This window comes from Mobula birostris, chromosome 32 (assembly GCF_030028105.1).
Source record: "Mobula birostris isolate sMobBir1 chromosome 32, sMobBir1.hap1, whole genome shotgun sequence".
Lineage (NCBI taxonomy): Eukaryota > Metazoa > Chordata > Chondrichthyes > Myliobatiformes > Myliobatidae > Mobula > Mobula birostris.
Genome location: NC_092401.1, coordinates 21,855,248 through 21,986,115, shown reverse-complemented (window position 1 = coordinate 21,986,115; position 130,868 = coordinate 21,855,248). Strand labels below are relative to the sequence as shown.

The following is a 130,868-nucleotide window of genomic DNA, read 5'->3' as shown; positions in this document are numbered from 1 at the left end:
GATGGCGTCCTCTGTTGACCTGTTGGTGCAATAGGCAAATTAATGGGGATCCAGCCAAATTGATGGGGGTCCATTAAGAAGAGCAGTGAGGAGGGATGGGCAGGTTGATTCAGGGCAGGATGGAGGAAAGAAGCAGAGAAACTGGGGGCCTGCTTCCCAATCTTCTGGCCTGGAATTCCCAGCTCACAGATCCCACTGACTCATCATAGTGGTTGAGGGTGAACAATTCCCATTTAATTCCTCTCCTGGGTTTCCCAGTCATCCCAATGCCCTGGAAGAATGTTGGTTTTCCAAAATGTATGAGTGGAGAGTCTGAGGGGAAGACATGGGGGATAAGCAGAAACAAGAGAAAATCTGCAGTTGCTGGAAGTCCAAGCAACACACACAAAATGCTGGAGGAGCTCAGCAGTCAGGCAGCATCTATGGAAAAGAGTACAGTCGACATTTCGGGCCAAGACCCTTTGGCACCATTCTCTGTGTGTTGCTTAGATTTCCAGAATTTGATTACTACACTGCTGAGTCCCTTCCAGGTATGGCTACCCTGAAGAAGTTTAAATCTCTCCAGAACTGCTGAAGGGTCTCAGCCCGAAACACTTTTCCATAGATACTGCTGGCCTGCTGAGTTCCTCCAGAATTCTGTGGGGACAAGCAGATTTTTAGATAAAGAAAGAGAGAGTGTCACGGGTAAAGCCAATAATCATTGAGAAGTAAGTGTGAGTGTCAGTGAGTGAGAATGGAAAGTAGGAGGGGTGAATTGAGTGTGGGATTTGGGGGATCCGTTCTGCCTTGCTCATGAAAATCAGTCTTTCTCTCACTCTCTCTCGCTTTTTCCCTCCATCAATCTCTTGCACTCTCTCTCTCACACTCTTTCTTTCTTGCAATCACTCCCTCTCTTGCACTCTCTCTTTCTCTCTCTCCAGATCAATACAGTCCTTTTATTTGCGACTCTCTACTTACTGAGACGCCATTTCAACTCGCGCAACAAGGAGGTGTCGAAGCTGAAGGAAACCAAGTAAGTGACTTCATGGATGTACATAAGATGATATGAGGCATGAAGTGGACAGCCAGCATCTTTCTCCCAGAGCAACAATGGTGAATACGAGATGGCATAATTTAATGTGATTGGAGGAAAAGTACTGGGTGGAGGTGGGGGGCGTATCTCAGATCCCCCTCCCCCTCCCACTTTCAAATCTCTTACTAGCTCTTTCTTCAGTTAGTCCTGACGAAGGGTTTTGGCCTGAAACGTCGACTGTACCTCTTCCTAGAGATGCTGCCTGGCCTGCTGCGTTCACCAGCAACTTTGATGTGTGTTGCTTGAATTTCCAGCATCTGCAGAATTGTGTGTGTGTGTGTGTGTGTGTGTGTGTGTGTGTGTGTGTGTGTGTGTGTGTGTGTGTGTCTGTCTGTCTGTCTGTCTGTCCGTCCCATGTGGCTAGGTCCCAAATGTCTCAGATATCTTTGACATTACAAAGTAAATATATGCCCTTGCATCCTCTTTGGATTATTATAGGGAGGGGACACCATGATCTCCTTGCTAATACCTCACCTTTCAGAATCAGAAACAGGTTTGTTTTCACTGAAAAACTTTATTATCACTGACATATTGATGGTCACTTTATTAGACATATCTGTTAGATACACCAACATCTGCTGCTGTAGCCCATCTGCTTCAAGTTTTGATGTGTTGTGTGTTTGACGAATCTTTTCTGAACACCACTGTTGTAATGCATGGTTATTTGAGTTACAGTTACGTTCCTTTCAGCTTCAACCAGGCTGGTCATTCCCCTCGGACCTCTATCATTAACAAGGTGTTTTTGCCCACAGAACTGCCACTCACTGGATTTTTTTAAAACAAAATTTGCACTATTCTCTGTAAACTCTAGATACTGTTGTGCATGGAAATCCCAGGATATGAGCAGTTACTGAGATGCGCAAGCCACCCCACCTGGCACCAACTGTTATTCCACAGTCAAAGTTACTTACGTCATGTTTCTTCCCCATTCTGATTAACAACTGAAACTCTAGACCATGCCTGCATGATTTTATGCATTAAATTGCTGCCACATGATCGGCTGATTATATATTTGCATTAACGAGCAGGGTTACAGATGTGTGTAATGAAGTGACCACTGAGTGTATATCACGAAATTTGTTGTTTTGTAACAGCAAATCAACTCTATCTTTTATATTAGTATATTGTTTTACAACTGATTCCTGGTGAGTGAGTGGGATGAGAATTAGCAGGTTCCCAGGAAGGGTCTCTGTCCATGGTGCTGATCTCTGCCGATGATGGCACTGGCAGTGGGGTGCTAATCGGGTCATTGGCCGGAGATTGTTGGTGGAAATGTACTTGTGTACATGCCATGTGAGCACAGTGGTGGGACTAACACAGTTGTTGCCACTTACCCTCAAACCCAATGACCAGGAACGGGAACACAGACAATGTAAGGTTGATGGTATCACCAAATGATGGCACATAGCATTAAGGGCTCATTCAGGAGGCACTTCAATAATCTGAGCATGACCAAGCAGAGCCAACATTGTAACACAAAGGGAAACTCATGTTTCTTATTGTCAATCTAATAATAAATAAGGTAGAGACGGAGGAGGCATTGGGTTTTCAGAAGGCATTTGTACTCCTTCTGGGGATAGATCGCATAAACAGATGAGGTGATTCTCAGCAGCCCTGAAGGCTTCTTCCCACTCACCCTCAGGATCGATTCTCGGTTATGTGCACAAATTGACTGGTGTGCTCTGTGGTGAAGGTTTACCAGACTGATCCCCAGGCTGGATAGGTTGATGTTCCAGAGACATTTAAGCAGAATGGAACTTCACTCATTATAGTTTAGGAGGGTGAGAAGGGCCCACTTTAAAAAACTGATTATGAAGGGGATAGAGAAAATGTTGAGCAGATGACGTGGGCAATTAGAGCAAAGAACAGTTTCCGGATGGGGGTGAAACATTTCATGAGGGGCTTCTTACCTTGAAAGATTGTGAATCTCTACCCAGAGTCATGCAGATATGGAGTTATTGAGTATTTTAAAGACAGAAATTGACAAATGTTTGAGCTATAGGAGAGTCAATGGGTTTGCAGAGAACAGGTGAGTATTGTGAAAACCAAGATTAGACCAACCACGATCTTAGCAAGTGACAGGCAAAGGTTCAAAGCTGCAACTCCTGCACCTGCTTCGTGTCTTATGTAACACAGCATCCTGAATTGGCAATATTTCACTGCTCCTCTGCTATTACTGGGTCTAAATCCTGGGACTCATTTTCCCACCATTTCGTGGGAGCACCTGCACCAGAAGGAAAGCAGCATTTCTAGGCAGTGGCACACCATCGCCTTCTCAAGGGCAGTTTTGATGCAATAAGCAATATCCTTTCCAGTGACGCCTGGATCCCAGCAATGTATCCAATAAACACAAGAATATGCTGTTGGCTGCTGAGAAAATGCTGAGGGTACGAAAGATCCCACTTGAAAGGAATTTCAACATTCCTGTGTTTTTCATTCACCTGGTCTCTTTTATGTTCATTTCTACAGATCTCTAACCATTAAGGCTGCAGCACGGATGTTTGTTTTGGGATCCACATGGATCTTTGGAATATTTCAACTTGATAAGAACGCTGCAGTGTTATCCTACTTATTCATGGTCATCAACAGTCTCCAAGGTCTGTTCGTTTTCCTTATTTACTGCGTTTTCAATCACTGGGTAAGAATCTCTTCCCTATAGATACATACTGTGAATGGTTGGGCACTCGGGGTGTAAAGGAACAGAGGAACCCAGGAGTATGAGTTTGAAAACAGTGTCAGAGGTGGACAGGGTGATGAAAAAGGCATTTGGCACACTGGCCTTCATTAGTCAGGGCAATGAACATTGGCGATCGGACATTATTTTGCAGTTTCATAAGTTGTTGGTGAGGATGCAATTGGAATACTGTGTATAGTTTTGATCACCCTATTGTAGGAAAGTTGTTTTTAAACTGGAAAGAGCAGAGAAAATATTTGAGGATGTTTCCAGGATTAGAGGTCCTGAGTGATAGGAAGAGGTTGACCAGCTTAGGTTTCTATTCCTTGGAACGTGGGAGAATGATAGTCAACCTTGTAGAAATGTTTAAATGAATGAGAATCATATATAAGATCAGTGGTAAGTCTTTCCAGAGGTTTGGGACACCAGAACTAGGAGGCATAGATTTAGGATGGGAGGGGAAATATTTAAAGGGACCTGAAAAGTAGAGGGTGGTGAATATATGGAATAAACTGCCAGAAAAAGTAGTTGAGGCAGGTACAGTGGTATTGTAGCCCCCTGGTAGGCCTCAGGCTTGCTCAGCTCACTTTCGTCTAGGAGGAGCAGCCTTCGGCCCCGCCAAACTGGGTAATCAGTTTGTGTAGATGCTGTGTGATGTACCCCACCACGCCAGATAACAGACAGTACACCATATGCAATTAAATGATTACACTTTATAAATCTTACTGGAATTATGTAATTAATAGAAATACAATATAAAAGGAAAAAGCAAAAAGTGCAAAACTTAGCAGTTCAACCACTTCGTGCACAACCGTTGGAGCTCAATGTTGGATCTTTCCAACATGCAATCTCCTCCAACCCCCTTGACTCGCCGCCTGGGACCAACCACAGTGGTCGACCAGAGCACGTCCTTCCTCTTCGATTCTCCTCCAGAAAATCCTGGGCCTCAGACTCCCACTCGGGGTCCGTCCCATCACCCAGCTTACAGCATCATATCTCCTCTCTCTGTCCCCATCCGCCCTCTGCCCAAAAGCCCACAAAAACAATAGCTTACAGACACACAAGAAAGAATAACATCTATCCCAACTGGTTAGCAAATGAATACAATTCTGTTATCAGTAATTATAACCCAAACAAACTGCGAAAGAGAAGCACTTTCTCAGCAGTTAACGTAACAAAGAAGCCATTTTATTAGCCTTAGCAGTAACATAAAAGAAGTACAGTATAATATAAGAAGTATCTGGATATGTACCTGGAGGGTTGGGGCTTTGAGGGTTGTGAGTTGAAAGAAGCAGACTCAATGGGCCGAATGGACTAATTCTGCTTCAGTGTCTCATGGTGTAACACAGGAATTTGGAACTAATGACATGTTGGCTTTCATAACTTGAGGAGTTGAGTATAGGAGCAAAGAGGTCCTTCTGCAGTTGTACAGGGCCCTGGTGAGACCCCACCTGGAGTACTGTGTGCAGTGTTGGTCTCCAAATTTGAGGAAGGACATTCTTGCTATGGAGGGAGTGCAGCATAGGTTCACTGGGTTAATTCCAGGGATGGCGGGAATGTCATATGTCAAAAGATTAGAGCCACTGGGCTTGTATACACTGGAATTTAGAAGGATGAGAGGGGATCTGATTGAAACATAAAAGATTATTAAGGGATTAGACACACTAGAGGCAGGAAACATGTTCCCGATGTTGGGGGAGTGCAGAACCAGAGGCCACAGTTTAAGAATAACGGGTAGGCCATTTAGAACGGAGTTGAGGAAAAACTTTTTCACCCAGAGAGTTGTGGATCTGTGGAATGCTCTGCCTAAGAAGGCAGTGGAGGTGAATTCTCTGGATTCTTTCAAGAAAGAATTAGATGGAGCTCTTAAAGATAGCGGAGTCAAGGGATATGGGGAGAAGGCAGGAACACGGTACTGATTGTGGATGATCAGCCATGATCACAGTGAATGACGGTGTTGGCTCGAAGGGCCGAATGGCCTACTCCTGCATGGTTGGCATGAGCTTGTTGGGTCGAAAGGCCTGTATCCAAACTGCATTGCTCTGTGACTCCACAACTCTATCAATTTTTCCACTTCATCTGACTCTCTGCATATAATCATCATAGTGATGAATGGTTAGAGTGCCTTTTCATGAACTATGTATTTGAAGCAAGAGTCAGCACATGGTCCTTTAAGTTTTCATCACCATTTAATAAGATCAGGCTGATATGATTGTGACCTCTAAAGTTCATTTTCATCTCACCTTGATAAACTTTCACCTCCTTATGCAGAAGCTCTCTACCTCTCTGTAAATTTTTTTCAAAGTTCATGATTTCATTGCTCCTTCATAAAAGAAATTTGGTGGACTTGCTTCTGTCTGAGTGATCCACTGGAGGTGCCAATGGGACACAGTTACAATATAAAATGTAATATTTACTTGGCTTTGGGACTCTGAAGGGTGACTGAAAGGTAGTTTTATTCTACTAGGTTGAAATTAACAAATTCTTTAAAGTGTATTCCAAAATAATAGTTAATGTGTGAAGGTTTCTCTCACCACTCATAACCATCACAAAAATAGATAGCGATGACCATTGCAAAAATAAATAACAGAAAATGAAAGACAGGTTCAGAATTCAGAGTGCAAAGAATCAAACAATTTAATTGTACAAAAATAAAATTTGTTAAAACTGTGTATGACTAATGTATCATTCTCATTTCATTGAAGGTGGTTGATGAATTACGGAAATGGTTGACCAGTAAACAGAAGAGCATCACCACCGAGTCCTCACAGATAGAGATGAACACGACTGAGGTGAGAAGCTTTCTCCAGAAGGACAGAAACATTCAGAAGGTCAGGCTGTGTCCACGGAGTCAGAATAAACTGAGTGACTTGGGTCAATGATCTTCCATCAAAACTGCTCCAATGAAAGATTATCCACCCAAACATTGATGGTCTCATTTGACATCCATCGAGGGAGAAACGGTGAATGTTTTCAGAACCTACATTCGTCCAATCAGGCATGGACTGAGAAATGGGAAATAATTCACAGACAATCACCACCTCCATCAAGAGCACATCAATCCACTTACCCCTGAGATTCAATGATGTCATTGAGCCTCTTCCATCAACATCCTGGAGCTGTCACCATTAACTAACTGAACCAGACCAGCCACATTTACTGTAGTATACATGTGGAATGAGCACCCAGAGGAAGTGCGAGAGTTAGGTGCGAAAGCAACTTTTAAATGGTAGTTGGATGTAAATGGATCGGAAAAGTTTAGAGAAATAGGGGCTCAAAGTAGGCAAATCGGATCAGCTAGGATGGGACATCTTGGTTGGCATGGACTAGTTGGTCCGGAGGCCTGTTCCCTTGCTGTATCAGAATGAGAATCAGGTTGTAGGAACAAACTGAAAGATCACACAGTTGATATTTGAAATAATGAGTGATTTATTCAAAACAGATGCACACCATGCTTTTGCTTGCATGGTGGGGGGGTGGGGGAGCAGTGTCAGTGATTTTGCTGGTGCAAGTGGGGGAAGGTGAGGGGGAGGGTCAGTGCTTGTGCATGGGAGAGGGGAGGGTGGGTCTTTGGGATTCTGATGTTTCTGTCAGTCATTCTTTGGGTATTTTTTGTTTTGTGGATGTCTGCGAAGAGTGAGAGTTTCAGGCTGTACACTGTATACTTTCTCTGATATTACTTTGAACCATTGAACACCAGGAAACCAGGCAAAGCTGATCTAGGTGAGCGAGAGTTTGATGCAGCTTTTACATTCTCAGTTGATGAGATTACCTGTAAAACTACATTTTATTAACAGAATGGTATCTATAGGAAGAGTTATTGAGTCTATGTCAGATTGCAGAATAAAATGATGATGCACAGATCTAGCAGTAAATCCAATTTTCAGTCAAACGAGTATATGCAATCACATAAATACTTTTGTCTGTGGTTCCCTGTTACCACATAAGCACAATACATATCACTATTTACTAATTATTAGTCCTCACAATTCTTTCCCCTAAAACACAGGTTTATTATCACTGACATACATTGTGAAATTACTTGTTTTCTGGTCCCAGCACTGTGCAATACATAAAAGTTATGAAGAGTTACAAAATAAATATTGTAACTGGATAGAGTTCATGTACTGTTCAGAAATCTGATGATAGAAGTCTCCTATACCTCGTCCCTGATGGTAGTAACAAGAAGAAGGCATGTCCCGGATGGTGAGGGTCTTTAAAGATGGATGCACCTTTTTGAATCTCCTCAAACTTCTAATGAAGGAGATGGTATTTGAGCAGGGCCGACCCACATGAGTTTGAATCTCCTGGAACTCCTAATGAAGGAGATGGTATTTGAACAGGGCCGAGCCATACAGGAGTTTGGACAGAGTAGAGCCATGAGCTCAGCACACATCCTTGACTGTCAGTGAGGAGGAGATGTTATGACTGATCCATAATGATTGGTCTCCCGATTAGGAACTCTATGACTCTGAATCACTTGGTGACAATAGTGGGCCTAACACACTGCTAGATTCCTACATCTTCTCATGATCTCAGCTCGAGACCCACCCACCGCCCCCACTGCCAAACCACCAATTTAAGTCCTACATGGACAGTGAACCTACACAGCAAAACTCTAATCCGTGCAAATAGTGGGATTGTTTCTGCATCCACTTGCCTTTTGCTGCCCTCTGCTGTTGCATGAGATCTGATGATTGAATAACAAGTCAGTTTGCTCCCCCTGCTGGGAGTGGTGTCTGCAGGGTCTCGGCAAGGTATCTTGGCCTTGCCCCATCCTCTGCCACCACACACAAGTAGGCACCAGCTTTCCAACAGACTATTGTGGGTCAACACAGGTGATGAACACACTGTGGTTCTCATTCCCATTCAAGCCCTCCTGCTGACCATGAATTCCAAGGAGCTTTGACTTTCCTGGCAGAACCCCCAGGGCAGTGAATAGAAGAATTTTACCTCCTTAAAGTTGTCTTCACTCGATTTTGTCTGGACCAAGACAAATAATAGCAATCTCATTTTGTTTTATCTAGACTTATAAAGTAATACAAACAGATGCATTCAACACCCAATGACAAGATTCTTCTCAGCGGAGTTTCTTTCTTTCATTCTCTTTCGTTCTCGCTGTACGTCTGGCTCTGAAGATCGTGGGTTCAAGACCCACTCCAAACATGGAGAGTTCTGTTGGAGGATTGGTCACACCAGCAGAATTACTTGGCTTGTACTAAGCTTGTAAATAGGCACAATCTAACTGGAGTTCCAGAACTGTCTGTATATGAAAGTGAGTCTGTACAGGAATATGTATGAGATTTGGTGTTATTATGAGTGTGATTATAAATAAGTTTCAGGATTTGCTAAATTTCCAAGTTTTACGCAGATATCCTGTTATTCTGATTGTTGTTCCTTGTGATATATATGACTTTGGTGCCAACATTGTTGAGATCTTTCCTGAACTCAATGTGAGATACGAGATTTGAACTTGACCTTCACCTAACATGTTGCATCTGTACAGCTTAGACATAAAGATCAGGTACACAGACGCACACAGAAAGGCATATGCACACGTGCAGGCACACGTTCACACACACACATACACCAGTTCAGCTGCCGATTTTAGCCAGTGATTGGGTAGCAAAGCATCACTTAACCATCACGCCTTCTCCTCTTCTGCCTTTATAAATGAAAATTCACTGTCAGTCTGTCTTTCTACATCCATTTTAAAACCATCTGAACAAGAAATGAATATGATTTTTTTTTATTGGAATAAGGCTCCTTATTTACCAATTTGTGCATGCTTGAAAATCACTGTATTGTTGAATTCATAAAATAAAAGTATCTTAAATAAATAAACCCTATTGCACTAGCAGTGCAATGTGTAATAATTAAAAGGGAATGAACTGTAGAAAGAGGGTTGTACATGGATTATCACATGGTGAGGGGAATGGACCCCGGTCGTACCAGAGAGATGGATGTGTCAACATGAGCCAGAGATGTTACGTCAGGGGTCTGTCCTCGACTGACCTGAAGACCCATGAGATGTGTTCTTGGCACAGCCCACTGGAACAGCTGTCTCCTTCACTGCCCACAGACACCAGATCATGGTCTCTAAACAAGGCACCTTTCAGCCCAAATATCCCCCACAACCAGCAAAGCTCCTAGGGGCTGGTGCTGGAGGGATTAATGTCTCAAATTGGATGACCCTGGAACGATTCCCAGATCCCAGCACAAATCCCCTTTCCTCTTTCCCCCATCATCCCACCAATGTTTCTTACAGGAGGGAGGCCCAGTAGAACAGGAATCTCAGAAAATCAGAAGAGTCTCTCTGTTTGCCCATAGACACTGTTTTTGACCAAGTCATTGGCTTCTGGTCCGAACGATACTCCCCCTGTTCTGTGAGTTAAGGTTCAGCTACAAGGAATTATAGGAACAGTCATTACTGACCACTGGCTCCTTCCATGATACACGCCCTACTAAAAGTGAAGGTGGCTTGTTGAGGACATTGCTACTGGCCCATTTCTACTGAAGTTGTTGCTACTTTGCTGACCTTTACACATCCATTCCTGACCTCTCCTAAACCCCTACTTCTCCCTAACTCTCCTTTCAACCCCAATCCTCCTGACCTTCTCAGTCCTATTAACTTATCTTAACTCCACCTCTGGTGTTGCCCCCCAACCTCATCCTTCATAGACCATTCCTCCACCCATGGTCCCCCTGCATCCTCTCGGTTCTGGATGGAGTGGGAAACGGTGGAGATCACAAAGTGAAAATCTACCTCCTTTGGCATCTGGATCTGGGTGAGTTTATTGTTGTTCTCTGGGCCTTCACTTACAATAAATCCATAAATAAGCAGTACAAGAGAATAGTGAGGTACTGTCCATGGATCCATAGACCTTTCAGAAATTGGATGGTGGAGAAGAAGAAACATTTCCTAAAACGTTAGATGCGGGTCTTCATTTTTAAGAGGTGGTGCAGCGTCCATCATTAAGGACTCTCACCATCTGGGACATGCTCTTTTGTCATTACTACCATCAGGAAGGAGATACAGGAGCCTGAAACTCTACACCCATCATTTCAGGAATAGCTTCTTCTCCTCCGCCATCTGATTTATGAATCGTCCATGAATTCTACCTCACCATTCATCTTCTGCACTATTTATTTATTTTTTATAACATATAATAACTTTTATGTTTTGCATTGTACTGCTGCCACAAAACAATTCATTTCATGATATATGTCAGCGTAATAATCCTGATACTAATTCTGACCTTGGTGAATTCATCGTCGGGTCTCTGGTCCTCAAGCCTATGTTTGGGCCTGGTCTCCCTGCCCCTCTAATTCTCACAGGTCCACCAGAAGTTGCCCTTCTCCTCTCTAAACTCAGACATCTTCTGGATTACAGACTCCCCACCTGAGAGCTGCATCTATATGAAAGGATTTTCTTTCCTTCCTCTCCAGAGGACCCGCTCTGCATTGGTCTATTCATTGTGGTGCAGAGAGCGGTCACATTTCCGCAGCTCCCAATGTTTCCCCCCACACGTAACAGCCCAGGCACTTTGCAGACGCACACACTCCTGTTCTCCTGTTGTCCATTCCTGTATCTGCAGTCTCATCCCATCCTTTCCTCCAGTTCAACGGCATCCGGCAATTGCCAGTCACCTTGGATAAAGATAAAGATATAGGTCAGCTTTATTAATCACGTGTACATCGAAACATACAATGATATGTGTTGTTTCTGTTAACGTCCAACACAGCTCGAACATGTGCTGGGGGCAGCCCACCGGTGTTGCTACACATCTGGCAACAATGTGGCATGCCCACAGCTTACCAACCCTGACCCGAATGGCTTTTTGGAATGTGGGAGGAAATCAGAGCACCCGGAGGAAAACCACATGATCACAGGGAGAACTTATAAACTCCTTACAGACAGTGTCATGAATTGAACCCTGATCTTCTGATCACTCGTGCTGTGAAGTGTTATGCTAACTACGTTACCGTGCTGCCCTCGATTCAGCACCATGCCATCCTATTCCTCCAGGGATTGACCTAGATGTCAATTTCTGGGCATATCCTGAAACTAAAGATCTCTCCGTGCATCATGTCTTTCACAGGCTCTGGTGTTTGTCACTTAACATCCTCTGAAATGACCCAGCAAGTGACTCAGTTGCAACTTTACAGTAAATAGAGGAAGAGTAGAATGGGTGAACCACCCAGCATCAGCCTGGACTCTGGATTGGAACCCGGTCAAGTTGCTCCAAGCCTGGCCAACCTTGCAACATTCTCCGCACAAATACCCAGGGACAGAGAGAGCCATCCCCCTGACTGAGGGAATGTGGTAGCTCTGTGCACGATAGTTGATGGACGGATACAGAGCCGATCCTCAGGAAAAACCAATTCATACAGAGGCTGCAACCGACTCCTTTCATTGACTCTCAGGTGGGGAGTCTGCTGTCCACACCTTCATGTGGTGTGAGTTTAGGGAGTAGAAGGACAACCTCTGCTGGGCTTGTGAGAATTACAACGACATTGAGATGACACCAAGGATGGGAAAGGGTCAGGAAATTTAACAATTATTATCTCCAGCAATAGTTCTGCAGTAAATCTCTGAGGAATTATTCTGAGCTTTTAATTTTCCCAATGGTTTCCCATTCACATTTTCTCTCCAGGCACCTGGATCTGAAAGATTATGAGGAGAGGTGACTGAAGGTGTGAAGAAAGGTGTGAAGCATCCAGCGGCAAAAAGAACATCCTCTCTCTCCCTGCCTCTGATGATAATTCTTTCATCAATACTTCCCAGCAAATTCTTGTTCAAACTTCCTGAGAATTCTACCTGATGGATATAATTTGAGACTGAGCTTTCCTGAGTTGAGTTAGCTTAATGTAGCCAGAGAAGCTAATCATCCTCAGCACCCACAGAACTGAGAGAAAAAATACATCTGGCCTTCCCTGTCTGGTGGCTCTGATCAGAAGTAGGTGAAAGGAAGATTCTGGCTCAAGTGTGTTAGCTCTCCAGGTCTAATAGCTGCCAGTACTTGTTGGCCATGACACGTAGTGATCTTGCCTCTTTTCTGGAGCTACTGTAGTCTCGCTCTCTGTCAATGGTCAGGAGTGTGGTTATACGTAGGTTGGGTGTCACAAGCCCTGCACCTGCATTTGTTAATTATCATCTTATCTAGAGCCATTAAGCTCTTGTGCTTCCTGTTTAAACTGGTCAAGCTTATTTTGACTGCCATGGGTTTTCCGAGTACTGTGATTATTTAAAGCGGACCCCCAAAACTCACCATTTTTCTTTCAGACTATTAGAGTCTGAGTGCGATGACAGTTGCTCTTCTTGCCTGGCCTCGATGATTCTAAGCCGCTGGAGCTAATGGACCACATGTTGTCTCTCCTGGGAAATCACCATCCTTGTTTTATTGTTAAAGAACTCTTCATACAGTGAACGCCTGATCAAGTTCGCATAACTCTCGCTAATCCAACCGTGAAGGACTTTAAAACACAAACACGAGGAAATCTGCAGATGCTGTAAATTCAAGCAACACACACAAAAAATGCTGGTGAACGCAGCAGGCCAGGCAGCATCCATAGGAAGAGGTACAGTCGACGTTTCGGGCCAAGACACGGATTGTGTGTGTTGTGTGAAGGACTACAGGGAGTTTACTAAAATAGCTGATAGTTTACACTCAGCTAGGCAGCGGTGCATCATTCCTTCTCCTTTTCCTACCTTAGTAAACCCAGTCAGGAAGGACCCAAACACAATGACGCCAGCGACATAGATGGTGCCGGGCCTATGTTTTTATCACGCTCGCTTTGTTACAAACGGTAGGAAATGCTGACAGCCTTGCAGCTTCGAAAGTGCCAGTGTTTCAGGACATCAGAGTTCTGTGAACATCGTGGGTTCCAGGAGATTGTCTTCTGCTGATTACGGACACCCTTTCAGGGTGACGATTCCCACGGGTGCTCAAGTGAGTGTGCTGCCAACATCGCCTATTGATTGGCAGGCAAAGAACAACAAAACCTCGCTAGAGGCCACCAAAAGCAGCAGGATCCAGACTTAGGGGACACGACGGGTGACGCTCAGCTTCAGAGGGTGACGTTACAAGCGTGACTTTGTCCTAGCTGAATTGGCTAGACTTCTGCTCGGTGCAGATTTCCTGTGTGTCCAAGGACTGTCGGTTGATCTGAGGACTGCCGGCTTGTGGATGTCAAGGATGTTTGGGCTCAACTGCTGTCTATGAGAGACAATCAGCCACAGCATTATTATCCCATTGATATGTTGTATATCAATTGTAAACTCTGATATGTAGGCCAGGTGCCATTGCTGTTGTGCAGACCCAGGGTCTGATATACAGTGGCATGCAAAAGTTTCGGCACCCCAGGCAAAATTTCTGTTACTGTGAATAGCTAAGCGAGTAAAAGGTGACCTGATTTCCAAAAGGCATAAAGTTAAACATGACACATTTCTTTAATATTTTAAGCAAGATTACTTCTTTATTGCTATCTTTTACAGTTTCAAAATAACAAAAAAGGAAAAGGGCCCAAAGCAAAAGTTTGGGCACCCTGCATGGTCAGTACTTAGTAACATTCCCTTTGGCAAGTATCACAGCTTGTAAACACTTTCTGTAGCCAGTTTTCAATTCTTGTTTGGGGGATCTTCACCCATTCTTCGTTGCAAAATGCTTCTAGTTCTGTGAGATTCTTGGGCCATCTTGCATGCACTGCTCTTTTGAGGTCTATCCACAGATTCTCGATGATGTTTAGGTCGAGGCACTGTGAGGACCATGGAAAAACCTTCAGCTTGCGCCTCTTGAGGTAGTCCATTGTGGATTTTGAGGGGTGCTTAGGATCATTATCCTGTTGTAGAAGCCATCCTCTTTTCATCTTCAGCTTTTTTACAGATGGTGTGATGTTTGCTTTCAAAATTTGCTGGTATTTAATTGAATTCATTCTTCCCTCTGCCAGTGAAATATTCCCCATGCCACTGGCTGTAACACAAGCCCAAACATGATCGATCCACCCCCGTGCTTAGCAGTTGGAGAGGTGTTCTTTTCATGAAATTCTGCACCCCTTTTTCTCTAAACATACCCTTACTCATTGTGGCCAAAAAGTTTTACTTTAATTTCATCAGTCCACAGGAATTGTTTCCAAAATGCATCAGGCTTGTTTAGATGTTCCTTTGCAAACTTCTGATGCTGAATTTTGTGGTGAGGATGCAGGAAAGGTTTTCTTCTGATGACTCTTCCATGAAGGTCATATTTGTGCAGGTGTCACTGCACAATAGAACAGTGCACCACCACTCCAAAGTCTGCTAAATCTTCCTAAAGGTCTTTTGCAGTCAAACAGGGGTTTTGATTTGCCTTTCTAGCACTCCTACTAGCAGTTCTCTCGGAAAGTTTTCTTGTTCTTCCAGACCTCAACTTGGACTCCACAGTTCCTGTTAACTGCCATTTCTTAATTACATTACAAACTGAGGAAACGGCTACCTGAAAACGTTTTACTCTCTTCTTACAGCCTTCTCCTGCTTTGTGGGCATCATTTATTTTAATTTTCAGAGTGCTAGGCAGCTGCTTAGAGGAGCCCATGGCTGCTGATTGTTGGGACAAGGTTTGAGGAGTCAGGGTATTTATAAAACTTTGAAACTTGCATCACCTGGCCTTTCCTAACGATGGCTGTGAACAAGCCATAGCCCTAACAAGCTAATTAAAGTCTGAGACCTTGGTAAAAGTTATCTGAGAGCTCAAATCTCTTGGAGTGCCCACACTTTTGCATGTTGCTCCTTTCCTTTTATTACTCTAAAATTGTACAAAACAAAAATAATACTGGAGTCTCCCGTTGGCAGTCCATGGAGTAGGACACGTGTGGCACTGCTCCTAACTTTGATAACTTATCTCACACTTCTAGATCCATTTAAAATTTGAAGATTTATTACTTTTACTGAAGGTTTTACTATTTAATTGCGGTGGCAACGATTTTAAAAAGCTGGACAAACCGTTGCTGAAACTGACCCAACGGAGCAATCTGTGGAAGTCCTTACTTCAGAAAGAATGCTCTCTTTAATGGAAGACATGAATACTAAGATTGATAGCCTGGTGGAGGATAATGAAAAGTTTTTTAAAAATATTTCCGTCTTCCAGGAATCTGGAAATCCAATTCGAGACACTCAAGAAGACTACTAACAGAATTAAAAGAGAACAGGAAGCAATGAATCAAGTTATTAAAGAACAAGAATTAAAGATATTGGCTATTGAAAAGAAAATTAATGAGGCTACTCTGGAAATATCCAGAATTAAGAAGAAAACGGTTGATCTGGAAAGTAGAAGCCGCAGGATGAATTTATGCATACTGGCTTTGCCTGAAAATACAGAATCTGGTGAGCCATTAAAATATTTTTCAGATATGTTACATTCATTTTTTAGTGAGATAATTGAAGCACCTCCAATTATAAATAGAGTCCATCGTTCTCTCCACCTGAAGCCTTCACCTGAGATGAAACCTCGCCATATGGTACTATGTTTGTACTATTTTACAACTAAAGAAGCAATTCTCTGAGATTCAAGGAAGTGAGGGAAGCTAATCTTTAATGGGGCAGTCATTCGTATAATTGAAGATTTTTCTCCAGAGGTTTATGCTGAAAGAGTTAAATTTTGGGAAGTGATGGCTGAACTTTATAAGAATAATTGTCGTCCTTCTTTGTCTTTATTAATCCTTTTATTGATTTAAAAAGAGCATTTATACAAACAAGAGGAGAATTATCTCAAATATATATATATCAATAACAATACAAACAGAAAGTGAAATAGACATTATCAAAATCATACATAGTATTAAGCTAATATGTAGTATATAATAAAAAGAGCTAATTCTCCTCTTATCAATTCATAAAGAGAGAAAAAAACTTTAAATTTTTAAAATGAAAAAAAAACCCACTGCACTATATGAAAAAAGGAAGGAAAGAAAAAGGGACTGGACAGTCCATTCTGAGGATACGACTAGAAGAAAAGGAAAAACTTTCTAATCAAATCTAAAACTTCGAAAAAATATAATTGGAAGAGTAATAAATCAAATTAAATGAAAATATTGAATAAAAGGTCGCCAGATTTGCTCAAATTGTGGTCCTTCTTTGCGCTTCCCAGCTCGTCTGAGAATCCCTCCACCTAATGATCGCCCCAAATGGATTGACACCCCAGAAAAGGGTTGGAGATTCATAAAGGAGTTCAAATCCATCTCGCAAGCAACTTGAATGATTAATGCTTAGCTGGGAGTCGTTGAAATGGGAAAAACCGTTAATATTTAATATATTTTGGATTTAATATACACATAGTTACTTACTTTTTTATTGACTTGTAAGTGGCCAGCACTAGTCATAACACATTAATTGGTTGGATTTATCCTTTTTTGAATATATGATTACTTACTTTAAATGAGTTTAAGATGCCTGATGTTAGTTAGGTTCCAACCTCTGTAAGACATAATATCAAAATATTTGAAATTGTTTACTTCTTCGTTTTTTCTGGTTTTGTCTTTATTTAGTGGTGTTAATACATACCTGTTTGAGAAGAGCCTGCCAATCGGAGACAGGGGATAAGGGATAGTAGTTCAGCATGCTGTCCACATATTGGACGGTTTCCGGGTTTGGGGGGAGTGGGTGGTTTATTATATTGGGTGGTTTCCGACTGGGTAATCCTGAGAGGTAATTCTGTCAATCATTTTGCATTTTTTTAATCTTTGATCGACTTCATGCTTTGTTTTTCCCGGTAGAATTGATTTATGCTTATGCAATAACTTACTTTACAAAATCTTATAATAAAGTTTAAATATGGATGTCAATAAAATTAATATAATATCTTGGAATTTGAATAGTATGAACCAACCTATTAAGCAGAACATCATCTTTAAGAAATTAAAAACACTTCAGGTTGATATTATTTTTTGCACAGGAGACCCATCTTTGCAGGGAAGATGAAAATCGTTTTTTCAAATTCTTAAAAAATTTTTTTAGAGGTGGTTCTAGTGTGTGTTTATGCACCTAATATACATAGTCCTGAATTTTTTAAGAAACTATTTTGTGCACTGCCAAATTTAAAAGAACACAAGTTGATTATGGACGGTGACTTCAATTGCTGTTTAAATCCTTCGATTGATAGGTCATCAATCAATCCGTTGCTTCCTAATAAGGCCGTGACTTGTTTTAAATCTTATTTTATATTGGAATATGGTTTGGTTGAGATTTGGGGAGTTATACATCCTAAAGACAGGGATTTTTCTTTCTTTTCGCATGTATATCGTTAAACACTCAAGAATTGATTATTTTTTGCTGGACACACAATTGGTGCCCTTTGTTGCCGATTGCACTTATGATGTCATCACGTTATCGGACTACACACCTATGAAATTAACGTTTAGATTTCCTGATAACATTTTAAAATCTTCTCAGCAGAGATGTGATGCTACATTATTACAGGACTTAGCTTTTGTTAGTTTTATTAAAGAACAAATTTCTTTATTTTTTGAATTAAATACAACTGTGGGAATGTCAAATTTGGTTATTTTGGATACGATTAAATCTTTTCTCAGGGGACAGATTATTTCATATTCAGTGGGTTTAAGAAGGAAAACCAAAGTGGAACTCTTATTGATTACTAACAGGATTAAAGTAATAGATAAAGTTTATTCAGTAACACCTAATGAAAACCTTTATAGGGAAAGAGAGGAACTTCAAACAAAGCATGATTTGCTTTTGACCTATCCCATTGAGCAGCAACTTCTCAAATCTAAAAGTCAATTTTATATACATGGGGATAAGTCAGGCAAATTGTTGGCTGGTCAAATATGAAGATCTGATAGAATTGAAACGTCAGATGGTCAGGAAATTAATAAGGTATTTCTGGATTTCTATTCTCACCTTTATAAATCTGACTTTACAGACAATACTACTTCTATGAATAGATTTTTACAAAGGCTGAATATACCTAAAATTTCTACTCAAGATATGAATACAGTACATTAGGTGCTCCTATTAAACAAGAGGAAATAACAAGGGCTATAAGGAGAAGGAGGGAGGAGAAGATAGTGGTGTGATGCAGCATGTGCAGCCGTTCCGAATTGATATTGTACCTATAAAGTAGGACTCCATGCACAATCCTGATTTGATAGAGACAGACGTGAGGAAGCACCGAGGAACATCTGGAGAAACTTCTGAAATGCTGCTTTGCTGCTGCTGCTACTGTGTGATCGAGAATCTCTGAAGGGAAGGCCCCAAATCCTCATCCTTGCATATTGCCTGTTGCCAGGGCTGGGGTCGAAACACTTGGCAGAGATGGTACTCGGTGCATCGGTGTCAGGGAGCTGGTCGGAGGCTCAGAGTTTTCGGACGGACTCGGAGTTGGACTATGGTCGGATGCTTCCAGGATGCTACATCAGCAAGTTTGCAGCACTGGAGGTTTACCGTCTGCGTGAGATGATGGGACTTTTGAGAGACTCTGTGATTTTACCATACCCATGGTCTGTTCTTATCAAATTACGGTATTGCTTTGCACTGTTGTAACTATATGTTATAATTATGTGGTTTTTGTCAGTTTTTCAGTCTTGGTTTGTCATGTGTCGCTGCGATACCATTCTGGAAAAACATTGTATCATTTCTTAATGCATGCATTACTAAATGACAATAAAAGAGGACCGTGTGTCCTCATAATCTAATCTAATAATCTAATCTAATCCACTCTTCAATCAGGTAAGGCTCCGGGACCAGATGGATATACGGTGGAATTTTTTAAGACTTTTACTGAGATATTTGACATTTATGTCATGTTTTCACTGATTCTATATCCTCTGGGACTCTTCCGGAAACTTTTTATGAGGCATTAATTTCACTAATTTCTAAAAAAGATAAAGATTTATCTGAATGTGTCTCTTATAGACCAATTTCTTTACTAAATGTGGATTCTAAAATTTTTTCTAAAATTTTGGCTAATAGGATTGAGAATATTTTACCTAAAGTTATCTCTAATGACCAAACTACATTTATTAAGAATGGATATTCACACTTTAATATTTGGAGACCATCGAACATTATTTATTCCTCTCCATTCAAAGAACCTGAATGTGTCGTTTCTCTTGATGCAGAGAAAGCCTTTGATAGGGTGGGGTGGTTTTAATTATTTGAAATTTTAGAAAAAATAAATTTTGGTCTGGGTTTTATTTCCTGAATCAAATTGATCTATCAAGCTCCTATGGCTGCAGTTATAACTAACAATCAAAATCTCCCTATTTTAGACTACACAGAGGTACCCAGCAGGGCTATCCTCTTAGTCCTTTGTTATTTAACTTGGCTCTAGAAACCCTTGCTATTGCTCTTCGGAATTCCAATAGTATTCAGGGTATTAAGAGAGGGGATAAAATGCACAAGGTTTTGTTGTATGCAGATGACTTGTTAGTCTACATTTCAGATCCTAAGAAATCTATTCCTTCTATGTTATCAATATTCTCCGAACTTAGTAGTTTTCCTGGATATAAGTTAAATTTATACAAAAGTGAGCTATTTCCTCATTAATAATCATTTGGATCAGTATGAGCAATTACATTTTAGTATTGCTAAAAGTCTATTTACCTATCTTGGTATTAAATTTACAAAGAATTTAAAAGATCTATATAAATATAATTTTCTCCCATTAATTGATTATACCCAACAAATACTTTCTAAATGGTCTTCTATGACGCTATCATTAATTGATCGAATTAATGCTGTTAAAATGATAGTTCCACCGAAATTCTTATATATATTTCAAGCATTTGTTCCTAAACAGTTTTTCGACAGAATAGACTCTAAAATTTTATCCTATATTTGGAACAACAAAAAGCCTAGATTGAGTAAACCTTTATTGCAGAAATGGAAAAAGGACGGTGGTATGGCTTTGCCAAATCGTAGACTGTACTACTGGGCAATTAATATTCGATATATTACCTGTTGGATTCATTATTCAGACATATATGACTGTCCTTTATTGGTGGATTTGGAGAAAAACTCAGTGAAGGCGTATTCTTTGGCCTCTTTACTGGGAGCTCCTCTTCCTTTTCTGCTCTGAAAGATTGGTAGACACAAGACCTTAATCCTATTATTAAACATACATTAAAAATTCGGTTTCAGTTTTGCAGATTTTTTGAATTAAATAATTTTGTCCCTTCTAGCAAAATATATTGTACTTAGTTTTTTAAACCATCAATTTTAGGTCAGATTTTTTTAAATTTGGAAAACCAAAGGAATAATAACTTTTTCGGATTTGTTTATAGGGGATTGTTTAATGTCTTTTACTTAGCTAGCAGATAAATTTGATTTATCCAATGTACACTTTTTTAGATATTTACAAATTAGGAATTTTTTTTATGTACATTGCTTCCAAATTATTCCTCCACCTATCCATCTAATATAATAGATACCCTCTTCCAGGTTAAACCACTCCAAAAAGGATTAATAGCTACAATTTATGAATGGTTATTGAATTTACGAATGATATCTAACAATAAAATTAAAGCTGCCTGGGAATTGGAATTTCAGGAGTTACTTTCAGATAATCAATGGAGTAAAATTTGTCATTTGGTAAATACTTCATCTATTTGTGCTCATCATTCCTTGATACAGTTCAGGATAGTGCATCAGGCACCTATGTCAAAGGATAAATTAGCCCGTATTTTTCCCAGTATTAATCCTATTTGTGATAGATGTAATACTCAGCAGGCTACTTTAACTCACATGTTTTGGTCTTGCATAAAGTTGGAGAATTTTTGGAAAGATGTTTTTAAAACCTTATCAAAAGTGCTGGATCTGGAATTGCAACCAAACTTATTTACAGCTATTTTGGGGATTATTCCATCGGAAGCAGGATATACTCCTGCTTCCGCTCAGTGGATGATAGCCTGTTCCACCCTTTTGGCTAGGAAAGCCATTTTACTTAAATGGAAAGACCCTAACCCTCCTACCGCCTTTTATTGGCTTCCCTCTATCATATCCTGTTCAAGTCTAGAGAAAATAAGAAGTCGGACATTGGATACATCCTTTAAATTTGAAGAAATCTGGCGAACTTTTATTCAATATTTTCATATGATATGATTTTTGTACTGATTCTCTTCCAGCTATTTTTTCAGAACCTTGGATTTGAACAGAGAGTCTCTCTTCTCTTGGTTTTTCTCTCAGTCCTTTTTTTTTCCCTGTTTAGAATAGTGATTTTTTTTCTTTTTTTTAATATATAAACATTTCTAATAGTCCTTCCTTTCTTCATAAATTGATAAGAGGATGAATTACATTCTTTTTTTCTCTGTATTATACATTCTATAACGAATTTATACTTTGTAGATCAACACTATGTGTGATTCTGATATTGTTTATTTTACCTTCTGTATGTAATGTTACTGACATTTATACCAGAGATATTCTCCTCTTGTTTGTATACACAATTTTTAAAAAATCAATAAAAAGATTGAAAAAAATAATACACTAATCTTGCTTCAAATGTTGAAAAGAATGTTTCATCTTTAACTGCATGACTTTTGGAGATCAGTTCATCTTCTACTCACTTAACTATTCACAGTAACAGAAATTTTGACCACGGGTGCCCAAACTTTTGCATGCCACTGTATGTGGTCAAACAAACACTGTGAACTGGCGACCCCTCTAGAAGAAAACAAAAATGGTGGACAGCCAGTGAGAAGCTTACGATCAAACGGTGACCTCACTTACGGTGAGTGGCTGCCGCAAGCCTCCGACCAACTATTCGTGCACAGCACTCACAGCACAGTCTTAAGTGTCAGTAATAATGGCTACAGGTGCTTTGGGGAGCGGGTGCGCCAGTCGGGCCGCGTTGGAAAGAGCTTGTCTAGTGTCATCAAATGCCATGGCCATGTCCGCTGACCAGTCAAGCATGTGATTAGGGGTTTTGTCTTTAATCGCACTGCACAGGGGAAGCATAACTACAGCAGTTCACGGAATGAAGCGGTGACAGAAATTCACCTTGCCTAAAAACTCCTGTAGTTTATTACCAATGCGGGGCGGTGGGAAATCCAAAATAGCAACTAATTTTAATAGGAGGGTTTTCACACTTTCTGCGGAGACGCAAAGTCCAAGAATGGTTGGCAACCCAAACTGGCGTTTAGCAGGATTAATAATCAACCCATGTTGGCTTTGTGATCGAAAAGTGTGCGGAGTTGAGATACGTATTCGGACTTCAATGCACTAGCGATAAGTCTGTCATTCAGGCAAACAAAAAGAAAACCTAAGTCTTTTATGGAAGGTTTTGGAATCAGCCATTGGAAATACCGTGCTGCATTTTTTCAGCCCAAACGGGGTTATCACAGCCATTTTGGGAACATCCTCCGAGCACTCAGGCACCTGAAGGTAGTTCCTAACTGGATTGACATTGGAAAAAATTAACTTTCCGGCTAAACTTGCCGAAAAGTCCTGGAAGTGTGGGACCGGGTAACAATCGGGAGGTGGTATCCTCATTAAGGCGGCGGTAATCGCCACAAAAGCAGCAACCACCGTCAGATTTAGGGACCCTATGGATGTGATAACTTCAGATTCGGCAGCGCAGTGGATACCGCAATTGGGCTTGTGAATTTGCACGTGTCTGGTAATTGTTATTTAATCGTGATAGTATTTAACTCCATTCTTGTCGTTGTAGTGCTGGTCGAGATTTGGACAGAGCATCGTAACGCTTTGCTGCTGTTTTGTATCCGGCCTTCCCTGAGATACTGGACTTTCAAATGAACTGACTCTGAAGACCGGCGGTATTTGTTTAAAGTTTAGAATGGGTGTATGGGGTGTCAAGGATGGGTAGCACCTCTGGTGGGGGAACATGTCTAGTTCGGCACGGACTCGAAGGGCCGAGATGGCCTGTTTCCATGTTGCAATTGTTACATAGTTTATATGGTTATATGTCGCGTCCTTTTCATGGCAGTTAGTCCACCTTTAGTCCCCCATCTGGCACTCAGCTCTCACCTGTGGCTCCTTGTAGCTGTTTGCATGCGACAGCAGCCACACCCCGGGCAACGGCTTCGATAAGCCGGCTAAACCAGGTGAGGATAGCTGACGGGTCTCAAACCCTCGGTGAGATAGGGGATGTCTCTCCCAGCATGTGAAGACAGACTCCTGCGGATTGAGCGGATGAGACCAATGGAAGGTCCAACGGTCAAGAAGGCGGTCTGTACAAGCCGTGTGGAACCTGTAGAGCAGGACAAGACACAGAAGACGTCCTGGTCATCCACTGCGCCTACTCCCATCTCCAGCCGTCTCAACTCTTGTCTTGCCACTGGATCCAGATGGGAATTGGGAAGAGAGAGTGAGGATGACGCTGCGCAACTCTCCCTCACTTGATTCCAAATCATGTGCTAGTCTCGACATCATCAATGGTGTCGAGATCTTCATCGACAACAACGATGAACGAACAGCAAGATGTAGTTTTCAGCCGCAGCGCAAGCTTCGTTTTCCTTTCAAAGTTTTAGTTAACAGCCCTGTTTGGCCTAGAGTTCATTGTTTATTTTCCCTTTAACACTGTTCCTATTAAAGTCTGAACTGTCGACCTGCTTCAGTGTCACTCACTCTGCACTTGGGACATATCCGAACCGTGGTGACGGCAAGTTTCCAACTCAAAGATGGACCGAGCAGAGAGAGAGCAGCTGAACTTGGTCGTGAGATTCATTGGTCAGGTAGGAGATAAACTACAGGCAATGGAATCTGTTCTCAGTGAAGTTACGGAGGCAATGAGGCAGACAACCTCGTGCCAACAAGCCCAGTCTCATTTGGAGGAACAGGTATCGTCCCTAGCCGCAGCTATTCAATAGCTCACCACAGACAATTGGACTCGGGTGTTTGCGATTTCTGCACTCACGGCCGCCGTCCACTAAGTTACTGTGAATAGCCAGCATCAGCTGACAGCTAATAACATTCTCTCCAGCTCAATTCAGCAGCTACAGGCCGCCTCAGTCCCACTCCCAGCATCTCCAGGTCCTCCTTTTCTGCTGCGCCGACAATCTCTGCTACTAATGCTCCGGCTCCCGGACCAGAGCCGACTCCCACGGCCGTTCAGGAACTGAGTATTCCACAACCAGGCAGATATTCTGGTGATCCCGATGGTGGCAGGAATTTTATTACTCAATGCGAGCTGACATTTCAAGCCCAGCCTGGTCGTTCTGGTGATGATGCGCGAAAATTGGCGTACATGGTTAATCTTCTTGACGGACCTCCACTCAGCCCGTTCAACGCCTTACGCGAGCAAGGATACCCCGCAACCCAGTCGTTCCAACATATCGTGGCGGAGTTAAGGAGGGTTTTTGATCTTCCAGAACGGGGTCAAGAGGCCAAGGCAAAGGAACGGTGAGAGCCTATGCAGTCAAATTCATACCCTAGAGACGGGATGGAATGAGATCCCTCATAACTGCCTTCCAGTGTGATCTGAATGCAGGGATTCTGCATGAGATCGCTGTCCGGGACGAGCAGGATAGTCTGGATAAACTGATTATTCTGACCAATCGAGTTGACGACCGGATAACTGAGTGGCGCAGGGGAAGAATGTTTCAAACTTCCAACACGCACCAGATCACCGTCCTTCCTCGTCCTCTTCCTCACCAGACCACCGTCCTTCCTCGCCCTCTTCCCACTCCCTCACCACCCAGCACCCAACCCACCAACGAGCCTATGCAAGTGGGGCGCATGCGCCTGTCTCAGGAGGAACGAGCGCGGCGCCGCAGGACAGACTCCTGCCTTCACTGTGGAGATCCAGGACACTGCCGGGCGGTATGTTCCAGGCGTCCAGTAAAAGAGAATACCCGTCAGCAGGGAGGGGAATCCTGACGGGTCGGTTCTCTGTTCAGTCAGCTTCCCCTAATTCTGTAACGCCCTCAGTTTCCTTGTCGTGGAGGTCTCAGACCCATGAACTTAAGGCGTTTATTGACTCCCGTGCGGCCGGGAATCTTCTTATGGACATCTCTCTCGCTCAAAGATGGGGACTTCCAACTCGGGAATTCAGAGAAAAGATCAACATCAAGGCGCTAAACGGTCCACCTTTGGGAACCAGTCAAATCCACCTTTCCACCCAAACCTTCCAACTGGTACTCGAAGGCAACTATCATGAAGAAATATCTTTCTATCTGGTTAATTCACCTGAATTGCTACTGGTTCTTGATCTGCCCTGCTTATCCCGACATAATCCACAGATCGATTGGTCTCTGAAGGTACTCCAAGAGTGGGGACCAGCATGCCTGTCTACCTGTCTGGGTCCAGCTCAAACTCCATCCCATGAATCCCCTCCTGTGTCAGCTAAGGATGTGGGCCTGTCTGGGATTCGGGCTGAATATGCGGATCTCCTTGATGTTTTCAGTAAAAGAAAAGCCGCCACCCTGCCCCCACACCGGCCATCCGACTGTGCTATAGACCTCCTACCTGGCACTAGTCCTCCCCGGGGCCGGCTCTTTTCCCTCTCTCGTCCTGAAACGGTGGTCATGGAGGAATACATTAAGGAGGTATTGAGCATGGGGTTTATCCGTCCGTCAACCTAGCCGGCAGGAGCAGACTTCTTTTTTGTGAGCGAGAAAGATGGGAAGCTCCATCCCTGCATTGATTATCGGCCCCTGAACAGCATCACTGTGAAGAACCGCTACCCTCTTCCCTTGCTGGCATCTGCGTTTGAACATCTCCAGGGAGCAACAATATTTTCCAAAATTGATCTGCGCAGTGCTTACAATCTGATTCGCACAAGAGAAGGGGATGAGTGGAAAACGGCTTTCAGCACCTCTAATGGCCACTATGAATACCTGGTGATGCCTTTTGGTCTGGCCAACGTCCCTGCTGTATTCCAGGTCTTAGTCAATGATGTGCTCAGGGACATGTTGAACTAGTTTGTGTATTTAGATGACATCCTTATCTATTCCCTCTCTCATCAGGAGCACGTCCAGCATGTCCGGAGAGTACTCAGACGCCTTCTTGAAAATAACCTAGATAGATAGATAGATATACTTTATTAATCCCGAGGGAAATTTGGTTTTGTTACAGCCGCACCAACCAAGAAAAGAGCGTAAATATAGCAATACAAAAACCCCCAACAATCAAACAACAAAATGCAAACTATGCCAGATGGAAAATAAGACCAGGCCAGCCTATTTGCTCAGGGTGTCTGACCCTCCACGGGAGGAGCTGCAAGTTCGATGGCCACAGGCAGGAACGACCTCCCGCCCAGTGTTGTATTTCGGTGGAATATGGCCGAAGTCCAACAGTAAAAAGTTCAATATCCGGTCTACAAACACGTTCCTCGATCGTAATATGACCTGGATTGCACTATCTGTTGTTAACCAGATCAGTAAGCACGAAACTCCATTACGCTTACCGCTCTCACTTCCGGTCAGCCGGAACGGTATTACCCACCGAATTCCTCGTCTCCAAAAGTCTCTTGTCTCGACCCAGTCCTCTTTCCTCGGCTTTGTGATTCCCCTCTGCATCCTCTGTGTGTTTTCCTCCGGATTTCAGCCGGGGTGTCTACCGCTCTGTTAGCTAAACCAGCCGGGATTTGCTGGTCCGTGAAGTACACAATGCGACCTTGCTTCTGTCCCGCGTGTCGGGATGTAACCATTTCCAGCGCTAAAGAAAACCCAAATAAAACTCTCTCTACCAGCATGTCAGAGAGGGTGCAGCTTCGACGCGTTACCGTGAGAAAAAAAAATACAAAAATAACGTAAATTAAAAAGTAAGAAGAAGCAAAAGAATAGATCGGAACGGCTGTCCCAGGCTGCATGCACGACCGGCGCCACGCCTGAAAAATGCGATTTCCATAAAGAACAAGTGTCGTTTTTGGGCTATATACTTAACTCAGCCAGTGCTCAAATGGACCCTAGTAAAGTTCAGGCAGTTGAAGAGTGGCCCAAACCGTCTACAGTCAAACAGGCATGGCGCTTCATGGGGTTTGCGAACTTTTATTGCCGCTTCATCCGGAATTTCACTCTATCGCGGATCCAATTAATGCACTCACCAAAAAGACCTCGGCCGGATTCCGATGGACGGACGATACCGACCAAGCATTTTCGGAGCTAAAGCGACGTTTCACCACTGCCCCGCTGCTGCAACGCCCAGGCCCATCTCAGCCATTCATTGTCGAGGTGGATACATCTGATCTAGGCATTGGAGCTGTCCTCTCTCAGCGCTCGTCTGCAGATGGCTGGCTGCACCCTTGTGCCTTTCCTTCCCGTCGCTTGACTCCGGCCGACAGGAATTACGACGTTGGGAACCGGGAGCTTCCGTGTGTCAAGGAGGCCGTGGAGGAATGGCGACACTGGCTGGAGGGGGCAGAGCATCCATTCTTGGTCTGGACAGATCACAAGAACCTCTTCTTTATCGAGGATGCTCAGAGACTCAACCCTCGTCAAGCCCGGTGGGCTCCCTTCTTCAAACGGTTTAATTTCGTCATCACTTATCGTTCCGGCAGCAAGAATACAAAGGTCAACACTCTCTCCCGGCAGCTCGACGGATCTGAGGACAATGGCGATCCAGAGCCCATTCTCCCTAGCTCGTGTATCGCTGCTCTGGTGATCTGGGGAATAGAGGCAGAGGTGAGGACCACCCAACAATCAGATCCAGGCCAGGATGGGGGACCTCCCAACCAGCTGTTTGTCCCAGCTGCGGTGCGTTCCAAAGTGTTAGAATGGGGTCACTCCTCCCGTCTGGCTGAACATCCAGGAATTCACCGGACCCGGGAGTTTAGAAAGAGACAATTTTGGTGGCCAGCTATGTCCGAAGATGGCCATGACTTTGTATCTGCCTGTTCCATATGCGCTTGGAACAAGACATCACGCCAGCGTCCTGCGGGTCTGTTATGTCCGCTGTCTGTGCCCCGCCGCCCCTGATCCCACCTCTCAGCAGATTTTATCACTGGTCTGCCCCGTCTAATGGAAACACCACCATTTTGGTCGTTTTGGATCAATTTTCCAAGGCTGCCCACTTCATTGCCCTCCCCAAGCTCCCACCGGCTCGTGAGACTGCCACAGTCATGGTTCAACATGAGTTCAGGATCCATGGCTTTCCTAAAGACAGTGTCTAATCGTGGACCACAGTTCACTTCCCGCTTTTGGAAGGCTTTCTGCTCTCTTGTAGGACCCACGGCCAACCTCTAGTCTGGCTTCCACCCCCAATCTAATGGCCAGGCTGAGCGTGAACCAAGACTTGGAGACAACCCTTCGCTGCCTTGTCTTCCAACCCTACGTCCTGGAGCTCCCAATTGGTTTGGGCAGACATTGCCCACAATAGCCTGCAGTCGTCTTCCGCCGGTATGTCTCCCTTTGAATGCCGGAAGGGATTCCAGTCCCCGCTCTTGCCTGATCAGGAGATCGACGAAGAAGTTCCTGCTGCTGAACAGCTGATCCAGCGCTACAAGCGCACCTGGAGACGAGCCAGACTTCTCTGCTGCGTGCCCAGAAACAGCATTCCCAGCAGCCTGATCGGCTCTGTCGACAGGTAAGGCCATTCAAGCCAGCAGACGAGGTCTGATTGGCATCAAAGGATCTCCCCTGAAAGTCGAGAACCGGAAATTTGGACCGCGCTACGTCGGACCGTTTGTAGTAGAAAAGGCTGTCGACAAGGTGTCCTATGGATTGCGTCTGCCAGCATCGCTGAAAATCCACCCAGTAGTCCATGTTTTTCCCAGCTCAAGCCGGTTATTATCTCTCACCTGGCCCCAGTCACCCCACCTCCCTCTTCTCCTGCCCAGTAGATGGTTCCCCTGTCTATACTGTGCGGCGTCTCCTGGCATCTCGTCGGGTACGTGGTAAGGTCCAGTACCTTGTGGACTGGGAAGGGTATGGCCCAGAGGAACGTACTTGGATCCCAGCGAAGAACATCTTGGTCAAGTCGCTGATCCGGGACTTCCATCGGACACAGCTCTGTGGCGCCTCAGGGGCTGCGCCTGGAGAGGGAGGCTCTGTCACAACCACGGATTCGGCAGCGCAGTAGATACAGCAATTGTGCTTGTGAATTTGGACGTGTCAGGTATTATTTAATCGTGATAGCATTTAACTCCATTCTTGTCGTCGCAGTGCTGGTCGAGACTTGGACAGACCATCGCAACGCTTCGCTGCTGTTTTGTATCCGGCCTTCCCTGAGATATTGGACTTTCAAATCAACTGACTCTGAAGACTAGCGGTATCTGTTTAATATTTAAATGTTCTTTTCAGCCGCAGTGCAGGCTTCGTTTTCCTTTGAGTGTTTTAGTTCACGGCCCTGTTTGGCCTAGTGTTTATTATTTATTTTCCCTTTAACACTGTTCGTATTAAAGTTTGTGAACTATCCACCCGCTTCAGTGTCGCTCACTCTGCACTTGGGCCATATCCGAACCGCGGTGACAATGGAGGGGCGAAGCCCAGGGGCTACTTGACCAGCGTACAATGCCAAGTATTTCCATGCTGGCAAACTCAGCCTTCACGGTACATTACCCTACATAGGGTTTAGCCGAGGAGCGCAGGCATGGAGTGGCAGGCCAGTTGTAGAAATGTAGCGCTTGACCCCCATCTTTTGTGATGGTAGTGAAGAATGGGTGCTGGGTAGAGTTTTGGAATACACCCAGCAGCCGAGTAAACTCGTATGCGGTGGTGCATGCGCCTGACAGAGACGTTGCGGGAACTTACTATGGGAGCGGGGTAATGACCCAACGTCCTTGGCATCCACAAGCCGGCAGTTCTTAAGATCGAACAATAGTCCTTGGGCACACAGGAAATCTGCACCGGGCTGACGGCTAGCCAATTCAGCCAGGACGAGGTCACATTTGTAACGTCACCCTCTGAAGCAGAGCGTCACCCGTCGTGTCCGGATCCTGCTGCTGGCAGCCTCCAGCGAGGTTTTGTTCGTTACCTGCCAAGCAATAGACGATGCCGGCAGCACACTCTCACTTGAGCACCAGCGTCACACAGGAATCGTCACCTTGAAAAGGGTGTCCGTAATGAACCGAAGACAATCCTGGCAGCTGGAACCCACGATGCTCACAGGCCTCCGATGTCCTGAAGCACTAGCCTTTTCGAAGCTGCAAGGCCGTCTGCACTTCTTAGCGTTTGTCCCAAAGCGAGCGCGATAAAAACAGAAGTCCGCTATCATCTATTTGGCAGCTGCGGACGACCTTGAGTTCGGGTCCTTGCTGACCGGGTTTATTAAAGTAAAGAATGGAGAAGGAATGATGCACCGCTGCCGAGCTGAGTGTAGAATATCAGGCATTTTAGCAAACTCCCTATAGTCCCTCAGAGGTGCATTAGAGGGGTATGCAAACTTGATCAGGCTTTTGCTGCTTGAAGAGATCTTTAACAATAAAACAAGCATGGTGATTTCCCTGGGGAGACAACATGTGGTCCATTAGCTCCAGTGGCTCAGCATCGCCGTCCAGTGACGGACACACCCGCAACATGTAGCCACATCCCTGTCCAATGATAGACACCACCAGCATAACCACATCCCTGATCAATGATGCACACATCCCAAACATATAACCACAGGACTGACCAATGATGGACACACCCCCAACATATAACTATATCATGGCCGATCATTCCCGAAACACAGGGACCCCGCAATTATCGCTAATCGGGAGTCCATTTTAAAAATTCACAGTACCCGGAAAACCCCTGGCAGTCAAAATAAGCTTGACAAGATTATACAGGAAACACAAGAGCTTAATGACTCTAGATAAGATGATAATTAACAAATGCAGGTGCAGGGCTTGTGACACCCAACCCACGTACAACCACACTCCTGACCATTGACAGAGTGGGAATCCACAGTACCTCCAGAAAACAGGCAAGATCACCACCTGTGTCATGGCTAACAAGTACTGGCAGCTATTAGACCTGTAGAGCTAACACACTTAGCCAGAATAATCCTTTTAGCCACCAGACAGGGAAGGACAGATGTATTTTTCTCTCAGTTCTGTGGGTGCTGAGGTTGATTAGGTTCTCTGTCTACATTAAGTGAACTCAACCCAAGAAAGCTCAGTCTCAAATTATATCCATCAAGTGGAATTCTCAGGAAGCTTGGACAAGACTTTGCTGGGAAGCATTGATAAAAAAAATATGATCAGAGGCAGGGAGAGAGAGGGTATTCTTTTTGCCGCTGGAAGCTTCACATTCCCTTACCTTTGCTCATAATTCTTCAGATCCAGGTCCTTTCAGGTAAAAATGTGAGTGTGAAGCCATTGGGGAAATTCGAAGCCCGGAATAATTCCTCAGAGATTTACTGCAGAACTATTGCTGGAGAAAATAACTGTTAAATTTCCTGACCCCTTCCCATCCTTGGTGTCAGCTCTATGTTGTTGTAATCCTCACAAGCCCAGCAGAAGTTCTCTTTCTCCTCCCTAAACTCACACATAAAGGTGTGGAAAGCAGACTCCCCACCTGAGAGTCAATGAAAGGAGTCAGTCACAGCCTCTGTGTGAATCAGTTTTTCCTGAGGATCCTTAGTGCAAACCCATCAGGCAATGTGAGACAACTCTCCCAGCCTATGAACATTTGTCCGGAGAATGTTCCAATACTTGGAGCAACTTGACCGGGTTTCGATCCAGAGTCCAGGCTGATACTGGGTGGTTCACCCCATTTTACTCTTCCTCTGTTTACAGTAAAGTTGCAACTGAGTCACTTGCTGGGTCATTTCAGAGGGTGGTAAGTGACAAACACCAGGGCCTGTGAAAGAAGCGTTGCACGGAGAGATCTTTAGTTTCTGGAGAACCCCAGAGATTGAGGTCGAGGTCAATCCCTGGAGGAATAGAATGGCATGGTGCTGAATTGAGGGCAGCACAGTAACGTAGTTAGCATAACACTTCACAGCACGAGTGATCAGAAGATCAGGGTTCAATTCATGACACTATCTGTAAGGAGTTTATAAGTTCTTCCTGTGATCGTGTGGTTTTCCTCCAGGTGCTCTGATTTCCTCCCACATTCCGAAAAGACATTCGGGTCAGGGTTGGTAAGCTGTGGGCATGCCACATTGTTGCCAAATGTGTAGCAACACCGGTGGGCTGCCCCCAGCACATGTTCGAGCTGTGTTGGACGTTAACAGAAACAACACATTTCATTGTATGTTTCGATGTACCTGTGATTAATAAAGCTGATCTATATCTTTACCTTTATCCAAGGTGACTGGCAATTGCTGGCTGCTGTTGAACTGGAGGAAAAGATGGGACGAGACTGTAGGGACAGGAATGGACAACAGGAGAACAGGAGTGTGTATGTCTGCAGTGCCTGGGCTGTTATGTGTGGGGGGAGAAATTGGGAGCTGCAGGAGTGTGACTGCTCTCTGCACCACAACGAATAGACCGACGGCAGAGCGGGTCCTCAGGAGGGGAAGGAAAGAAAACCCTTTCATATCAGTGCAGCTCTTAGGTGGGGAGTCTGCAGCCCACAACTTCGCGAGGTCCAAGTTCAGAGAGGATGAGGGCAACTTCTGGTGGACCTGTGAGAATTAGAGGGGCACGGAGACCAACCCCAAACACAGGCTTGAGGACCAGAGAATCGACAATGAATTCACGAAGTTCAGAAACGTATTGTCACAATGGGGTGCTGGGAACGGACCCAAATGCAAGACACAGACACTGAAGTACAAGGAACAGGACTTGACTAGAGTAGGGACGTGACAGGATTCAGACCAGGAGCAGGGACAAGAATGCAGACTTGGGCTAGGACATGGACAAGACAGGGAACCCGGACAGGGAACTATGCACTAGGAGCCTGGGTTGGGCTCCGAGCCAGATACTGGCCAAGGACCCAGAACCTGGCAAGGACATGATATGACTACAGGACTGGAGGCTGGGGTCTTGAGGCTTGAGCTTGGAGACAGGCTTGGAGTCCAGAGGCTTGAAGCTTGGATACAGGCTTGGGATCTTGAGGCTTGAGGCTTGGAGACAGGATTGGGGGCTTGAGGCTTGAGGCTTGAGCTTAGAGACAGGCTGGGGTCTTGGTTTTGAGGTTTGAAGCTTGGAGGCAGGCTGGGGTCTAGATCTTGAGGCCTGAGCTTGGAGACAGGCTGGGGTCTTGGTCTTGAGGTCTGCAGGCTGGGGTCTTGGTCTTAGGTCTAGGGTACTTCGAGGCTTGGGTATGGACTCCGAGCCAGAGACTGGGCAAGGACCCAGAACCTGGGACTTGGCTCGGGCTCAGACTCCAGAACTAGGCAAGGACAAGACGATGCTACAGGACTGGACATGGCTTGGGTGTGGAACTCCTAGGTAGGGCAAGATGCAAGGACAGGTAAAGGCACATGGACAGGACTCAGATAGGACTGGACTAGGCACCGACTGGACGAGGGCCTTCAGGAGCACGGAGCCTTGGACTAGAAGAGACAGGAGCATGGAAGACAGAGCCAGGACCCCTCTTTGGGAACAAGACGTAGGGCCGGGACTCACACACGTAACACAGAGCCAGGACCCCTCCTTGGGAACAAGACGTAGGGCCGGGACTCACACACATAACACAGAACCAGGACCCCTCCTTGGGAACAGGATGTAGGGCCGGGACTCATACACAGAACACTGAACATGAAGAGACAGATCCCAACACAAGGCGGCGGCAAATGGCCGGACCCACCTAGCGAAGGCGTGGACACAGAGACAAATGCCAAGACTAGGTGGCGGCAAACAGCCGGACCCACCTAGCGAAGGCGTGGACACAGAGACAGATCCAACACTAGGAAGCGGCAAACGGCCGGACCTACCTAGCGAAGGCGTGGACACAGAGACAATTCCACACAACGAAAGACAGTTCCTTATCTTGATCTAACAAGGCTCCGGTCTTGGTTCGGCGGTAAGACTTCGGCAATACAGGCGGGGTATACAGGTGGGGTGTCCAGGCTAGGTGAGCAGGCAGAGAGTTAGGCAAGATATCCAGGCAGAGAGTTAGGTGAGGGGGGAAAAGACAGGGAGGTGAACAGGACAGTCCAGCAGGGGATCTCTGGTTTACAGAGGTATTTATGTTTCAGCCCCAAAACAAGAAACATGTGTCCACAACAGAAACTAGAGAAAACCAGAAACCTCAGAACAAGGAACCATGGACCGGACCGTGAACCGGAACACGGACTTCACGGACTGGACTACGACACATATATTATATCATGAAATGAACTGTTTTTGGCAGCAGAACAGTGCAAACATAAAAATAACTATATGTTACAAAAATAAATAAATAGAGCAGGAGACGAATACTGAGGTAGAATTCATGGACCATTCATAAATCTGATGACAGAGGAGAGGAAGCTATTCCTAAAATGATTTGTGTAGGGCTTCAGGCTCCTGTACCTCCTTCCTGATGAGAGTAGAGGAAAGGGCATGTCCCAGATGGACAGAGTCCTTAATAATGGATCCTGCCTTCATAAAGTTCCACCTCTTGAAGATAAAGACCCACACCTACATTTGAAGAAATGTTTCTTTTACTCCACCATCTGATTTCTGAATGGTCTATGAATCCATGAACCGTACCCCACTATTCCTCTCTTGTACTGCTGATTTATGCATTTATTGTAACTGAAGGCCCAGAGAACAACAATAAACTCACCAAGATCCGGGTCCCAAAGGAGGTAGATTTTCACTTTGTGGTCTCCACTGTTTCCCACTCCACCCAGAGCAGAGAGGATGGAGGGTGGCCATGGGTGGAGGAAGGGTCTATGCAGGATGAGGTTGTATGGAGAAGCACCAGAGATGGAGTTAAGAGAAGTTAATATGACTGAGAAGCTCAGAAGGTTGGGGGTTGAAAGGAGAGTTAGGTAGAGAGAAGTAGAGGCTTAGGAGAGGTCAAGAGTGCATGTGTACCTCAGCAAAGTAGCAACAACTTCAATAGAAATTTGTCAGCAGCAATGTCCTCAACAAGACACTTTCATCTTCAGTTGGAGGTTCACTATGGAAGGAACCAGTGGACAATAATGATTGTTCCTACAATTTCTTGTTGGTGAACCTCAAGTCACAGAAGGGAGGGAATGTCCTTACAGCCAGGAGGCTTTGACCTGGCCAAAAACAGTTTCTATTGTCCAACAGAGAGTGAGATTCCTTCTCTCATTTCCTGAGATTCCAGTTCTACTGGTCCTCCTACAACAGACATTGGTGGGATGGTGGGGGAGAATGGACATTGAATCCTCCAGCCCCAGCACCCAGGAGCTGTGCTGGTGTATTTGGGCTGAAAGATGGCCTTGCTTCGAGACAGTGATCTTGTCTCTGAGGGTGGTGAAGGTGACAGCTGCTCCAATGCGCTGCGCCAAAAACACATCTCATGGGTCTTCGGGACAGACTCCTGAAGTAACCTCTCTAGCTCGTGTTGCCACATCCATCTCTCTGGTACGACCGGGGGCCATTCCCCTCACCATGTGATAATCCATGTACAACCCTCCTTCTACAGTTCAAAATCTCGTTCACTTTTAATTGTTATACATTGCACTGTTAGTGCAATAAGGTTTATTTATTTAAGATATTTTGATTTTATGCATTTTGATCAACAGTAGTGATTTTCAGGGATGAATAAATTAGTAAATAAAGACTTTTATTCCAATTTTTTAAATATCTTATATATTTCTTGTACAGATGGTTTTAAAAGGAATGTAGCACACAAGACTGGCAGCGAGTTTCCATTTATAAAGGCAGAAGATGAGAAGGCGTGATGCTTCTCTAGTGCTGAGTTACCCAATAACAGGATATCTGTGCAAAACTCGGAAATTTTTCAAAAATACTGAAATTTATTAAAAATCACACTCATAATAACAACAAACCACATACACATTCCTATCCAGACTCACTTTCATATTCACACACTCTTAGACGTCAAGTTAGATGGTGCCTTTTTACAAGCTCATACAAGCCGTATAATTCTGGAGTTGTCACCAGTCCTGCAATGCAACTCACGGTGCTTGGCAGTGGGTCTTGAACCCACAACCTTCAGAGCCAGATGTACAGTGAGGGCAAAAAGTAATTTAAAAAGTAGCTTCACTGAGAAGAATGTTGTCACTGGGTCTTGTCGGCCTCTGCTTGGAATCTTTTACAAGTCTAGATAAAACAAAATGAGATTGCTTTACTTGTTTTGCTCTAGACAAAGTCAATTTAAGACCAACTTTATGGAGGTAAAATTCTTCCATTCACTGCCCTGGGGGTTCTGCCAGGAAAGTCATAGCTCCTTGGGATTCATGGTCAGCAGGAGGGCTTGAATGGGAATGAGAACCACAGTGTGTTCATCATCTGTGTTGGCCAACAATAGTCTGTTGGAAAGCCGGTGCCTACTTGTGTGTGGTGGCAGAGGATGGGGCAAGGCCAAGATACCTTGCCAAGACCCTGCAGACACCACTCCCAGCAACGGGAGCAAACTACCCTGATATTCAATCATTCGATCTCATACAACAGCAGAGGGCAGCAAAAGGCAAGTGGAGGCAGAAACAGACCCAGCATTTCCATGGGTCAGAGCCTTAGCTGAGTGGGGACACTGACTATGACCAGGAGCAGTAACCCCACCAATGTGGGGCTTAAATTGGTGGTTCTGGGGGGTGTGTGGGTCTCGATCTGAGATCATGAGAGAATGTTGTAGGAATCCAGCAGTGTGTCAGGCCCACTATTGTCACCAAGTGATTCACAGTCATAGAGTTCCTTGTCAGGAGACCATCATTATGGATCAGTCATAACATCTCCTCCTCACTGACAGTCAAGGATGTGTGCTGAGCTCATGTCTCCACTCTGTCCAAACTCCTGTATGGCTCGGCCCTGTTCAAATACCATCTCCTTCATTAGGAGTTCGAGGAGATTCAAGAAGGCGCATCCATCCTTAAAGACCCTCACCATCTGGGACATGCCTTCTTCTTGTTGCTACCGTCAGGGACGAGGTTTAGGAGACTTCTATCATCAGATTTCTGAACAGACCATGAACTCTATCCAGTTGCCTTTTGCACTATTTATTTTGTAACTCTGAGTAACGTTTATGTATTGCACAGTTCCGGGACCAGAAAACAAGTAATTTCACAACATATGTCAGTGATAATAAACATGTGTTGTAGGGGAACGAATTGTGAGGGCTAATAATTAGTAAATAGTAATGTGGATTGTTTTAATGTGGTAAAAGGAAACTACAGACAAAGGCAGAGACATAAAATGCAGCAGCGATGACACCCAAGTTTCAGTAACTTCACTAATTATGCAATAGCATGTACTCATTGTTGTGATAGAAAATTGGATTTATTGCTGTACATACGGATAATCGTTTTATTCTGCAACCTGACCTAGACTCAATTAACTCTCCCTGTAGATGCCATTCTATTGTCAAAATGTAGTTTTACAGGTAATCTCATCAACTGAGAGTGTAAAAGCTGCATCAAACTCTCGCTCAGCTAGATCAGCTTTGCCTGGTTTCCTGGTGTTCAATGGTTCAAATTAATATCAGAGAATGTATACAGTGTACAGCCTGGAACTCTCACTCTTCACAGACATCAACAAAACAAAAAATACCCAAAGAATGACTGACAGAAACATCAGAACTCCAAGACCCACCCTCCCCTCTCCCATACACAAGCACTGACCCTCCCCCTCACCTTCCCCCACTTGCACCAGCAAAATCACTGACACTTCTCCCCCTCACCACCATGCAAGCAAAAGCATGGTATGTGCCTGTTTTGAATAAATCACTCGTTATTTCAAATATCAACTGTGTGATCTTTCAGTTTGTTCCTACAACCCGATTCTGATTCTGATACAGCAAGGCAACAGGCCTCCGGACCAACGAGTCCATGCCAACCAAGATGTCCCATCCTAGCTGATCGGATTTGCCTACTTTGAGCCCTATTTCTCTAAACTTTTTCGATCCATTTACATCCAACTACCACTTCAAAGTTGTTCTTGCACCTAACTCAAGCACTTCCTCTGGCTGCTCATTCCACATGTATACTACAGTAAATGTGGCTGGTCTAGTTCAGTTAGTTAATGGTGACAGCTCCAGGATGTTGATGGAAGGGACTCAATGACATCATTGAATCTCAGGGGTAAGTGGATTGATGGGCTCTTGATGGAGGTGGTGATTGTCTGTGAATTATTTCCCATTTCTCAGTCCATGCCTGATTGGAGGAATTAAGGTTCTGAAAACATTCACTCTTTCTCCCTCTGCGGATGTCAAAAGAGACCATCAATGTTTGGGTGGATGATCTTTCATTGAAGGAGTTCTGATGGAAGATCATCGACTCAAGTCATTCAGTTTATTTCTGCCTCCGTGGACACAGCCCGACCTTCTGAATGTTTCTGTCCTTCTGGAGAAAGCTTCTCACCTCAGTCATGTTCATCTCTGTCTGTGAGGTCTCCGTGGTGAAGCTCTTCTGTTTACTGGTCAACCATTTCCGAAATTCATCAACCACCTTCAATGAAATGAGAATGATACATTAGTCACACCCAGTTTAAATGAATTTTATTTTTGCACAATTAAGTTGTTTGATTCTTTGCAGTAATCATGAATTTTGTACCTGTCTTTCATTTTCTGTTATTTATTTTGCAATGGCCATCGCTATCTATTTTTGTGATGCTTATGCAAATGTCATAACATGGTTTTGAGTGGTGAGAGAAAACTTTACACACTAACTATTATTTTGTAGCATGCTTTGAAGAATTTGTTAATTCCTACCTAGTAGAATAAAACTACCCTTCAATCACCCTTCAGAGTCCCAAAGTCAAGTAAGAATTAAATTTTATATTGTAACTGCATCCCATTGGCACCTCCAGTGGATCACTCAGACAGAAGCAAGTCTACCAAATTTCTTTTATCAAAGAGCAATGAAATCATGATCTTTGAAAAAATTTACAGAGAGGTGGAGAGCTTCTGGATAAGGAGGTGAACGTTTATAAAGGGGGGATGAAAATGAAGATTAGAGGTCACAATCACATCAGCCTGATCAGATTAAATGGTGATGAAAACCTAAAGGACCATACGGCTGACTGTTGCTTCAAATTCATAGTTCAGTAAAAGACTCTCTAACCATTCATCACTATGATGATCATATGTGGAGAGTAAGATCAGGAGGAGAAATTCACAGAGTTCTGGAGTCATCAAGCAATACAGTTTGGATAGAGGCGCTTGGACCCACAGTGCCCACCTCGTTAGATCCAAATTTCTGTGATACACCATGAGGCATTGAAGCCAAATTAGTCCATTCGACCCATTGAGTCTGCTCCTTTCAACCCACGACCCTCAAATCCCCAACCCTCCATGTATATAACCAAATATTTCTTAAATTATACCGCTGTACCTGCCTCAACCACTTCTTCTGGCAGCTCATTGCATATACTCATCACCCTCTACCTCTCAGGTCCCTTTTAAATGTTTCCCCTCTCATCCTAAATCTATGCCCCCTAGTTCTGGTCTTCCAACCATGTGGAAAAGACTTATCACCCATCTTATGTATGTTTCTCATTCGTTTAAACATTTCTACAAGGTTGACTCTCATTCTCCTACGTTCCAAGGAATAGAAACCTAAGCTGGTCAACCTCTTCCTATCACTTGGGACCTCTAATCCTGAAAACATCCTCAAATATTTTCTGTGCTCTTTCCAGTTTAAAAACAACTTTCCTATAACAGGGTGAGCAAAACTATACACAGTATTCCAAGTGCATCCCCACGAACAACTTATGAAACTACAAAATAATGTCCAATCTCCAATGGTCATTCCCTTGACTAATGAAGGCCAGTGTGCCAAATGCCTTTCTCACCACCCTGTCCATCTCTGACACTGCTTTCAAACTCATAGCCCTAGGTTCCTCTGTTCCTTTACACCCCGAGTGCCCAACCATTCACAGTATGTGTCTGTAGGGAAGAGATTCTTACCTGGCGATTGAAAACGCAGTAAATAAGGAAAACGAACAGACCCTGGAGACTGTTGATGACCGTGAATAAGTCGGAGAACACTGTGGTGCTCTTATCAATTCGAAATATTCCGAAGATCCATGTGGATCCCAAAACAAACATCCGTGCTGCAGCCTTAATTGTTAGGGATCTGTAGAAATGAAAAAAAAGACTAGGTGAATGAAAAACACAGGAATGATGAAATTCCTTTCATGTGGGATCTTTCATACTGTCAGAGTTTTCTCAGCAGCCAACAGCATATTCTTGTGTTTATTGGATACATTGCTGGGATCCAGGCATCACTGGAAAGGATATTGCTTATTGCATCAAAACTGCCCTTGAGAAGGCGATGGTGTGCCACTGCCTAGAAATGATGCTTTCCTTATGGTGCAGGTGCTTCCATGAAATGGTGGGAAAATGAGTCCCAGGAGTTAGACCCTGTCATGGCAGAGGAGCAGTAATATATTGCTAATTCGGGATGTGGTGTTACATAAGACACAAAATGGGAGCAGGAATTGGCCTCTTGAACCTGACCTGTGATTTGTTAGGGTCATGGTTGGTCTAATCCTGGCTTCCACAATGCTCTCCTGTTCTCCACAAATCCATGACTCTCCCATAGCTCAAACATTTGTCAATTTCTGTCTTTAAAATATTCAATAACTGCACATCTGCATCACTCTGGAGTAGAGATTCATTATCTTTCAAGTAAAGTAGTCTCTCCTGATTCCATCTTGTAATGTGTCACCCCCTATCTGAAATCTGTTCATTATTCTAAGTAATGAACACCATCCTCTCACACCTTCTCTATCCCCTTCATAATCTTCTATTTTGCAAAGTGGGCCCTTCTCACCCTTCTAAACTATAATGAGTGAAGATCCATTCTGCTTAAATGTCTCCCGAACAGCAACTCAGCCTGGTAAACCTTCTCTGCAGTGCACACCAGTCAATTTGTGCACAAACAGCAACACAACAATGTAGCGTCATCTGGTCATGTTAATGTTGAGTAAATTGACCTCTTCCTTTCATAAAGAACCCAGAGGCCAAGAGTTGGGTTTGGAATCCCTGGTGTGTCGGACACTGATGACAGGCCAACAGGTTATTGTCTTTGGCCTGTGATCAAACCTCAGTGTCAGTAGACAGGATTTAATCGACTGACTGATAGGGCTCCATGCTAATAGAGTTTGGGGAAATAGGGCTAGATATGCTTCACTAATGTTTAGGGTGGCTGATGGATTTGGTTCTGATGCTCACACACACCCTCTGGCCCCATAAACAAGAATGGATCCTGAGGTTGAGTGGCAAGAAGCCTTCAGGGCTGCTAAGAATCACCTCATCTGTCTGTGCATATCTGTCTCCAGAAGGAGTACTTTTGTCAGGAAGAAAAGTCCAAATCCTTCTGAAAACCCAATGGCTCCTCCTTCTCTACCTTATTTATAATTAGATTGGTGATAGGAAACATGAGTTTCCCTTCATGATACAGTGTTGGCTCTGCTTGTTATGCTCAGATTATTGAAGTGCCTTATGGATGAGACCTTAATGATGTGTCCCACCTTTTAGTAATACTATCAACTTTACATTGTCTGTGTGCACGTTCCTGGTCATTGGGTTTGAGGGTAAGTGGCAGCAACTGTGTCAGTCCTGACACTGATCTCACACAGCATGGATGCATTTCCCAAAGGCATCGCCAGCGAATATGATCTGAACTCTGGCTGACGAGCACCCCACTTCCAAAGTTGCATTGGCAGAGATCAGCACCATGGACAGAGACCCTTCCTGGGAACCTGCTAACTCTCAACCCACTTATTCATCAGGGATCAATTGTAAAACAATATACTAATATAAAAGATAGAGTTGATTTTCTGTTACAAAACAACAAATATCATGATATACTCTCAGTGGTCACTTTATTAGACACTGCTGTAAACCTGTTCATTAATGCAAATACCTAATTAGCCAATCATGTAGCAACAATTCAATATATAAAAACATGCAGACATGTTCAAGAGGTTCAGTTGTTAATGAGAATGGGGAAGAAAATGAACTAAGTTACTTTGACTGTGGATTAGCAGTTGGTGCCAGATGGGGTGGCTTGAGTATCTCAGAATCTGCTGCTATCCTAGGATTTTTATGCTCAACAGTATCTAGAATTTACAGAGAATGGTGCAATTTTTTAATCCAGTGAATGGCAGTTCTGTGGGCTAAAACACCTTGTTAATGACAGAGGTCAGAGTAGAATGGTCTAACTGGTTCAAGCTGTAAGGAAGGTAACAGTAACTCAAGTAACCATGCATTACAACAGTGGTGTTCAGAACACACAACACATCAAACCTTGAAGTGGATGGGCTACAGCAGCAGAAGATGTTGGTGTATCTAACAGATATGCCTAATAAAGTGACCATCAGTATGTCAGTGATAATGAAGTTTTTCAGTGATAACAAACCTGATTCTGATTCTGAAAGGTGAGGTATGTGCAAGGAGATCACGGTGACCCCTCCCTCTAATTATCTAAAGAGGATGAAAGTGCATATGTTTACTTTGTAACATCAAGGATGACTGAGACATTTGGGACCTAGCCACATGGGTCATGTGCTGTTGGCTCTCAGTAGGAGTGTCTCTGTGTTTTGCCAGGTCATGGACAACAGCAGCTTCCTTGCCAGGAGTCTGCCCCATGTCAGGGTCCTGAGAGGCTGGGCTGGTGATGGACACATAGTGGAACATAGAACAGAGAACACGGCACAGTACAGACCCCACAGTCCATGATGTTGTGCTAAACTTTTAACTTACTCCAAGATTAAGCTAACCCTTCCCTCCCACACTTTTATCTATGTGCCTATCTAAGAGTCTTTCAAATGTCCCTAATGTACCTGCCTCTCCCACCACCCCTGGTAGTGTGCTCCACACTCCCTCCACTCCCTGTGTGAACAACTTACCTCTGAGAATCACCACCCTCCCACCCAATACTTCTCCTCCAATCACCTTAAAACTATGCCATCTCGTATTCGCCATTGTTGCTCTGGGAGAAAGATGCTGGCTGTCCACTTCATGCCTCATATCATCTTATATACATCCATCAAGTCACTTACTTGGTTTCCTTCAGCTTCGACACCTCCTTGTTGCGCGAGTTCAAATGGTGTCTCAGTAAGTAGAGAGTCGCAAATAAAAGGACTGTATTGACCTGGAGAGAGAGAAAGAGAGAGTGCGAGAGAAAGAGAGATTGCAAGAAAGAAAGAGTATGCGAGAGAAAGACAGTGTGTGAGAGAATGATGGAAGGAAAACGAGAGAGTGAGAGAAAGACTGATATTCATGAGCAAGGCAGAACGGATCCCCCAAATCCCACACTCAATTCACCCCTCCTACTTTCCATTCTCACTCACTGACACTCACACTTACTCCTCAATGATCTCTCTTTCTTTATCTAAAACTCTGCTTGTCTCCACGAAATGCAGCATCGATGCAAAAAAAGTACAGTTAATATTTCGGGCCTAGGCCCTTCAGCAGTTTCTGGGGAGATTTAAACTTCTTCAGGGTAGATATCCCTGGAAGAGACTTAGCTGTACAGTAATTAAATCACAAACAAGAGAAAATGTGCAGATGCTGGAAAGCCAAACAACACACACTAAATGCCCCTGAAGAGTCTCAACCAGAAACGTCGACTGTACTTTTTTCCCCAGGTGCTGCTGTCAGCTGAGTTCCTCCAGCATTATCTGTGTGTTATTTCAATTTTTAACATCAGCAATTGTTTTCTATTTTCTGCTTGTCGCCCATGTCTCCCCCTCAGACTCTTCACTCAATATTTTGGCAAACCAACATTATTCCAGTTGTAACCCACAGGATGAGGTTTTCCATATAATCCGGATCCTAGGAAACCCAGGAGAAGAATTAACTGGGAGTTGTTCACCAGTCACCACTATGCTGAGTCAGTGGGATCTGTCAGCTGGGAATTCCAGGCCAGAAGATTGGGAAGCAGGCCCCCAGTTTCTCTGCTTCTTTCCTCCATCCTGCCCTGAATCAAAGACCCGGTGCCCCTCAACCTGCCTATTCCTCCTTGCTGCTCCTTTTAATTATGCAGACAAACACAACCAAACCCAAACCTAGGCTCACAACTCACTGATAAATAACAGGACGATGAAGATGGTAGAAAGAAATACCATACTTACCAACAGCAACAAACTTTTAGATCAAAATCTTTCATTAACTCCAAAGTGTGAAGCATTTTACGAACTGTCCCAACACTTGGTGTAAAGTGGTATCTAATCTGTAAATGTGCCAATGTCTCAAAGGGATGAAAGCAACCATAAAGATTCCGTTATCACTGGGCCCAGTGCACACACGACTCAGAGAGGGTCTGGGGAGTTGGGGGGAATGATGGAGGAAACTACCCAGGATGTGCAGGCTGAGTGCATCCTTTGTGTTACTCAGTGGTTGGGGTTCAAGATAGCACACGGTTCGGGTTGATGGGGGCAGTGACACAAGGTTTGAAGTGAAAGCAACAGATCAGAGGTCAAAGGCCAGCCTCTAGGTCAGAGGTGTGATTGATACACACACCTGAGGGGCAGGTTCTCTGATATTTCTTCAGTTATCAAATGTGCTGACCACACTGAGTGTCAGACACATTAACATTGAGAGAACACCGATGCTTCTCACAGTCCATGAGTGATTCATGAGGGGTTGTTACACTGGACACAGTCCCTCAACAGAGGCACCACCCCTGACTGTGATCCTCCTCCACTGAGCTTTTGGAGAACCCTGGTCTGGAACGGCTACAGTGCAGAGAGAAACAGGAAGCTTACCAGAATCACGAAACAGACCGGGCCCTGGAAACTCCAGTTAAACCCCAACTCGTGCTTCAGCCAACAGCTGTGAGGATGGAAGAGTTTTGTGACTGAGTGGCAGTCAGTTTGTGAAATACATTGAGAACGTCAGCAGATCTACAGTGCAGGAAAGCGGCAGCCAATCTCTGCATGGCAAGATCCCAAACAATAACAGTGCGCTGATGACCAATCAATGCCATTGGTTAAGGGATGTTGGCCTGAATGTGGGGGAAAACGGCACGTGCTCTCCTTTTTTATGTTTGTTGGGATAAGTTCTGTCCGTCCAAAACTACAGACTGGACTTGGCTCCGATATCTCCTCCAATGACAGCACCAGTGACAATGTGACTCCTCCTCAGCTCTGCACTGGAACTCAATCTCTGTCCACAGAGTTGGGCATTTGTCATTAAACTGGGAGGGCAGAGCCACCTAGCACAGGAGAGAATTGAGAAGGACGGGGAGGGGCACCATGCCGTCTCCCTCCCTGCCCCACATGTAGAGACTGGGGTTGATAGTGGACAAGTCTCACAGCATCAGGCAACTGGTGCTTCAACAGAAGCCTTGTTTGCCTCTCTCATTGTGGTCAATCCCAGAAGAAGATGAGGGAATTAGCCGACTAGCTCTGCAATGTTCTGTGATGCTGGGATCTCAGTCAGACTCAATTCTGCAGGTCCCTGGATAGAGATCAGTAGGATATCAGGTCACTGCGAACTCTCCCCTTTGATCACAGTTCAACAGGCTGCTGAAGTGGGTGTTGGATCAGGGTGTAAAGAGCTGTGGACCACGACTAGGGAAATGGGTTCCAGTCATGGTTAATTGGTAGACTTCTGTTGCCCCTATGCCTTCTGAGGATTCTCCTCTGGCCCTTGGCCAATCTCAGTGGTACAGCAGCTGAGATCAGTTGGGACAGGATCTGTCAGTGGGTGAATTCAAACCCTTTCCAGTCCCCGAGAGCAACTCAGACAATACCCACAATAATCCTCGCAAGTCTTTTCCTTTTTACAAGTTTCAACACAGCTTCCCACACCTCTCCATGCAGTCTCCACCTGGAGAATATTTAATACAATATTATCAAGGTTTCAGATGAAGGATATCGGGTGAATTTTATGCTTTGCTCTCAGAGCTGGTACAGGACTCAGATCACGTCCTGCGTTAGGGCAGTGGTGCAGCCAATTGCGCCGCTGCCTCCAGGGACGCGGGTCAATCCTGATCTTGGTTGTTGTCCAAGTGAAGTTTGCATGTTGTCTCCATCACTGTGTCAGGATTTCCCTTAGAGCTCCGGCTTGATCCCACATCTCAACGGTGTGTTATTGACAGTAAATTACCCCTTGCTGTGGGTGGGTGGAGAAGCATCAAAGGGAAGTTGATGGCCATGTGTGGGAGGATAAGATGCAGGGGTAGAGGGAGATAAGGACAGGGGCAATGGAACTGATGGGCTAAGTCCGCAGGAAGCTAGCATGGACCTGATGGACCAAGTGGCCTCTTTCTGCGTCACAGTCAGTTGTATCACTCTATCACATTTCCTTATCATTTAATACTCACATGGTTTCTGTTCCATAGCCTCGGGGGTATATTGCCGCTGAGATAATGACTATCACAGCAGGAACAGCATAAGCAGAAACGAACAGGTATCTTCGTTTGATGATATGTGTGCGAGTGAAATTGGTGACTGTCAATTTTCTGGACATGATGAAGAGCTGCAAACTGTCAAGGAACATCCAGACGAAGACGACAAGGAAGAGGTAATGCAGACACCCGGCAATCAGGGTGCACACAACCTAAAGAAAGAGGCAACACAGTGGATAGTGGGCAGCTAGGGGCAAAAGCAGAGGGCAGTCAGAGACAGGGATGCAGGCAGGAACATGCAGAAACGGGTCAGAGACACATAGACGGTTACACACAAGTGGAAAGAAACAGAGAGAGAAAAACACAGCTAAAGACATTCACATGGACACAGAGAAAATAACACAGTCAGAAACAGACTGACATTGGAACTGGAACACAGAGAGAAACACAACTTTTTCCAGCTCCCCTCTTACCTTTTCTCTTCTCCTCACCTGCCCATCACTTCCCCCTGGTTCCCATCCTTCCCTTTCTCCCCTGCTCCATGTTCCCATCCGATCAGATCCTTTCTCTTCAGTCCTTTAACTTCTTCACCTCTCACCTCCCAGCTGCTGTATTTAAACACACCCCCACCACCCACACTCCTTCCCCCTCACCTCATCTCACCTCTCACTTGTCAGCTTGTAATCCTTCCACTCTCCTCTCCCTCTGATTCTGACTTCTGCCACCTTCCTTTCCAATCCTGATGAAGGGTCTCAGCCTGAAATCTCAACTGTTTATTCCCCTCCATGGATGCTGCCTGACCCACTGAGTTTCTCCAGCGTTTTGTGTGTGTAACTCAGCGATACAAACACAGAGACTCTGACATAAATCAGTACACAAACACACGTACACAAGGGAAGAGATAATCTGCAATCAGAAAGAACACGGTGGTGATAAACACCAAAGATTTATTAATGAGTAGTAATTTCGTGATAAAATTAGAATAATACACAAAGGAGATGGAGGAACTCCAAGGGTCAGTAGGTATCTATGAAGGGACACAGACATTAGACGTTTCACATTGCCTGACCTCCTCTGTTCCTCCAGCTCCTTTGTGATTTGCTCCAGATTTCCAGTGTTTACAAACTCTTGTGAGTCCATAAACTTAGAATAACTTTGGTACTTTTTACAAAATATTTTGTTGCAGCTCCGATCTGCAAAGTGTGCTGACGTCACTCATTCTCCAGTAACCGGGAAACTCAGCGACAGGGCTAATCCACTGCACCCCAGGGTGAATGTGAATGAGGAGGTTTGGAGTGTCCCGTGAGGTCATTGGGCAGGAGGTTAGAGGGAAGGAAAGGGCAACGTTCCGTAGTAACAGGACCGTAGGAAAGGGGTGGGTCTCCAATGCTCGGAGGTTTTGGCTACCATTGCAATGAGGATCTGATTAAAGGGATGGCACGCTGGTCACGATGAGCCAATGGAAGGAGAGGACACCAGAGGAGAGTGGTGGGAGAGCAGGGGCTGAGATCCCACTACACCCACATTAAGTCTGGCTTTGCTGCAGAATTTGACCAACTGCACATTCAGAAACTCTATGAGAATTAGAGTTTGGTTTTGGTAATTTGGTTTTCTTACCAGCTGTTTAATCCGCATTCCAATCAGAAAGATGAACTGTGCCAGGAAGAGGGTGATACTCAGGTGCTTGTGAAGATTGGTGTTAGCATTCTGGATGGATTTGCAGTTGACAAATACAGCGATGGAGGCAGCGAGGCAGAAAAGGGAGATGATGAGGCCGATGTAGGTGATCACCTCCAAGTGCCTGTCGTCAGTCTGCAAGCACAAAGTGGGGAACCACGTTCAGGAATCGACTGTGATAGAGTCTCCAAGGACAGAGTTACTGTGATAGAGTCTCCAGGGACAGAGTTACTGTGATAGAGTCTCCAGGGACAGCATTAGACAGAGTTACTGTGATAGAGTCTCCAGGGACAGAGTTACTGTGATGGAGTCTCCAGGGGCAGCATGATACAGAGTTACTGTGATGGAGTCTCCAGGGACAGCATTAGATTAGATTAGATTAGATTATGAGGACACGCAGACCTCTTTTATTGTCATTTAGTAATGCATGCATTAAGAAATGATACAATGTTTTTCCAGAATGATATCACAAAAACACATGACAAACTGACTTAAAAACTAACAAAAACCACAGAATTATAACATATAGTTACAACAGTGCAAAGCAATACTGTAATTTGATAAGAACAGGCCATGGCATGGTAAAGTCTCAAAGTCTCTCGAAAGTCCCATCATCTCACGCAGACGGTAAACCTCCAGCGCCGCCAACTTGCCGATGCAGCATCCCAGAAGCATCCGACCACAGTCCGACTCCGAGTCCGTCCGAAAACTCCGAGCCTCCGACCACCTCTCCGACACCGAGCACCAAATACCATCTCTGCCAAGCACTTCGACCCATAACTAATACCGTACCATAACCTTGGCAAGACTAATAAAGGTCGGAGCAATAATTGATCTGTTGGAGGAACTCAGCGGGTCGAGCCGTGTCTGTGGGAGGAAAGGAACTGGCGGTGTTTTGGCTTGAAATCCTGAAACAGAACCAGAATGTCACCTCAGTCCTGATACAGGGTCCGGACCTTCCTTTCCCCCTACAGACGCCGCTCGACCCGTTAAGTTCCTCCAGCAGATTGTTCATTGCTCCTCAGTCCAGTGTCTGTGGTCCCTCGAGTATCTGTAATAAGGGTAGGTCTTACAGAGTGAATGGTGAGGACCTGGTGTGTGGAGGAACAGTGTGTAAAGTCAATGTATTCCTGAAGCTAAAGTGCAGCTGAGTGATTTGTTGTACTTGTTCTCTGTAACTGTGGCTACATAATTTCCTGCGAAATGGTGACAGAGGGACTCCCCGTCTTACAAGCCTCCTGCCAACATTTGGTGGTTATCCTGTCTCCCTCTACAGTATGGAAAGTTGTCATGAAAAATATCAGTGGAGAGGGTGAAGAGGTGATTCACAAAGCCGTAGCTCACCCAACCCATCCTCATAAGACATGCTTTCCAATCGTAAATCCCCTCTGAAGCCTCTCTAAATCTTCCACATCATTCCTGTAGTGAGGCAAACAGAACTGAACACAATACTCTGAGAGCGATCTAACCCACAGTTATATCGAGTTGGAATATTCCTTTGTGGTTCTTGAACTCAACCTCCCCCCCAACTCATCCAACTAATTAAGGCCAACACACCATATGCCTTCTGAACCATCCTTTTGACTTGCATGGCATCATTCTTTTGTTTTTCTTGGAGCAGAGGATGCTGACGGAGCACAGAACGAATAGATACTGGGAAAATTTACACCATAGCAGAAGTGTCGAAATGCAGACGGCTGAGGTTGAGAGGAAGGGGTATGGATTTTGAAGGGATTTGTGGAAGGATTGTTTCACCCACTGGGACACACTGCCTTGAGGGGGTGGCACAGGCAGGTGCATCACCACATTTCAGCGACATCTAGAGGAGGATTTGTATCACCAATATATAGAAAGCTACAGAACAAATTTTAATGTAGATGACCCTTAATGGTCAGCATGGAGAATGTGGGCTGAAGGGTCTGTTTCTGTGTTTGTGTCTCTTTCAATCTGGCTCTCTTCATTCACCCCTTTTTATCTGACTACAGATTTTTCTATTGAATGATTTCTTACCTCAATCTTAACTGGAGCCATTAAAATAGCAAAGCTTGTCAGATGGTTACACTGGCAGGTTACATGGGTCTGATTGGAATGAATCCGTTCACAACCATCAGATAACCAGACACTTTTCTCTTTGGTATTACTCCAATAGACACATTCTGGCTCTTTACCGACTTCCTTTTCCTGTTTCCAGATAAGGAGAAATTATTTCAACAATTATTGAAAACATTCTCATAACAAGTTAAATATTCACGTCCCAAGGTAGTACAAAGGCAGAAATTGTTAGGTACGCCGTAATCCCATAGACACAGCAAACAGAATTATCTCCTGTTAGTAGGAAACAAGTCACATTGCACTTAACACAAAAGATGGAATATCATTCTAACCAATCCCATGACACTGTTCCATCAAACAGCCCCAGGACAGGAGACACTGGATGGAAACAGAGCGAAGCTCCATCTACATTGTCCCAAGACATTAACTTGCAGAGGGGGAGACAATGTAAATGGAAAATGGAACTCCCAGAATATCTCATCAAACTTTTCAAGTGCAGGTAATAAAATTAGAAAAGATTACTTTTATTTGCCACATTAACATCAAACCTTTGAAACCTACAGTGAAATGTATCATATGCATCAAAGACCAACACAGTGTTTGATGAGACCCTTGTGGTCACGAAGAGGAAGTACAAACTCCTCACAGACACTGGCAGGTCTTATTGCTGGCACTGTAAAGCGTTATGTCAACCACTCTGCTACTGTGCAAACTCGATGGCTGAATGGCTAATTACAGTAATGCAGTAATGGGTATTTTCCTTTCAGTGAAATGGTGGTTGTACTTTGTAACCAGTTACTCAATGACCTGAGAAATGACAGCAAGGGGCTTCTCCTCCTCTGTGTCTCACCACCAGTCTCTAAACAATTCCCCCATCTCTCTCAGATGAGGGATCTCCACCTCCTCTATCAGGCCCCACTGTACTGTCCCTGAGTAATGGGGACTGGAAAGGCCATCATAAGCTGACCTGCAATGGCCCAAACCCAGTTTCCATAGAAATCTAAACACGAGGAAATCTGCAGATGCTGGAAGTTCAAGCAACACAGACAAAATGCTGGTGGAACAGCATCTATAGGAAGAAGCATAGTCGAAGTTTCGGGCTGAGACCCTTCATCGGGACTAACTGAAAGAGGACATAGTAAAAGATTTGAAAGTGGGAAGGGGAGGGGGAGATCCAAAATGATAGGAGAAGACAGGAGGGGGAAGGATGGAGCCAAGAGCTGGACAGTTGATTGACAAGGGATACAAGGCTGGAGAAGGGAGAGGATCATGGGACGGGAGGCCTAGGGAGAAAGAAAGGGGGAGGGGAGCACAGAGGAAGATGGAGAGCAGGCAAGGAGTTATAATGAGAGAGACAAAGAGAGAAAAAAGAGAGAAAAAAAGGGAAAAATAAAAAAAATAATAAATAAATAAATAGATAGATAGATAGATAGATAGATAGAGGATAGGGTAAGGAAGGGAGCAGGGGCATTAATGGAGTTAGAGAAGTCAATGTTCATGCCATCAGGTTGGAGGCTACGCTGACGGAATATAAGGTGTTGTTCCTCCAACCTGATTGTGGCTTCATCTTGACAGTAGAGGAGGCCGTGGATAGACATGTCAGAATGGGAATGGGCCTTGGAATTAAAATATGTTACAACTGGGAGATCCTGCTTTCTCTGGCAGACAGAGTGTAGGTGTTCAGCAAAACGATCTCCCAGTCTGCATCGGGTCTCGCCAATGTATAGAAGGCCACATCGGGGGCACCGGACGCAGTATATCACCTCAGCCAACTCACAGGTAAAGTGTCACCTCACCTGGAAGGACTGTCTGGGGCGCTGAATGGTGGTGAGGGAGGAAGTGTAAGGGCATGTGTAGCACTTGTTCTGCTTACAAGGATAACTGCCAGGAGGGAGATCGGTGGGAAGGGATGGGGGGAACGAATGGACAAGGAAGTCACATAGGGAGCGATCCCTGTGGAAAGCAGAAAGAGGTGGGGAGGGAAAGATGTGCTTGGTGGTGGGATCCCGTTGGAGGTGGCGGAAATAACGGAGAATTATATGTTGGACCTGGAGGCTGATGGGGTGGTAGGTGAGGACAAGGGGAACCCTATCCCTCGAGGGGTGGCGGGAGGATGGAGTGAGACCAGATGTGCGTGAAATGGGAGAGATACAATTGAGAGCAGAGTTGACTTCTCTAACTTCCGTTAATGCCCTCCTCCTTACCCTAGCCCTTATTTATTTATTTATTATTTTTATTTTTTTCCCCCTTTTTTCTTCCTCTGTCCCTCTCACAATAACTCCTTGCCTCCTCTCCAACTTCATCTGATGCTCCCCTCCCCCTTTCTTTCTCCCTAGGCCTCCCGTCCCATGATCCTCTCATATCCCTTTTGCCAATCAACTTTCCAGCTCTTAGTTCCATCACTTCCCCCCCCCCCCGTCTTCTCCAATCATTTAGGATCTCCACCTCCCACTCCCACTTTCAAATCTCTTACTATCTCTTCTTCAGTTAGTCCTGACGAAGGGTCTCAGCCCGAAACATCAACTGTACCTCTTCCTATAGATGCTGCCTGGCCTGCTGCGTTCACCAGCATTTTGTGTGTGTTGCTTCCATGGAAATGTCATACCTAAACCCAGGCTTAGCACCTGTCCAACCTCCCATTTTGCATTTTAGCAGGGAGTTCATTTTCAATTGGGGAACATCACAGATTGCATCCACAAACCTGGTTGAATTGCAGAGTCAAATTGAACTTTTCTTTCAGATTAGAGCTGATGGCTTTGTTGCTGATGGTGACAGCTACCACCTTGGAGTTTAATGAGACATTGTTCTGAGTTGGATGTCCGCCTTTAATCTCTTGGCTCAGCAGGGATTCCAAGTCTTTGAATACAATTAAGGAAATGGCCTGAAACTCTGTGGAGATAATAGATCAGCCTTTGGTGAATGTGGAGAAACATCACTGAAACACTCCAGCAACTGGATATAAAGGCAGGTCAACACAAAACACGCCCATTGCAGTAGTGCTTTGTAAGTCTTTGAGTATCAAAATCAGCTCTCAATGGGGATGGACAAGGAGATCATCATGTGGGCTGCTTTATCGTGGATGGTGTTAAGTTAATTTGTGTTGGTTAAGCTACCAGGTCATTGGGATTTCATCACATTCCTGACCTGTGTCTTGTGGATAGTTCAAAATCTGGAGATCCACAGAAAATGGTGCCTTTCTGGGAAAGGAGATAAGACCATAAGACAAAGGTGCAGAATTAGGCCATTCAGCCCATTGAGTTTGCTCCACCATTCCATAATGGCTGATTTATTATCCCTCTCAACCTCATTCTTCTTCCTTCTCCCCGTAAACGTTGATGCCTTCCTAACCAGAATCAGAATTAGGTTTAACACAGAGACACCTCTTTTCCCTTTATTAGGGAGAGAGAAAGCCTGGGGTATGTCGAATTACGGGGTGAAGGAGTAGTCTTCGGGGTACTGCAAGTCTGTGTCTTTATTGATTATTTGCTACACACTCGATATTGCTTGCTGGGGTGCACCGATTCTTTTTTGTTGGTGGGAGAGGGAGAGATCATTGTTTTGCTGCTGCTTACATGTGGGAGGGAGGAGCTGGGGGGGCTTTGGGGTTCTAACATTTAACTGTCATTCATCCTTTGGGGCACTGCTCTGCTTTCCTGAATGTTTGCGAAGAAAAAGAATTTCAGGATGTATATTGTATACATTTGTCTGATATTAAATGTACCTATGAAACCTTTGAAACCTTCAAAACCTTAATATCACTGGCATATGCTGTGAAATTTGTTATTTTAGGCCATTACAACATTGCAATGCATAATAATAATAATACTCATAATAATCCTTTAAATTACAATAAATCATATATAAAGAAAATTAAATAAGTAGTGCAAAAGGAAATCATAAAATAAAACAGAGTGAGGCACTGTTCATGGTTTCATTGTCCATTCAGTAATCTGATGGCGGAGAGGAAGGCTGAGAGTGTGTCTTCAGGCACCTGTTTCTCCTTCATTGATGGCAGCAATGAGAAGAGAGCATGTCTTGGAAGATGGGGGTCCTTAATGCCATTTTGAGCCATTGTCTTTTGAAGGTGTCATTGATGTTTGGGAAGCTGGAGCCCATAATGGAGCTGGCTGAGTTTACAACTTTCTCCAGCCTTTTCTGATCCTGTACAGCGGCGACTCCATACCAGATAATGTTGCAGCCAGTTAGAATGTGCTCTACAGTACAACTGTAAAATTCGTCTTTTCTGACATACCAATTCTCCTCAAACTCTGAATGACAAATAGCCGCTGTTGTGCCTTCTTTGTAATTAAATCAATATGGTTCCAGGACAGACCTTCAAAAATGTTGACACCCAGGAACTTGAAACTGTTTACCCTTTCAAGTGCAGACCCCTCGATGAGGATGTGTGTTTCCTCGATTTCCCCTTCCTGAAATCCACAATCAGCTCCTTGGTCTTACTGATGTTGAGTGTAGGGTTGTTGTTGTGACACCTCTCAACCAGCTGATCTATCTCACTCCTGTACACCTCTTCATCACCACCTGAAATTCTGTCAACAATAGTCGTGATGTCAGCAAATTTATGGATGGAATTTGAGCTGTGCCTAGCCACATAGTCATGGGTGTAGAGAGAGTAGAGCAGTGGGTAAGCACACATCCTTGAAGTGCCCCAGTATTGATTATCAGCAAGGAGGAGGTTATTTCTGATCTGCAATGACTGTGGTCTCTGGATGATGAAGACAAGGATCCAGTTGCATAGAGAGGTACAGAAGCCCAGGTTTTGGAGTTTGTTGATCAGAATTGAGGGTATGATTGTGTTGAACTCTGAGCTGGAATCAATAAACAGCAGCCTGACATAAGTGTTGCTATTATCCAGCTGATCCAAGGCCGAGTGGAGAGCCAGTGAGTTGCATCCTATTGTAGCAATAGGCAAAGTTTATTCTATTTTATATAGAGCTGCAGCGTTTAACAGGCCCTTCTGGCCCTTTGAGCCTTGCCACCCAGCAACCCACTGATTTAACCGTAGTCTAATCTCGGGACGATAAACTTCTAACTGGACTGACTTTGAATGGTGGGAGGAAATCGGAACACCCAGCAGAAAGGCATGCCCACACAGGAAGGAATGTACAACCTTGCTTCCAAAGGACACTGGAATTGAACTCTGAACTCTGATGCCCAAGCTGTCTATGCCAACTGCTATGCAACCATGGCACCCTCACAACAGGTCCAGGTCCTTGTTTAGGCAGGAGTTGATTCTGGCCACGAGCAAACTCTCAACACACTTCATCACGGTAGATGTGAGTACAACTGGGTGGTAGTCATTGAGGCAGCTCACCCCGCCCTTCCTGGGCACTGGTATGATTCTCACCCGTTTGAAGCAGGTGGGAAATTCTGACTATGGCAGTGAGAGATTGAAGATGTTCTTGAACAATCCCACCAGTTGGTTGGCACAGGTTTTCATTTCCCTACCAGGTACACCATCAGGACCTGACGCTTCTTGAAAGCTGTCTGATGTGGTCCTCTGAGACAGAGATTACAGGGTCACCAGATGCTGCAGGGATTCACACAAGCACAGGTCTATTCTTTCTTTCAACGTTCGCATAAATGGCACCGAGCTCATCTGGGAGTGAAGCATCACAGCCATTCATGATGTTAGGTTTCTCTTTGGAGAAAGTAATGGCTTGTAAATCTTGTCAGAGCTGTTGTGCATTTGATTCCATCTCTAACTTCAATTGGCATGTTTATTTCTTTCTTTGTTAATCAATCTATTTATTAATTTTTTTAAAAAGTACATATATACAAACAACAGGAGGATTATCTCAGATATCTATGATGATACCAATACATATAAAAAGTAAAATAAACATTATCAAGCTTATACATAGTATTAATCTAATAGTATTTAATAAAAACTAAAATACTTAATTCTCCTCTTATCATTTTATACAAAGAGAAAAAAGATAAAGAAACTTTTATAATTTTATATATACAAAAAAAAACACTATTCTATATAAACAAAAACAAAAAATAGTTTAAAAAAAGAGAAAAAAAGGGGACTGGGCAGCCCATACTGAGAGTACAGCAAGAAAAAACAAAAACTTTCTGAACAAATCCAAAGTTTCAAGGAAGTAACTGGGAGAGCAATAAATCAAACCATATGAAAATATTGAATGGAAGGTTGCCAGGTTTCTTCAAATTTAAAGGATGTATCAAATGTCCGACTTCTTATTTTCTCTAAACTTAGACAAGGCATAATGGAGGAAAGCCAATAAAAAAAACATTAGGTGGATTAGAGACCTTCCATTTAAGCAAAATGGCTCTCCTAGCCAATAAAGTTGTAAAAGCTATTATCTGTTGAGCGGAAACGGGAACATATCCTGCTTCCGGTGGAATGATGCCAAACATTGCTGTGAATACTTTCAGTTGTAGGTCCAAATTCAAAACTTTTGATAAAGTTTTAAAGACATCTTTCCAAAAATTATTTATCTTGATACAAGACCAAAACATATGAGTTAAAGTAGCCACCTCAATATTACATCTGTCACAAATAGGATTAATATTGGGAAAAATAGGGCTAATCTATCCTTTGCCATATGTGCCCGATATACTACCTTGAACTGTATCAAGGAATGACGGGCAGAAATAGATGAGGTATTTACCAAATGAAAAATTTTATCCCATCTGAAAGTGACTCTCGAAATTCCAGTTCCCACACACCTTTAATTTTATCATTAGATACCTTTTGCAAATTCAATAACCATTTATAAATTATAGCTATCAGTCCTTTTTGAAATGGTTTAACCTGAAAAAGAGTATCTATCATATTGGGTGGATAAACAGAGGGAAAATTTGAAAGTAAACTACGTAAAAAATTCCTAATTTGTAAATATCTAAAAGAGTGTGCATTAGATAAATCATATTTGTCCACTAACCGAGTGAAAGACATTAAACAATCCCCCATAAACAAATCCAAAAAAGTTATTATTCCTTTGGTTTTCCAAATTAAAATGATCTGATTGGAAATTGATGGTTTAAAAAAATAATTAAGATGGATTTTACCAGCAAGAACAAAGTTATTAAACTCAAAAAATCTACAAAACTGAAACCAAATTCTTAATGTATGTTTAATAATGGGATTGAGGTCTCGACTACCAATCTTAGAAAGCAAAAAAGGAAGAGGAGCTCCCAGTAAAGAGGCCAAAGAATACCCCTTCACTGAGTTTTTCTCCAAATCTACCCTTAAAGGACAATCATGTATGTCTGAATAATGAATCCAAAGCGAAATACACCCTATCCTCGTTATATACGTCTGCAGACTATGCGGATTCACAGTTATGCGAGGAACCTATTTCTACCAACACCTCGTTAAATGCTTCCAAAACTCAGTTATGCGAGGAGCACCGCTTTCCCGCCAATACAAGTCACGTGCGCACACCTGACAGTCTCACCGTTGAGACGAGAAGCACCGCTTTCCCGCCAACACAAGTCACGCACGTGCGATTCACGGTCTCACCGTTGGGACGAGAAGCACCGCTTTCCCGCCAACACAAGTCATGCACGTGCGCTTCACGGTCTCACCGTTGGGACGAGAAGCGCCGCTTTCCCGCCAACACAAGTCACGCACGTGCGATTCACGGTCTCACCGTTGGGACGAGAAGCACCGCTTTCCCGCCAACACAAGTGACGCACGCGCGTCTCTCTCCCGCCGCTGTCGCACTGGTTTTGGCAAGGTGTGGATGCGCGATCTTAAACTTTTGTTGGTTTTACCTTCGGTGCCGTGATTTTGCGCTTGAAATAATTAACTATGCCTCCTAAGCGTCCGATGTCATGTCTTGGGCCGTCAGCCGAGCGGCAGAGAACGGCTTTAACACTTGAAAAAAAGTTGTTAATTATAAACAGCGCGGCATCAGCTGAAGGTAACACAGCTCTGGGACGCTACTGTCGGGAACAGAATCTTCCCTTTAAAGTTCTTTTGTTGCTTGACAATGCGCCAGTCCATCCTGAACATTTGGACAGCATTCATCCTAACACAACAGTGCGTTTCCTGCCGTCTAACACGACATCGCTGATTCAACCACTCGACCAAGCTGTAATCCACATTCAAGGCGTACGCAATTTTTTTACAGCGAATTATTTTGCAGATACTGCAAGCAACAGACGATTTTGAAAATCCCGGGAGTCTACCAAAGGTGAGGGAATGGTGGAAGTTGGAGCACTTGACACAAATGGCGATGGACATGGACACAGTTTAGAATGGACTCAGCGTTTCAGTCGTTCCCTGCCGTCAACTCTTCTTCCCTGCCGTCAACTCTTCTTCCCTACAAGCAAATTTAAAACAAAATGCTGCCAACCAAACAACCCTCACCATTTTATGCAAATCGCTGCAATCTGCTGCCGCAGGCAGTTCTATGAGTCTTCCTTCACCCCTTGCTGTGCTTGATATTATCCTGACGACCACAACCATCCACCTTATCCGTGTAAAGCTGCCCAACACCACAACAATCACTCATCTCCCGGAGCGAACACACCTGCCACTGTTGGTGAGTACTGTACACCAGAGGATGTTAACTTTCTGTGATTTATTACATTGAATATTACCTTAAATTGATTAAATATAATATAAATGTTTACTTGTAGTACTGCTTTTGTGTCCTATTGGTATAAAAATGTGAATAAATTACAGATAAAACATATTTAGGAAGCCCTCTAGAACGCATCCCTATTTTCTCCATTTAAATAATTATTCACTTTATGTGATTTCACATTATGCATCAACTTCAAGGAACGCACCATGGTTTTTTAATTTCTGCCATAGAGGTTTACTCAATCTTGGATTTTTATTGCTCCAAATATAAGATAAAATTTTAGAGTCTATTCTATCAAAAAATCATTGAGGAACAAAGGAAGGTATTGGTTGAAATACATATAAGAACTTCGATAGCACTATCATTTTAATAGCATTAATTCGACCAATTAAAGATAATGTCATAGGAGACCATTCAGAAAGTATTTGTTGCATGTATTCAATTAATAGAAGAAAGTTATATTTATATAGGTCCTTAAAATTTTTGGTAATTTTATTACCAAGACAAGTGAAGTTATTTTTAGCAATGCTAAAAGGAATTTGATGGTATTGATCTAAGTAGTTATTAATAGGAAATAACTCACTTTTGTGCAAATTTAATTTATATCCAGAAACACTACTAAATTCAGAAAATATATATAACATAGATGGAATAGATTTCTTAAGATCTGAAATATAAACTAATAAGTCATTCTGCGTACAATGAAGTCTTATGCACCTCATCTCCTCTCTTAATACCTTGAACATTGTTGGAGTCCCAAAGGACAATAGCAAGAGGTTCTAAAGCCAGATTGAGTAACAGGGGACTAAGAGGACAACCCTGCTGGGCATCTTTGTTTAGCCTAAAATATGGAGATTTTTGATTGTTAGTTATAACTGCTGCCATAGGAGCTTGATAGATCAGCTTAACCCAGGAAATAAAAACTGGACCAAATTTAAATCTTTCTAAAACTTCGAATAAATGGGACCACTCTACCCTATCAAAGGCTTTCTCTGCATCAAGGGAGACAACACATTCAATTTCTTTAGAGGCAGAGGAATGAATAATATTCAATAATCTCTGAATATTAAAATATGAGTATCTATTCTTAATAAATCCAGTTTGAAAATTCAGGGCTATCTACATTAGGTGCATACACACACACCAAAGCCATCTTTTGACCACATAACAAACCAGTAACAATTATGTATCTTCCAATTGAATCAGTGACAGTATTAAGATGTACAACAGGGGTTTTAAAATTAATAAAAATAGACACCCTTCTAATTTTAGTTACTGGTGAAGAGTGAAACTGAGAGCCCCTCCAAAATTTAAAAAAACGGTTTTCATCCTCCCTACGGATATGGGTCTCTTGCACAAAAATAATATCAGCTTGAAGTGTTTTTAATTTCTTAAAGATCTTTCTACCCTTAACAGGTTGGTTCAAGCCATTCAAGTTCCAAGAGATTATATTAATTTTATTAACATCCATAATAAGGCTTTAATTTAAGGTTTAATAAAATAAGTTAGTGTGTCTGCAGAAACCACACCCGCAGAGAAGAACAAATTATGGAATCGATCAGAGAGAAAAAAAATAACATGATAGAAACATAGCAAATAGGTGCAGGAGTAGGCCTTTCGGCCCTCTGAGCCTGCACCGCCATTCATTACGATCATGGCTGATCATCCAACTCAGAACCCTGTACCTGCCTTCTCTCCATACCCCCTGATCCCTTTAGCCACAAGGGCCTTATCTAACTCCCTCTTAAATATAGCCAGTGAACTAGCCTCAACTGTTTCCTGTAGCAGAGAATTCCACAGATTCACCACTCTCTGTGTGAAGAAGTTTTTCCTCATTTCGTTCCTAAAAGGCTTACCCTTTATCCTCAAACTGTGACCCCTCATTCTGGACTTCCCCAACATCGGGAACAATCTTCCTGCATCTAGCTGTCCAATCCCTTTAGAATTTTATATGTTTCTATCAGATCCCCCCTCAATCTTCTAAATTCCAGAGAGTATAAGCCTAGTCGATCCAGTCTTTCATCATATGAAAGTCCTGCCATCCCAGGAATCAATCTGGTGAACTTTCTTTGTACACCCTCTATGGCAAGAATGTCTTTCCTCAGATTAGGGGACCAAAACTGCACACAATACTCTAGGTGTGGTCTCACCAAGGCCTTGTACAACTGCAATAGAACCTCCCTGCTCCTGTACTTGAATCCTCTTGCCAGCATACCAATCGCCTTTTTCACCGCCTGCTGTACCTGCATGCCAGCTTTCATTGACTGGTGTACAATGACACCCAGGTCTCGTTGCACCTCCCCTTTTCCTAATAGGCCACCATTCAGATAATAATCTGTTTTCCTGTTCTTGCCACCAAAGTGGATAACCTCACATTTATCCACATTAAATTGCATCTGCCATGAATTTGCCCACTTACCTAACCTATCCAAGTCACCCCGCATCCTGTTAGCATCCTCCTCACAGCTAACACTGCCGCCCAGCTTCGTGTCATCCGCAAACTTGGAGATGCTGCATTTAATTCCCTCGTCTAAGTCATTAGATTAACAGGAAAACCTCTCAGGACTGCCCAGTCGAAAAAATCTAAACTAATAAGCCACTCCTCTCCCCCCAAAGCCCAAAAACCATCCAATAGTCGGACAGCATGCTAAGCTATAATCCCTTAACCCCTTGCCTCCAATAGGCAGACTCCTTTTTAAAAAGTTATACGCTAACACCACTGACTAAAGACCCCTGCTTTTCTGTTATGTCTGTCAATGAGAAACAACACACTTTCACTGTCCCTCGTCTCACTCAGCCCAGTGACATTAATGCAAGCACTCCAGTCCATACTGAGAACTGCATCTCTTAGCAACACACATAAAATGCCGGAGGAACTCAGCGCGTCAGGCAGCATACATGGAGGGGAATAAACAGTTGACGTGTCGGGCTGAGACGCTTCACCAGGACTGCATCTCTTAGACCAGACATTGACAAGAGTCTGGTGTCTCAAGTGAACACACAGGATCCTGATGTGAATAGGTGCAAAGGGTCAAGCCAGAGCTCTGGCCTCCACCTACCTTTGCCAAACAAGATTTCTAGTGATTACCGCATTTCTTTTGTGGGATCATCTCTGTGAAATTGTCCTGCATCTGTACGGTAACCACAGTTCCAAGATCACAGAATGCTATGGGTCATCCCAATTGGGAAGTGAGGGTGATATAGAGATGGAAATCTTTCACTATTTGCAACATCCCCACTCTGCATCATTCCAACTGATGGGAGGAGCTGTCTGACTGTTCAGCATGTCCAGCACCAGATCTCACAAGGTTAACACCTGATAACAAAGAACCACCCACAATGATGACTCAAAACTTGGAAAAAAAGTAAATTGTGAGGAACTTAGAAAGAGGAACGGTGTCAGAGCCAGAGTACAGAAACAGCAGGTACTGAAACCCAAATTAACAGTAATTACTCCAAAAAGCAGAGCAGATATTTCAATGATTGGGAATGAGGATTGCTGGTGAGCAAGCATGGAACCATCCCACAAGGGGCAAGGCAAGCTGAGAGGTTACTAATATGATCCTCAGCTTTAACTTGGACTGGATGAAAACCAAGGAGGTCTTTGAAATGAGATTACTGCACCCAACACCAAGGAGGGTAGGAAGGCATAACAACAGATAGATAGATAGATAGATATACTTTATTGATCCTGAGGGAAATTGGGTTTCGTTACAGCCGCACCAACCAAGAATACAGCATAAATATAGCAATACAAAAACCACAAACAATCAATCAACAAAATGCAAACTATGCCAGATGGAAAATAAGACCAGGCCAGCCTATTGGCTCAGGGTGTCTGACCCTCCACGGGAGGATCTGCAAGTTCGATGGCCACAGGCAGGAGCGACCTCCCGTGCCGCCCAGTGTTGTATTTCGGTGGAATATGGCCGAAGTCCAACAGCAAAAAGTTCAATATCCGGTCTACAAATACGTTCCTCGATCGTAATATGACCCGGATTGCACCATCTGTTGTTAACCAGAACAGTAAGCACTCAACTCCTTTACGCTTACCGCTCTCAGTGCACTTCCGGTCAGCCCGAACGGTCTGGAAGCCGTCCATGGAGGAGATTTGATCGGGTATGTCCTCATGCAGCCCCGTTCCAGTGAAACACATAACTCTGCACTCCCGAAATGTTCTCTGACGCCTGGCTAGCACCGTGAACTCGTCCATGTTATTACCCACTGAACTCCTCTTCTCCATAAATCTCTGTTGTCTCGACCCGGTCCTCTTTCCTCGAATTTGTGATCCCCCTCTGCATCCTCTGTGTATTTTCCTCCAGATTTCAGCAGGGGTGTCTGCCGCTCTGCTCGCTAAACCAGCCGGCATAAGTTCAATCAGCTGCTCCCTGGAATACACAATGCTACCATGCTTCTGTCCCGCTAATGAGACGTGTCAGAATGTAACTATTTCCAGCGCTAAAAACCCAAATAAAACTCTCTCTACCAGCATGTTAGAGAGGATGCAGCTTCGACAGTCCTGAGCAGGAGGTATCAACACACTCACACGCACACACACACACACACACACACACACACACACACACACACACCAAATGTCAAAGGAAATCAGTGGACCAGGCAGCATCTACGGAAAGGAACAAATTGATATTTCGGGTTGAGATACTTCATCAGGACTGGTAAGGAAGGGGGCAGAAGATGGAAGGGGATTCAGGACTGAGGTTGTTTCTGAGGCGATTAGGAAAGAGGCACTAATAATACTGAAGAATTTGAATAGAAAGAGGAGAGTTAGTGATCAGAGAAAACAAGAAACAATCCATACACTGCCCGAGGGCTTTGCAAAGTCAGCAGGGATATGGGACCACACGGAGAGCTCTTTGAAAGAGCCTCTACAAGCAAGATGAGCCATATGGGCTAGCGCACAGTTTCCCACTTTAAATTCAACATACTTGAGCCCTAAAAAGCAAGTGAGGATCACTAACTGTGGAAACTGCTTGATTTGAGCTCGAATGACCGGATCATTACGTTGAACTTTTGGGGTCATGATGGGGCTGTGCATATGACTCACAGTCACCACTCCCAGAACCTGCCCTGCCTCAGTGGTCTCTCAGGTTAATACAGAGTTTGATACCATAAATTCAATCTTAATGTCAGATTACACATGGATTAAAAACAGTGGCCAAGCACTGCTCATTCTGAACTACATTTGATTTCTACTCAAGGCAGAATTGTCTTCACTGAGGATTACACAATAAGACCAAACACAGCAGCATATTTTGACGTAGGGGAACACAGACTGATCCCATAGATTAATAGTTCAGTCAACAACTTGGGCAAGGTAGAACATCCCCTGTGAATGAGTCTGTAAAACTCATTCTTATACCATGTACACAAGCATGGGAAAGAGACAGAAAATTTACCAGTGTTATTTTCTCCAGCAATAGTTCTCCAGTAAATCTCGAAGGAATTATTCTGAGTTTCCAATTTCACCAGTTGGTCTGCACTCGCAGTGTTCCTTTCAGGCACCTTGACCTGAAGAACTATGAGGAAAGGCAAAGTAAGGTGAAGCATTCAGTGGCAAAAAGGATGTTCTCTCTCTCTCTCTCTCACTCTGCCTCTGCTGATAACTCTTTAATCAATGCCTCTCTGCAAGGTCTTGTTCAGGCATTCTGAGAATCCCATCTGATGGATACAATTTGCAACTGGGCTTTCTTGGCTGAGTTAGCTTACTGTAGTAAGAAAACAATTAGTCTCAGCTCCCACAGAACTGAGAGAAAATACTCATGCATGGTCTTCACTGACTGGTGGCCCTGATCAAAAGCAGGTAAAATGATAAATTCTGGCTCAAATATGTTAGTTCACCAGGTCTAATATCTTACCAGCACTTCTCAACCTTGGCACAGACAGTGATCTTCACTCCTTACCAGAGATAGTGAGGATTGCCACTCCTATATCAGGAACACTGAAGTTTCATGACTTCAGTCTTTTTCTCAACTTCAGAACGTCCTCCTACATGTTACTTTTGAAGTGTGGTGGAATTAACATAAAAGATGATTGAGCTACTTTTTGTTTGGTTACCATGCTTAGAGGGAGTGCAGTGAAGATAGAGCAGGAAGATGCAGTCAATGAGGAACATCAGATCCATTGACAGACCAGAGAATGTGGCATTGTTCTTCTTTAGCAGTGAAGGTTGAGAGATAATTTGATAAAAATCTTCAAGATTGTCAATGGTTTGGGTAGAGTTAATGAAGAGAAAGTTCTTCCATTAAAGAAGGAGGGAGAACCAACAAACAGAGGTTTAAAGGTGACTATTGTTAAAACAGGGGTGCCAGGAGGGCAATCCTTTCCACACAGAGAGTGGTCAAGGAACTCACTGCTTGGATAGGAAGTGGAAGCATTTCATCCCAAGTTTTCAAATGGGAAAACACATGGGAGTGTTGGAGAGATAGTGTACAGGGCAATCAAGAAACAGAGGATGACCAGACTGTAATGTCCCTGTCGAGACCGAGCATGGTTTCAATGGGCAAAATGACCTGCACAACAACGCTCCTATGATACTACAATGGCAGTGAACACATTGGAGTGGGAGATTTGCAGACAGTGAGGTCACAAAGAAATTAAATAACTCCTTATATAATGTGAATGAGGGTTTAGGGATACATCTTGTCTGGAATATAAAGCAGAAAAGGGTGGTTAAAGTGAATGGAGGTCCCTTGGAGAACAAGAAGGGGAATTAATATTGGGAAATGAGCAAATGGCCAAGGCCTTGAATGACTATTTTGTGTCGGTCTTCACAGTGAAGGACACATCGAACTTGCCAAAGGGAGACGATATGGATGCGATGGGAGGTGAGGACCTCGATACAATAGCTGTCACTAGGAGGTAGTGCTGAACAAACTTGTGGGCCTGAAGATGAACAAGTCCCCTGGTCCTGATGGAATGCATCCCAGGGTACTGAAAGAAATGGCAGAAGTTATAGTAGAGGCTTTGGTGATAATTTACCAAAATTTTCTGGACTCTGTGCAGGTCCCAGCAGAATGGAAAATGCCGCGTGTCACACCACTGTTAAAAATAGGATGTAGGCAAAAGGCAAATAATTATCGGCCAGTTAGTTTAACATCTGTAGTTGGGAAAATGCCTGAAGCTATCGATAAAGAAGAAATAGCGAGGCATCTGGAAAGAAATGGATCCATCAGACAGACAAAGCATAGATTCAGCAAAGGCAGGTCCTATTTGACAAACTCACTGGAGTTCTTTGAGAATATAACGAGCACAGTGGATAGGGGGGAACAGATGAACGTTATTTACTTGGATTTTCAGAAGGCGTTCAATAAGGTGCCACATAAAAGACTTATCCATGAGATAAGGATGCGTAGAGTTGGGGTGATGTATTAGCATGGATAGACGATTGATAAACTAATATAAAGCAGAGAGTTGGGATGCATGAATGTTATTCTAGTTGGCAATCAGTGGCGAGCAGTGTGCACAGGGGTCAGTACTGGGCCCACAACTGTTCTTGATATACATTAATGATCTGAAAGAGGGGACCAAGTGTAGTATATCTAAATTTGCCGATGACACTAAATTGAGTGGAAAACAAATTGTGCAGAAGATATGGAGAGTCTGCAGAGGGATATACAGTGTCATATACAGTGTCTCTGTCAGGGACAGAGAATGGGAGCACTCAGACCGAAGATGTAGGGGAGAAGGAAGAAAAAGATAACAAAGTTGTTTGCACCATTAGGGATAAACAGAGAGTAAGAGGTGGAGAGTTTCTTAAATGCATCAATTTCAATGCTAAGAGCATTGTAAGAGAGGTGGATGAGCTTAGAGCATGGATTGATACCTGGAAATATGATGTTGTAGTTATTAGTGAAACATGGTTGCAGGAGGGGTGTGATTGGCAACTAAATATTCCTGGATTTCGTTGTTTCAGGTGTGATAGAATTGGAGGGGCAAGCAGGGGAGGTGTTGCATTGCTTGTCAAAGAAAATGTTACAGCGGTGCTTTGGCAGGGTAAATTAGAGGACTCGCCTAGGGAGGCTACTTGGGTGGAATTGAGGAATGGGAAAGGTGTAACGCTTATAGGGGTGTATTATAGACCACCTAATGGGGATCAAGAATTGGAGGAGCAAATTTGTCAGGAGATAGCAGATATTTGTAGTAAGCACAAGGTTGTGATTGTGGGAGATTTTAATTTTCCACACATAGACTGGGAAACCCATACTGTAAAAGGGCTGGATGGTTTGGAGTTTGTAAAATGTGTGCAAGATAGTTTTTTGCAGCAGTACATAGAGGTAACAAGTAGAGAATGGGGCAGTGTTGGGTCTCCTGTTAGGGAATGAGGTAAGTCAGGTGACAGAGGTATGTGTTGGGGAGCACTTTGGGTCCAGTGATCGCAATGCCATTAGTTTCAATATAATTATGGAGAAGGATAGGACTGGGCCCAGGGTTGAGATTTTTGATTGCAGAAAGGCTAACTCTGAGGAGATGCGAAAGGATTTAGAAGGAATGGATTGGGACAATTTGTTTTATGGGAAGGATGTAATAGAGAAATGGAGGTCATTTAGAGGTGAAATTTTGAGGGTACAGAATCTTTATGTTCCTGTTGGGTTGAAAGGAAAGGTTAAAAGTTTGAGAGAGCCATGGTTTCCAAGGGATATTGGAAACTTGGTTTAGAAAAAGAGAGAGATCTACAATAAACATAGGCAGCTTGGAGTAAATGAGGTGCTGAAGGAATATAAAGAATGTAAAAAGAATCTGAAGAAAGAAATTAGAAAAGCCAAAAGAAGATATGAGGTTACTTTGGCAAGTAAGGTGAAAATAAATCCAGAGCGTTTCTACAGTTATATTAATAGCAAATTGATTGTGAGAGATAAAATTGGTCCCTCAGAGAATCAAAGTGAACGGCTATGTGCGGAGCCAAAAGAGATGGGGGAGGTTTTGAACAATTTCTTTTCTTCAGTATTCACTAAGGAGAAGGATATTGAATTGTGTAAGGTAAGGGAAACAAGTAAGGTAGTTATGGAAACTAAAATGATTAAAGAAGAGGAAGTACTGGCGCTTTTAAGGAATATAAAAGTGGATAAGTCTCCGGGTCGTGACAGGATATTCCCTAGGACCTTGAGGGAAGTTTCCTTGAGTGGAAATAGCAGGGGCTCTGACAGAAATATTTCAAATGTCATTAGAAACGGGGATGGTGCTGGAGGATTGGCGTATTGCTCATGTTCTTCCATTGTTTAACAAGAGTTTTAAGAGTAAACCTAGCAATTATCGGCCTGTGAGTTTGACGTCAGTGGTGGGTAAAAGGATGGAAAGTATTCTTAGAGATGGTATATGTAATTATTTGGATAGACAGGATCTGATTAGGAATAGTCAACATGAATTTGTGCATGGAAGGTCATGTTTGACAAATCTTATTGAATTTTTTGAGGAAGTTACAAGGAAAGTTTACGAGGGTAAAGCAGTGGATGTTGTCTGTATGGACTTTAGTAAGGCCTTTGACAAGGTTCCTCATGGAAGGTTAGTTAAGAGGGTTCAATCGTTAGGTATTAATATTGAAGTAGTAAAATGGATTCAGCAGTGGCTGGATGGGAGATGCCAGAGAGTAGTGGTGGATAACTTTTGTCACATTGGAGGCCGGTGTCTAGTGGTGTGCCTCAGGGATCTGTTCTGGGTCCAATGTTGTTTGTCATATATGTTAATGATCTGGATGATGGGGTGGTAAATTGGATTAGTAAGTATGCAGATGATACTAAGATAGGTGGAGTTGTGGATAATGAAGTAACTTTTCAAAGCTTGCAGAGAGATTTGGGCCAGTTACAAGAGTGGGCTGAAAGATGGCTGATGGAGTTTAATGCTGATAAATGGGAGGTGCTATATTTTGGTAGGACTAATCAAAATAGGACATACATGGTAAATGGTAGGGCATTGAAGAATACAGTAGAACAGAGGGATCTAGGAATAATGGTGCATAGTTCCCTGAAGGTGAAATCTCATGTGGATAGGGTGGTGAAGAAAGCTTTTGGTATGCTGGCCTTTATAAATCAGAGCATTGAGTATATGAGTTGGGATGTAATGTTGAAATTCTACAAGGCATTGGTAAGGCCAAATTTGGAGTATTGTGTACAGTTCTGGTCACCGAATTATAGGAAAGATGTCAACAAAATAGAGTGAGTACAGAGAAGATTTAGGAGAATGTTACCTGGGTTTCATCTCCTAAGTTACAGAGAAAGGTTGAACAAGTTGGGTCTTTATTCTTTGGAAGGTAGAAGGTTGAGGGGGGACTTGATAGAGGTATTTAAAATTATGAGGGGGATAGATAGAGTTGACGTGGATAGGCCATTTCCATTGAGAGTGGGGGAGATTCAAACAAGAGGATATGAGTTGAGAGTTAAAGGGTAAAAGTTTAGGGGTAACAAGAGGGGGAAATTCTTTACTCAGAGTGGTGGCTGTGTGGAACGAGCTTCCAGCGGAAGTGGTTGAGGCAGGTTCGATTTAAAGTTTAATTGGATAGCTATATGGACAGGAAAGAAATGGAGGGTTATGGGCTGACTGCAGGTCAGTGGGACTGAGTGAGAGTACGGACTAGAAGGGCCGAGATGGCCTGTTTCCGTGCTGTAATTGTTATATGGTCATGCAAAAATTTGGGCACCCTTGGTCAAAATTTCTTTTACTGTGAATAGCTAAGCGAGTAAAAGATGACCTAATTTCCAAAAGGCATAAAGTTAAAGATGACACATTTCTTTAATATTTTAAGCAAGATTTTTTTTACTTCCATCTTTTACGTTTCAAAATAACAAAAAAGGAAAAGGGCCCGAAGCAAAAGTTTGGGTACCCTGCATAGTCAGTACCTAGTAACACCCCCTTTGGCAAGTATCACAGCTTGAGAACACTTTCTATAGCCAGCTAAGAGTCCATCAATTCTTGTTTGGGGGATTTTCGCCCATTCCTCCTTGCAAAAGGCCTCAAGTTCTGTGAGATTCTTGGTCCGTCTTGCATGCGCTGCTCTTTTGAGGTCTATCCACAAATTTTTGATGATATTTAGGTCGGCAGACAGTGAGAGCCATGGCAAAATCTTCAACTTGCGCCTCTTGAGGTAGTCCATTGTGGATTTTGAGGTACGTTTAGGATCATTATCCTGTTGTAGAAGCCATTCTCTTTTCACCTTCAGCTTTTTTAACAGATGATGTGATGTTTGCTTCCAGAATATGCTGGTATTTAATTGATTTCAATCTTCCCTCTACCAGTGAAATGTTCCCCGTGTCACTGGCTGCAACACAAGCCCAAAGCATGATCGATCTACCCCCATACTTAACAGTTGGAGAGGTGTTCTTTACATGAAATTCTGCACCCTTTTTTCTCCAAACGTACCTCTGCACATTGTGGTCAAAAAGTTCTATTTTAACTTCATCACTCCACAGGACTTGTTTCTAAAATGCATCAGGCCTGTTTAGATGTTCCTTTGCAAACTGCTGATGCTGAATTTTGTGGTGAGGACGCAGGAAAGGTTTTCTTCTGATGACTCTTCCATGAAGGTCATATTTGTGCAGATGTCGCTGCACAGTAGAACAGTGCACCACCACTCCAAAGTTTGCTGAACTTTCCTGAAGGTCTTTTGCAGTCAAACAGGGGTTTTGATTTGCCTTTCTAGCAATCCTACGAACTGTTATCTCAGAAAGTTTTCTTGGTCTTCCAGACCTCAACTTGACCTCCACCATTCCTGTTAACTGCCATTTCTTAGTTACATTGCAAACTGAGGAAATAGCTACCTGAAAACACTTTGCTATCTTCTTATAGCCTTCCCCTGCTTTGTGGGCATCATTTATTTTCATTTTCAGAGTGCTAGGCAGCTGCTTAGAGGAGCCCATGGCTGCTGATTGTTGGGACAAGGTTTGAGGAGTCAGGGTATTTATAAAGCTTTGAAATTTGCATCACCTGGCCTTTCCTAACGATAACTGTGAACAAGCCATAGCCCTAACAAGCTAATTAAGGTCTGAGAGCTTGGTAAAAGTTATCTGAGAGCTCAAATCTCTTGGAGTGCCCAAACTTTTGCATGGTGCACCTTTCCTTTTTTTCAGTCTAAAATTGTACAAAACAAAAATAATACACTATTCTTGCTTAAAATCTTGAAAGGAATGTTTCATCTTTAACCTTATGACTTTTGGAGATCAGTTCATCTTCTACTCACTTAACTATTCACAGTAACAGAAATTTTGACCGGGGTGCCCAAACTTTTGCATGCCAATGTAGATAGTTTAAGTGATTGGGCAAGGATCTTGCAAATGGAGTACAACATTGGTAAATGTGAGGTTATCCACTTTGGAGGGAAAACTAGAAGAGCAGATTATTATTTAAATTGTAAAAATATTGCCACATGCTGCTGTCCAGAGGGACCTGGAAGTGCTTGTGCACGAAACGTTGGTTTGCAGGTGCAACCAGCTATCAAGAAGGAAAATGGAATATTGACCTTCATTGCAATAGGAATTGAAGTTAAGAGCAGGGAGGTTATGCTGCAACTGTACAGGATACTGGTGAGGTCGCATCTGGAGTACTGCATGCAATTCTGTCTCCTTACTTGAGGAAGGATATACTGGCTTTGGAGGCAGTGCAGAGGAGGTTCGCCAGGTTGATTTCAGACATGAGGGGGTTAGACTGTGAGGAGAGATTAAATCACCTGGGTCTGTACTCACTGGAATTCAGAAGAATGAGAGGAGATCTTATAGAAACATTTAAAAGTATGAAAGAGATAGCTAGGAAAGAGGCCTGAAAGTTGTTTCCACTGGTAGGTGAGACAAGAACTAGGGGAAATAGCCTCAAGATTCGCAGAAGTAGTTTTAGGATGGAGATGAGGAGGAACTGCTTTTGATTCCTGAAGAGTGGTGAACCTGTGGAATTCTCTGCCCAATGAAGCAGTGGAGACTACCTCAGTAAATATATTTCAGACAAAGTTGGATAGATTTTTGCATAGTAAGGGTATTAAGGGTTATGGGGAAAAGGTAGGTAGGTGGAGATGAGTCCATGGCCAGATCAGCCATGATGTTATTGCATGGTGGAGCAGGCTTGATGGGCCAGATGACCTACTCTTGCTCCGATTTCTTATGTTCTTGGTATAATTCTTCTCCTTTTCTATGATTTAGTGCCTTGTATTCACACCAACAGAGCAGATGACAGATTGTCCCATGCCTCAGTTCTGCACTGGACAGGAACCTAGACATTGTGCTCTACAGACAGCAGTGAGGGTGAGAACAGAGAGAATGGGACTACACTCAGTTGCTGGCAAAATCAGCACCATACAAGCAAGAAACAGCCTCTTCCATCAATCATTTCTGCAGAGTTCTGGGGAACAGGAAACCTGGCTGACAGTGATCTCATTATCAGATTTCCTGAGAAGATGTCATAACAGTTGCAACACATGAGAACTGACTATCAGTGACACAGCATGCTTCAGCACAGCCTTTCAAAGCAACCTCATGAAATCAGAAATAAGGCAGAAACATTAGAATGTGAAACAGTTAACTTCTTCAACATGAACATTAACTGTTTCTCTTTCCACGGACGCTGTCTGACCAGTCAACTACTTCCAACATTTTCCTTTCTTCCATTATTTCCTGTCGCTTGGTTGATATTTAAACTTTAGACATATTAAACAAAGATTTCTATCAAGAGTCAACATACTGATCATTTCCAAATCCAAATGATTATTTAGAAACTAATCTCCACATTTCCTTCCCTTAACTTGAAACCAGTTTCACAGACTCGATAACTAGCAATGAGGACCTTTGCTCCAGTGGTCAATGTTTTCAGTGTCCAATACTTTACCAAAAGAGCTTGTTTCTATGGTCTGTGGTTTTGAAGTGTTTTGTTTCAGAGCAATGGCCATTGCCATGTTCTCCAAGAGGTCCACTGTGGCCGATACCACCTTCAGCCTTTGAGTGTTGTCCATGCTATCCAGCCGCGAACTGTTAAGAACATTGTTTACAAACGTCGTCATATCCTAGAGATGAAAAGAAACACTTAATAAATTGAGAAGCAAAATACTACAGATGCTGGATGTCAAAAAATGGAAAATGCTGGTTTTCCATTGAAGGGTCATTGAGTAAGAACATTAATTCTGTTTCCCTCTCCACAGATGCTGGCTGACCTGCAGAGTCCAGCAATTTCCATTTGCTCTTGCCCCAGTTCTGTGGAGGGGTGACTAACATAAAATGTTGACTTGTTTCTCTTTCCGTCGATACTGCCAAACAGGCTGAGATTTCCAGCATGTTCTACTTTAGTAGGGACTAGCAGTGGAAAGAGGGAGAAGCTTCATGTTCCTGGGTTTCAACGTTCGAGATTCTATTCTAGGCCCAAAACGTTAATGTGATCATGAAGGCACATTGGTGGTCAGACTTCATTAGGAGTTTGAGAGATTTGGTATGTCACCAAACCTTCCAGCAGATTTCTGCAATGAATTCTGCCTGGTTGCAGTACTGCCTGGAATGGAGGCTCTAAAAACAGGTTTGAAAGAGACTGAAAAGGGTTGTACACTCCGCCAGACCTATCATGGTACAACCCTCCCCACCACTGAGGATATCTTCAAAAGGTAGTGCCTCAGGAATGCAGCATCCATCATTCAGGACCATCGCCACCAGGACATGCTCTCTTCTCATAACTACCATCAAGGAGGTAGAGAAGCCTAAAGATGCACGCTCAACATTTCAGGAACAGCTTCTTTCACTACCACCAGATTTCTGAATGGTCTGTGAACCTCACTATTCCACTTTTGCATGGTTTATTTATAATAATTTTGAAGTTCAAAGTACATTTAATATCAAAGTATATATACTATATGCAACCTTAAGATTAATTTCCTTACAGGCAGCCACAAAACAAAGAAACCCAATAGAGCCCATCAAAAATGAAGACCGTCAAATTATAATAATTTGTCTTAGACTGTACAACTACTCAAAACAACAGATTTCATGACATGTCAGTGATGATAAACTTTATTCTGTGATTCTCAACACTGAACTGATTCCACAACCAACAAACCCTTTTTCAAGGACTCTACGACGCAGTATTACTTATTTACATTTTTCATTATTTCCAGGATTTATTTTCTTTTGCACATTTGTCATTTGTCACTCTTTGTTATTTATAGTTCTTAATAAATTGTATTGTATGTCTTCATTTTCCAGTGAATGTCTGCAAGGAAATGAACCTCAGTGTTGTGTATGGTGACGTATATGTACCCCTTTAATAAATTTAATTGATTAGCAGTTCTATTAGTTTTCCTTTAACAAGTTCTATTCTCCAATAAAGGATTTGTATGCCTTTCTGTTTTTTATTTCTACTGTATTAATTGTTGAATCTTTCTCCACCTATGTTCCTCTTTTCTCTCCCATCTACTCCAACACCCTTTTTCTCTCCCTTCACTTCCAACTTTGACTACTTCTCTTACTCCATTGCCTTCTGTTCCACTGCTCCCACTTTCCCAACCCATTTGCTTTCTCCACCTTTTTTTTGTCCCTCATCCTCTGGTAACCATCCCAGTGCAGACATTGTGGGGGCAAGAGCAATGTTGTGTTGTGAATTTCCTATGAATCGATGAGAAAGGTGTTGTAAGAACATTCCGCCATTCCTTAAAACCCATGTAACCTAGTTCCATCTGGTGATAATTCTCCCACCCCGTTACTACCTTCAGTTAACAAAATCCATCCATCTCGGGTCTGGAATCCAACTTTGACCCAAAATTGATGGGTCACTGAGGAGTGTTCTGATTTTCCACCACTAGCTGGGTGTGCAAATCTTTTGAAATTTCACTCCTGAAAGGCATGACTTTAACTTTCAGACTCTGCCCTCTTGTTCTGGACCTTTCTCTGCTCTCCCTACCCTGTCTACACCCCACAGTCCCTCCCTTCACATCTGCTCCTCTCTAGCTCTGTTTCCCTTAATGCACAGATCATAGCACAGGAACAGGCCATTCAGCCCACAATATCTGTGCTGAACATGATGCCAAAATTAAACCATTTCTCTTCTGTATCCACATTATCTACAGTATATCCCTCCATTCCCTGAAACTTCATGCGTTTATTGAATAGAGTCTTCAACACCACTATTCCCACCATTACATCCGGCAGCCTGTTCGTGACATCCAACACCTGTCCCACACATCTGTTTTAAACTTCCCCACTCTCACCTTAAATGCATATCCTACAGTATTTGGCATTTCTACCCTGGGAGGAAGATTCTGACTGCTTACTCTATCTATGCTCCAGAGAAAAGACCCAAATTTGCCCAACCTCGTCTTATAGATTATAATGTGAAAACAACAAATCACCTTGCCAGTTCTGGCAGAAAAAATCCCCCCCCCCCAAGTAGTGTACTTTTTAGATACTGTATCTTTGCCTCTCTTTCTGACAATGTATTCAAGATCCTCTGACTGAGGAAAGTATCTGTTCAACTTCCTTCCCAACTTTCTTCCAAATACTTCTTGTCCATTGTTACTGGTGTTTCTGGAGAGGTGAACAGAACTTTATATATCCTCAGTGCTCTCTGCTCCAAGAAAGCCAACTGTATCAGTCATTCCTCAGTCAAAATCCTCCTGACTATATCCTTGTAAATATCCTCTTTACTCTCTCCACCTCAGGAACACACCATTTTTACCACAGGATAAAATTGTTGGGCTTCTAATTCCTTACCTTGGTATCCTTTGTCCCACTGAAATTCTGACAGATTTTATCATGGTAGCAATCAGCTAACTTCAGCACGTCTTCTGCAGAGTTTAACTGGGCAGAGGAAGAAGACAACAGTTAAATGTACTAGGACAACCAAACAAACAGAAATAATCAAGAGTAACAAGCAATCTGAAAAAAAATAATGTCTGATGACGAAGCCTTTAAAATAAAGTCTGAAAATGAAGCCTTTCACAGGTGACTCCGGCATAGTGTAGAAGGGCAACTCTTACTGGAGGTCATGGGGTCAATGAAAGGACACCTCTGAACATTGAAAAATGGGAAGGAACGACCTAAAATAATACTGACCCTTTATCCAATGCCCTTCGCAGTCTCAGAGCATTCCAACACGCTTTATAGGGTCTGGCAGAACTGTGGTACAGTTCTTGGCCAAACTCTCCAGAGCCATGGACCAATGATCAGCTGATCGAGTTGAAATTCAGTCATGAATTCAGACAGCATGGAAACAAGCCCTTCAGCCCATTGAGCCTATGCTGACCCTCAAACTCCCATTGATGCTAATGTTAAACTCATTCCTTTATATTCTCTTTACATCATGATAGAGACATTTAAGAACTCTTAGATAAGGACAGGAACGTGCAGAGAATCATGGATATGGACGTTGTGTAGGCAGAATGGATTAGTTTATTTTGGTGTTTAATTATTAGTTTCCACCACCATTTTGTGTACAAGTCTTTTCAAATTTCACTCCTGAAAGGCGTGGCCCTAACTTTCAGACTCTGCCCACTAGTTCTGGACCTTCCTATGCCCTCTCTACCCAGTCCACACTCCCTCCCTTCACATCTGCTCCTCTCTAGCTCTGTTTTCCATAATACACATATCATAGCACAGTACAGCACAAGAATAGGCCATTCAGCCCACAATATCTGTGCTGAACATGATGCCAAATTAAAACTAATTCTCTTCGGTACCCACATGGTCACTGACAGCCCAAGAAACACTGCTGACTCTGGTGAGGACTGCGTCTGCAGGAAAATATTCGAATAGATCCACATCTGGGGATAATGGAAGTTAAGTTTGCTCCTTGGAGAAACAGAGTGACTGAACATCAGAAGAACTTCTCATACCTGCTGGGCGTTTGCTGGATAATTCAAGTTGCACTGCGACAGTGTAGAGTTCTGCTTCTCAGAGACAGGACAGGAAAGTGGATCCACTGGAATGAAAATGGCATTTTAGAGATCTGTGCATCCACCTGGCAACTCTACCACTGCCTTCCTGGTGTTCACCGATCAGGCAGGGAAGCGCTGATCTCTGTAACTCCAGGCTGATGTACTCCCACAATGAGCAGCATCAGACCCAGACACACCGTACTGTGACTTGACGCCACATCTTCTTGACCCCAAGAAAAACTGAATGCCTCGCCCAAGCCCACGCCCACTAGCACCCAAAGGAACTGATACCATGGTTGGCATTGTACTTGTCATGTTTGCACAAGCCCACTAATGTGGAAATGTTGATATAGGCCTCATCGTTGGTTTGGGAGGGACAATTTGTAAACATCTGCACAGCCATGAAACCAGTTAAATGGGTAAGTGATTAGCCCTCTCAGGTTAGAGGAGCAACACCTCATATTCTGTCTGGTTGACCTCCAACCTGACAGCATAAACACTGAATTCTCAAACTTCCAGTAATTTCTCACCCTCCCCCTTCTCTTTTTTTCCGTTCCCCACTCTGGCTCTCCTGTTATCCCTTCTCTTCTCCTCAGCAACCTATCATCTCCCTCTGGTGTCCCTCCTCCTCACCTTTCTCCCTCAGTTCACTCTCCTCTCCTATAAGCTTTCCTCTTCTTCGTCCCGTTTTACTCTCTCCACCTCTCACCTCCCAGCTTCTTACTTCATACCCCTCCCCGTCCCACCTACATTCTCCCTCACCTGACTTTACCAATCACCTGTCAGCTTGTCCCCTTCCCTTTCCCATCTTCTTATTCTGGCTTCTTCACACTTCCTCTCCAGTCCTGATGAAGGGTCTCAGCCCAAAATGACGACTGTTTATTTCTCTTATTAGATGCTACCTGACCGACGAGTTCCTCCAACATTTTCTGTGTGTGACATCAGGACCCATGTTTGATGTAAAGTTGTTTCAATGGGCTGGGGTGAGACCATTCAGCACCAAGTGACAGGGTGCTGAATTTAATTATCTTCTTTATACATTAAATAACCCCTTGTCTACACTCCCCCATCTCTACAATCCCATTCTCTGCTCACTCATCGCCTTCCCACCACTCACAGAGACCAGCCTAACCTGTTCCTCCTGCGACTGACCTGAGGACTGGAGCCAGTGGTCTGAGCATCTGGGGTGAGCTGCCCGTGTCTGAGATCAGTCTCAGGATTGGGGCTCTGGAGTCATGAGGAATTCCTCATCAGAGGCTACAGACCTTTGGAATTTAGTAAGCCATGTAAATGACTACTATGTAAATTCAAGGTTCATTGTAGTTCTTTGGACACCAAAGGTGCCGGGAATCGGGCAGAGTTGTGGAGTTTAGGGTGGGTGGGGAATGGAGGTCTACATGACCCTCTTGTGGAGGAATAGGCTTGAGGACTGGGAGTTAGCAGAATTGTGGGAAGAATATGAAAAAAAACAGAATGGGACTACCTTCTTTGTCTTAACAAACAATAGATCATGTCATAAATGAGGAACCGATTGTATGGGTGCAAATCGTCTGAGAGACAACATGATTAGTGGCTTGTTTGGTACTCTGAGCAATGAGTAAACTATTGGAACACTCACAACATGCTGGAGGAACTCAGCAGGTCGGGCAGCATCCATGGAAACAATCAGTCAACATTTCGGGCCAGAACGTTAATTGATTCGTTTCCACGGATGCTGCCCGACCTGCTGAGTTCCTCCAGTGTGTTGTGAGTGTTGCTTTGACCCCAGCATCTGCAGAGTATTTTGTGTTTACGAGTAACCTATTGGATAGGTACTAATGTTGTATAAATTGCGGAAACAGTGTTTGGAGACGGGCTGACCTCCTGATTAGATTTACTGTATAAATTTGAATTGTAACCTCATGTTGATGGAGACATGTGGAAAGATTCCCCATAAATTCACAAGTTAAGGCGGTAACAAGCTTCAAGCCTACTTTGTGTTTGATCAGTACTAAATTCTCCAACAGAATGTGGTTAAGAAGACGTATGGTGTATTGACCTTCATCAATCGTGGAACTGAATTTAGGAGCCGAAATGTAATGTTGCAGCTATATAGGACCCTGGTCAGACCCCACTTGGAGTACTGTGCTCAGTTCTGGTTGCCTCACTACAGGGAGAATGTGGAAGCCGTAGAAAGGGTGCAGAGGAGATTTACAAGGATGTTGCCTGGATTGGGGAGCATGCTTTATGAGAATAGGTTGAGTGAACTCGGCCTCTTCTCCTTAGAGTGACGGAGGATGAGAGGTGACCTGATAGAGGTGTATAAGATGATGAGAGGCATTGATCGTGTGGATACCCAGAGGCTTTATCCCAGGGCTGAAATGGTTGCCACAAGAGGACACAGGTCTACGGTGCTGGGGAGTAGGTACAGAGGAGAAGTCAGGGTTAGATTTTTTTAATCAAAGAGTGGTGAGTGCGTGGAATGGGCTGCTGGCAATGGTGGTGGAGGTGGATATGATAGGGTCTTTTCAGAGACTTATAGATAGGCACATGGAGCTTAGTAAAATAGAGGGCTATAGGTAAGCCTAGTAATTTCTAAGGTAGGGACATGTTCGGCACAACTCCATGGGCCGAAGGGCCTGTATTGTGCTGTAGGTTTTCTATGTTTCTAGAATCTGGCGATGAGGATGGGATCCCTACAATACGGGATCCTAATGAACCCATCGGAGAAGCTTTCTTATCATCACCATCGGACCGGCGTACCCATCCATGAGACTTGCTTGAAAGATAGAAGTCAGACTGGGGGAGGGAGTGGAGTTGCCCCATACCAGCTGGTGACCATCTCTGACTTCAGACTCAGAACAAGACAGGCTTTGGAAGAAAGGGCCTGAGAGCTCTGATAAAAGCACAGTATTAAAACGAAGGCAATTAAAGGACGGTATTAAAACTAAGGCAACTGAGACCTTGAGATTAGAATCTGTATCCATTGGCCAATGGAAAAGGGAAAGAAAATTATATGGAGGATACAATTGTATGTCTTTGAGTCTCTGTTTGTCTGAAGTATTTACATCCTTTGCAGAGAACAATTAACAGACAGGTAAAAGGGGTAATAGGAACGGCAAGCCCCAGAAAGGGAATCGGAAAAATAATTCTGGATCAACACCGCCCGCTTGGACTCGGCCTGCTGATCCCCTAACGACAGCACCCACGAACAGGAACACCCGAAAGAAGATAGAAAAAATTTAGGGAGATGAAACAGCTCTGAGGGGACCCGTTTGTTCCCCGGGGTCACCCGTGGACAAGGTTACCTTGGAAACGGGAGATAGCAGGTACTCTAACTTCTTCCAGGGATCTCTCTGAGTGGAGTGGCGGGGATTCGTTTTGTGGCAGATCCTTTGATCTCCAAAAAGATACAGTATTCCAGACTCACTCCCCTACACACCCCAAACTAACACAGACCCAGCCTCAGCCCCCACTGTTCACTATACACCGTACACTGCGCCAGCTCCAGACTCACTCCCCACAGTCCCTACACACATTACACTGACCCAGTTCCACCCCCACTGTCCTCTACACACTCTAGAGTGTCCCAGATTCACTCCCCACTGTCCCCTTCACACCCCACACTGACCTAGTCTCACTCTCCACTGTCCCCAACACACCCAACACCGACCCAGCCTCACTCTCCACTGTCCCCAACACACACCACACTACCCCAGCCTCACTCCCCACTAGCCCCAATACACCCCACACTGACCCACCCTAACTCCCCACTGTCCGCAATACCTCCCACACTGACAAAGCCTCACTCCCCACTGTCCCCAACAAACCCCACACTGACCCAGACTCACTTGCCACCGTCCCTACACACACTGCACTGACCCAGCCTCACTCCCCACTGTCCCCTACACACCCCACACTGACCCAGTGTCACTCTCCACTGTCCCCAACACACCCAACACTGACCCAGCGTCACTCTACACTGTCCCCATCACACCCCACACTAACCCAGACTCACTCTCCACTGTCCCCATCACACCCAACACTGACCCAGCCTCACTCTCCACTGTCCCCAACACACCAAACACTGACCCAGACACAAAATCCACTGTCCCCAACACACCCAACACTGACCCAGCCTCAGTCTCTACTGTCCCCAACACTGACCCAGCCTCAGTCTCCACTGTCCCCAACACACCCCACACTGACCCACCCTCACTCTCCACTGTCCCCATCACAACCCACACTGACCCAGACTCACTCTCCACTGTCCCTAACACACCTCACACTGACCCAGCCTCACTCTCCACTGTCCCCAACACACCCCACACTGACCCAGCCTCACTCTCCACAGTCCCCAACACACCCCACACTGACCCAGCCTCACTCTCCACTGTCCCCTACACACCTGACACTGACCCAGCCTCACTCTACACTCTCCCCAACACACCCCACACTGACCCAGCCTCTCTCCACTGTCCCCAACACACCCAACACTGACCCAGCCTCAGTCTCTACTGTCCCCAACACTGACCCAGCCTCAGTCTCCACTGTCCCCATCACAACCCACACTGACCCAAACTCACTCTCCACTGTCCCTAACACACCTCACACTGACCCAGCCTCACTCTCCACTGTCCCCAACACCCAACACTGACACAGCCTCACTTCCCACTGTCCCCAACACCCAACACTGACCCAGCCTCACTCTCCAATGTCCCCAACACACCCGACACTGACTCAGATTCACTCCCGACTGTCCCCTACACACCCCACACTGACCCAGTCCCAGACTCACTCTCCACCGTCCCGACACACACCACACTGACACAGACTCACTCCTCACTATCCCCATCACACACCACACTGACCCAGCCTCACTCTCCACTGTCCCCAAAACACCAAACACTGACCTAGACACGAACTCCACTGTCCCCAACACACCCCACACTGACCCAGCCTCACTCCCCACTGTCCCCAACACCCAACACTGACCCAGACTCACTCTCCACTGTCCCTAACACACCTCACACTGACCCAGCCTCACTCTCCACTGTCCCCAACACACCCCACACTGACCCAGCCTCACTCTGCACTGTCCCCAACGCACCCCACACTGACCCAGTCCCAGACTCACTCTCCACCGTCCCTACACACACCACACTGACCCAGACTCACTCCTCACTGTCCCCATCACACCCCACACTGACCCAGCCTCACTCTCCACTGTCCCCAAAACACCAAACACTGACCCAGACACGAACTACACTGTCCCCAACACACCCCACACTGACCCAGCCTCACTCCCCACTGTCCCCAACACCCAACACTGACCCAGCCTCACTCCCCACTGTCCCCAACACACCCAACACTGACCCAGCCTCTCTCTCCACTGTCCCCAACACACCCCACACCAACCCAGCCTCACTCTCCACTGTCCCCAACACAACCCACACCGACCCAGCCTCACTCTCCACAGTCCCCAACACACCCCACACCGACCCAGCCTCACTCTCCACTGTCCCCTACACACCCCACACTGATCCAGCCTCTCCCACTGTCCCCAACACACCCCACACTGACCCAGCCTCACTCTCCACTGTCCCCAACACACCCCACGCACACCCAGCCTCACTCCCCACTGTCCCCAACACCCAACACTGACCCAGCCTCACTCCCCACTGTCCCCAACACACCCAACACTGACCCAGCCTCTCTCTCCACTGTCCCCAACACACCCCACACCAACCCAGCCTCACTCTCCACTGTCCCCAACACAACCCACACCGACCCAGCCTCACTCTCCACAGTCCCCAACACACCCCACACCGACCCAGCCTCACTCTCCACTGTCCCCTACACACCCCACACTGACCCAGCCTCTCCCACTGTCCCCAACACACCCCACACTGACCCAGCCTCACTCTCCACTGTCCCCAACACACCCCACGCACACCCAGCCTCACTCTCCACTGTCCGCAACACACCAAACACTGACTCAGACACAAACTCCACTGTCCCCAACACACCCAACACTGACCCAGCCTCAGTCTCCACTGTCCCCAACACTGACCCAGCCTCAGACTCCACTGTCCCCAACACACCCCACACTGACCCAGCCTCACTCCCCACTGTCCCCAACACACCCCACGCACACCCAGCCTCACTCTCCACTGTCCGCAACACACCAAACAGTGACTCAGACACAAACTCCACTGTCCCCAACACACCCAACACTGACCCAGCCTCAGTCTCCACTGTCCCCAACACTGACCCAGCCTCAGTCTCCACTGTCCCCAACACACCCCACACTGACCCAGCCTCACTCTCCACTGTCCCCTACACACCCCACACTGACCCAGCCTCACTCTCCACTGTCCCCTACACACCTGACACTGACCCAGCCTCACTCTACACTCTCCCCAACACACCCCACACTGACCCAGCCTCACTCTCCACTGTCCCCAACACACCCAACACTGACCCAGCCTCAGTCTCTACTGTCTCCAACACACCCCACACTGACCTAGTCTTACTCTCCACTGTCCCCAACAGACCCCACACACACCCAGCCTCACTCTCCACTGTCTCCAACACACCCAACACTGACCCAGCCTCACTCTCCACTGTCCCCAACACACCAAACACTGACCCAGACACAAACTCCACTGTCCCCAACACACCCCACACTGACCCAGCCTCACTCTTCACTGTCCCCAACACCCAACACTGACCCAGCCTCACCCTCCACTGTCCCCAACAAACCCCACACTGACCCAGCCTCACTCCCCACTGTCTCCAACACACCTCACACTGACCCAGGCTCACTCTCCACTGTCCCCTACGCACCCCACACTGCCCCACCCTCACTCTCCACAGTCCCCAACACACCCCACAGCAACCCAGCTTCACTCTCCACTGTCCCCAACACAGCAAACACTGACTCAGACTCACTCCCCACTCCTCACTGTCTGCAACACACTCGAATCTGACCCAGCCTCACCATCCACTGTCCCTACACACTACACGCTGACCCAGCCTCACTCCCCACTGTCCCCAGCACAACCCACACTGACCCAGACTCACTCTCCACTGTCCCCAACACACCCCACACTGACCCAGCCTCACTCCCCACTGTCCCCAACACACCCCACACTGACCCAGCCCCAGCCCCACTCCTCACTGTCTCCAACACACTCTAATCTGACCCAGCCTCACCCTCCACTGTCCCTACACACTGCACGCTGACCCAGCCCCATCCTCACTCCTCACAATCCTCTACACACCCCAAAGTGTATCCTTGACAGTCAATGATACTCAGAAACTTGTAGAGACACAAGATGTTCTGTAGATGCTGGAAATCCAGAACAACACACATACAACTCAGCAGGTTTGTCAGAGACTGCATAAGGATAAATGGAGTTGATGTTTCAAAGTTTCAAACTCATCATTAACACTTTGAAACACAAAATCTTCTTCTTTGCATGGGTTCTCCCTGACTTGTGTAGTGTTTCCATTATCACCTGTTTTGATTCTCCGCTCTCAATAATCATTCTATTTTCACCTGTACAGGCCAGCTGAGTGTCTCCCTGGTTCTGGTGATATCCCGCTTTGCAGACGCAGTAAAAAGACCCAAAGGAGTTGCGACAGGTCATGTCCACTCCGCACGCACTTTTATCCTGGCATTCATCCACATCTGTTGTAGAGAGGAACAGAGGTACACATGTTACCAACACAGATGTAGTCATAGTGGCATAGAGGACTACAGGACAGCAACAGGCCTTGCTGCCCATCGAGTCTGTGCTGAACTGCTATTCTGCCTAGCCCCATTGACCTGCACCCAGAACATAGCCCTCCATACCCCTCCCATCTATGTATTTACTCAAATTACTGTTAAATGTTGAAATTGATCCCGCTTCCAATACTTCCACTGGCAGTTCGTTCCACTCTCACTCCACCTTCTGAGTGAAGATGATGAAAATTACAATGACAGATCTTGACTGGAAAGTGAATGGTGTATGGAGTCCGACAGGAGCTTCACTCAGATAGTTGTTCCCCATACTCTACATCACACATTATTAACCATTTCCTGCATGGATTCCCCTGGATTTAACATCGGGAGTTACAGTGCTGCATCTACTACAAATGCTACTCCATGAGCCCAGCACCCCAGGTCCAATCGGAATTCAAATTCCTCCACAGCAGCTGCAATTTAGGAAATGATTTGTCATAGGGACATCTCTCACTAAAATGAACAAGTTGTCTTAAAATGTCATCTGTAATATCCTCCTGGAATGACCCCCTGGATTCGCGCTAGGTGTTCGATGTTCAAGGCCCAGTGTTTGGTGATCGGTGTGCCCTGGCATCGATGCTGATGATTGAGGTCTGATGGTCCAATCAGGAGTCCGGAAGTCAAGGCTTTTCCAGTGAAGAAGAGGCCACACTGTGAGTAGCAAACATTCTGGATAGTGAACAGAGGCCCAACCAGTTCCCCTCCACCAATGAACTCATACGGTTTGAGTGAATTCATTCTCTGGTGATGTGACTAGTTAGAATGCTAAAGATGTTATACGGTGGGCGATGAAGGCGGACCCAAGTGCAAGACACAGACACTGAACTTCTAGGAACAGGACTAGGTTTGGCAAGAAAGCAAGGGGAGTAGGTAAGAAAGGACACTGACATTGACACAGGCCCTGGACAAGACTAGGATGCAGGGCCTGGGCTAGGACATGGACAAGAAACACTGAACCCGGAAGAGGAATAGGAACAAGGAGCCTGGACTAAGGACACAGGACTCCGGACCTACAGCCTGGACAAGGATCCGAAACCTGGGTCTTGGTTAGGACTAAGAACCTGGGTCTTGACTCAGATCCAGAATCCGGGTTTAGGCTGGGACAAGATGTGGCTACAGAACTGGATGTTGGACTCCTGGACAGGACCTGGGAACCCCAGCACCGGACGAGGAATCTCCAGCACAGGGCTGGGCGAGGTACTCATGGACTGGACAAGAACACAAAGCCATGACTTGGTCTTGGGAGTCAGGAATCTTGTAGCCTTGGACTTGAGCACAGAAACATGGAACGCAGAGGCGGAACCCCTCCTTGGGAGCAGGACGTAGGGCCGGGACTTGAACACGGCACACTGAGCCAGGACCCTCTCCTTGGGAACAGGACCAAGGGCCGGGGCTCTTTCTATACACAGGACACTGAACACGAAGAGACAGTTCTCCACTCAGGGTAGCGGCAAACAGCCGGACCTATCCAGCGGAGGCAAGGACACAAAGAGACAGTTCCTAACACGAGGTAGCGGCAAACGGCCAGACCTACCTAGCAAAGGCGAGGACACAGAGGCAATTCTCAACTCAAGGTAGCGGCAAACGGCCTGACCTACGTAGCGAAGGCGAGGACACAAGGAGACGGTTCCCAACACAAGGTAATGGCAAACAGCTGGACCTACCTAGCGAAGGCGAGAACACAGAGACAGTTCCCAACTTAAGGAAGCGGCAAACATGCAGACCTACCTAGTGAAGGCAAGGACACAAAGAGACAACTCCAAACAATGACAAACTATTCCTTATCTTAACACAGCAAAGCCCCAGTCTTGCTCCAGCAGTTGAACTTGACGTCGTTACAAAGCTGTGCCGAACATGTCTCTACCTTAGAAATTACTAGGGTTACCCATAGCCATCTATTTTTCTAAGCTCCATGTATCTATCCAAAAGTCTCTTAAAAGACTCTATCATATCTGCCTCCATCACCGTTGCTGGAAGCCCATTCCACACACTTACCACTCTCTGTGTGAAAACACTTACCCCTGACATCTACAACTGACTCCTGTGTACCTACTCCCAAGCACCTTAAACCTCTGCCCTTCTGTGGCAGCCATTTCAGTCCTGGGAAAAAGCCTTTGACTATCCACACGATCAATGCCTCTCATCGTCTTATATACCTCTATCAGGTCAACTCTCATCTTCTGTCGCTCCAAGGATTCACTCAACCTGTTTTCATAAGGCATGCTCCCCAATCCAGGCAACATCCTTGTAAATATCCTCTGCACCCTTTCTATGGTTTCCACATCCTTCCTGTAGTGAGGCGACCAGAACTGAGCACAGTACTCCAAGTGGGGTCCTATATAGCTGCAACATTACCTCTCGGCTACTAAATTCAATTCAACAATTGGTGAAGGCCAATACACCGTATGCCTTCTTAACCACAGAGTAAACCTGCATAGCAGCTTTCAGCGTACTATGGACTCGGACCCCAAAATCCCTCTGATTCTCCACGCTGCCAAGAGTCTTACCATTAATATAATATTCTGCCATCATAGTTGACCTACCAAAATGAACCACTTCACACTTACCTGGGTTGAACTCCATCTGCCACTTCTCGGCCCAGTTTTGCTTCCTACCAATGTCCTGCTGTAACCTCTGACAGCCCTCCACACTATCCACAACACCCCCAACCTTTGTGTCTGGAGAAGACCTCTGCTGAAAGAAAGGATTGAGTGGCTATTCTTGGGAAGAGGCCTAATGGCTTGAGAAAGAAAATCAGGTGAACGGAGTTAAGGAACAGGAAATGGTTTTAAGAATTGAGGTGAAAAGGCAGCTGGATGCAGCTGACAGTTAGATTGCTACAGATATACAAAGTTGAGCATTCTGACTGACTGCATCACTATCAAGTATAGAGGGGCCGGTGCACAGCACCAGAAAAACATACCGAGGGTTGTAAACTCAGCTGGTTTCTATGGGCGTTAGCCTCACCACCATTTAGGGCATCTTGAAAACACACTGCTTCAAACAGGTGGCATCCATCATGAAGAAAACCCACCACCCAGGACATGCCTTCTTCTCAATACTGCCATCATGCACGAGGAACAGAAGCCTGAAGACAAACATTCAACTTTTTAGGAATATCTTCCCCTCCAACATCAGATTTCTGAACAGACAATGAACCCATGAATATTACCTCGCTATGTTTGCTCTCTTTATTTGCTACTTGTTTTTAATTTTCTAATATATATTTATTACTCCAAACTACAGGATATTTTATGTATTGCACTGTACTGCTGCAGCAGAGCAACAAACTTCATGACATATGTCAGTGATAGTCAACTGGAATTTGGGTTTTCATTCTGTTGGAGCCGTGTATTAAGGCTTTGAGTTGCGGGGGGAAGTGGTCGATGGGGAGGTGTACAGGGTGTCCGTGGCTCTATTGAACAGTAACGTAGCTCTGAGCCTAGTCTGGGGTTGGACACATTTCAATCCCAGTGCTTTGCCCAGCCGCTCCACTGAATGGGTTCTGCGAGTATGACTTTGCCCAAGTGGGAATTTGGGATGCAGGACTGGAAAAGTAACGACTATGGCAGCTATAGCTGATGTTAATGGTTGTGATGGAATTCAATCGTCTCCAGACTACCTCGCTGGTCTCCTGATTCCAAGGGATCTGCTTGATGAATAAATTCATGTCCAAAATATTCAAAGACACTGATTTATAAAAATCTCTTCGTAATCCAACACACACAATTTATCGGAGGGATTTACACAGTGCAGACACTGTCTGTTTATTCTTTACTTCCAAGAATATCTTCGGGATAATCTTGGAGAATCAATGACACCAAACCTGCCTTGAGAGATATTCTCCATTTTCATGAAGATACGAAGCCCTTGCCTTCACAAACCTTCCCTGCAGTGAGGCTGGCAGTCGCAGTAGATGCCTGATACCCTGCAACACAGTTGCACTGGTAGGAACCCAGTATGTTGTTGCAAGTTGCAAGTTGGTGACACGGAGAGGATTCACACTCGTCAATATCAGTGTGAACAGACAGAATCCTTCACAATCATAAACATTGTTTGCTCTCTGTTAAATATGTCGCACATTCTGTGGGACAAAGGTATGGCTCTGCTATTTCACACAAGGCAGGCTAGGGCCGATCTTTGGTGGGATACGAGTCCTTGCTTCAATCCTGTCCAGACTATATTGCTCAACCCTTAGTTATGATTGCATTGATACTGCTTCTTACAATCATACAGAACTGCGAAAAGTTATCAGGATTGATGACTCTTTTCAAGATACACTCATCTTCATATGGTCCATCGCTGACTCTTCCCCTCGCTCTCAGGATCATGTCCCTGTTCCCAGGGATTACTCAGACCATCACTGAACCACCTCCGAGAGGGTGACATTAGACTGTGCGAGAGTTTGGGAACCAAGACTAGAATAGTAATCAACATGCCAGCTACAGCTGCCACTTCTAGTCACCCCTGTTCCTGGACAATGCAGTACTCTGTCTCCTGTTCCTAATGGAACATGACTGGTCAACGAATTCATTTCCCAAACTCTAAAATATAGAGTCACAAACTTGTCAAACACAGAAAAAGATCTTTTGGCCCATCTCATCCATGCTGACCACAATGAGCTATTCCTATTTGCTCGTGAGTCCCTTTTCCCTTCTCATTTGAACAAATCATCAGATTTATCAAAGAAATTAACAGTAAGAGTAATGATAGCTATCCCACCTCCCCACAACGACTCCCCTGTGTAATTTGCAGAGTGCTGAGTCCATTAAATTCTTCTTTGGTTATAAGCCTCTGCAGGAGAATTGAGTATTGATATCTACAATAACTTGTGATTAATTCACCATTTTCATGTTGAGACAATGTCCTTACCTTCACAAACTTTCCCTGCTGTGAGGTTGCCGGTCGCAGGTAATGCCTGAAAACCAGTGCTGCAGTTGCACTTGTAGGAGCCCACTGTGTTGATGCAAGTTGCATGTTTGTGACAAGGTGAGGACTTGCATTCATCGATATCTGTGTAAAGAGGGAAAATCTCTCTCAACAGTAAACATGGATTGCTCCCTTTCATACCTGGGCTCTGTGGGTCGGCACGGAGTAACTCAGCACTGTGTCGTTTAATCGAGAGAAGACCTCTGCTGGAACAAAAGATTGAGTGACTATTCTTGGGAAAGGGCCTTATGGTTTGAGAAATAAAATCTGGTGAATGGAGTTAAGGAACAGGAAAAGGCCTTAAGAATTGAGGTGAAAAGGCAGCTGGATGGAGCTAACAGTTAGAATGCTACAGATATACAATGTTGAGCATTCTGACTGACTGCATCACCATCAAGTATGGAGGGGCCAGTGCAGAGCACCAGAAAAACATGCTGAGGATTGTAAACTCAGCCGATTTGAATGGGCGTTAGCCAAAACCGCCATTTAGGGCATCTTGAAAACACACTGCTTCAAACAGGTGGCATCCATCATGAAGGAACCCCACCACCCAGGACATGCCCTCTTCTCATTACTGCCATCATGCACGAGGTACAGAAGCCTGAAGACAAATATTCAACTTTTCAGGAATATCTTCCCGTCCAACATCAGATTTCTGAACAGACAATGAACCCATGAATATTACCTCGCTATGTTTGCTCTCTTTATATGCTACTTGTTTTTAATTTTCTAATATATATTTATTACTCCAAGCTATAGGATATTTTATGTATTGCACTGTACTGCTGCAGCAGAGCAACAAATTTCATGACATATGTCAGTGATAGTCAACTGGAATTTGATTTTTCATTCTGTTGGAGCCGTGTATTAAGGCTGTATGTTGCTGGGTGGAAGTGGTCGATGGGGAGGTGTACAGGGTGTCCGTGGCTCTATTGAATACTAACGTGGCTCTGAGCCTAGGCTGGGGTTGGACACATTTCAATCCCAGTGCTTTACCCAGCCGCTCCACTGAATGGGTTCTGCAAGTATGACTTTGCCCAAGTGGGAATTTGGGATGCAGGACTGGAAAAGTAATGGCAGCTATAGCTGATATTAATAGTTGTGATGGAATTCAATTGTCTCCAGACTACCTCGCTGGTCTCCTGATTCCAAGGGATCTGCTTGATGAATAAATTCATGTCCAAAATATTCAAAGGCACTGATTAATAAAAATCCCTTCGTAATCCAACACACACAATTTATCGGTGGGATTTACACAGTGCAGACACTATCTGTTTATTCTTTACTTCCAAGAATATCTTCGGGATAATCTTGGAGAATCAATGACAGCAAACCTACCTTGAGAGATATTCTCCAGTTTCATGAAGATACGAAGCCCTTACCTTCACAAACCTTCCCTGCAGTGAGGTTGAGAGTCGCAGAAGATGCCTGATATCCTACAGCACAGTTGCACTGGTAGGAACCCAATGTGTTGTTGCAAGTTGCAAGTTGGTGACACGGAGAGGATTCACACTCGTCAATATCTGTGTGAACAGACAAAATCCTTCACAATCATAAACATTGTTTGCTCCCTGTTAAACATGTCTGGCATTCTGTGGGACAAAAGTATGGCTCTGCTATTTCACATAATGCAAGCTGGGGCTGATCTTTGGTGGGATACAAGTCCTTGCTTCAATCCTGTCCAGACTATATTGCTCAACCCTTAGTTATGATTGCATTGATACTGCTTCTTACAATCATACAGAACTGTGAAAAGTTATCAGGATAGATGACTCTTTTCAAGATACACTCATCTTCATATGGTCCATCGCTGACTCTTCCCCTCGCTCTCAGGATCATGTCCCTGTTCCCAGGGATTACTCGGACCATCACTGAACCACCTCCGAGAGGGTGACATTAGACTGTGCGAGAGTTTGGGAACCAAGACTAGAATAGTAATCAACACGCCAGCTACAGCTGCCACTTCTAGTCACCCCTGTTCCTGGACAATGCAGTACTCTGTCTCCTGTTCCTAATGGAACATGACTGGTCAACGAATTCATTTCCCAAACTCTAAAATATAGAGTCACAAACTTGTCAAACACAGAAAAAGATCTTTTGGCCCATCTCATCCATGCTGACCACAATGAGCTATTCCTATTTGCTCGTGAGTCCCTTTTCCCTTCTCATTTGAACAAATCATCAGATTTATCAAAGAAATTAACAGTAAAAGTAATGATAGCTATCCCACCTCCCCACAACGACTCCCCTGTGTAATTTGCAGAGTGCTGAGTCCATTAAATTCTTCTTTAGTTATAGGCCTCTGCAGCAGAATTGAGGATTGATATCTACAATAAGTTGCGATTAATTCACCATTTTCATGTTGAGACAATGTCCTTACCTTCACAAACTTTCCCTGCTGTGAGGTTGCCAGTCACAGGTAATGCCTGAAAACCTGTGCTGCAGTTACACTGGTAGGAGCCCACTGTGTTGACACAAGTTGCATGTTTGTGACAAGGTGAGGACTTGCATTCATCGATATCTGTGTAAACAGGGAAAATCTCTCTCAACAGTAAACATGGATTGCTCCCTTTCATACCTGGGCTCTGTGAGTCGGCATGGAGTAACTCAGCACTGTGTCGTTTAATCGAGAGAAGACCTCCGCTGGAACAAAGGATTGAGTGACTATTCTTGGGAAGGGGCCTTATGGTTTGAGAAATAAAATCAGGTGAATGGAGTTAAGGAACAGGAAAAGGCCTTAAGAATTGAGGTGAAAAGGTAGCTGGATGGAGCTAACAGTTATATTGCTACAGATATATAACGTTGAGAATTCTGACTGACTGCATCACCATCAAGTATGGAGGGGCCAGTGCACAGCACCAGAAAAACATGCTGAGGATTGTAAACTCGGCCGATTTGAATGGGCGTTAGCCAAAACCGCCATTTAGGGCATCTTGAAAACACACTGCTTCAAACAGGTGGCATCCATCATGAAGGAACTCCACCACCCAGGACATGCCCTCTTCTCAATACTGCCATCATGCATGAGGTACAGAAGCCTGAAGACAAATATTCAACTTTTTAGGAATATCTTCCCGTCCAACATCAGATTTCTGAACAGACAATGAACCCATGAATATTACCTCGCTATGTTTGCTCTCTTTATATGCTACTTGTTTTTAATTTTCTAATATACATTTATTACTCCAAGCTATAGGATATTTTATGTATTGCACTGTACTGCTGCAGCAGAGCAACAAATTTCATGACATATGTCAGTGATAGTCAACTGGAATTTGATTTTTCATTCTGTTGGAGCCGTGTATTAAGGCTGTATGTTGCTGGGTGGAAGTGGTTGATGGGGAGGTGTACAGGGTGTCCGTGGCTCTATTGAATACTAACGTGGCTCTGAGCCTAGGCTGGGGTTGGACACATTTCAATCCCAGTACTTTGCCCGCCGCTCCACTGAATGGGTTCTGCGAGTATGACTTTGCCCAAATGGGAATTTGGGATGCAGGACTGGAAAAGTAATGACTATGGCTGCTATAGCTGATGTTAATGGTTGTGATGGAATTCAATAGTCTCCAGACTACCTCGCTGGTCTCCTGATTCCAAGGGATCTGCTTGATGAATAAATTCATGTCCAAAATATTCAAAGGCACTGATTTATAAAAATCTCTTCGTAATCCAACACACACAATTTATCGGAGGGATTTACACAGTGCAGACACTGTCTGTTTATTCTTTACTTCCAAGAATATCTTCGGGATAATCTTGGAGAATCAATGACACCAAACCTGCCTTGAGAGATATTCTCCATTTTCATGAAGATACGAAGCCCTTACCTTCACAAACCCTCCCTGCAGTGAGGTTGAGAGTCGCAGGAGATGCCTGATACCCTACAGCACAGTTGCACTGGTAGGAACCCAGTGTGTTGTTGCAAGTTGCAAGTTGGTGACACGGAGAGGATTCACACTCGTCAATATCTGTGTGAACAGACAAAATCCTTCACAATCATAAACATTGTTTGCTCCCTGTTAAACATGTCTGGCATTCTGTGGGACAAAAGTATGGCTCTGCTATTTCACATAATGCAAGCTGGGGCTGATCTTTGGTGGGATACAAGTCCTTGCTTCAATCCTGTCCAGACTATATTGCTCAACCCTTAGTTATGATTGCATTGATACTGCTTCTTACAATCATACAGAACTGCGAAAAGTTATCAGGATAGATGACTCTTTTCAAGATACACTCATCTTCATATGGTCCATCGCTGACTCTTCCCCTCGCTCTCAGGATCATGTCCCTGTTCCCAGGGATTACTCAGACCATCACTGAACCACCTCCGAGAGGGTGACATTAGACTGTGCGAGAGTTTGGGAACCAAGACTAGAATAGTAATCAACACGCCAGCTACAGCTGCCACTTCTAGTCACCCCTGTTCCTGGACAATGCAGTACTCTGTCTCCTATTTCTAATGGAACATGACTGGTCAACGAATTCATTTCCCAAACTCTAAAATATAGAGTCACAAACTTGTCAAACACAGAAAAAGATCTTTTGGCCCATCTCATCCATGCTGACCACAATGAGCTATTCCTATTTGCTTGTGAATCCCTTTTCCCTTCTCATTTGAACAAATCATCAGATTTATCAAAGAAATTAACAGTAAAAGTAATGATAGCTATCCCACCTCCCCACAACGACTCCCCTGTGTAATTTGCAGAGTGCTGAGTCCATTAAATTCTTCTTTAGTTATAGGTCTCTGCAGCAGAATTGAGGATTGATATCTACAATAAGTTGCGATTAATTCACCATTTTCATGTTGAGACAATGTCCTTACCTTCACAAACTTTCCCTGCTGTGAGGTTGCCGGTCGCAGGTAATGCCTGAAAACCTGTGCTGCAGTTACACTGGTAGGAGCCCACTGTGTTGACACAAGTTGCATGTTTGTGACAAGGTGAGGACTTGCATTCATCGATATCTGTGTAAACAGGGAAAATCTCTCTCAACAGTAAACATGGATTGCTCCCTTTCATACCTGGGCTCTGTGAGTCGGCATGGAGTAACTCAGCACTGTGTCGTTTAATCGAGAGAAGACCTCCGCTGGAACAAAGGATTGAGTGACTATTCTTGGGAAGGGGCCTTATGGTTTGAGAAATAAAATCAGGTGAATGGAGTTAAGGAACAGGAAAAGGCCTTAAGAATTGAGGTGAAAAGGTAGCTGGATGGAGCTAACAGTTATATTGCTACAGATATATAACGTTGAGCATTCTGACTGACTGCATCACCATCAAGTATGGAGGGGCCAGTGCACAGCACCAGAAAAACATGCTGAGGATTGTAAACTCGGCCGATTTGAATGGGCGTTAGCCAAAACCGCCATTTAGGGCATCTTGAAAACACACTGCTTCAAACAGGTGGCATCCATCATGAAGGAACTCCACCACCCAGGACATGCCCTCTTCTCAATACTGCCATCATGCATGAGGTACAGAAGCCTGAAGACAAATATTCAACTTTTTAGGAATATCTTCTCGTCCAACATCAGATTTCTGAACAGACAATGAACCCATGAATATTACCTCGCTATGTTTGCTCTCTTTATATGCTACTTGTTTTTAATTTTCTAATATATATTTATTACTCCAAGCTATAGGATATTTTATGTATTGCACTGTACTGCTCCAGCAGAGCAACAAATTTCATGACATATGTCAGTGATAGTCAACTGGAATTTATTTTTCATTCTGTTGGAGCCGTGTATTAAGGCTGTATGTTGCTGGGTGGAAGTGGTCGATGGGGAGGTGTACAGGGTGTCCGTGGCTCTATTGAATAATAACATGGCTCTGAGCCTAGGCTGGGGTTGGACACATTTCAATCCCAGTGCTTTGCCCAGCCGCTCCACTGAATGGGTTCTGCGAGTATGACTTTGCCCAAGTGGAAATTTGGGATGCAGGACTGGAAAAGTAATGACTATGGCTGCTATAGCTGATGTTAATGGTTGTGATGGAATTCAATTGTCTCCAGACTACCTCGCTGGTCTCCTGATTCCAAGGGATCTGCTTGATGAATAAATTCATGTCCAAAATATTCAAAGGCACTGATTAATAAAAATCCCTTCGTAATCCAACACACACAATTTATCGGAGGGATTTACACAGTGCAGACACTGTCTGTTTATTCTTTACTTCCAAGAATATCTTCGGGATAATCTTGGAGAATCAATGACACCAAACCTGCCTTGAGAGATATTCTCCATTTTCATGAAGATACGAAGCCCTTACCTTCACATACCTTCCCTGCAGTGAGGTTGAGAGTCGCAGTAGATGCCTGATACCCTACAGCACAGTTGCACTGGTAGGAACCCAGTGTGTTGTTGCAAGTTGCAAGTTGGTGACACGGAGAGGATTCACACTCGTCAATATCTGTGTGAACAGACAAAATCCTTCACAATCATAAACATTGTTTGCTCCCTGTTAAACATGTCTGGCATTCTGTGGGACAAAAGTATGGCTCTGCTATTTCACATAATGCAAGCTGGGCCTGATCTTTGGTGGGATACAAGTCGTTGCTTCAATCCTGTCCAGACTATCTTGCTCAACCCTTAGTTATGATTGCATTGATACTGCTTCTTTGAATCATACAGAACTGCGAAATGTTATCAGGATAGATGATTCTTTTCAAGATACACTCATCTTCATATGGTCCATCGCTGACTCTTCCCCTCGCTCTCAGGATCATGTCCCTGTTCCCAGGGATTACTCAGACCGTAACTGAACCACCTCCGAGAGGGTGACATTAGACTGTGCAAGAGTTTGGGAACCAAGACTAGAATAGTAATCAACACGCAGGCTACAGCTAACACTTCTAGTCACCCCTGTCCCTGGACAATGCAGTACTCTGTCTCCTGTTCCTAATGGAACATGACCGGTCAATGAATTCATTTCCCAAACTCTAATATTTTGAGTCACAAACTTGTCAAACACAGAAAAAGATCTTTTGGCCCATCTCATCCATGCTGACCACAATGAGCTATTCCCATTTGCTTGTGAGTCTCTTTTCCCTTCTCATTTGAACAAATCATCAGATTTATCAAAGAAATTAACAGTAAAAGTAATGATAGCTATCCCACCTGCCCACAACGACTCCCCTGTGTAATTTGCAGAGTGCTGAGTCTGTTAAATTCTTCTTTAGTTATAGGCCTCTGCAGGAGACTTGTGGAGCACTGATATCTACAATAAGTAGGGATTTATTCACCATTTTCATGTTGAGACAAAGTCCTTACCTTCACAAACCTTCCCTGCAGTGAGGTTGAGAGTCGCAGTAGATGCCTGATACCCTACAGCACAGTTGCACTGGTAGGAACCCAGTGTGTTGTTGCAAGTTGCAAGTTGGTGACACGGAGAGGATTCACACTCGTCAATATCTGTGTGAACAGACAAAATCCTTCACAATCATAAACATTGTTTGCTCCCTGTTAAACATGTCTGGCATTCTGTGGGACAAAAGTATGGCTCTGCTATTTCACATAATGCAAGCTGGGGCTGATCTTTGGTGGGATACAAGTCCTTGCTTCAATCCTGTCCAGACTATATTGCTCAACCCTTAGTTATGATTGCATTGATACTGCTTCTTACAATCATACAGAATGGGGAAATGTTATCAGAATAGATGACTCTTTTCAAGATACACTCATCTTCATATGGTCCATCGCTGACTCTTCCCCTCACTCTCAGGATCACGTCCCTGTTCCCAGGGATTACTCAGACCGTCACTGAACCACCTCCGAGAGGGTGACATTAGACTGTGCGAGAGTTTGGGAACCAAGACTAGAATAGTAATCAACACGCCAGCTACAGCTGCCACTTCTAGTCACCCCTGTTCCTGGACAATGCAGTACTCTGTCTCCTGTTCCTAATGGAACATGACTGGTCAACGAATTCATTTCCCAAACTCTAAAATATAGAGTCACAAACTTGTCAAACACAGAAAAAGATCTTTTGGCCCATTTCATCCATGCTGACCACAATGAGCTATTCCTATTTGCTTGTGAGTCCCTTTTCCCTTCTCATTTGAACAAATCATCAGATTTATCAAAGAAATTAACAGTAAAAGTAATGATAGCTATCCCACCTCCCGACAACGACTCCCCTGTGTAATTTGCAGAGTGCTGAGTCCATTAAATTCTTCTTTAGTTATAGGCCTCTGCAGCAGAATTGAGGATTGATATCTACAATAAGTTGCGATTAATTCACCATTTTCATCTTAAGACAAAGTCCTTACCTTCACAAACTTTCCCTGCCGTGTGGTTGGTGGTCGCAGGTAATGCCTGAAACCCTGCATTGCAGTTGCACTTGTAGGAGCCCACTGTGTTGATGCAAGTTGCATGTTTGTGACAAGGTGAGGACTTGCATTCATCGATATCTGTGTAAACAGGGAAAATCTCTCTCAACAGTAAACATGGATTGCTCCCTTTCATACCTGGGCTCTGTGGGTCGGCATGGAGTAACTCAGCACTGTGTCGTTTAATCGAGAGAAGACCTCCGCTGGAACAAAGGATTGAGTGACTATTCTTGGGAAGCGGTCTTATGGTTTGAGAAATAAAATCAGGTGAATGGAGTTAAGGAACAGGAAAAGGCCTTAAGAATTGAGGTGAAAAGGTAGCTGGATGGAGCTAACAGTTATATTGCTACAGATATATATTGTTGGGAATTCTGACTGACTGCATCACCATCAAGTATGGAGGGGCCAGTGCACAGCACCAGAAAAACATGCTGAGGATTGTAAACTCAGCCGATTTGAATGGGCGTTAGCCAAAACCGCCATTTAGGGCATCTGGAAAACACACTGCTTCAAACAGGTGGCATCCATGATGAAGGAACCCCACCACCCAGGACATGCCCTCTTCTCAATACTGCCATCATGCACGAGGTACAGAAGCCTGAAGACAAATATTCAACTTTTTAGGAATATCTTCCCGTCCAACATCAGATTCCTGAACAGACAATGAACCCATGAATATTACCTCGCTATGTTTGCTCTCTTTATATGCTACTTGTTTTTAATTTTCTAATATATATTTATTACTCCAAGCTATAGGATATTTTATGTATTGCACTGTACTGCTCCAGCAGAGCAACAAATTTCATGACATATGTCAGTGATAGTCAACTGGAATTTGATTTGTCATTCTGTTGGAGCCGTGTATTAAGGCTTTGAGTTGCAGGGGGGAAGTGGTCGATGGGGAGGTGTACAGGTTGTCCGTGGCTCTATTGAATACTAACGTGGCTCTGAGCCTAGGCTGGGGTTGGACACATTTCAATCCCAGTGCTTTACCCAGCCGCTCCACTGAATGGGTTCTGCAAGTATGACTTTGCCCAAGTGGGAATTTGGGATGCAGGACTGGAAAAGTAATGACTATGGCAGCTGTAGCTGATGTTAATAGTTGTGATGGAATTCAATTGTCTCCAGACTACCTCGCTGGTCTCCTGATTCCAAGGGATCTGCTTGATGAATAAATTCATGTCCAAAATATTCAAAGGCACTGATTAATAAAAATCCCTTCGTAATCCAACACACACAATTTATCGGAGGGATTTACACAGTGCAGACACTGTCTGTTTATTCTTTACTTCCAAGAATATCTTCGGGATAATCTTGGAGAATCAATGACAGCAAACCTACCTTGAGAGATATTCTCCAGTTTCATGAAGATACGAAGCCCTTACCTTCACAAACCTTCCCTGCAGTGAGGTTGAGAGTCGCAGTAGATGCCTGATACCCTGCAGCACAGTTGCACTGGTAGGAACCCAGTGTGTTGTTGCAAGTTGCAAGTTGGTGACACGGAGAGGATTCACACTCGTCAATATCTGTGTGAACAGACAAAATCCTTCACAATCATAAACATTGTTTGCTCCCTGTTAAACATGTCTGGCATTCTGTGGGACAAAAGTATGGCTCTGCTATTTCACATAATGCAAGCTGGGGCTGATCTTTGGTGGGATACAAGTCCTTGCTTCAATCCTGTCCAGACTATATTGCTCAACCCTTAGTTATGATTGCATTGATACTGCTTCTTACAATCATACAGAATGGGGAAATGTTATCAGAATAGATGACTCTTTTCAAGATACACTCATCTTCATATGGTCCATCGCTGACTCTTCCCCTCACTCTCAGGATCACGTCCCTGTTCCCAGAGATTACTCAGACCGTCACTGAACCACCTCCGAGAGGGTGACATTAGACTGTGCGAGAGTTTGGGAACCAAGACTAGAATAGTAATCAACACGCCAGCTACAGCTGCCACTTCTAGTCACCCCTGTTCCTGGACAATGCAGTACTCTGTCTCCTGTTCCTAATGGAACATGACTGGTCAACGAATTCATTTCCCAAACTCTAAAATATAGAGTCACAAACTTGTCAAACACAGAAAAAGATCTTTTGGCCCATCTCATCCATGCTGACCACAATGAGCTATTCCTATTTGCTTGTGAGTCCCTTTTCCCTTCTCATTTGAACAAATCATCAGATTTATCAAAGAAATTAACAGTAAAAGTAATGATAGCTATCCCACCTCCCCACAACGACTCCCCTGTGTAATTTGCAGAGTGCTGAGTCCATTAAATTCTTCTTTAGTTATAGGCCTCTGCAGCAGAATTGAGGATTGATATCTACAATAAGTTGCGATTAATTCACCATTTTCATGTTGAGACAATGTCCTTACCTTCACAAACTTTCCCTGCTGTGAGGTTGCCAGTCGCAGGTAATGCCTGAAAACCTGTGCTGCAGTTACACTGGTAGGAGCCCACTGTGTTGACACAAGTTGCATGTTTGTGACAAGGTGAGGACTTGCATTCATCGATATCTGTGTAAACAGGGAAAATCTCTCTCAACAGTAAACATGGATTGCTCCCTTTCATACCTGAGCTCTGTGAGTCGGCATGGAGTAACTCAGTACTGTGTCGTTTAATCGAGAGAAGACCTCTGCTGGAACAAAGGATTGAGTGACTATTCTTGGGAAGGGGCCTTATGGTTTGAGAAAGAATATCAGGTGAATGGAGTTAAGGAACAGGAAAAGGCCTTAAGGATTGAGGTGAAAAGGTAGCTGGATGGAGCTAACAGTTAGATTGCTACAGATATACAATGTTGAGCATTCTGACTGACTGCATCACCATGACGTATGGAGGGGCCAGTGCACAGCACCAGAAAAACATGCCGAGGGTTGTAAACTCAGCCGGTTTCTATGGGCATTAGCCTCACCACCATTTAGGGCATCTTGAAAACACACTGCTTCAAAAAGGTGGCATCCATCATGAAGGAACCCTGCCACCCAGGACATGCCCTCTTCTCATTACTGCCATCATGCAGAAGGTACAGAAGCCTGAAGACAAACATTCAATTTTTTCGGAATATCTTCCCCTCCACCATCAGATTTCTGAACAGGCAATGAACCCATGAATATTACCTCGCTATGTTTACTCTCCTTATTTGCGACTTGTTTTTAATTTACCAATATATATTGTTACATACCCCGTAACTGGGTTGCCAAACCAGCAGAAATGGATCACTCAGTTGGAGTCTGGACTACTAGAACTAAGAAAGTTTTATTAAAGAAACAAGCAACACAGTAATTGAAAGGATAATAAATGCAACAGTTCAGCAATGATAAACACACATGTGCACAGAATTAAGATAACAGCATCAATCAAGCTCTATCGTTGTCTAGGGGTAAATGACCAATTTCAAAGTGACACAAAGTTCAGTCCAATTTAGTAGTGCAGTTCGCAGTAATCCTTGCCATGGCGATGGACAACATGGGGGGAGAGAGAGAGAGAACGGGAACAACTGATCATTCAGACACGGCTTCCACTCACAGACCGGCAATATGGCTCACAAGCAGCTTTTGGGCAGGTCCTTGGTGATGTCACCTGAGGTCACCGACTGTGACCCCTCCTCCAGATGCGGTCGATCCTCTGCAGTGAACCCAGCACCCAAGCAAGGGCGGACACACACCGGGTTCCCGCTGATCGTACCTTTCCACCCTGTGCGTTGTCCGGTACTTCCCACCGACTCGTGAGAGGCGCACCGCTTCCAGGGTCTCGTTACCTCGGGTGTCGTATGTGTGCTGCCTTAGCGAACCTGTCCCTTTTTATCCCCCTGCTGGGGTATCACCTGTCCATCACTTCAAACAGTTCAGGGTTCAAAGGGGGAGCCACTTCAGACAGCTCTCTCTCTCCCGTCCCTTCATTACACATCTCCAGATGCTGTTTCATTGTGTTCCTTATCTCTCTCTTGAAGACAGGTGGCAGACCAACTGCTGATCACACAGGACAGCTAACATCTTATCTATGTGTATTCTCGTCACAATATTTATTACTCCAACCAATAGGATATTTTATGTATTGCACTGTACTGCTGCAGCAGAGCAACAAATTTCATGACATATGTCAGTGATAGTCAACTGGAATTTGGGTTTTCATTCTGTTGGAGCCGTGTATTAAGGCTTTGAGTTGCAGGGGGGAAGTGGTCGATGGGGAGTTGTACAGGGTGTCCGTGGCTCTATTGAACAGTAACGTAGCTCTGAGCCTAGTCTGGGGTTGGACACATTTCAATCCCAGTGCTTTGCCCAGCCGCTCCACTGAATGGGTTCTGCGAGTATGACTTTGCCCAAGTGGGAATATGGGATGCAGGACTGGAAAAGTAATGAGCACAGCAGCTATAGCTGATGTTAACAGTTGTGTTGGAATTCAATCCTCTCCAGACTACCTCGCTGGTCTCCTGTTTCCAAGGGATCTGCTTGATGAATAATTCATGTCCAAAATATTCAAAGGCACTGATTCATAAAAATCCCATCGAATTCCAACAAATACAATTTATCGGAGGGATTTACACAGTGCAGACACTGTCTGTTTATTCTTTTTTCCAAGAATATCTTCAGGATAATCTTTTAACCTTTCCTGCAGTGAGGTTTAGAGTCGCAGTAGATGCCTGATACCCTGCAACACAGTTGCACTGGTAGGAACCCAGTGTGTTGTTGCAAGTTGCAAGTTGGTGACACGGAGAGGATTCACACTCGTCAATATCAGTGTGAACAGACAAATTCCTCCACAATCATAAACATTGTTTGCTCCCTGTGAAACATATCTGACATTCTGTGGGACAAAGGTATGGCTCTGCTGTTTCACATAAGGCAAGCTAGGGCCGATCTTTGGTGGGATACGAGTCCTTGCTTCAAACCTGTCCAGACTATCTTGCTCAACCCTTAGTTATGATTGCATTGATACTGCTTCTTACAATCATACAGAACTGCGAAATGTTATCAGTATAGATGACTCTTTTAAAGATACACTCATCTTCATATGGTCCATCGCTGACTCTTCCTCCCCCTCTGAGGATCACATCCCTGTCCCCAGGGATTACTCAGACCGTCAGTGAACCACCTCCGAGAGGGTGACATTAGACTGTGCGAGAGTTTGGCAACCAAGACTAGAATAGTAATGAACACACCAGCTACAGCTGCCACTTCTAGTCACCCCTGTCCCTGGACAATGCAGTACTCTGTCTTCTGTTCCTAATCGAACATGACTGGTCAACGAATTCATTTCCCAAACTCTAAAATATAGAGTCACAAACTTGTCAAACACAGAAAAAGACCTTTTGGCCCATCTCATCCATGCTGACCACAATGAGCTATTCCCATTTGCTTGTGAGTCCCTTTTCCCTTCTCATTTGAACAAATTATCAGATTTATCAAAGAAATTAATAGTAAAAGTAAAGATAGCTATCCCACCTCCCCACAATGACTCCCCTGTGTAATTTGCAGAGTGCTGAGTCCATTAAATTCATCTTTAGTTATAGGTTTCTGCAGGAGATTTGTGGAGCACTGATATCTACAATAAATAGGGATTTATTCACCATTTTCATGTTGAGACAAAGTCTTTACCTTCACAAACTTTCCCTGCCACGAGGTTGCAGGTCGCAGGTAATTCCCAAAACCCTGTGCTGCAGTTACACTGGTAGGAGCCCACTGTGTTGATACAAGTTGCATGTTTGTGACAAGGTGAGGACTTGCATTCATCGATATCTGTGTGAACAGGGAAAATCTCTCTCGGCAGTAAACATGGATTCCTCCCTTTTATACCTGGGCTCTGTGGGTCAGGATGGAGTAACTCGGCACTGTGTTGTTTAATCCAGAGAAGACCTCCGCTGGAACAAAGGATTGAGTGACTATTCTTGGGAAGGGGCCTTATGGTTTGAGAAAGAATATCAGGTGAATGGAGTTAAGGAACAGGAAAGGCCTTAAGAACTGAGGTAGAAAGACAGGTGGACAGAGCTAACAGAATGGTGACATGGAGAAGATTCACACTTATCAATATCTGTGTGAACAGGCAAAATCCTTCACAATCATAAACACTGTTTGTTCCTGTTAAATATGTCTCACTTTCTCTGGGACAAAGGTGTAGCTGTAGTATTGGGGCAAACTACACCAGACCTTTGGTAGGACATGAGGTAGAGACCTTGCTTCAATCCTGTCCAGACTTATCACCTTCACCCTTTCTCCAGCCCATCAATAATTGCATTGATGCTGCTTCCGACAATCATACAGAACAGAGAAATGTTATCATTTTAGATGCCTGTTTCCAAGCTGCTCTCATCATTACATGGTCTATCGCTGACTTTTCCCCTCCCTCTCAGGATCACATCTGTGTCCCCATGGATTACTCAGATCTTCACTGAACCTGCTCCGAGAGGGTGACATTAGACTGTGTGAGAGTTTGGGAACCAAGACTGGAGTAGTCACATTTAAATTTCAGTTAATTGCCCACTCCCTCCCTGAATCTGCATTGGAAGTACAGCATTGGAAATACTCAGCAGGTCAGGCAGCAGCTATGAGGAGAAACAGAATGCTGGGAGATTCCGGCAACATCCCTGGTTTCAGATCCCCAGCATGCTCTGCTCTGCATCCTACATTTTTATTTTACTTTCTCTCTAACTGTAGGCATTCATCCATTACCTGGATAAATTATGTCTCCTTTACAAACTTGGTCTCACCACTCTATCAGGGACACACTTTCCTGACTCATTTTCTCACTTTTCCAGTTCCTCTCTCCACAGATGCTGTCTGATCCTCTGAGCATCTCCACTCCCTCATTTGGGATCTCCAATTTCGCAATTGCCAGTATTTAAGCCATAAGCCCATAAGATATAGACCCATTGAGTCTGCTCCACCATTCCATCATGGCTGATTTATTATCCCTCTCAACCCCATTGCCCTGTTACCGTTGATGCACTTCCTAATCTGCCATCTATCAACTTGTGCTTTAAATAGACTAAATGACTTGACCTCCACAGCCATCTGAGACTATTTCATGGATTGTTCCCTGTTACCCTGTGATCCATGGGTCTGGATGGATAACTTACCTTCCTGTTACTTAAACAGAGAGCAGAACTCCATAAGGGACTGAGTGATGGTTCTTGGGGAGGGAACTTAAGGGCTGAGGCAGAAAATCAGTTCAAATTATAAAGTAAGTTTTATCATCAAAGTACAGATATGTCACCATGTACAACCCTGAGATTCATTTCCTTGTGGACATAATCAATAAGTTTATAGAATAATAATCATAGAGGTTCCGGTGATGTCATCATCCAAAATGGCAGCCTAAAATAATAGCTCCTCCAGAAAAACGCTTATTTTGCCCCGTTAATCCGCCAAATACAAGATCTCTTGGAAATATCTGAACTGGTAATGGAGGCAAGAATGGGGAAAAGGAATGGAGATAGAAAAAGCATTACTGCGGAGCCTGTGGATGAGGGGGGTGCAATGAGTGGCTCTCCTACATGAGCACATGGTAGCGAGGCTGACGCTGAGCCTCATTCAGGCAACGCGGCAAATTTAATAAAAATTCTGGAAGAGATACAGGAATTTCAAAAAGACATAAAACAGCAACTAAATGACACCAAGTCAGAGCTCACCAACGTGAATCAAAAAGTAGTGGTGGCAGAGGCACGAATTGAAAAGGTGGAAGATGGCATTCAAAACGTGGAATGGATGCTAAGTAAGATGATAAAAGTGTTAAATCAACAAGAAAATAAACTACTCGACCAAGAAGGAAGGTCAGGACAGAAAAATATCAGGATATATAATGTTCCCGAAGGAGTGGAGAGGTTGTCTATGGTGGAGTTTGTAGAAAGGTTACTACAGAACACACTGGAGATTCCCACGACTACGGAATTTGACACCGAGAGAGCACACCGTGCGCTGGTCCTGAGGCCTTCTGGAGATGGGGAAGATAAGCCACGGTCAATAGTAATTAGATTCCTTCAGTACAAAACCAAAGCAGAGATTCTGAGCAAGGCCTGGGGAAAGAAGAAGGTATTTTTAAACAGGAAATTAATATATTTTGATCAAGATAACCCCCCCAGTGGTCCTGCAGAAATGTAAGGAATATTCTGAAGCGATGTGAGTATTAAAGCAAACAAAGATTCCCCTCCAGACTCCGTACCCTGCTAAACTGCGAGTGTTTTATGAAGACGGGATGCAGCTGTATCAGACAGTGAAAGGGGGGACTGCAGACATGAAGGACAGAGAGTTGCCTGTCAGCATGATCAAACCGAGGGAAAGCCTGGCTGAGCAGCTATCCCACTCTGCTTGGGAAATAGTGAGAGAATCGAGAAAGCAGGGGATGGGAGGAGGGCGAAAGAAGAATATCTGGAAGAGACTGTGAGTTTTCAGAAGACAGCCCTCACCCTCTCCAAAAGAGCCACAAGGTCTGACTAATTTCAAAAGTGTTGATGAGCTAAACAGAAGGAAAAATAGACGGTGCTATACTTATCTCTAGAAATACATATTACAATGTGGAATTTATATTACTCAATTATTTTATTTTTTATTCATTCATTCGCTCCTTTTTCCCCACCTAAATCAGAGTACATACATGGGAGGAATACACAGGGAAGTCTTTTCTGTGTAATGGACATAGATTTTTTCAATTACTTTTATGGGTACTGCAGTGGGGGCCCTCAGCTCAGAGGTAGGAGAGGCTATCCCCCACGGCTAGACGTTTCCTCTAGCTCAACCCAGGGTCATCTACTAGAGACCTCAGCCTTGGAATCACACCTTCATTACCATTCTTTTCATTTGTGTTTCTTGGTTCTTATTTGTTCAAGAAGTAGATCGATTAAGTTTTATTCTGCTAATTTCAATGATATACTGACAGATAAATACACATTGCAAAGGACAAAGTAAAATTCATTTCTTTTAATGTCAAAGGGCTGTTAAATCCAATCAAACGCAGTAAGATTCAGTCAAAAATGAAGAAAGAACAAGCCCATGTAGTATATTTACAGGAAACTCAGTTAAGTGATAATGAGCATGGAAAACTAAAGAGAATGGGCTTCACTAATTTGTTTTTCTCCTCATATAACCCAGGACATAGGAGAGGAGTTGCTATTCTCATCTCAAGCAAGCTAAATTTTGAAAAGGTATTCAAAATGGGAGATAAGGACGGCAGATATATTCTGGTAAGGGGGAATATAGATGGAAATTCAGTTATTCTATTGAATATATATGCACCCCCAGGAAGAGATATTACTAATATTATGGTAACGGAAACAGAAGGTCTCTTGATATGCAGGGGAGATTTAAATTTACGTTTGTACAATTACAACCAAAGTTAGACTCCTCCAATAGAAAAACCTATGAAACAAAGTCCTTACATAAGAAAGTTAACACATGTTTTGAGGACGTTGGTGGAATTGATATATAGAGGGACCTTTTCCCCGACAGGAGGGATTACACTCATTATTCTGCCCCCCCCCCATTCTGTATATACAAGATTAGACTATTTCATAACATTTGGAAAAGATAAAAACAAAATAAACACCTGTGGAATTGGGACAATAGATGTAAGTGACCATGCACCTATATATTTATCTGTTGATTTTGACCAACAACCAAAGAATACTATTTGGAAACTAAATTCAAGTCTACTCAATGATCCCTATTTTAAGGAACAAATTAAAAAAGAAATTGGTCTTTACTTAGAATTCAATGATAATGGAGATGTTTCACCATATCTTCATATAAGAAAAAAATAAAGAATAAAACAGAGGAATTACAGAATAAGCTGAAGCAACTAGAAAAAAAAACACAAATTGAGTTTGGCACAGGTACATTAGAGGATATTTTAAAAATTAGGAATGAAATTAATAGTTTGTTTACACAAGAAATCAGGAAAAATTTAATGTTTCTGAAACAGAGACACTATGAAAGTGGATCTAAATCTGAAAATACTGGCATGGACACAAAAAAAAGGTAGCAGAAAATACAATTCATAGAATTAGGGATCCAAGAACAAAAGTGATAAAAAAAGAAGCTAAGTGAAATTCAAGAAGCTTTTGAAGTGTTTTACGAATCATATATTCCAAAGTTGAGGGGGAAGCATAACCCAAAATGGACACCTTCCTGAATTCTCTAGAGTTACCCATTTTAAGCGAAGAACAAAATGGAACGATGACTGCTGACATAACTGAAGCTGAACTAAAAACTGCAATTAGTAGGCTTAAATTAAGCAAGTCACCAGGATCAGATGGATATCCGGCAGAGTGGTACAAAGAATTTAAAAATGAGTTAATTCATATTTTACTCCCCACATTGAACTGGGTTCTAAAAAAGGTGCAAATGCCACCCAGCTGGAAGGAGGCGATAACCTCAACTATACCAAAAAAAGGCAAGGATAAAATGGATTGTGGGTCTTTTAGACCAATATCTGTTTTTAATGTGGATTATAGATTATTTACCTCCATCATGGCCAAACAATTAGAAGAGTTTCTACCCACACTGATACATAATGAACAGATAGGTTTTATACAACAATGCCAAACACAAGACAATATACGAAGGACACTTCATATTATCTTTCATATACAAAAAAATAAAATTGAAGCAATAGTGATCAGCGTGGACACTGAGAAGGTATTTAATTCGGTTAATTGGAATTTCCTTTACAGAGCTTTACATAGATTTGGTTTACATGACACAATTATTAAAACTATACAAACACTATATGGCAATCCTACTGCTAGGATTAAAATCAATGGATATTTATCAAATAGTTTTACCCTAGAAAGGGGCATGAGACAGGGTTATGCATGGTCACCGCTACTCTTCACATTATATCTGGAACCATTAGCTCAATACATTAGACAAAATGAAGATATCAGAGGAATTACTATTAAAGGGACAGAGCATAAATTGACCAGTTACGCAGATGATATTTTGATCTATCTAGGGCAACCAACATACTCTTTACCTAAATTGATGCAATCCTTTGAACAGTATGGTCAATTATCAGGATACAAGATCAACATAGATAAAACCCAATTACTTTCATATAACTATAGCCCACCAAGAGAAATTGAAATTAGATATCCCTGGGAATGGCAAACAGAGTCTTTCAAATATTTGGACGTCATTATGCCAAAAGATTTGGCAAAATTATCAGAATGCAATTATCCGCCTATACAGTATATAAAAACAATTAAGGAAGATATAACAAGATGGAATCTAATTCCTTTTTTTAGTCTCAGTTCAAGGATTAAATCCATTAAGATGAATATATTGCCCAGACTATTATATCTCTTTCAGACCCTACCAATAGAGATTAACCAAAATTAATTCAATGAATGAAACAAAATGTTATCAAGGTATATGTGGCAAGGTAAAAGGCCTAGAGTTTGTCTCAAAACTTTGCAATTAGCCAAGGAAAAGGGGGGATGGAGCCTACTTTCTCTTAGAGATTATTATTTTGCAGCACAGTTGAGAGCTGTGAAATGCTGGTGCAACCCATCATATGACGCTAAATGGAAAAACATTGAGGAGAGGATACTTTCCATCCCCATTCAGGCAATTTTGGCTGATAACAACCTGCAAAGATACACAAATACTATTGATAACCCATGGGTGAAATGGACTCTTAAAATATGGAAAACTATTATAAAAGTATATAAACTAGAGGGAGATATTGCAATTCTTAAATGGTGTGCATATGACTCGGATTTTACGCCGAATATACTGGATGCTAGATTTAAGGACTGGACAGCTAAAGGAATAACAGTTCTTTGCAATATAATGAAGGAAGGAACACTGTTCAGTTTTGAAATGCTTAAAGAGAAACAATTATTAGAAAAACAAGACTTTTATCGGGATTTACAGATGCAACAGTATGTTAATAGGAGGGTTAAAAATGTAACCAAGTCAAGTACATGTTTGATAGAGCTATTTAGAAAAGCATATAATTCAGATAATGGTAGTAAAATCATTTCAAGCGTGTATAAGGGTTTGTCAAATCTTAAAACACATTCGACTTCATACATTAAAACAAAATGGGAGAAGGAAGGAGGGATAATTATATCTGAGGAAGAATGGACAATAATATGGAGGTATCAATGGAAGTGTACCAGTTCACAGAAATGGAGGGAGTTTGGATGGAAAAAATTGATAAAATATTTTATTACACCTCCTCAGAAATCCCATTTGGATAGTAACTGCCCTGTTTGCTGGAGAAATTGTGGAAATCAAAATGCGAACCATTGTCATATTTTCTGGAATTGCCCCGTTATCAAAGGCTATTGGAGTGAGATACACAATGCCCTTCAAGACATCTCTAAATGTGAAATACCCTTAGAAAGTAAGACCATATGTTTTGGGTATATACCTCAAGAGTGGTTGAAAAGAGATGAATATTTAATGAATATACTGCTGGTGGCTGGTAAAAAGACCCTTACCAGGAAATGGTTATCACAGCAGAGCCCAACTTTAAATGCATGGATGGAAATTACAATGGATATTTACAAAATGGAGAAGACAACAGCATCTGTTAATCATAAGTTGGAACAATTTGGTTCATACTAGGAAAAATGGTTTAACTACATAACACCTCATAGGCCTGATTTAATTCTCACAAATCAATGAATATGTTGTAAAAACAAAACAATCACTCCATACTTGTACATAGTTTTCTCCTTTTGCTTGTTCTTTCTTTCATCTCCTTTCTATACATGTATATCTCAGATAAATATGATGTGGATATTTGTGGCAAATATGAATATATGATCTATATGTACAGTGTCTGAAGTACATCTTATGGAAATGTTTGTTCAATGATGAACTTCAATAAAAAATAAATTACAAAAAAAAGAATAATAACCATAACAGAATCAATTAAAGATGCCCAACTAGGGCGGTCACCCAGAGTGCAGAAGACAACAAACTCTGCTAATAGAAACAGAAATAATAATAATAATAATAAATAAGCAATAACTATCGACAACATGAGATGAGGAGTCTTTGAATCTGGTTCTGGGAACATGTCAATGATGATGCAAGTGAAGTTTCGTGACGTTATTTCCTTTGGTTCAAGAGCCTGATGGTTTAGCGGTAGTAGCTGTTCCTGAACCTAGTGGTGTGAGTCCAGAGGCTCTTACACCTTTTTTCTGATGGCAGCAGTGAGAAGAGAGCATGTCCTGGTTGGTAGTGGTCACGTATAATGTATGCTGCTTTTCCCATTATGGCCTGGTCTGTAACCACTATTTTTTGTAAGATTTTTTGTTCAAGACCATTAGTGTTTCCATACCGGGCTGTGATGCAGCAAGTAAATCTACTCTCCACTACACATCTATAGATGTTTGTCAATGGTTCTATACAATGGAGTTTGGTAATAGATGAAATTGACTCAAGTTCATCTACCCACCTCTAAACATCCATGGAAGATTGTTAACGCTTTATGAAATGAAGTTTGGGAATTGACTCAAGGAACCAAATATTCAGTTGTCTGCTGGAAGCTGAGATGTTTGATACCCTGTTCTCCGCCCCATGGGGCTGTCAATAACAATGTGGAAGGTCTGCAGTGGCCCCACTTTTCTCTGCTGCTGCTGCTTTTCATGGGGTGGGAGTTGGAAAGGGAAAAACGACTCTCATCGCTCCATTAATCTTTAATGTGACTGCACCAAGACCAGGTTTGGTCACATTCAAGTCTTAGTTCATTGCCTCATCCCTCCCTGAATCTGCTCTGGAAATACTCAGCTGGTCAGGCAGCATCTGTGGGTGAGAATCATAACACTGGGTGCTTCCAGCATCATTCTTTGTTTCAAATTTCCAGCATGCTCTACACTGTATCCTACATTTTTATTTCTATTTCTTTCTAACCATGCACATTCAACTATTAACTGGATGCTTTGTGTCCCCTTCACAAATCTGGTCTCCATCATATCAGTGACCCCTCCTTCTCTTTTTTTTCCAGCTCTTTGAACCAGTTTCTCTCTCACAGCTGCTGTCTGATCTTCTGAGCTTCTCCACTCTCCATTTGTAGTTCAAATTTCACCATTTGCAATATTTAAGACCATAAGACCATGAAATCTAGGAGCAGAATTCTGCCATTTAGCCCATAGAGCCTACTCTGCCATTCCATCATAGCTGAATTACGATCCCTCTTCAGCCCATTCTCATGTCTTCTACCTGTAACCATTGGCACCCTTACTCATTAAGAACCTCTCAAACTCCACTTCGAATATACACAATGACTTGGAGCTAAGGGCTTAAGAAGAAGAAGAACCATTCGGCTCTTGAACCAAAGGCAATAATTTCTGTCAGTAGATGAATCACAGTGTTGTATATGCTGACATATATGTACTTTGATAATAAATTAATTCAACTTTGATTATGATGTTGATCGATGTAGGAATTTAGGATTCCGGACTTAAGCAGTAATGACCATGGTAACTAAAACTGTTAACCAGCTTGGATGTGGTCCTAAAGGTTGTGTTGATGGTGGTTTCGTGTTTTCAAACGATCTGTCTGGTCAATATAGGTAGATGGAGCTAACAAATTGCTACAGATGTACAACAGAGAGCATTCTGACTGACTGCCTCACCGTCAAGTATGGAGGGGCCACTGCACGGCACCAGAAAAACGTGCCGAGGGTTGGAAACTCAGCCAGTTTCTATGGGCGTTAGCCTCACCACCATTTAGGGCATTTTGAAAACACACTGCTTCAAACAGGTGGCATCCATCATGAAGGAACCCCGCCACCCAGGACATGCCCTCTTCTCAATACTGCCATCATGCACGAGGTACAGGAGCCTGAAGACAAACATTCAACTTTTTAGGAATATCTTCCCCTCCTCCATCAGTTTTCAGAACAGACAATGAACCCATGAATATTACCACACTTGTTTTGTTCTCTTTATTTACTACTTAATTAATTTTTGAATATGTATTTCTGACCAATTTATAGTACGTTTCATATATCGCACTGTACTGCTTCAGCAAAGCAACAAATTTCACAACATACCTCGGTGATCATAAACCTGATTCTGATTTCTGTTTGTGCTGGAGCCGTCTCCTGAGGCAATAAATTCCACAGATTCACCACCCTCTGCTAAAAAATTCAAGGGACTACAGCAGGGGTCCCCAACCTTTTTTGCACTGTGGACCGGTTTAATATTGACAATATTCTTGCGGACCGGCCGACCAGCGGGGTGTAGTGTTAAACACGACCAGAATATAGGTGATAAATCAACTATAAGTCACTTACAAGTGGCTAATACACTCAATTTCATTTCTAAGGGGGTTTATCTAATGAACTTAATATTAAGCACACAGTGCATTTTTTCCTCACATGAATATAGTGATAAGTGAATTATAACAGTGGTCCCAAACCTCTGGGCCGCGGACCAATACATTGCCGCGAAGAATTCAGCGGTTCAGTGGTAGCCGGAATTCACCCAGTACATCTTTAAGAAAAAAGCCGAAATAAACAAGCCGATTGTGTTGCCTCTGATCTGGGCCGGCATCAATTAGCTTGTTTATTTCGGCTTTTTTCTTAAAGATGTGCTGGGTGCGTTCTGGCTACCGCTGTTCCACTGCATTCTTTGCGGTCCAGAGGTTGGGGACCACTGAATTATAAGTCACTTATAAGTCAATAGCATCATAACATTTTAAGTAACGTTTGGATATTAAACACACAGCGCATATTTTCCTCGTATGAACATATAAAATCATTGCAACACACCAATATCGCTGAATCAGTGGGAGCCCTGGGCTTGTTTTCCTGCAACAACATGGTCCTATCGAGGGTTGATGGGAGACAGCGATACTCGAATGGGTTCCTTATGTCCACTCTATTTGGCAATTTAGTTTTCGTTGCATTCATTGCAGAAAACTCCACTTCACAGCGATATGATGTTGGAAATGGAAGCAACGTTTTCAGTGCTTTCGTGGCTATCTCAGGATATTCAGCCTTGACTTTGATCCAGAATGCCGGCAGAGATGTTATGTCAAACATAATTTTCAGCCCACCGTCATTTACAAGCTCAAGGAGTTGATCTTTTTCCCACGCTGACATGGGAGATCACCGGAAACATTCACAAATGGGTCACGGACCCATTCCTTTGCACGTCTTGGGTCACTGATGACCTCGCGTGCGTTAAAGTTCAACAGTGGGCGTGACAGGGTATGAGGAAAGGTGCAGCTGGACTCATATCGTTTCATATCGCCAAATCATATTGTTTCCTCGCAGCCCGGTATCACGTGCTTTGCGGCCCAGTGGTTGGGGAGCACTGGACTACAGGCCTAGGATCATCAAATGCTCCTCATATGTTAATCATGTCATTCATGGGATCATTCTCTGGACCCCCCCTCCATTGCCAGAACATCTTTTCTTAGATAAGGGGCCCAAATCCGTTCTGACCAATGCCTTCTCAAGCCTCAGCATTACATTCTTGCTTTCATATTCTAGTCCTCTCTTTTATTCAGCATTAATAACCAGAGCTGTCCAAAGATCTAAAACCCCCACTTTTTTTTTGCCTTACCTCATCTTTAATATTTCCTCTCAAGGCAGCAGCAGCCATGAGATTATTCTTTAATTTTAGGAAATGCCCCAACACTGCAACATATTTCTCGCCAACTATTAGTGACAGAAAATCACTGTTTTTTGAACGCAAACACACACAACTGATGCTTCAGCAGAATCCGGTCAATTAGGGAAGCCATTTTTGGGACAACTCTTAAAGAACAAAAACTAAATTGAGAAAATAGCCTCATTTCCTTTCAGTATTTGGGACAACTATGCTGCTTAATTGGGGTAGGAGCTTTTCCAAACAGTTTCTAACTAGTGTGATTCACATCCACTTGCATGGCCGTTAGACACTGCGCTTTGCTTAGAGCAATCAGCCTTTTAGTAGCGTCAGTTACATGTGTTTGTGTTCAAAACACAATGACTTTTGTCATTGAAAGCTGGCAAGAAATTAGCAGCAGAAAAATTCAGAACTGTTTTGCTCAATGGAGTTTCAACCATTCTGACTTGAAGATACCAGACATAGCCAAGAGTGAAAATGAAACCATATCACTACTTCAACAAATTAGGAATTACAAAGGTATGGACAATCATTATGAATATTATCAATAAAAATGAAGAATTGGAGGATGCAATTGTCCAAAGTAGTCTATAAAGGCAGTCTGTTGTCTACTACAAACGTTTGTAGCTGTCTGCACTGATTTTGTTCATTTACAGCCAATCAGAGGTACACAGCAGATTAATTCCTCTGTTGATAACTATTAAGAATTAATACACAGTGTTATAGTACTCTAGTAGTACTGGCGGTATACTAATTCATCTGCATTTCATTTAAATACGTAAATTGTTAGTTAAATGATAGCTTGACATTTTAATAAGTTTTAATATTTCCATGACAACCACTGATTGGACCAAAATGTGCTGGTCTTAATGCGTCCCAATTATCAAGAATCCATTGTATTTAAAAACTCTGCTCTCAGCAGAATATAGCGTCCAATATACACACACGTATGCATGATTGACACTAGTTAGAAATTGTTCGGCAACCGTCTACTGCCCCAAATAAGCTGCATGGTGTCCAAAGTAACTGAAGGGAATCTTGGCAATGTTCACAATTAGTTTTTGTTTTTTCAGTGTTCTCCCAAATAAGTGGCTGCCCCAATTAACTGATGGCCCAATTAATCAGAATCCACTGTATGTAATGTATGTTTTTCTTGTGAATGACTCTTACATCATGCCATGTGCCTGTGATGCTGCTGCAGGTAAGACCGTAAGATCAAAAGACATAGGAGCAGAATTAGGCCATTTGGCCCATCTGGTAAGTTTTACATTGTACTAGAGCATACATCAATTTGTGCATATTACAATAAACTGAACTTTGACTTTGACCTTGACCATCCTGGAGATTGGCAATTTGATCTTTATTCTATGTCACAGTTATTTATGGTCATTACCTTCACAGCTCCTCCTTCCACTGGAGCCAGCCTTCTCAGTCGACTGAAAACCTGTGCTGCAAATACACTTGAAAGACCCATCTGTGTTCTGACAAGTTGCTTCCTGGGCACACAGAGTGGAAGTGCATTCATCGATATCTGTGCAGACGGAGAAACATTTCAGGGATCTTTCAACTACACATTAGGGTCCCTTCGTTCTTCAATATTCCCTAGTGTCCCACCATTCATGGTATATACCCAACCTTCAAGATCTCCACCCTCACACTTATCAGAGTTAAATTTCATCGACCACTACCCTGCCCAGACTTCTGTACAAACTCCTTACAGAATGCAGTGGAATTGAACTCCAAACTCTGAAACCTCGAACTGTAATAGCGTTGCACTAACCGCTACTCTACCATAGCACCCCCTAGAGTCATGGAAAAGTACAGCACAGAAGAAGCATCAGCCCATCTCGTCAATGCCATCAACCTGCACCGGTAACCCTCCATAACCCTACTATCCATGTACCTATCCAAACTTCTGGTGATGACAACTCCTTCCACACTCTCACAACCCTCTGAGCGATGAAGATCCCCTCATGTTTCTCGGTTTGGAGACCCATCCAACCTCAGTGGAAAAGTCCTGTTTGCATTTTCCCTATCTACAATATACCCCTCGTAATTTTGTTTCATTCACAGTCTCTAACATAGTGGTCGCCAACCAGTCGATCGCTACCTAACACATTCACAACCAACAATTCAGATCTAAAAAATCATTCTTCATTTTATAGTTATTTAAAGTCCTCACCTTCACAGTCCTGATTGACTGCGTTGTACCCTTGCTTGCATTGACACTTGTAAGAACCAGCTGTGTTCCAACAGCTTTTGCGAGGTCCACATATAGCAACATTTTCACATTCATCGATATCTGTGTAAAGAGGAAAAGTTCTTTACAATCGTAAACATTTTGCTCTCCATTACAAGTGGATTCTACTGTAGTTCATGGAATTTAGAAAATAACACCAGGGGTGCCACGGTAGTGTAGCGGTCAGCACAACGTTATTACAACTCAGGCTATTCCGAAGTTCAGAGATCAATTCCGACACTGTCTGTGAGGGGCTTGTACATTCTCCCCACAAGTGTGTGGATTTCCTCCAAGTGTTGTGGTTTCCTCCCAATGTCCAAAGATTTACTGGTTGGTAGGTTAATTGGTTATTGTAAACTGTCCTGTGATTAGGGTAGAGTTAAATAGGTGGGTTGCTGCAGTGTGGCTTGTTGGATCAGAAGGCCTGTTCCATACTATATCACTAAATAAATAAATAATATTAAAGTTGACTTTTGTAGCGATATGATTTTTAAAAAGTGCCAGATTTTCTTCAAAACCATTTGGTTCATACATACCCTTCATGGAAGGCCACCCACTGTCCTCACTGGTCCATGTGTGAAGTCCAGACCCATCAATGTGCTTGACACATACATTTCGATCCCATCTTCACACCAGGGACACCCCCCTGAATATTGTGCAGCACTACTGTCACATTAAATCAACTGGTTAAAAAGGCCTCTGGTGTGTTGGCCTTCATTAGTTGGGGATTTGTGTTCAAGAGCTGTGAGGAAATATTGCAGCTCTATAAAACTCTAGTTACACCATACTTCACAATTATCCATACTGGAATTTATTTAATTACCAGAGAGGAACTCAGAGGGATCAATATACAGTGCTGTGCATTCAGAGATGCCCTTCTACACACCATTGTTGTAACACATGGTTATTTGAGTTACTGTCACCTTCCTATCAGCTTGAACCAGTCTGGCCATTCTCCTTTGACCTTTCTGTTGTGTATTTAATAGCTCAGAAATATTTGTGTAATATTGTAAATATATTGTTTGAGTAAGTGTTCTGGTTCATTTAAACAAAACTAAATGTACATGAGTTATCCCTGGCTCTGGCTCTGTGGTTTTGCTTTTAATTCGTTTTGTGTTTTGGAGTTACAAAACATAACACTTTCTCATTACAAGGTGTTTTCACTCACAGAACTGCTGTTCACTGGATGTTCTAGAGTCTGTCATGTGCGAAAATCCCAGGAGATCAGCAGGTTCTGAGATACTCAACCCACCCTGTCTGGCACCAACAATCATTCCACAGCCAAAGTCACTTACATCACATTTCTACCCCATCCTGATCTTTGGTCTGAACAACAATTGAACCCTTTGACCATGTCTGCATGCTTTTGTGCATTGAGTTGCTGCCACATGATTGGCTGATTGGACATTTGCATTAATGAGCAGGGGTACAGGTGTACCTAATAAAGGGGGCACCAAATGTACATTCATTGAAACCATTAAATGGACTGTATCACCCATTTAAACCTCAACCAAACTCAGTCACCTGAGGGAATTTAAAACTCACCGAAACATTTGTTTTGTGATGGTTCAAATCGATGACCTGGTGGACACTTGTGATTTTGGGACAGAATGTCTTGGAACATACCACAGCACAAGATAACTAGAAGAATGAAAATGAAGCAGTTAGACTTTGGTTCTGTCATTTTTACTCCTTCCCTCCTGGAACACAACACCCCAATACTGAACGTAGCCAGGGCTGATGACATCTGTGGGATGGAGAGAGAGTTAATAGCCCCACCTCCTGAGATGGGCAAAACCAGCCTTTGGATTGATGCCGTTGAACACAGGAGTGTCTGTGCTTTGTTCTCAGTGACCAAAATCCAGCCACTGGTATTGACTTCTGACACTGGTCTCCAAAGCTCACGTGACTCCACATCACCTGTTGAAGTTATCTACACTGGTTCAGGAGGCTGATGGTTGTAAGGTAATGACTGTTTCTGAATCTGGTGGCGTGAGAACCAAGTTTACACTCTTTTGCACATTGGTTGTTTGTTAGTCTTTGTTTATGTAGAGTTTTATGTAAATTTTACTGTATTTCTTTATTTTCTTGTAAATGTCTTCATAAAATAAATCTCAGGGGTGGCACATGGTAATATATACCTACTTTGATAATATATTTACTTTGAACACTTAAATTATAAAAATTAACTAAACAAGGTGTTATGAGATAGTATTCATGAGTTCATGGACATTTCAGAAATCTGGTGACTGGACTGATGGCGGCTGTTTGGAAAACATTGAGTGTGGGTCTTCAGGCTCTGTACTGCTTTGTTGATGGGACTATTGAGAAGAGGGAAAGTCCTGGATGGTGAGATACAGGAGCCTTAGGTCCCAATAACTGTTCAGGAACAGTTATTACCCAACAACCATCAGGCTCCTGAACTACCATGGATAACTTCACTCTCCTCAACGATGAACTGATTCCACAACCTATGGACTCACTTTCAGGAAGTCTACGTCTCATGTTCTCTGTATTATATATTTACTTTTTTTTATTGACATGATTTGAACTCTTTTGCAGATTGCTTGTTTGTCAGTATTATTTATGATGTTTAATAAATTCTATTGTATTTATTTATGTTCCAGTTTTTGCCTGCAAGAAAATGATTTCCAAAGTAGTATATGGTGACATATACTTATTTTGATAATAAGTTTACTTTGAGCTTAAGATTTCCAGTTTAAGTGTAATTTTCTCTCAACCATCAACAAAGGAACAAATTATTTTCCATCACATCCCTCCAAAAGATGAACTCCAATGATTGGAGTGCTGCACCATTGGAATTCCCAGCAAATTCCACGGCATCAACATCAACACAACATATCCTGGGCCCAATACATTGATGCAGTCATGAGGAAGGGACATCAGTCGCTACACCTTGTTAGGAATTTCCATGGAGGAGAGTGGTCCGACGGGTTGCATCACCACCCAGGATCAAAAGAGTCAGCAGACTCAGCCAGTTCCATCACAGACACCACCCTCCCATCATCAAGGACATCTACAAAAGACAACACCTCAAAAGGCAGCATTCATCATTTGGGCCCACCCCCTTCTCATTACTACCATTAGAGAAATGGTGAAGATGCACACTCAACATTTTACAAACAGCCTCTTCTCCACTATCTTCAGATTTCTGAATGGCCCAAGAACCAATGAACATTACCTCACTTGTCCTTCTGTTTGTACCATGCATCTATTTTATAATTTATCATAATTTTATGTCTGCTCTATAATGCTGACATAAAGCACGAATTTCATGTTATAGAAGACAGTGATAATGAATCTGGCTCTGATCCTTTTGTGCCAGTTTCCCAAGGACTCAATGCCTTGATTTTGCAAATACTTACAGTATCTATTTGCACATTAAATATTCCTAATGATCCAGCCTTCACCATCCTTGGTGAATTCAGAGCTCCAGAGATTCACTGTCCTCAGGAAAGAAATTTTTGTGCACCACAACATGCCATCACTGGGGGTAAATTAGGTTACCCTGGAATTTGGAAAGAAAGATTTGGAATTCCTCTCCCCGGGACAGAAACAGATAAGGGGTTAGAGTTGCAAGACAAAGGTCAGTCATTTTCCTTGTAACTAAAACGCGAGAAAATCTGCAGATGCTGGAAATCCAAGCAACACACACAAAATGCTGGAGGAAATCAGTGGGCCAGGCAGCATCTGTGGAAAAGAGTAAACAGTCAATGTTTTGAGCCAGGACTCTCCAATAGGATTGGAACGGAAGGGGAGAAGTCAGAGTGAGAAGTTGGGGGAAGGGGAGAAACAAGTACAAGGTGGCAGGTGATAGATGAAACCGTGAGAAGGGGAGGAGGTGAAGTAAAGAGCTGAGAAGTTGATTGGTGAAGGAGATAAAGGGTTGCAGAAGGGGGAATCTGACAGGAGAGGACAGAAGACCATAGAAGAAAAAGAAGGAGGAGGAACACCAGAGGGAGGTGATGGGCAGCTAAGGAGATAAGGGGAGAGAGGGAAACAGGGAATGGGGAATAGAGAATGGTGAAGGAAGGGTGGGGGGAACAATTGCCGGAAGTTCAAAAAATCAATGTTCACACCATCAGGTTGGAGGTTACCCCGATGGAATATAAGATGTTGTTCTTCCAACCCGAATGTGGCCTCATCGTGGCAGTAGAGGAGACCATGAACTGACATGTCAGAATGGGATTGGGCATGCAATCCAGAATTGAATTGGGTGGCCACCGGAAGATCCCATTTTGTGGCAAATGGATCAAGGGTGCTCAGTGAAGTGTTCTCCCAGTCTACGTCGGGTCTCATGAATATACAGGACACAGGGAGCACTGGATACAATACATGACCCCAGCAGACTCACAGGAGAAGTATCACCTCACCTGGAAAGACTGTTAGTGGCTCTGAATAATAGTGAGAGGGGAGGTGTAGGGGAAGGTGTGACACTTGTTCTACTTACAAGGATAAGTACCAGGGCGGAGATCATTGGAGGAGGGATGAGTGGACAAGGGAGCCAAGTAGGGAGTAATCCCTGTGGAAAGAGGAAACTGGTGGGGGCGGGGAAGATGTGCTTGGTGGTGGGATCCCATTGGAGATGGCAGAAGTTACGAAGGTTATGTGCTGGAAGTGGAGGCTCGTGGGGTGGTAGGTGAGGAACCGTATCCCTGGTGTAGCAGGAGGAGGATGGGGTGAGGGCAGATGTGTGCAAAATGAAAGAAATGAGGGTGTGGGCAGCATAAATGGTGAAGGAAGGGACGTCCCTTTCTCTGAAGAAAGAGGATATCTCAGTTGCCTCATAAGCAACTTCCCCCAACTTCTCACCCTGACTTCTCTCCTTCCGTTCCAATCCTATTGAAAAGCCTCAGCCTGAGAGTGGGTGCAGGATGCAGCACCAATGTAGTCGTCAATGTAGTGTAAGAAGAATTTGGAGGATGATGCTTGTGTAGGCTTGGAACATGGACTGTTCCACGTAGCCGATCAAAAGGCTGGCATTTCTGGGTCACCTGCGAGCGCCCATGGCTGCATCTTTAGTTTGAGAGAAGTGGAATTAACCAAAGGATAAATTATTGAGGGCAAGAACCGGTTCTGGAAGACAGAGGAGAGTGGTGGGAAGGGAAGTGTTTGGGTCTGTTGTCCAGAAAGAAGCAGAGAGCTTTAAGGTCCTCCTGAAGGGTGATGGAGATGTATTGGGAATGGACACTCATGGTGAAAATGAGACTATCAGGGTCGGGGAACTTAAAGTCATTGAAAAGATCAAGAGTGTGTGAAGTGTCATGGACGTAAGTTGGAAGGGACTGAACCAGGGGCACAAAACAAAGTTGAGGTATGCAGCCACAAGTTCAGTGGGACAGGAACTGGCAGAAACAATGGGTCTACCTGGACAGTCAGGTTTATGGACTTTGGAAAGGAGGTAGAAACGGAAGGTGCGGGGTAAGGGAACTCTCAGGTTGGTGGCAGTGGGTCGGAGATCCTCAAGGTCGATAAGGTCAGCAATGGCGCACGAGACAATGGCCTGGTGCTCCTTAGTGGGGTCCTGTTCAAGGGGCAAGTAAGAGGAGGTGTCTGAGAGTTGCTGCCTGGCCTCAGCAAGGTAGAGGTCAATCTGCCAGACTACTACAACACCCCACTTATCTGCGGACTTGATGGTGAGGTGGGGTTTAGTGCGGAGAGAGTGGAGAGTTACACGTTCAGAGGGACTGAGGTTAGAATTGTAGAGATGAGTGTTGAAGTTGATATGGTTTATGTCCCATCGGCAGTTAGAGATAAAAAGCCCCAGAGCAGAGTGTCCAGGAAGAGAAGGAGGGTTGAAGACAGGAGAAGGGGTCATCGGTACAGGCTGAAGAGTCCTTGCCAAAGAAGTAGGGACAGTGATGGCGACAATGGAAGAAGAGCTCGGCTTCACTGTGGGCATGGCGGGTGCAGGGGGACAAAGGTGAGGCTCTTACTGAGGGCAGGACATTCCGCCTCAGAGAGGGGAAGGTCAGAAAGAATTGAGAATATCCGGTATGGATGAGAACTGTGATCAGAGAAGGGAAGAAGTTTGGTAGTACCTGAGGAGGGAGGAGGGTTGGGGTGTTCTGTTATCACCTCACTGTTCCAACTCATTGCCTGTAAGACACCACTAAATGTCTCTAGCAGTAAGAAGAAAGTAGGCACTCTGATGGAAGAGGGAAGAAGACGGAGGCCCACAGCACAATACGGGTCCTTCAGCCCACAATGTTGTGCTGAACACGTACTTACTTTAGAAATTACTTAGGGTTACCCATGGCTATTTTTCTAAGTTCCATGTACCTATCCAGGACTCTGTTTAAATACCCTGTTGTATCAGCCTCCACTACCGTTGCTGGCAGCCCATTCCACACACTCACCACTCTCTGCCTAAAAAATTTACCCCTGACATCTTCTCTGTAACTATTTCCAAACACCTTAAAACTATGCCCTCTCACAATAGCCATTTCAGCCCTGGGAAAAAACCTCTGACTATCCACGCAATCAATGCCTCTCATCATCTTGTACACCTCTATCAGGTCACCTCTCATTCTCTGTTGCTCCAAGGATGAAAGGCTGAGTTCACTCAACCTATTCTCATAAGGCATGCTTCTCAACCCAGGCAACATCCTTGTAAATCCCCTCTGCACCCTTTCTATAGTTTCCACATCCTTCCTGTTGTGAGGTGACCAGAACTGAGCACAGTACTCCAAGTGGACTCTGACCAGGGTTCCATATATCTGTAACGTTACCTCTTGGCTCTTAAAATCAATCCCATGGTTGATGAAGGCCAATATACCATATGCCTTCCTAACCACAGAGTCAACCTGCACATCAGCTTTGAGTGTCCTATGGACTCAGACCCCAAGATCCCTCTGATCCTCTACACTGCCAAGAGTGTTACCATTAATACTATATTCTGCCATTGTAGAATACCAAAATGAACCACCTCACACTTATTCGGGTTGAACTCCATCTGCCACTTCTCAGCCCAGTTTTACATCTATCGATGTCCTGCTGTAACCTCTGACAGCCCTCCATGCTATCCACAACACCTCTGGCCTTTGTGTCATCAGAAAATTTATTAATCCATCCCTCCACTTTTTCATCCAGGTCATTTATAGAAATCACGAAGAGAAGGGGTCCCAGAACAGATCCCTGAGGCACACCACTGGTCACTGACCTCCCTGCAGAATGTGATCCATCTACAATCACTCTTTTCGTTCTGTGGGCACGCCAATGTTGGATCCACAAAGCAAGGTCCCCTTGGATCCCATGCCTCCTTGCTTTCTCAATAAGCCTGGCATGGGGTACTTTATCAAATGCCTTGCTGAAATCCATATACACTACATCTACTACTCTACCTTCATCAATGTGTTTAGTCACATCCTCCAAAAATTCAATCAGGCTTGTAAGGCATGACCTGCCTTTGATAAAGACAGGCTGACTATTCCGAATCATATTATGCCTCTCCAAATGTTCATAAATCCTGCCTCTCAGGATCTTTTCCATCAACTTACCAACCACTGAAGTAAGACTCACTGATCTATAATTTCTTGAGCTATCTCTCCTCCCTTTCTTGAATAAGGGAACAACATCTGCAACCTTCCAATCCTCCAGAACCTCTCCCATTCCCATTGATGATGCAAAGATCATTGCCAGAGAATCAGCAATTTCCTCCCTCACCTCCCACATCTGGGGTACATCTCGTCCGGTCCTGGTGACTTATCCAACTTGATGCTTTCCAAAAGCTCCAGCACATCCTCTTTCTTAATGTCTATATACTCAAGCTTTTCAGTCCCCTGTAAATCATTCCTACAATTGCCAATATCCTTTTCCGTAGTGAATACTGAAGCAAAGTATTCATTAAGTACCTCAGCTTTCTCCGCTGGTTCCATACACACTTTTCCACTGTCACACTTAATTAGTCTTATTCATTCACATCTTATCCTTTTGTTTTTCATATACTTGTAGAATGCCTTCGGGCTTTAACTAATCCTGCTCGTCAAGGCCTTCACATGGCTCCTTCTGGCTGTCCTAATTTCATTCTTAAACTCTTTCCTGCTAGCCTTATGATCTTCTAGATCTCTATCATTACATAGTTTTTGATCATTTCGTAAGCTTTTCTTTTCTTCTTGACTAGATTTTCAACAACTTTTGTACACCATGGTTCCTGTACCCTACTATCCTTTCCCTGTCTCATTGGAGTGTACCTACGCAGAACCCCACGCAAATATCCCCTGAACATTTGCCACATTTCTTCTGTACGTTTCCCTGAGAACATCTGTTCCCAATTTATGCTTCCAAGATCTTGCCTGATAGCCTCATATTCCCCCTTACTCCAGTTAATAGCTCTTTTATTTTATTCTTTTTTTATGGGCATGATGTGGTTTTTATTCTCTGCATTTTGGGTGTTACAATCTATATATATATATATATATATAAAGATATAGTTTATATATATATAGATATATAGATATAGTTTTTTAATGGTACACCTCCATGGCATAAAAATTGGTCAAGTATCCCATGAAATACTTCCAGACCAGTGACTACGTGGGTTAAATACAGAGTAACACTCCTTCTGTGTCATCCCATCAAACATATCCTCAGCAGGATATCATGGGTTAAATTCATTGTAACTCTTCGTCTGCACTGTACCACAAGCTGTCAGGGCACTGGAGCAGGGATCCAATCGCAGACCCAGTACTGTGCACACAGTGATATTAACTGAGTATCAAATCCCAAGGTGCAAACAAGATCATCGTCAAAGTTCAGGCAGAGATCAAAACATCCAGAGAAATCCAAAAACCAGAATCGGAGAAACAGAGTCGATATTCAGACAGACAGAGTTCAGATACGAATGCTGGAAAGGCTCAGGAAAATTCACTGGCACAATCTGGCAACAAACAGGTGAAAACACAGGGCTGAAATACACTGAGCAATAAACAGAGAGACAGATGATAGTTGGAGCACAATGAGACACAGGGGGCAGCAGTACAGGTAGTAATGAGAAACCGATGAAAGACGGAGTGCTCACTAATACAGAAGCCAGAGTAGAGCAGGAGCGGGGACAGGAGCACATGGCAATACAAAACCACAGACTGACAGCTAGGGGGAAAACACACATAAAGACAGAGTTCAGGTGGAGGTACTGACACAAGCACATCTGAGGCAAGGACATCATGGGGTAAGTACAGAATGAAGCTCCCTTCAAATTGTCCCATAAATATATCATGGGCAGAGAAAACATGAGTTATATACAGAGTAAAGCTACCTCCACCAAATCCAATCAAACAGATGTGAGGGGGCAGACCACAGACTAAGTTCTGGGATGGAATTCCTTCAGAGGGACACGGATATGAGAGTCCAGCCTGGTTCAAGCTGTGAAGGAGCCAGTCCCGGGACAAAGGTACCAGGGTTTGAAGAGTCCACTAACAGACCTGCAGCTCATGTGCAAGGTGCCAGATAATCTGGACTGTGACTCGCTCTTCTGACTGTTGGGGAAATGGTGGAGGCTTCATCACCAGATCAGGAAGATATGCTCGATGACAGCCCTTCCTGCTCATAGAAACATAGAGGATAGGATGAGACCATTCAACCCTTCAAGCCTGTGCTGTCAGTATGATAATTATACCTGGCCCTCCATCTCTGACCATTTTCCTGCTCTGTCCCCAGTCAAGGATCCAGAGGAAATAGGAGACTTGGCCTGTACCTTTAACAGACTGTTCTCGCCTAATCAATCCAGCCAGGATGCACACACAGTTTGTGGGACGACCTTCCAAACATTGGCTCAGATACTCCTGAACATTGGTGGAACTGACCATTGTCCTCCACCAGCTCTCAATAAGATCAGTCACCAGGGCAGGCCGGGATGACCTTGGAGATCCTCAGAGATTCTGGAATCAAGCACTTGGAAAAACCAGGTGACTGGGTGGATGTCCCTCTCGTGACACAGTGTGATCATTGCCACGTTACTGACTTGTGTGCCAGCCAGAAGCCGTTCAGCCCATCCATCCCACACCAGCTCCAGCAGAGCAACCCCTTCTGACTTCTTACTTGCTGAGGCCAACTCTCAGACACCTCTTTTTACCTACCCCTCGAAAAGGACCCCACTAAGGAACAGCAGGCCATGGTCACCCACACTATCACCAACCTTTTTGGCTCTGAGGATCTCCCATCCACCGCCACCAACCTCACAGTTACCGCACCCCACACCCCCCATTTCTACCTCCTACCTAAGATCCACAAACTCATTTCATGCATGTCTGCTCACCCCATCCTCCCGCCACCCTACCAGGGATAGGGTTCCTCTTGTCCTCACCTAATATCTCTCCAGCCTCCGCGTCCAGCACATAACTCTCTGAAACTTCCACCACCTCCAATGGGATTCCACCACCAAGCACATCTTTCCCTCCTCCCCCACACTTTCTGTTTCCCTATGAGACTCCTTTGTCCAATTGTCCCTCCTGATTATTATCCTTGCAAGCGGAACAAGTACAGCTGCCCCTACACCTCCGCCCTCACGACCATCCAGGGCCCTAAACAGTCCTTCCAGGTGAGATGACACTTTCCCTGCGGTTCTGTTGGGGTCATTTACTGTGTTCGGTGCTCACAGCATGGCCTGCTGCAAATCGGTAAGACCCGACATAGATTGAGAGACCGCTTCGCTGAGCATCTATGCTCTATCTGCCAGAACAAGTCAGATCTCCCAGTGGCACCTTTCTAATTTCACTTCCCATCCCCATTCCATTATATCCATCCATGCCCTCCTCCATTGTCATGACGAGGCCACACTTAGGTTGGAGGAACAACACCTTATATTCCTTTTGGGTAGCTTCCAACCTGATGGCATGAACATCAATTTCTCATACTTCCGGTAATGGTCCCAACCCCAGACGCCATCCCCACCCCTTCTCCATTACCCATCCCTTTTTCTCCCTCTCATCTCATCTCACCAATCAACTTCCCAGCTCTTTACTTCATCCCTCCCCCAGTGGTACTCTTTCCCCTAGCCCACCTTTTAAATCTACTCCTCCGCTTTTTCTCTCCAGTTCTGCCAAAGGGGTTCGGCCTGAAACATCAACTGTACTTTATCCTATAGATGCTACCTTACCTGCTGAGTTCCTCCAGAATTTTGTGTCTGGTGCTTGGATTTCCAGCATCTGCAAATTTTCTCTTCTTTGTGTCCTGTTTCCCTTCTTATTTCCCTGTTTCCTGGCAACATTCTCCCTCAGATGCCCATCAACTCCCCTCTGGTTATTTTGCTTTTTACCTGCACTAAGAGGTAGCTTTCAGTGATAATTAACCCTGTATATCCTTGGGATGTGAGAGGCAACTGGAACACCCAGAGGAACCTCATGTGCACAGGAAGAACATACAATGTCCACAGACGGCACCTTAGGTCAAGACTAAACCTGGGTCCGCTGACTCTCACTTCCTCAGAACCTAGAGTCTAGTCTTCTCTCTCAGCACAGATGGCAGCATCTTTGCCCAGAGAACATTCACCCCCTGGGCCATGTGCTGGCCCATGCGATCTACCCTGAACAATACCGTGAATTCATGGCTGGTCCTTTTAGGGTGATGTCTGTTTGTCCGAGATTTGGTCCAACATCCTCAGAGGATTGGTCAACTGATGTCCCTCCATCTTCAGCCAGGAGAAGATGCTCAAAGGGGTGGACAAAGAATATCTTTACTGGACTCTGGGCTCATTCAATTAGCCCAGGACTTACTTCTGAACACTGCCACAGAACAGGCCCCTCGATATCAAAGCTGAGGACCAAGACTTTGGTTCAGTACAATACGTAGGCTATAAACTTGCAGGCCTTAAGAGGGAGGACAGAAAGTAATGCAGATTCTTAGTTTAAAGGACAGCATCTAAAGCACTCAAAAATTGACCTCGACTTAGTTGGCTTAGTAGAGTTATGAGGAGATGAAGTATGATGTACCCAATCTTAAATCTTTATTTAGCTATTGCTGCACATACCATAGGCTTGATTTCTCAAACAACGCCGAAGCGTTTTTATCTAGGTATTTTTCTCAACCATGTGTTCTGAGAAAGTAAAATGGAAATGAGAGATAAAAAGGCCAAGAGAGATGGCACTATGACAAACTAGGAAACTTGACAATAATCCAATAATCTTTTTGAAAAATGAGATGCTCTGATTCGCGCTCAGCGGCATGTTTCCAGTCGCTAAAACCAGTTTGGAAGATGGACTGACAGTTACCATCACTGAAGAGGCGGCATGCAAAACAAACCACACAGCCGGTGGAAGGGGAATATAAGAGCCATATGATATGTACTCACCATTTACCAGCTTGCGTTTGAAGTGAAATTTGGAGAAAAAAACATTTCTGCTGTTTGTATACTTGTTCCGAAGATTTGATATCCACATCCTTAGTCAGGCAGGACTCCGGCCCTTTCTTAGCCCAGTATGCTCGGACTGAATCATCTAACATTTCCTTTCCCCAGCGAGCAGGATCAATGCTGTAAGGATCTTCAGTAGTGGTAACGTTAACATTAATGGCAGCCCAACTTGGTTGGTCGGGAATCCCAAAGTCATGCTCTCTGCCTCTTCAATGTTAGCTGCAGACTGTGGCATGGACGGTGGTCCTGTGCTAACACTGGTGCTAGAACTAGCTGTTGAACAAGTCTCCATTTGTCCACCGGTCTCAGACTGTGACAAGAGCAATGGTACTGCTGCATCATGGAGAACAGGTCTAAAAAATTCTGTCAATTTCAATGTCTTTTTTAATGCTTCTTTCCCACGGTCCTCTTTTCCTTGTTTCATTTTTCTTTTCTGAGCTCCACTTTCGTATTTTTTTTTGTTCGCCGTGATGATAACTACCTATTTTGGGCCCCCCCTGCAGCTCTGGTCCCTGGGCTGCAGCCCAGCCTAGCCCTGCCTAAAGTCCAGCCTTGGTTGTAGTCTTTAAGATGGAAAGGAATGGACAAGCAACAGGAATATGATGAGGAAAGTTAAGGGAGAGGGGAAGAAGGGGGAGGGGAGGACAAAGGGCAACAGAAGGGAGGGAGTGAGGACAAAGAAGGGAGGTAGAGCAGTGGAGAGGGGAGGGAAAAGAGTGGGCCAGAGACAGAAAGAGAAATATTCCAGAATTAACACTTACCCAGAAGAGGCAGGCAGCTGCTCATGTTGCCGAGACCCATTCTCTACGCACCTCCCCCTTTCTAGTGTGAGATGTCACTGTGAGCTCTGGGTTTTATACTCTGTATAATCTCACCATCACACTGACTACACAATGGAGAAGGAAATGAAGTTTGCTTCCTGAAAACGTCTAAAGGCAAGAGTCCTGATGAAAGTCTCAGCCCAAAACATCAGCTCCTTATTCCCCTCCATAGATGCTGCTGAGTCCCTCCAGCATTTTGTGTGTGTCCAATTGGATTTTCAGTATCTGCAGAATCTCTTGTGTAAAGTGGGGCATTGTGGTATTATGTCCTAACCATCAATTCAATAGGGGGTCGTGCACGAAGTCGTTGAGAGCAGGGTTGTTGCTGTGACACCACTCAAGTCACTGTTAAATCTCACTCCTCTAAGCCTATTCGCCACCATCTGAAAATTTGCCAACAAAATATCTATCATCAGCACATTTATAGATGGCATTTGAGTTATGCCTAGCCACACAGTCATGGGTGTGGGTAGAGGAGACCAGTGGGCTAAGCGTTCATCCCTGAGGTACACCAGTATCAATTGTCAGTAAGTTGGAGATGTTATTTCTGATCTGCACAGATTGTGGACTTCCAGTTAGGAAGACGAGGGTCTAATTGCAGAGGGAGATACAGAGCCTCAGGATCTGGAGATTTTTGATGAGAACTATGGGAAAAATTGTGTTAAATGCTGAGCTGTAGTCAGTAAACAACATCCTGACATAGTTATTTGTATTGTCCAGTGGGTCCAAGGCTGCATGAGGAGC

General features: G+C 43.9%; 1 protein-coding gene across 1 annotated transcript; it reads right to left on the bottom strand.

Annotated features, from left to right (window-relative positions):
- Nucleotides 1-36,337: 36,337 nt before the first annotated feature.
- On the bottom strand, nt 36,338-130,127 carry LOC140191295 (uncharacterized). The gene is made up of 27 exons (XM_072248570.1): nt 130,065-130,127; nt 118,482-118,577; nt 116,880-116,999; nt 116,091-116,228; nt 100,509-100,649; nt 99,511-99,651; nt 98,066-98,206; nt 97,068-97,208; nt 94,623-94,763; nt 93,625-93,765; nt 92,181-92,321; nt 91,183-91,323; nt 89,744-89,884; nt 84,644-84,775; nt 77,059-77,144; nt 75,938-76,024; nt 73,077-73,251; nt 64,676-64,795; nt 53,375-53,562; nt 50,632-50,802; nt 48,562-48,756; nt 46,921-47,156; nt 45,359-45,425; nt 43,652-43,743; nt 40,551-40,719; nt 39,004-39,090; nt 36,338-36,751 (listed from the first exon to the last, which is right to left on the bottom strand). Exons 1-27 carry the CDS (start codon nt 130,102-130,104, stop codon nt 36,710-36,712), a joined length of 3,510 nt encoding a protein of 1,169 aa, XP_072104671.1. The 5' UTR covers nt 130,105-130,127; the 3' UTR covers nt 36,338-36,709.
- Between the last annotated feature and the right edge of the window lie 741 nt (nt 130,128-130,868).

What these genes read in the sequence shown, in the direction of transcription:
- LOC140191295 (XM_072248570.1), bottom strand. Translation starts at nt 130,104, where the DNA reads ATGGGTCTCGGCAACATGAGCAGCTGCCTGCCTCTTCTGG. An exon ending in AGCAGGGAAAGTTTGTGAAG is followed by an intron (nt 91,324 to 92,180) that starts GTAAGGACATTG and finishes CTGTTCACACAG; the next exon opens with ATATTGACGAGTGTGAATCC. An exon ending in TGGCTCCAGTTAAGATTGAG is followed by an intron (nt 48,757 to 50,631) that starts GTAAGAAATCAT and finishes TTGTGCTTGCAG; the next exon opens with ACTGACGACAGGCACTTGGA.